At 40.0% G+C, this 144,179-nt stretch overlaps 3 protein-coding genes and 3 long non-coding RNA genes across 8 annotated transcripts; 3 read left to right on the top strand and 3 right to left on the bottom strand.

The window, feature by feature from the left end:
* The first annotated feature begins 19,921 nt into the window (after nt 1–19,921).
* Nucleotides 19,922–31,912, top strand: CLUL1 (clusterin like 1). The gene is made up of 8 exons (XM_090137437.1): nt 19,922–20,094; nt 21,879–21,988; nt 23,233–23,381; nt 24,948–25,115; nt 26,836–27,280; nt 28,147–28,284; nt 29,519–29,733; nt 30,880–31,912. The coding sequence occupies exons 1-8, from the start codon at nt 20,090–20,092 to the stop codon at nt 31,045–31,047; spliced, it is 1,398 nt and encodes a 465-aa protein (XP_089993563.1). The 5' UTR covers nt 19,922–20,089; the 3' UTR covers nt 31,048–31,912.
* Nucleotides 21,901–26,903, bottom strand: LOC149918560 (uncharacterized). Its single transcript, XR_016465126.1, has 3 exons — nt 26,559–26,903; nt 22,387–22,492; nt 21,901–22,155 (listed from the first exon to the last, which is right to left on the bottom strand). It is a non-coding gene; the product is annotated as an uncharacterized LOC149918560 (long non-coding RNA).
* Nucleotides 31,913–34,601: 2,689 nt separating the features above from the next.
* On the top strand, nt 34,602–43,202 carry TYMS (thymidylate synthetase). Its single transcript, XM_031612858.2, has 7 exons — nt 34,602–34,876; nt 35,771–35,844; nt 36,998–37,172; nt 39,625–39,726; nt 40,909–41,084; nt 41,617–41,688; nt 42,574–43,202. The coding sequence occupies exons 1-7, from the start codon at nt 34,717–34,719 to the stop codon at nt 42,709–42,711; spliced, it is 897 nt and encodes a 298-aa protein (XP_031468718.2). The 5' UTR covers nt 34,602–34,716; the 3' UTR covers nt 42,712–43,202.
* Nucleotides 43,203–44,899: 1,697 nt separating this feature from the next.
* On the bottom strand, nt 44,900–47,669 carry LOC116242206 (uncharacterized). Its single transcript, XR_004169687.2, has 4 exons — nt 47,449–47,669; nt 46,611–47,008; nt 45,978–46,134; nt 44,900–45,658 (listed from the first exon to the last, which is right to left on the bottom strand). It is a non-coding gene; the product is annotated as an uncharacterized LOC116242206 (long non-coding RNA).
* Nucleotides 47,670–54,033: 6,364 nt separating this feature from the next.
* YES1 (YES proto-oncogene 1, Src family tyrosine kinase) lies at nt 54,034–102,462 on the bottom strand. Its single transcript, XM_031612765.2, has 12 exons — nt 102,236–102,462; nt 68,917–69,189; nt 65,174–65,273; nt 64,184–64,282; nt 61,208–61,311; nt 60,672–60,821; nt 60,317–60,472; nt 59,857–60,036; nt 58,050–58,126; nt 57,536–57,689; nt 56,871–57,002; nt 54,034–56,086 (listed from the first exon to the last, which is right to left on the bottom strand). The coding sequence occupies exons 2-12, from the start codon at nt 69,179–69,181 to the stop codon at nt 55,878–55,880; spliced, it is 1,626 nt and encodes a 541-aa protein (XP_031468625.1). The 5' UTR covers nt 69,182–69,189; nt 102,236–102,462; the 3' UTR covers nt 54,034–55,877.
* A 29-nt stretch (nt 102,463–102,491) lies between these two features.
* LOC149918559 (uncharacterized) lies at nt 102,492–115,821 on the top strand. Of its 3 annotated transcripts, XR_016465125.1 has the most exons (6): nt 102,492–105,399; nt 107,120–107,836; nt 108,679–108,831; nt 109,718–109,786; nt 110,561–110,792; nt 115,425–115,821. It is a non-coding gene; the product is annotated as an uncharacterized LOC149918559 (long non-coding RNA). The 3 variants fall into 3 exon arrangements; XR_016465124.1 differs by having other exon boundaries at nt 107,123–108,831; XR_016465123.1 differs by having other exon boundaries at nt 107,120–108,831.
* The last annotated feature ends 28,358 nt before the right edge of the window (nt 115,822–144,179 follow it).

The following is a 144,179-nucleotide window of genomic DNA, read 5'->3' as shown; positions in this document are numbered from 1 at the left end:
CTGCATAGAAAAACAAGAGCCAGGGGAGAACCTGTTCCTCAAGGAAGGTGGGCAGAGCTCAGCCTTTATTCAGTCTGGAAGGGGGTCACCTGACCCATCCACATCTGCATGTTAGCTGGTTAGATGGCACACACATAGCTTGTGCTTTCTGAAAGGCTTAGTGGTACTGAAGGACACTGGAGCAGGTTTTTCTGTGTTGCAATGGTGGGAAGCACGGGTGACTTGAGAGGAACTGGAGGAATAGGGCAATCATGTTTTCATGGGGATAAGAAGAAGGAATGGAACACTTCACTGAGAGACAGAGGCATGAAACGCAAGCCTGCAGTATGCCAGTTCCATGGTACATGGTTTAGTGGGCATAGTGGTGTTGGATTGGATGATCTTACTGGTTCCAAACTAATGATTCAGTGATTCCAGACCCTATGGTCCAACCCAGCCATCACAGGACTCCTGGGCTAAGAGCAAATTCTCTGAAGTCTGAGAGAAGTGGACATACAGCAAGAGCAGAACGGAGCACTCTTCATGACGCTGTGTATTTCGTGGCATGGACAAAGTATTAGAGACAAGCCAGATGGTGCATAAAGTCCCAGATCTTAGTTTAAAAGGGTTACAGAAATAAGGCTTTTGACTTTAAAAAAAGTCCAAAGGAACCTTGAGGGTGGAAATGGGAACAGAAAGGGTCCAGGGGCATGTCAACAGCTGAGATGATTGCATTCCTAATCATAAACCAAGGGGCTCTGATTTGATGTATGGAATGATCAGACACAGAAGGAATTTGAGTGGAATTTTTGTGCCTGCAGAGAAGTGGATGGGGTATGCAGGTCAAATAGTGAGCTGAGAGGGGTATGAAGATTTTTAAAAAGTGTGGGTTGAGAAGTACTGTGGAGTTTATCTAGAAACTCAGAGAGGGGAATGCTTAATTAGAAAGGACACTTAGCTTCCTTCTGTACCAAAATGTCTCTCATTTGCTATTAGCAGCTCAGCAGGGGTGGTATGATACAATTACTCATTAGGTAAAGGAATGTCAAACCTTTGCCCTAAGAGGAGGCTAAACTCGTCACTCAAGCTCAACCCTTTTCATAAGCCTAAGCACTACTCAAACAAGGATCACTTTTTTTTCTTCTTCTTTTTTTTTCTTTTTTTTGGTGAGTGCTCTAATTCTGAAACCATGAGTTTGCTCCTGTTTCTCTGTGCTGAGCTGTAACACAGCTGTTGTGCACAAAGCTGGAAGGGACCAGTCTCATCTGTGCAAGCTCATTTCCTCCATGGAAAGCATCAAGTACAGCTTCTCTCTCTCTCTCTCTCTCTCTTTTTTTTTTTTCTTCCTAAATAAATCATTAGCTGTAAGTGTTATAACCATATTTTTTATTCTGGGCAGAGGGGAAGAAGAAGACAATGAAGCTTCATGGCTCTGTAGCCATGTCTGCACTAGTGATTCATATTTTGCTTTGTCATATTGCTGTTGCTGCAGCTTTTGTGGTTTAAGGCTGCAAGAGACGTACTTTTATTTTAAACAGAATGATTTAATTGGAAAAATGGGCAAGGCTTTTAGATTTGTTTCCTTTCTTTCAGCTGTGGTTGTCAGGCTAGTAAAAGATGTTTGCTCCCTCAACAAATCTTGCTTTTCTGATTCAATCTCAACAAACTAAATGCTGCAGTGACTTACGGCACATTCAACATTATTCCTGGGTTTCACTCTTTTCAATGAGTAATAAATAAAAATACCAAGTTTAGGTACATCAAAGGCATTTAGAATAAAATCTTCAAATTAAATGGGAACATATGTAGCTCACATATCTTTATTTGAATAAAGAATATGGAAAAACTAACAAAGTGTACTATTTCAGCTGATCTATTTTCCTCAGAAAACTTTGCTGAGTAAGACACTGAAATGTTAAACTTTGTTGTTTTTTCCATTTCTGTTGCTTAAGGAATTTTCTGCAAAACTGTTGAATGTGTGTTGGGAAAATAACACCACTTTAGCATTTTTTTATAAGTCACTTTGATTCTCTTTTGTTATGCCAAAGATTTAATGTTTCTTTCGACATCGTAATGCCTGTTTTTGCAAGGACTGCCTGGGATGGCAGAAAAGTGACCTCAGCAGTTCCCATTCTCACACATGGAACAAAAAACTAACAGGTACCAAGCAGTTCTGACGTATCATAGGTGGGTAACAAGGAACTAGCGAAATCCCACAAAATTCTCACTGAGAAAAGGAAGCAAAGTTATCCAGAAATAACACAATTCAGTTTGGGACCAAAGCAAAGAATAGCCTCTTGGATTTCTTTGGGAGGCCATCACTTGGGACCAGGTGCTCTATGGGTCGTGTGCTGCAGGCCAAGATTTTTTCCCAAGACGTGTGTGGGTCTGCCTTTGCTTTCCTCAGTGGAAATATTGCCCAAAGGGCTGAACTTGCTTTTCCAAGGACACATGAGTGGGCAGGAGTGCTATTTCCCCTAAGAAAGTGGGTTATCTGTCAGCAAGAGAGCCATCCCTCTGCAAACAGTAGCTCTTTCATAGCAGAGCTACTTTGTGGAATCCTGTGGTTTCAGATGATTTCCACAGAAACCTCTAATGGTAAATTCAGCAGACAGTGCACTGATAATGTTCTTTGCTCAGAAATCCAAGCCTGAGCCTGGAGAACAGGTACTTTCCATTTCTCAACGCTTCCTTTTGTACAAGTTCTTACAGGGGCACTAGGATTAAGCACTCTCATGACTTCCTTTCTCTGGTTAGAGATATAAGAAAAAGTAGATTTTGTTTTTAGGAAAATGAATTCAGAAGTTTTCAGCCAAAATGCATTACTTCCATCATCCAAACTGATAGAAAGAAAACACATTTTAAAATATGATGACGAAAAAAGCAAAGCAGGTGGCCTAAAACTCAGAGCAGGACAGGGCACTGCATATATTCTGAGTTACTTGACTTCTCCTGGGAAGTCATGTCCCCCATCACACCAACACTTCTGTCTTTGCCATACAGATGAGTGCAGTCTTGTCAGCTTGCAGGGATTAGCTCAGTTTTTAGTGGAGGAGCAGATTCCCTGTCAGCTCCCTGACAGTGAAACTGCCAGATGATTTACAGAGAACATTTGAGGAACACTTCTGATTGCCGAGGCTATGAGGGGTATCTTACAAAATCTGCTCTGGCAAGTACAGCCACATAACTGGATTCCTACTAAAACTGCCTCCAGTTCCATATGCAGATAGCACTTTCACACAGTTACAAAATGGAAGCTGGCAGTGAATCTGTTGTTTTGACATCAGTGATATAGACACATCAGTGGCTACCAGGACAAAATGGATAAGAAATGGAAGAGAAGGACTCAATTGATATGTGAGAATTAGAAAAAATACATGCTAAGATACAAATTTGGCATTTCTGGCCAATGTTCACATTTAAGTGGACTACTCATACTACTCTGGATGAATTGTGTTGTGAATTGAAGACAAAATTTCACTTTTTTCTTTTTCTTTTTTTAAACAATAGATCCGTACACTAACAAGTATGTTTATCAGTAAATGCTATTTAACTGCCAGCAAACTTCACCAACAGAAGTTAAGTTTACACGTGTTCTTTTTGTGCGCGTGTGAAAAGCAACAGCTTTAAGTGCACTTAGTAGAGTAAATGCAACACTTGGAGGACTGTTGATACAAATTTCTCTTTAACTTTGATTAGTGTTGAAATAAGTAGATTGTGAGTCTTTATCCTCTAATCTGGTCTTTGCTCTGACAAGTTGAGATGAATGAAAGATAAGCGAGCGCTTTGTATGGCTATTTCAGTTCTAAATAACACTTGCTGGATTGCCACAGGAGCGTCCTTCAGACACAGATATGTCTTTAGATCCTCAGGGCACAGAAGATAAGCACACATTGCTCGCTTACAGCCTTTGGGTAGAAGAAAAAGCATTTTCTTGATGAAGTTTCTGTCATAATGTCTCTACATTCATTTCGCTGAACAAAAAAGAGATATCTGTTAGTTCTGAAGATGTGACAGAGGAAAGATCTCCCTTTAGCTGAAATGAATGGAGAGAGAACTTTGCATTGTGGGCATAAAAGCACGAAGCTTTCTCTGATTGAAATATTTCAGTTTTATGCCTGAATGCTAAAAACTAGGGCAGAACCTTATCCTGGCACTCCAAACACGTGGCAGAATGAGGCACAGAGCTTCCATTTCTAGAACCACCTCCACTGTTCAAGAAAAACAGAAGGGGGCTCTGGACACAGTCTAACCTTGAAACGGTTAAAAATGTTAAATGTCACAGAGCCTGATTTTTTAATGATGGTTTCTTTGATTGATATTCCAATCTGAATTTCATGAGTGTGTATGCTTCTTCAGTGACCAAAAAGCCTAACTTCACATATGTGAGAGTTGAAGCCTTACTTCGATAGTATAGTGGTTATCATGTGTAGAGAGAATAGAGAGAATAGAGGTTAGGTGTGGTTTCAATGGCAGTAAACCTTTCACTATCACAGTGACATACCTGTAAGGAAAGTGGAGAGCCCTTACCAATGTGATAGCACCACTTATTAATCCACTGTGCCCTTAAACACGCAGCTGTTTTAACATAAACACTTCAGACAGATGGGGCATTGTCATAAACTTTTTTTCTGATTAATGATCTGGTAAATTATGTTACAGAAAAATATGTATCTGATGTCACCCAGGTCTCCACCTCTGGAAATTTACTGCTGTATTGTAATAAGAGATGAAGCTATCCGCATGGATGTTCAGAGATTGCAGCAAAGGGCTATGGTTGTCCTGGTTTTGGCTGGAGCAGAGTTAACTTTTTGCTTGTAGTTGGTATGGTTCTGTGTTGTGGACTTAGCATGTGAATAATGTTGATAGCACACCAACAGTTGTTGCCGAGTTGTCTGCTTAAACAGAGCCCACATACTTGAGACCTTGGGGTGCTTGTTGTTTCAGTCATATGAAGATGCAGCTCTCAGTTGCAGTTTGTTACTTGGCTGGTGGCTAAAAGTGACACCTAAACATCAGTCATTGTGTAAAGAGAAAAGGAGAAAACACAATACTATGTTGTGCTTTTCTGGACTAATGGAACCATTTTCCTAGGAAAGATGAACGGGAGGAAACTGCTGCTAGGTTCCCAAGGATTCAATCCAGATTTTTCAGCACTGCAGCTGATCACTGAGAGAAGGTATGAACAGAAATATCCACATTTCAGCTCCGTCTGGGAGCCACAGATAACACTTGTCAGTTAGACCTTGACAGGAATCTGTTACAGAAAGGAAAACTAAAGCCAAACGTTGTCAGTGGATGCCCACATCCTGACTTACTGTCTCTCCATGAGTCATTGTTGGATTAAATTATTTGTGTTATGAAATTGATGAACAGTGATGGAATGTGAGTTCCAAATAATTCATTCTATTTCAGATGCAGCCAGTTGTTTGCATTTATTTAATCTGAAAATATAAAACTTGATTTTACCTCTCTTTCAAGGTTTTATCTTTCTCCTATGAGACTGACGGAAATCTCTTTGTTTGCTGATTGTCTTAATTTCATTAGATTGCATTTAATGTCTGAGCTGAGATCATAATTTTCCAGGTGAGTACATTATATAGGGTGAGCAGAGCACGTAGTTTGGATATACATATGATCATATTCCGTGAGAACGACAGCATCACTTCAGGCTCTACCTGACCAAGCTATAGTAAAGCAGCTGACATAGAATCATAGAATCCTTAGAACTGGAAGGGATCTTTAAATGTCACCTGGTCTACCTCCCTTGCAGTGAACAGGAACACCACAGCTAAATCAGGTTACTCAGAGCCCCCTTGAAAGTCTCCAGGGATGGGGCATCCATCACATCTCTCAGCAACCCGTTCCAGTACTTCACCACCCTCTGTAAAAGACTTCACCACTGTAAAAGACTTTTTCTTTATATCCAATCTAAACATATCCTCTTACAGAAATCAGAATAGCACAATGATCTTTAAAAAAAAAAAACATCTCAGTTTTATGTGTACTTTGTTCAGCCAGGAAGAATGCTCCTCCCAAACTGAAGAAATATAAAATAAATGAAAATTACTGTATTTCACTTTGGAAAGGTTCATCTGTTTTAACCTCTGCTGTATGTGTATGTGCCTACCCCCAATATTCCAGACAAAGATTAATGGAATAATGATGCTGCCTTCACTATTAATAGCATGAGTTCAGGCTGATTAGTCAAGCTTAACCTACTTGTTTTGACAAGGTCTTCAAGTTTGCTTCAGTTTAAACAAGAATAGAAAGCTCCTTAATGATGTTTATTAAGTATGAAGCTATATTTTTCTGTATTGGCAGAGAAGAGAAATGAATAGCTCAAAGATGTCAAACAAACATTTTAAAGTGTGCTCTGTAGAATAAGTAACCCATCTGGTTTGTTTCCCTAGATTTAGTCAAAATACCCCATCCACATAATAACAGGAAGAGATTTCAGCATCAAATTCCTTTGTTAGAAGGTGAGCTGTTTCATGCATTTCTTAGTCAAAAGAATTAGTCATAAGCATTATTTACTGGAAGGATTGACTTTACTATCAGAAAACTCTAAGTTGCAATTCTGTATAGTGAATACAAATAATGTCGCTTGATCTTTAAGAAAAGAAGCCTAAACCTCAAATGCAAGTCCAAGTCAGATGCACACAAGATAATTAAGAATTACAGGCTCTTTTAGCTACTGAATTTAATGTACTGACCAGATACTTTGGTTTCCACCAAATTTCCTAAGACCCCTTCTCTGCTATATCCTCCTCCTTCAGACAGCAATAGCTATGGAGACAATTAAGCCCTTAGAGGAGGAATGTCACTGACGCAGATCAGGACAGGAGCCCTTTTATTTGATAATGCAAAACAGTGGCTAGTGGAGGGACACTTTCCCCTGGAGCTATGGCTTTTAAAATAAAACTACATGAGTTCCTGTGCAGTTTCTACAGCTGTTACTCATCTCCCTTAGGCTCATCACTCAATTAGCGAAAGTTTTTATAGAGAGTATCATGATGTTATATTTCATACCACACTTCCTCATGTGTGCTGCAGGTTATGTTGACCCACACAACCTAGAACCAGTCCTAGGCTGTGTCAACTGTGCAGATATATTAGGGTTTGGTGGAATAGCAAGCTGATGCTCACCTGTGTCTAATGTCAATCTGGAAAGAGATAACAGCCTAGTCCCAGAAACTGAAAGTGAAGACAGATCTTATAGCATACATATTGTCCAAGCATCCTCATCTGCAATGAAAGCATTACTTATCAATCTGAGAAGACACATAGCTCCATAATGATACAATTCTCTTTCAACCACAGCCCTGAACCGTCAGCCTGAAACTCACCTGCTCTGACTAATAACATCAACCTGATGGAGCGGCAATGAGGAGCATGGAGGACTGGATTTGAGGTCTTATGTGATGGGCACAGGGCAGAGGAGGAGCTGTCTGTGCAGCCAACCACAGGCAGTTCAGCTCCCGGGAGAAGCTTTCTGGAGGCAGTCTGTAACATCTGGGTTGAGAAACAGCTGTGATTTGCTGATCTGCATAATTGAGATGCCTCCCTGGAATTAAGTGTCTCCAGAGGAAACTCAGCATCTGAGCAAACAAGGCAACCAGGAAGGATGTGGGATTGAAATAGATGGGAGTCAGGTCTCCCCTCCCTCTTGCTGTGTGCTAAACGCTGTTCTTGGGTGCCTTGCTTCTTTGCAGGAGATTTATAACAGGCAGCGTCAGTGCTGCAGTCTCCTGGGATCACCATGTGGAAGTTAGTAGCTTATGACTAATCTTGTGTCTCTGGTCATGGTATTTGGGCTGACAGACACATATCCATCTTTCTGTCAGTGCAGAATTCTTGCCCAGGAAGCATTTCCAGCCTGTTGTCCAGTCTCTGTCTTCAGATACTGAGTTTTCCCTTTGGATTCTATTCCAGTCCAACAGTACCAGGATATTTTCCCCTACATTTTAAATAACTTTTCATTACTTTGAAGTTTTTGTACTACCCCACACCACTCGGCTGCCCCATCAGCTGCTGGCACTGTTCCAGCATTTCACTCCACACTCCTGCATCAAATGCTCATTTCTCCTGTTAAGACTTTTCTTGGAAAAGCCCATTTCGTTGGTCTCTATCAATATATACTCTTGAAGAGACTCTATATGAAAGCTTTATATATGTATTTCCAATAAGTAGCTTTCTTGACCTAAATGCAGCTTTGGGTAGTGAGGGGAATAGGAGACAGAGGAGGCCGGGATCAGGAGAAAGGAAAGAAACAATGAGTGAAATATTTCACATTCCCCCAAAATCATGAAACTGTGCCTATAATTTCACCAGTAAGAGTGGGACTAAGCTGCCTTAATGGCAATTCCTACTACCAATATAATCCGGGGGATGAAAGGATCAAGCACATCTCTGCTGAAAAAAATATGCATCTGTGTCTCATTTTCCATTTAAAAATCTTGGCCTCACCTGAAATATGTAGATTCAGTGAAAAGCCATGTATCCCCCCTACAGCAATGCTGTAGTACCAAGAGGTTAGTCAGTAACAGCATACAGCATACAGCAACTTAGTGCGTACAGCTAAATGATTTGATTCTAGAAAATATCTGCAAAAGAGGAATTCCCATACATCTTCATTCTTTCAATAGTAGGGAACTGGTGGATGGCAAGCTGGACATAAGCCAGCAATGTGCCCTTGCAACCCAGAAAGTCAACCATTTTCTGGACTGCATCAAAAGAAGTGTGGCCAGCAGTGCGACGGAGGTGATCCTGCCCCTCTGCTCTGCGCTGGTGAGGCCTCACCTGGAGTACTGTGTCCAGATGCGGAGTCCTCACTAAAGGAGAGACATGGACCTGTTGGCATGCATCCAGAGCAGTGCCACAAAAATGGTGCAAGGGATGGAACCACTCTCCTATGAGGACAGGCTGAGAGAGCTGGGGCTGTTCAGCCTGGAGGAGAGAAGGCTCCAAGGTGACCTGACAGTGGCCTTTCAATATCTAAAGGGGAGCTAAAGGAAAGAAGGAGACAGATTCTTTAGCAGGGTCTGTGGTGACAGAACAAGAAGAAATGGTTTGAAGCTTGAAAAGGGAAGATTTAGGTTAGATATAAGGAAAAAGTATTTTACAGTGAGGGTGGTGGGGCATTGGAAGAGGTTGCCCAGAGATATGGTGGATGCCCCAACCTTGGAGACTTCCAAGGACAGGCTGGACCAGACCCTGGGCAACCTGACCCTGGGCAACCTGTGAATATCCCTGTTCATTGCAGAGAAGACAGACTAGGTGGCCTCTAAAGGTTCCTTCCAACTTTAAGGATTCCATGATTCTACAATTCTAATCTTTATATGCGTCATCATTTTTGGACTTGCCTGTGGGAATTTTGAACTGCCAAGTAGAACGAAGTTGTATTTCAAGTTACCTTTGCCCCATGAATTCCTGAGCATTTGTATTTTAAGGATGGAAAGTGCAGAATACAAATCTACTCACAAGGACACAAAACCATTACATGCAATTCTTCCCTCCTGTGGCTATGCCCAAAGACAATAATATCACAAAGTTGCCTGGATGCTTCTTATTTCAATTTGTAAAAGGTAAAATATTCCTTATTCCTCTATTAACACTCCTAAATATTTTACTTACATATAAATGGCAGCCACAGAAGCACTGTATTAACACTTATCTAATGACAAATGTGACTTTATAGGCAATTATGCATCAATTCCTCATTGACTCTATATGCCTGCATAAGCAAGAGTAGGAGAATTGCACCTTAGTGCTTATCAAAAAGCCTAACATTTAAACTAGGATCATCTCAATGCCATGAAAAACACAGGAGTCTTAAATGGTGATATTTTTGGGAAAAGCGCACAGTTAATTACTCCCTGCACTCAGTGTACGTCCTGGGCCTAAAGCTGCCATACTGAAACTTGCAGGAGTTCTGGCTTAAAACTGCAGCAAAACATTTCTGCTATGAACTGGTTCTTCACAGTTATACCAGCTGTGCTTCTGGCCCAGAGCAAGAGCCTTTTCTCATTTAAAACCCAGCCAATACTCATGTAAGAATGTGGGCTGATCTCAGTTTTGTTTTGGGAAATGGACAAACTGTGGTGAAACAGCTTTTCTCCAGTGGCCGAATTCTGCAAGGGCTTAGACTTCTCTCCCACAAGCAACTTGCAAAGCTTTTCACTTCAATGAACCTTTAATAGCAAGTGATCATAAAAATATACCCTGAAGATATCTTTGATCGAGTGTTCACGCATTTAATTTCTGCAAAGGTGCTGTTGTTAGTTCTAACTGTGACTGTGGTCACACAGGTACATGTATTTATCAGAAGCTGAGCTGCATTCTCTTTAAACTCCTGTTGATTTGGGCAGAAGCTGTATATTTAGCTGAAGTCTTGTTCACGCACAGAAGAGTCAGTAGGATTATTTTCAGGGACTTTTATGGTCTTTAATGGCCCTGGCCCAGGATAAGAGTTTATAGTCTTTGCAGCCATAAAAAACTGAATGAGATCATCTGATCTGATATCTGGTTAATCACAGGACATGCAAGTTTCACTCAGATATGCCAGTACTGCAAGAACATTCTTTTCCTCAGGATATTGGGAAGCCCTCAGCATGATGAGGAGGAGTGGAGATGCATTTCTCTCCATATTACCCTCACTCCATTGCCAGCCATGACTGCCAGAGAAGACTGCAAACACTGGCCAGCCTCCTCCTCTCACAGCGTGTGTGCTTCATGCAGTCTCAAAATAAGTACAATTGTAGTAGATTAAATAAAAAATACATGTAGCCCAGTACTACTTCCAAATGTAGCAGATGCTTTCAAGAAATGCAAAAAGTTGGGCAATATAAAATCATCCTTCTAATAATCAGTGGCTTATCTTGAACCAGGGGTTGGTGCTGGATCATCATACTGGAACAATCTGGAGGAGGGGTCTCTCCTCTAGGAGCTGCCTATTTTATTTTATTTTTTTAACCCATTAATTTTGCTCCCAGAATCTATATTAATCCCCTTTTCCTTCTAATATATTATATCTCACTGGAAGAACTCTGAGGGTAAATCCACTTCCTTCATATAAGCTGTCTCAATATTTTCCGCACAGCTACTAGGAAATTTCTCATTTCAAGGCTGGATTTTTCCAATTCTAACTTCCTGGAGCTAGATCTTATCTGACTTAAAGCAGAGGATGGAAAACAGATTTTTCTCTTTCCCTTTCCCTATTGTACTGTATCCATCTTTAAGTAATAGACACTGAATTTTAAAATCCTGATCCAGAGGCGAGTGATTTACTTTAAGCGCATAAGCAATCCCATTGACTTCAGTGTGACTACTCTCTGGCTAGAAGTTAAATGTGTTTTTAAGTGCTCTGCTTGAATAGTATTTAAGTTCTCATTAATTTCTAATTCACTTTCATTCCTTGTTCACGATACTTGATCCCTACAATGAGTTGGAAGCACATTGTTTAAGTAAGTAGTTCAGCCTGGGATCACGTAAGTAGCTCACAACACAGCAATTTCCATTGTAGGCTTTTGTCTAGTGCTAAAGGAATTCTGACTGATGGATACCAAGGACTCTTCTGATGTTATTTTCTCCGAGGAGCTAATGCTCTTCATTCTTGTTAATTCCCTCTGCTGCCTGGTTTATTTGTTCAGCAGTGCCCTAAACAAGAAAGGTTTTCTTCAAACAATAGGCTGCTTTGCACTCTGTTCTGTGTGTGGTTTACTGAATCCAGACCTAGAGAAAATGTGCTGGTCTTCAGCTGGTATGAATCAAAGCTGTTTGCAGAGATGAGGGAGATATGCTTATTTACATCAGCTAAGGATCTGACAAACTGTCTACAGTATTAATATAAAAATGCATGCATACGTGCACACATTAGGACTTAGGCAAATCAACAGACCTTCAGCAATGTGTATTTAAGATATGAGATATTTTATTAGAAACGTAAAGGCAAAAGAGAGAAATGAAGGCTTATTTCTTCCTGAGGTCAAGTAGGAGAATATACAGTATGATACTGTCTCCCAGTGCTAATAGCAAAATACATTTGAGTAATGTTAGCAACAAAGTCACAAAGTGTGCTACAGACCTCCTAGAGCGTTCTAGCACTTACGTTGTTTCAGATGAATCTGCTTTATTTCAGAATTTTTGATACTGGTTAATGTCCATTCCTATGTCCTATATGCACGTGACTAGAGATTCTGGCTCCCTTTATAGGCAACACGAAGTGGACACTTGAGCCAAATTAGGAAGTTAAATACTGCGTAGCTCATGGTTTCAATAATTTTCTTCTGTATCTCTCTATTGACCAGAAGCAGAGCTAAATCCCTTCTCACAGAATGTGAGAGTACATCTTAATGTACAGTACTGGCCCAGTACTCCAGATTTTTGTCAGTATTCCGGAATAAAATGTTTTTAATGAAATTGCCTGTTACTAATTTGCATACAGTAGCTATATTGCATGTAAAGGTACAGTTCTAAAAGAACTAAAAAAAACTTGACTAGGATGAACAAATGGTTATGTTTTAGTGTACAGTTTCCAGCTGGAATTAAGCAAATTTTTTACTACCTTTTCAAATCTTACAAAAAATCTCAATGTAGGTGTATAAAATTGCCTTCACAGGCAGAGGAGATACCTTAGTTTTCCAAAGCTCAGGAAAAAATGGTGAAGTATCTAGCATTAGCACTTTTGTAAGAAAATAAATATCTCTTGTGTAAACGCATAAACAAGAATCTACAATTAACATCATTCCAGAAGCAGTAGAGACAGCATTTTCTCCATTGTGCTGAAAACCACAATGAGTCTATGCCCCATGATTATTTTTATGTCCTTTATATATAGGAAATAAAGTAAAAACATAGAATCATAGAATGGCTTGGGTTGGGAGGGACCTCAAGGATCATCAAGTTCCAAAGCCCCCATCACAGGGGGGTTGCAAGCTGCTAGAACAGATTGCCCAGGACCCTATGCAAGCTGGCCCTTGCACTTCCAGGGACAGGGCATCCACAACCTCTCTGGGCAACACGTCCCAGCACCTCACCACTCTCTCAGTAAATAACTTTTCCCCGACATCCAATCTTAATTTCCCTTCCTTCAGTTTAAAACCATTCCCCCTTGTCCTATCACTACCTGCCCACACCGAAATTTGATTTCGTCCAGTTTATATATTCCCATTAAATATTGGAAGGCCACAATGAAATCTCTCTTCAGCCTTCTGTTTTCCAAGCTGAAAAAAGACCAGTTCCTTCAGTCTGTCCTCATAGGAGTAGTACTTCAGCCCTTGGATCATCTTTGTGGCCCTCTGCTGGACCTTCTCCAAAAGCTCCACATCTTTTCTGCGCTGGGGGCTCCAGACTTGGACACAGTACTCCAGCTGGAGTCTCATAAGTGCAGAAGAGATGGGAACAATCACCTCTCTGTTCCTGCTGGCCATCCCTCTTCTGATGGAATCCAGGATACCATTGGCCTTTTGGGCTGCAAGTGCACACTGCTGGCTCATGTTAAGTTTTTCATCTACCAGGACTCCTAAGTCCTTCTCAGCAGAGTTATTCTCAAGGATTTCTTCTCTCCATTAGTATACATATCTGGAATTACCTCAACCCAGGTGCTAAACTCTCTGGACAGCATCCCTTCTTTTTGCTGCATCAACCACACCAGTCAGCTTGATGTTGTCAGCAAACTTGCTGTATGTGCACTCAATTCCATCATCTATGTAATCAATAAAGATGTCAAAGAGTACTGGTCCCAGTATGGAGCCCTGGGGGGACACCACCTGCCACCAGCCTCCACCTGGACACAGAGCCATTGATCACAAGCTCCTGGCTGTGACCTTTCAACCAATTCCTTACCCACTGAATAGTCCACATTTAAATCCATATCTCTCCAATTTAGCGATAAGGATGCAGTGGGAGACCATGTCAAAGGCCTTGCAGAAGTCCGGGTGGATGATATCAGTTGCCTCAGGAACTGCATCAGGAATCACTACTAGCCATTGTCAAGAAATTAGGATGTCTGATACCATGCTGGATACTAATAAATGTATCTGACACAAAACCTAAATGAAAATCTAGCAAGTCTTTCAATTGTTTAATCCTGAAGTAAATTACTGCGTTAGGTTATGCTCAAAATGAGCTTTCCTTTATCTTTTACGACTTTAACACTTTGATTCAAGTTTTAAGAAAGATGATGGCTGAGATATGGTAGCTGCCATCTCAGCTAACTGCAGATGGTGCTAGGAAATGGTAGACAGGAATTTGTACAGCTTGAAATAATTCCTAACATCATTATGCTCTAAGTGTGAGTGCTCAGATCCTGCCAACTTCCATGCATGCCAGAAGTTACACGTAGCGGACTATAAATCTAATTTTGGCTTGTATTATACAAATATAAACAGGAAATGAGAGAATAGCTGAGGTTGGAAGGGACCTCTCAAGATTATCTGGTCCAACCCCTGCTCAAGTAAGACCACTTAGAGCTGGTTGCCCATGGCCATATCCCATCAGATTTCAAATGCCTTCACAGATGTAGACTCCACAGCCTCTCTGGGTAACCTCTTTCAGTATTTGACTGCCCTCATGGTAAAAAAAAACCTGTCTTCTTGCATTCAGATTGCATTTCATGTGTTTACTTTATGCCCAATGCCTCTTGTTCTGTCACTGGCATCACTGAGTCTCGCTCTTTTATCTGCATTCCCTCCCATCAGGTATTTATCTATAATAGGATCCCCATCAGCCTTCTCCAGGCTGAGGAGCCCCAGTTCTCCTGACCTCTGCTCATATAGAAGATGCTCCTGTCCCTTAATAATCTTTATGGCCCTGCACTGGACTTACTCTGAGTCTCCATGTCTCTTTTACTGACGAGCCCAGAACTGGACCCTGCATTCCAGATGTGGCCTCACTAGTGCCAGTTAGGGGGCAAAGATCAACTCTGGCCTGCTGGCAATCCTGTTCTTAATATAGAACAGGATACCGCTGGCAAAGACTTACAGACAAACCAGGTCAAGTTTAAGCTGCATGTCCTAGCAATGAGATTAATCTGTCCCAGTTTTAGAGACCTACGTTTAGGTTAGTCTGCTATGTCCACTTTCCACTTGGGACAAAAACAAGATCTTCCAAAGTGTGACTCATCTAATTCTGAGGTCAAGGTCTACAGCAGATCAGCTGAATTGCAGCTCAGAAAAAAACTGCTGGCTGAAGTGCACACCTTACATACTCAAATCCAGACCGATAAGCCCCATATTCTTTTCCCAGTACTTACTATTTCACAGCACCTGCAAAAGTATTAGGAAAGTCAAAGCTCAGGCAAATCCTCATATTTGCCTGAATGGTTTCATAACAGAAGAAAATAACAGAGAAAGTATTTTAGGGTTTTTGTGTTTGTCCTGTTATATCACATGTGCATCTTCATGGGCTTCATTTCCACCAATTTCAAATACTTATCTGTTGGTAGAGGATATGGAAATGTAATTAATTTCATGAATTTGCAATTAGAGAGACTGTTCTTTTCAGTGTCTTCCCTGATGTTTTGGTACTTTGGTTTTTCATGTCTTACCTCCATTTCCTTCCCTGCCTTTTTTGTCTCACTGCTAATTCTCATTTGCTCAGAACTCAGTGTTTCTTTTTTATTCTCCTCCCATTTGTCAGGTCTCTGTAACTGATGTTGTTGTTTCTTTGTAGATCTTTAAAAGTTGTGAGTACTGAGGCAGCTGCATGGGGCAGTGTACCAGTTACATAAAAGGACAGCTGTAAAAACACGTGCAGTGACAATTAAGAAAACTGTTAGGAGCATGAAGTCATTAATTCTAATTGCAGCAAAGCTCTTCTTAAAAATTGTTTCTAATATCCAAAATGGTGAAAAAGCTCCTGGAAACATTCCAGATTTACTTCCTTCATTTCTGTGCTACTGCAAATATGGGGGCTGTGTTTGCCTTATTACTGACTGTACTGTGGAACTTTTGTCTTCAGCCATCCCTCTTTGGTCTTCTGATCTCTCAGGCACCTTAGCAGGCTCCACTTCAGATGCAGCAGAAGCAAAAAGTTATGTTTCCAGCCAAGGGATTGTTTCTCAGCAAAGCAACTTCCACGTTCTTCACTGATTATTATTAAAAAGACCATACTATGAATGCCTTCAATAATCTTTTCAGCAGATTGGGGCAGTTAGCAGCATCTTCAAGAGTTCTTCAGCACCTCACAAACTTTTCACTGATTATTCAGTCATCTTAATGTCATTAAAATCCAGAGTAGTTTCCAACAAGCAACCACTCTTTAACTAGCTGATACAGAGCTGAATGACAAAGATGCTTAAGCAAACCAGATGAAAACACACAAGGAACCTTGCTCTTTTCAGTTGCAGGATGAAAGCTGATATATTACATGTCTGCATGCAATAAAACTTTTTTGTTTTAATGTTCCTAGGGAAGCTTGAAACTAAATCCTTGCAAAACATCTGGTTGAAAACTTGAGCATTTTCATATTAAATACTTCCTGAAATCTGTTTGTGTAACTGTACCATGCAGATTTGCTTCACAGCTTTATAATAAATTGTTTCTAACTCATTTTGTTATCTTTGCACTGACTTTGATATCTCCTGCTGATAACATAACACCAGTAATACTGCTACTCCAAGTTCAATAGTTAACTGATATCCCACGCACAAATTCTAAAGACAACCATATAATTTCTAGGTTTCAGCTTCGTACTGTCTTACATTAGGTCCTAAAGCTTTCATTCTCTGTTCCTTAAAAGTATTTAAATCCTGTTACCCCATAGGTTTGTCTCTCCAAATGTGGTGTTCAGTATCTTGTTACAACTTTGTTGGCACAATAGATCCCTTCTTTCTGTGTACTATCTTTGGATAAGACGTTAAAAAACTTTGCACACCTCTGTGAACAACAGATGGCACTTTACTGCTGGCATTTGGAGCTTTGTGTCAAAGTCCTGGAGGGCCTGGGAAAGAAATCAGCAGCAAAGTGGAAGAAAGACCGAACAGTCTTCCTGAGTGACCAAGGATAGGCAACCAAAGGGAAATCCGAAGAGACTCATGCATTCAAGGACTATTCGGACACTGTCAGACATTGAGTTCGGATTTTGGGTGGTGGATTTTGGCTCCTGTATAGAGCCAAGAGTTGGACTCGATGATCCTTATGGATCCCTTCCAAGTTAGGATATGCTATGGTTCTATGATTTTAAAGCACATAAAACATCGTGAGGATGATTCCTCTGAGCTCAAAAGCTGTAGCTTAGCGGTTCAACATAAAGACATATTGAAGTGCAGCCATGTCCAACCTGAGGCCCACATGCAGGGCAGCCCAGCTGGCAGCGTGGCCGCCCCTGCCTCACGCCATCATGGCGGCAGCTCTTCCCACCAAGTGGCCTGGCCTTCAACACCAACCAAACCTGTGTGCTGTGAGCCCTTCTGTGCTGAAACCTGGGCACGGGGTGCTGTGGGGGAAGGCAGTTGGACTAGATGATCTTGCAGGTCGTTTCCAACCTTGTTTTCTATAAGGTCATATATCTCACAAGTTTTATGGTTTTGTTTCTTTATATGTTTTATTAAAATTAAAGTAAGTTTTGTTACCTTCTATACATTAACCTTATTGTATGTTTAATGAGAGTTGATCGGAAAGTAATGTCTCCCATTTTATGTTTGCCCACAGTGTTAGAGGCAGATGTTGGTGTTATGGCAGTAGAGGTTAAACCTTCCTGCCAGCCTTCCATTAGATGTTGTTGCTGTGTGACAGATGGTAGCAGAGGGGCAGTCTGACAGAATGGTGTCTGACATGGAAGTACATATGAAGCAAAGGCGTGTCATTGAACTCCTCCATTGCTGAAAAAATGGCACCTACTGACATTTGTCAGTGCTTACTGAATGTTCATGGAGTCCAACGAGTGGATGTGAGCATGGTGAGGCATAGGTAGTGCATTTCAGCAGTGACAAGAGCAACAGTGAATCACCTCCGCTGATACAGATTTTTACAAGCGCACCACGCAGTCTCTTGTTCATTGCTGGCAAAAATGCATAGCTAATGGTGATGACTGTGTTAGAAAATAAAGTTTGATAGCTGAGAATCTGTTCAATCAGTGTTACTGTGCTCTTTGTATCTTTTGTTGTTTCCATGGAAATAAATGGGAGGCATTTCTTTTGGAGTGCTTACATATATGTGGCCCATGACAAATCCTCTTCACTCAGAACGGCCCAGGCAAGCCAACAGTTTGGATACCTATGGCTTAACATGATGCACCAAGCTATGCACGCTGATTTCATGCCTTCAATTGGTTTGTTTTGAGCTCAGTGCAGAGCCAGAGGATGACTGACAGCATCTCAGGAGCTGTCTCTCTCTCTCCAGGCCTTTTATCCTCATTTTGGCTACTCAGGTAAAGCTCAAAGGCAGATTGAGTACAAACTGAAGGAGGGCTCCAATCACCTCTGAAATACACAGGGAAATAGAAACCACTTAAGGGTTCCTGAAGTACTGGAAAGGATTAAAAACAAATCAAAACAAAAATTTGAATTTCTATAGCCTTAAAAACCATACCAACTTCTAACAAAGTTTTGAGCCTGCTTTAGATTAGCCACATAATTAGACAATAGGCCTCCATTAAGATTTAATTTCAATGGAAAGCAGTGGAACTAGTGGTGTGCTTACAAACAAAACTAGTCAAGATTTTGTACAACTGGTGACTATTTCATAAAAGTATCAAGAGATTTAGCACTTTGCATGACTCATAGAGTCTGTAAGTACTCTATGTAAGTCCACATATTCTCAGTCTGATTGTTATATGACTGGCCTGTCTCAGACATAGTAGAAAACAACTCTTCCAAACAGCAAATAATTGTATAAATATATAACTGGAACAAAATCCTACAGCTGAAGTACAACACAGGAAATTCCATTTCAACATATTTCTTGATTCTTAATCCTGCCAGGTGGAATGGATCAACAAAAAAGGGAGAAGTCACTGTACATTGTAAAAAATGCTATATGTTTGTGGAGGTCATCCAGTAGGACAGAAGGAAACTCCAGAAATCAGCTACAATTTCCATTGCTAGAGTTCAGTTAGGTTCAAGTTTAGTGTCTGTGTGACTCACTACAATTATTCAGTTTGAATTTATCAGTGTCTTGCAAAAAGCCAATTTTTCCTGAAATCCCTTCTCAAGTTATTTTCTTATTTTTTCCAATGTATACATATTAATTTCAATAAAAATACAAGAATACTGGAATAATAGTTGGGCAGGAGAGAAACACACTTTCTGTCATTTGCTCATAAGAGCTCCTTCAGATTGTCTCCTGTATGAGAGCTGTTACAGGGCTACCTCATAATCTGCAACCATGGCAGTGAGTTCTGAATCATCTGCTTGTGAAAATCATCTGATTGCAAAAAACCAAACATGTCAGTGCCATAATGTGGTGAAATGGCACACTATGGGTGATTGATCCATTCAAATTTAGAGGAAAATAAAATGTTAAGAGGAAACAGCTGAACACATCAGCTAACATTAAAATTGTGGATATTCACGACGAGTCATTGCAAATCAGATTTAAAACATTAAAAGAAAATAGAGTGGATATTTGATATGTAATCTGATTTTTTTTTTTTTTTTTTGAGACTTCTGTTTCATTAAGTTCAACATTGAAATGAAACAGAAAAGATTTCTAGCATGATCACTACTTGTAATTACATTTAAAGAACAGTGCTGAATTCCAAAGTGCATTTCAAAAGTTAAATTTAAGCTCAAGATTAACTTTATTAGGCATACTAGCTCTGGATAATTTTGTCCTCAGGTTGAAATTTCCTAAGTTTCTTTGTGTATCGTCACAAAAGGGATCTTGAAAGATTTTGTGTAGTAATGAATCTTGCTCAAGAATTCAGCAGCATTTCAGTGAACCATAAATTCATACATATTAAAACAAAAAACACATTCCCCTCCCCTCTGTCATTTTCAGAAAGTGAGACAAATTCCAACAGCTTCAATTGGAAATTGTAATGCAAGTTGAGGACTTCTGGTTTCCATAAGTGCTAATAGGTCATCTACAATTCCTGATACACCTCCTGACCAAGAAGAACTAATCATGTTGGATCTTGATCATCAGTCATCAACTGACTCTTATGAACTATGAGGTAAATTTAAAAAAAGGGGGGTTATTTTAAAACTGATGTTACAGAGCATGAGCCATAGGCATCTACATTCCCTGTCTACTCCTTTGCTTTAATGGGGTAATATTGGTGAACATCACAGGTGGGATATAACCTGGTGACAATACTTGTGCATATTTTATATCAAGCATCTGCTAATACTTAAGTATCTCATTTCAAAGTACTTAAGACTTTGTGCAGGTCAGGTCCCAGACATATTTCACACACATGGATTATCTGAAGAATAAAAAAAAACCAAAATGTGAGCAAGTATAATGATGTCCAAAATGCCAAAATTTGCTTATCTTATTTTTGAGTCTACTTGCACGACAGCCTGTACCTGGATTTCCCAATTCTTTTGATTTCTGTACCTTCAGAAGCTATATGAAGAAGGCCTTTTCGTAATCCACTGTTTCTTATAGCAAAATAAACTACACTGAAGATTAAATGCTGGAAGCTATTTTTAGCGAAACTAATTGTAATATTCTCACTAAGAACATAAGCTGCAGATGCCTCCTAAGGTAACAGGCAAGATGATGAAAGATCTGAAAAGACTAAAAGACTACCAAGGTACAGCGTTTCATTACGTAATTCTATCCAACGCTCCCCCTAGTGGCTTTACTCACACATCTGAGCATGAAGTCCCATACGCACAAATACGCCCCAGCCTAATGACAGAATGTACCACTAATAGGATTAAATACCTTGTCATCAGATAAGTCGAACATGGCAAAATCCCTGTCACTCCCAGCAATTAGATCAGAGCACAGCCCCAGCCTTTCCCGACGCAGGCAGCAATTTTGCAGAAGAGGTGTTTCAGTATTAATGGTAAATATGTTGGTTTTTTACTTATCTTTTGTAGGGGGTTTGTATTCCTTTGCAAAGTTGATCAATCTTACGCTATAAATGTAAGTTTACAATGTGCAAGTGACTAAATAAGTAAATCCAGGCTATAAATAAGCGCAGGCTTTTAATTTACATATGCATTTGCAGCTGCTATATGCATCTTCAGGAAGGCTGCACTGGCTAGCAGAAAGGAACTTAAATGCTGTCTTCACTCAATGAGTGAATGAAAACTATAAATTGTAGTTGAATGGTTTCTAAAAAAACAAATCTTTCTCATTAATCTGTTTCTGGGAGGAAAATAAAATAAATGGCATCTCTTCCTCTGATTTTGCAGGAGTTTCTTTTAATTTCTGATGTGTTTATTTTTAAAACTGATCTAATTGCCGGTTTCTTAGCGCACCTATTATTACTGCCTTTGCTATGTTAAGTATTTTCCTGAAGGACAATGCATATTGGAGATACTGGTAGGAACAACATTCTAGAAATTTTCCTTTTTAAATCTGGCGGCAATGTTTAGCACAGAAACACTTGTAAACCAAAATAATGATAAAAAGAGTGAAAGGATTTTATTGCAGTACTTAGCATGTTTTGAAAGGTAGGAAAGAGAGAGACTGAGCTCTATAAGCCTGCAGTTTTATTTATCTGTGTCCTGGTTTTATTACACCAGCGTCCAAACTCAGTAGAATGAATCTATTTAAATCTGTTTAGAATTAATCTATTAATAGAAATGTAATGAATGAGGTCAGCTTCTTACTCGTGTGTTTTCACTATGAGTATCATTTAAGAGCATGTTATAGATCTCAGAAGTTATAATTTGAGAAAAAAATAACAGGATTGTATTATACTTAGTAAAAACTGCACCTAGGAATTTGAGCAACATAAAGATGCTTACATTTAACTGTTTCAACTTGCTTCTTTAACAGAAAGAACATGAAGTCCTCTTGGTTATTTATAATACACTTGCTATGGCTGAATGGTCACCAGTGTGCACCGACCAGGCAGGAGGAAATGAATCTCCGGGAAAACCTGAAGAGTAAGTATGCAGGGGTGTGCTGGAAGCCTTCAGGCCCAGGTCTCCACTGAGGCTTGCTCTGGTTTGCTTTGCTTTCCACGCTCACTGGAGTCAAGAGGTTCTGTTTTTAAGTGTGGGCTGACTTTTGTGGAAGGAAAGTGTCCACACATCTGACTGGGAGATAACATCTGAAATGAGAAACTAAGAGGGATTAACAGAGCCTCCCTTACAGAAACTGTTTACAACGTTTTAATAGGTTATTTGCTCCATTGTAGATCATTAGAGTATAAATCAAACCTAACAATTAAACCAATTGATTTTACATTTTATTATGCTTAGCTATAAAATGTAGTTATTAGAAATAATTGCACTAGAATGACTCAATAAAGAAAAAAAACAGCTGTTATGCATATACTCACCTTGAAGCATGGCTTCATTGAGTAGGTCAGAATCCCAGGAGGATCAGCCATAAAATATTCCTTAGCTTCAATGTGTTTTAAAAATATTTCTGTGACAAATAAAATGCTAGAGAGAGAAAGAAGGCTAAAGCAGAAGACATGAATGACACACGTGCATGCAAGTAATGTGCACTTTAGTTGTTTTTATAGCCCCAGTAATATTCATAGCACTTTTGCAAAGAGAACAAATAAAGGATTTGCACTCAGGCAGCGACTCAAGGTCCATTGTGAAGACCATCCTGCCTTTCAGCAAAACTTGGCCATTATCTCACAGGAAGTCTAGAGATTATATTTTAGGAAAGTAGGTTGAAGACTCCTGTAATTCATATTTTCAAAATGTTATGTGAAAACTGTCACTGATTGATTTCAGATTAAGAATAACTACATAGGTTATGTCACTAAGGAACTGATGAGCAATCTTAGGAGATTCCCAAAACCCAGGCTGAGGCCCTGAGCATTCTGCTCTCCTTGACCCTGCTCTCATTAACCCTTCTCTGAGCAAGGAGTTGAACTCTGTGATCTCCAGGGTTGCCTTCCAATCTCAACTATTCTGGGGTTCAAAGATCAGAAATGGGATAGCTAAATACATAGACTGAGCTACACACAGCTAATCACTGGACACGGCTCTGGGCCAGATTCTTATCTGATGGAAATTGTCTTGGCTCTGTTATTCAGAATTCACTATCCCATGAGTTGGCTCTGCAGTTGTAGGGAAACATAAAGCTGTTTCACTTTGTCATTAGAGAATAGAGAATTTGTGCTAGTATTAAAATTGGATTAATTCGCTATATAATTTGGCTTTTTTAGCTTTATCTGAAGTTGGGGAGAAATATGTAGATGAAGAAGTAAAGAAAGCTTTGATTGGTATTAAGCACATGAAAATTATGATGGAAAGAAATGAAGATAAGCACATAGATCTGATGAAAACTTTGAAGAAGAGCAGTGAAGAAAAACAGGTAACAAGTGCATCTGTTTTCATTTGTTTGTTTGTTTGTTTGCTTGTTCTTAAAGTTGCACCTACTTTTAATCCAAGATGAAGCAGGTTGCACATAGATTTTAGTGCACCTTCTTGAAGAGGTAGAGTATGTGTATACTCCCTTGGAGTCTCCCTTTTTCTGGGAAGAATGAAAACCATACTGTATGTACACTCTGAGGAGCAGTCATGTAGCAAAGCCAAGAGTAATGGGAAATCCCAGCTTCTGCTTTCCCTCCCTAGCAGAAGAAAAATCTTACAGCAGCTTTATCAGAGTTCTCACTGCCTTTGTCCCTGTAGCAGGAGCTGGGCCAACAGACACTCTTTTCTAGCCTTGATTCACATTTCTGAAAAAGTGAACATTGTTTTACCTTTTGCAATTTCTTAAGAAACAGCTTGCGTGTTTGCAGGAATATGGCATTCTAAGGCTCCAGTTCTGACTGAAGCTTTCAGTCTGCACTGACTATTAGTTCCAGTGAACTTAGAGGAAAATTCCATCATGGCCCAGCTTGGAGATTAGTTTAAACTGTTCATATTATCAAATCAAAAAGCACATGGTAACTTGTTAACTTTAGGAACACCGGTACACTCCCATTATCCAGTTTGTTGTTGGTTCTTGCTGCATGAGTTCATTTACCCAGAACTTATCCCCACAGTAAGAGTTTATGAAACACTGAATAAGTATATTTAGAAAGATCAGAAATAATTAAACACAGACCATGAATATCACAATTACCAGCTCTACCAAGAGCATTCTGACAGAAGTTTTCTTTTCTGTGAGACTTTTCTCTTAATGAATTACTGCCAGAAAGGAACACAACTGATGAATTAAAAGGTTTCTGCCATGCTTGGGAACAACTTGGAATATTGTTTGGAAACATAAAGTGTTAAAACATATTGCACTGGAAGACAGAAATTAATGATGTGCAATCTACTTTTACTAGAAGGTTTTCTGTCTTTCCATTGTCCAGTCTATGCTAAAATGCTTATTGCAATTGTTGCTTATGCTTCTGCAGCAGAGGGAAGAAATCCCCTCACTACAGCCTTTCCATTAGAGTAATCCCCAAAAGATGGAGTTATGTACTTTTGAATACTTCTGCATTAGAGAAGAAATTTATGTATGGTAAGGACCTAGCTTTGTGAAGTATCACAGACCCTTGCAGAACAGAGCAGAGTAACAAAAAGGACTGTTTGGGGAACAGATGAATACTCAACATGGAGATGAAAGACTTGCGTTGACCTTGTGAGAGCTTGAATGCTTTTGCACAGAAAACCTCATGGTTTTTTCACAGCCTCAAAAATCCAGGTAGGCCACAGAGATCTGTTTGGTTATGTAGGCTGCACTATACTGTTGAGAGAACAACATCAGGAAGACTCTGTAAGGAAAAGCTTTTCAATTTTCAGTTCCTCCGTATGTGACTGCAGCTGAGAAAACATCCTACCCCAGTAGTGAAGGATTAAATAACAAAAATGAGCAATCAGCTCTGGAATTAACGTTCACAGTATTAACCTGAAAACTGCAATCAGCAGAATCTTTTTTCTTATTCAGGAAGCCTTGCGACTTATGGATGAAGTAAAGGAAAGATTAGAAGAAGAAGAAAGACAATGCCAAGTATCTTTGAAAAATTTATGGGATGAATGTGAATCTTGCTTAGAAAGTACCTGCATGCGATTCTATATGACTTGCAGACGTGGCTTATCAACATTTAGAAGCAAGGTAAGAAGAAAAATTTTATCTGGCAAAAATTCTTGGTTTTAGAGAGAGCACAGCTTACTTTCTCAGTGGCCAGCTCTGTCACTGACACCAACTTCTAGAACTAATTTAATTTGGAAGGTCTGGAAATGCAAAGTTACAAAGCACAGACTATAGTCAATTACATTCATTGAACACAGAGCTAAAACAAGTTCTGGGGCAGCCTAGTGCAACACCATGGATACTGATCATTCCCCTTCTGTGGAGTCTCACCAGATATACAGTGATGTGTCTCACAGTAGGAGTTACACTATAATGCTCAATAGCTGATTGTGAATAATGCATAGATTATTTATGTTCCACAAGAAAATCAGTAGAGTTAGAACTGTAGATCCAGTTAGGAATACTTACTGGGGAGGGGAATCGCCTACTTACACATCATACTTTTCTATATTTATATTATTTCTATTCTTCAAGTAACAAGATGGCTTTAAAATGTGTCACTGTTTTCAACAGAGGAAACCATTAGCAGAGGAGATTTCCCCAGTTCTACTAGAAAGTATGCTTTCCTGACTGGTACATTATCATTACAAGATTTAACTGTGACTGTCTTTGACACTATTGATAACTTCCTCTGTGAGCTCACTGTACAGGTATATATGTACACATGTATTTGGCACAGTGTTTCTTAACCCTTACCGGCTTTCTAATGCCATAAAGTGTGGCTCCACATAGCACTGCACCTGCTCAGTCAAAGGCACTGTGTCACAGCGTGAAGCAGGGATGAGCAGCTGAGGTGCAGGGAACAGGAACTTCCCAGAGCTGAACTGTTGTTCAGCTTCCATCATCAAATCATGGACTCAGAGACACTGTTTTATTGCTTTTAATGGGTTTCGGTTTGCAGAGGAATTTGAGCACTTGGCCACTGGTGAGACACAAGGGCGTTTATAGGTCATGGTGAGAACAATTGCCCTCTGTTCTCTACATGACACAAAACTACTGCAGAAAAGTTTCCAAGATAAAGTCCAAACTGTTTGTTGGATAAAACCCAGAAGCCAGTACTAACGTTGAGCCTCAACAGACTGAACCAATTTTTCTCCAAATCAGATTTGTATCTAATGATTTAGACTAAATGAACTTTCACTAGCATCTTAAATTACTTTGGAGAATATGCTGTGATTCTGGTTATTGAAAGAGTCCCTTGTTTCTAAAGGTACTTGAAAAAAAGTTTAGAGCTACTTCTCTGAGAGAAGAAAAACTGATAAGGCTGAGGGAGCTGGGCTTGTTCAGCCTGGAGAAGAGAAGGCTGAGGGGTGACCTCATTGTAGCCTTTCAGTACCTAAAGGGAGCCTAAAAACAGGAGGGAAATCAACTGTTTACAAGGATAGATAATAACAGTACAAGGGGAAATGGTTTTAAGTTGAGGCAGGGAAGATTTAGGTTGGATGTCAGGGGGAAGTTCTTTACCAAGAGAGTGTTGAGGTGCCCAGAGAGGTTGTGGATGTCCCGTCCCTGGAGGTGTTCAAGTGCAGGTTGGATGGGGCCCTGGGTAGCCTGGTCTAGTATTAGATATGGAGGTTGGAGACCCTGCTGCAGCATGGGGGTTGGAGATTCATGATCCTCGAGGTCCCTTCCAATCCAAGCCATTCTATGATGCTATGATTCTATGATTCTTTGATTCTGTGACTCCATGACTCTGTGATTCTATAAACTGTCAAGCAGCTGATCTTTTTTTTATATGCAGGTTGAAGATTTTTTGAGGAAAATACCTCCACTTATTTTCCCTTTTCATGAAGATCAAGGAAAAGACATCCAGACTAATGAAAAGCCTGAGAAAGAGGATACTCAACTAGTAAAAATGGAAGATCTATTTAGCCAACTGTTATCAGACATGGGCTCAGTGTTTGACAGAAGTTTCATATTTTTCAAGCAGATGCAAAAAGAATTTGACCAATCCTTTCAAACATATTTCATGTCTGATCTGGATTTGAGTGAATCCCCCAGCATGCCTGCTTTACCCGAGGCCACTACCAGAAATGACGGCTTACAGAAAGACTGGGGTATACCAGCCTTCCTGCAGACAGTCTTTGATTTCAGCAAGACAGTGTTTGAAGGTGTCAGTGAGGTGATTACTGAGGTATTCGATGAATACAAAGATAATAGAAGAGATTTGCCAGAACAAGCCAAAGGCAAGTGTTGGAAATAAAAATCAACTGCACTGTCAATGACATCAAACCTCTCAGGACAGCTAACCCAGGGCTAGTGGTTCAGTCTGCGGTGCATTAATTTTACATGCGGTATGGGAGCTCCGGGGGCTTACTTGGTTAAACAGGCATGGGTTAAGCATAAATTCATTGGTTAAATTAAAAGGTAAAGATCACCTAGAAAACTCATAGAAATACTGCAGTGTGACTTCAGTGTCCTACACAGTCTGATTTTCATAGCATTACTCTAAGTGTCTGCAGGAGTTTCTCTTGAATTCATAGGAGATGCAGGTTTTCAAAAGGTTGACTGATAGGTCTGATATCAGCATTTGTCAGGAAGACTTGTATATCATATCATATTGACATGTCTCTGACTCTAAAAATTCTGTGAGATGTCATGGCATATCCCTGCCCTTGCCTGACAGCCGCAAGCCTTGCCTAAAGCTCCTACAGCAATGTCATGTACCAGTCACATACAAATCAGCCAAGTGATTTGCCAGTAACCAGGAAAATTCTGGGCATAACTTCAGTATCAGGTGATAATTCTCAATGGGGGAAACAATCCTCAGTCAACATTTAGAATGCAAATAAGCTTTATCTTTCCTATCTTATTAATAAAAATAGAAATAAAAAATAATTGGCTGTCAGTGGGGAATACTCTACCATTTATAAGGGAATTATATAGTGACATGAATTCATTGGAAGAAAACATGGTTTGCATCTTCTCCCAACCTCTACTTTTGGAAGTTTAATTCCTATTTTTTGCTTGGCACATACATTAAGTAACAAACATGTATTTGTCAAGATGTTCAACTTAATGACAGTCTAAAAATACTGTAATTTTGTTCTAGGTTCTGACAGGGGTGGCATGTTCTCAAAAATTGTGTCAGGACGTCAAAGGACTCTGTGCAAAGAGCTTCGAGAGAATTCCTCTGGATGCACACAGTTTCATGAGAGATGTCAGAAATGTCAAGACAATCTTTTGCATGGTAAATAGATATTTCCTGATGTATTTCTGCAGCGTGTTGGCCATTGGTTTGTACACCTTCAGGCTGTCACCTTCTACTGTGCTCTTTCCATATTTTTGGAATTAACATTCAGTCACACAGACTTTTTACTGTGATTATAAATTCAAAACGTCCAGAAGATTTCAATTACCTTTCCCTGCTGTCTCCACACAGTGTCAGTATAACTCAGTTGTTAACATACTGATGGAGATCCAAAGTTGGATACTCTATAACAAAATACCTACAGACATTGTTAGACTTGCCATTCTCCAGCAGAGCAAGAGGTGAGGCAGCAATTGATCCTGCCTGGTGCAGAAGCACTGAGCAGAAAGTGAGGAGAAGTCACCATTCCTGATGCTGATTTCTCCTGCAGACAACATGGGCAGCTGGAAAAAATTCAGACTGCAATACCTAGAAATACTCTCAGGACTCCTGCTGTAGCATAACATTCCAGTGTATCGAGAGTTATTTATGTCTTAAAAGTCACAGAAAATGCTTAAACCCAGATATCAGAATATCTCCAGCGTGGCAGATGTTAATCATCCAGTGACATTTTGGAAAGAGTGTTGGACCATTTCCAACTCACTAAAAATATCTTTTTGTCCACAGTTGTGTATTACACATAACAGTGTAGGACAAAGGGGAATGGTTTTAAACTAAAAGAGGGGAAAATTGACATTAGATCTCAGGAGGAAAATTTTCATTGAGAGGGTGGTGAGATGCAGAAACGGGCTGCCCAAAGAGGTTGTGGGCATCCCATCCCTGGAGGTGTTGTAGGCCAGGTTGTGTGGGGCCATGGGCAGCCTGATCTAATGACTGATTTAGTGGGTGGTATCCCTACCTGTGGCAGGGGGCTGGAACCAGATGATCTTTGAGATCCCTTCCAACCCAAGCTATTCTATGATTCTTTAGCATGCTTGAAGATCTATTGCCAAGCAACATGGTACAAACCTTAAAGAACTTAGCATGTTGTAATACAGCAAATAGGATAATTAATCCATTCAATCATTGTAAGCCTAAACTAAGCCTACCAAAATAGGTCAGCAAGAATTTTTGTTTGTTTGTTTAGCATAGTTTAAACATGAACTCAAAAACATGCCCCACTGCTAGACCTTTTTTGTAATTTACCTATATTTCTGTACTTCATATGGAGAAGAGCAAGTACAAGACACCTTGTTTTCCTATAAGCTTCACACTGGCTGGTGTTTTTAAACAGATTGCCCCAATGTTCCTGAACTGCATATGAAGTTTGATGAAGCCTTTAAGCTGGTTAATCTCTCTGGTGAGCAGTATGAGCAGATTCTCCAGATGGTTCAGCGTCATACAGAAGACACTTCCTACTTGCTGAACAAAATGAAAGGAAGATTTGGGTGGGTGTCTGAGTTATCCAATATGACCATCGGACCAGAAAATATTTTCAATATAGTCAAGGTAAGGGTTACCTACTAAGGGGACCTATTGCACAGTACTGTCTTCAAAATGTAAGCCTTGCTCATAGGCGTGTTCTTGAGGATTGTAGATGTTCATATACGTGTAAGTTTTGGTTTTACAAGATACAGTCCCTCCTCATCCCATCTTGAATATACATTAATAATGTATTAATAAACCCTCAATGAGCTTAATAATCCTTCAGTGAGCTGAATCTCCAGAGATTAGAAACTATTTTCCTCTAAATCCTTTTAGTCAGGTGGATGGCTGACAGGCTAACCCAAATCATCACTGACAAGAGTAAATTGACACTAGCAGCTTTGACAAGCCTCCGATTACCTTCCTGGATAAATGTCACTGTACTAGCCAGCAATGCATCCTTACTGGATCACTGAATATATAGCTACGTGTCTGTGTCTGTACCTATATATCAAAGCTCAAAGAAAGCAAATGCTATGCAGGTTATTGCAGTGGAAGCTGCATATCATAAGCAGCAGCTGTCAATATGACTTGAAATACATCACAATTATCTACGTCTCACACACATGAAGACATCCAAAGTAAATTAAATTGATTTTACTGGGCCGGGGACAAATTCTATTCTCCCTTTCAACTCAGAAATCCAGTGTACTGCTATTACTACAAGACCTTTATGAAAATCCACAAAGCAAAACAAAACACAAAATCAGGAACATGGGAATAGGCAATATTTAAGCACACTTTCCCAAGCAAGTCTAAGCTATCTGCTCAGGAAAATAAAGCTACAGAACTGAGTCTGGTTTAGAAAAACACATAGGAATGTGTAACTTCAGTCAAGCAAACCTCCTCTTGAAATCAGTGAGAACAACTCACACACAGGTTTTCAGTAAGTGATCAGAAGCTCTTTATAAATGTAGTTTGTGGTGTAAAAATTAACTTGCAGTTTTTAAACATGGTCTTGCAGTGCCATATCACATCTTCCCACCACTTACAATAGGGTTTGGCATAAATTCAAGGCATCCACTGTCTTTTCATAAGAAAGTAATTTAAAGAAGGTAGACAAAATTAAAATATTTTTCTATTTAATTTTCCCTTATGAAAGTAACCATAAACAAAACTGAAAGCACACAGCTATTTGTAGAGCTAAAGTACTGATTTGCTCTCTTCAAGGTGGTATCTGGAGATGCCTCTGGTACAAACGAAACTGTGGTAGATGTGAATATTTTGACTTCACCTACTTTCACCATTAAAGTTCCTCCCCACTTAGACCCAAAGAGTGCTGAATTCATCGAATACATAGCTGGAAAAGCGCTGCAATTATATAAGCAGAATTTTTAAGTGGTAAGTTAATTTTCTCTCTCGCTTCACAGAGAATGCAGCTCTTCATAAGAGACGTTTCATTGCAATAAACATTAGTTGGAACAGGATTCTGTCATGCTATATTCAAGACTGTCTCTTTGGAAACAACGCTTTGATTGAAAGACAAACACAAGTGTTACAGAAAACAAAAATAAATGCTCAGTGTTCTAGCCTGCAAAACACAGACATTATGATATTAAAAGACTTCACTTATTTAACTGTGAAAACCCTCAATCTTTAAGTAACATCTGGGATGAGGTAATTTAATGACAAATATTCCATCAGAAAAGAATTGCCTCACAACCACAATCCAGAGCTTTGGCATCAGATACCATGTCTTTGCATTCACTAATCAAGTATAAAATGGAACTACCACTGCTCATCTTTTTTCTCCTTTAATTTTAGGTTGTGTTTAATAGCATGTTCCATATTATTTTTGACAAAAAATGGGCTGCAATGTTGAATCAACATCATGATTTGAAAGAGCTGTTTTTGCCATAAAATTTTCACATTATCAATGCTCTACTCAGAGTAACAGTGTTAACACTGTTAACGAAATCTTCAATTAGACTTGTAGGAGTGTTCACAGAAAGATCTTTCCCATGGCCTTCTAAATATTTTTGTAGGAAGGGTTCATGGAGATCCCTCTCCATGCTTAAGAGACTGGGGAGGGAAGAAACAGGCTGCAAGAATGAACAAACTTAATATTCTCTAATCTCATGGAGAAACTCCAGGAAAGGCAGCAGAGTTTTTAAGTGGCATCATGTTGCTACTGGTATCACACTGCTATGGGGCTAGCCACAAAGTCCCAGGGAAGTCTCCAAGATGTGCAGATCTGGTGGACTCCAACGCCCACAAACAGTTCTTCTTTCTCATGCTTCTTCTTCTTTCTCATGCTTGAGAAAAGGTGGTAGCACTTATTTCCAAATCGCAGTACCATTTTCTGTTCTGTTTGTGCAACAGATTTGGGATACATGGAAGCATGACAAAAGGAAAGAACAGGAACTCCACAAAAGGAAGATCTACAGGAAGGGAAAAAGAGAGAAAAAATTGTTTCAGTCTTTCTTATGTGTCATATATGTTTCCACAGCAGGATATTTGTACATTCCCCATATACAGATTTTTCCAAATCTTTCTATTTAAAAAAAAAAATAAAATTAATCATTTATTTTCTTTTCTCCTAGGAACGAAGATGTGGGAAATCTCAATCCCTGAAATCCATGTACTCTCCTTAGGTGAAATACTCCTAAACTCAATGTTCAGCTATTTGTTAAATGACTACAGTTAAAATAGTTGCATATAAATAAAATTTTGCTTAATAAATACCGTGACATATGAGCTAGCAACTGATGACTGTAGCAATCTTTTAATTGAAATACAAATTCAAGCCCACTTTGAGAGACATTTATTTAAATAAAATGTTGTTTATGTTGTATATTAGGTGATCTTTGAGGAATCACGTATGGCTCCGGTTATGCAAAGATTTAAGGAAATAATTAGCTGTAAAGATGCAAATAACTCCTATTTGCATACTTAAATTCAGGCAAATTTTTAAGCCTTTTCAAAATTGTTCCCTAAAGATATTGCGTATTCAGCTAAGCCTGAAACAACCAGATTACCATATGCATATAGCATATTATTTTCCAATGAAAATGCCCCGTTTCTTCTTCCAGTTGCTTTTGATGTTTGTAACACACATTAAATGACTTTTCTGAATATGCATAAATGAGTAAGTCTTCTGCCTTTAGCTCTCTTTACTTGTAGTTTGCCTTTGGAGCCATAATTAACAGGGAATCCTTTATCAGAAAAGATGTTTGTCTTTTCCTACATTGTTGTCTTTAGCTTGCATGGTATTTGCAAATTATATTCACTAAGAACAGATACAACTCTCAGAAGCAAAGCTCTAGGTGTTTTGGTTTTATTGGCTGTGATTGAACATTTTTGCACACATTTACTTCACTATTTCCAACTGTATCTTTGCAAAATAAACTGTATGCATTTCAAAATGTATAAAGCCACACAGGAGACAAAAGGGAAATGGCAATTTAATTGTTTTAAGTAGTGGAAATGATACGTTTTCCTGTCTACAGTATGGAAAAATTAACATTTTCTGGCCTACAGTTCCTGTTCCTACAACTTCTTTTATATTACAGAACAATAATCTTGAGAGATTAAGCAGCCATAACTCCTGGAATCAGACCAGTTGTTAGAAAGTCGGGCTCCATCTAAGAGATGTGCACCTCAACCAAACACTTAACTACTAAGATCTACTAATACAAAGAAATATTCAGAGAAGAGCTGGTCTGTTTTGGCCAACAGAGAGAATATACCTTGAAAATCTTCAGATGACGCTGTATCAGGAGCTGTGCAGAAGGCAAAATTCAGAACACAAAAACTATGCTGAAAAACAGGAGAAAGGAGTGGATACTGGCAAAGTGAAACTCAACTACAGCCAGCACTGAGTGGTGCCCTTAGAGAGAAGGTACAGCATGAAAGGTGTGCAGCTGTAAAAGCCCAAGAGGAGTGACACTGTAGGTAGGCCAACTTGAGTGGGGACGTGGAATCCTCAGTTCAAGAAAGACAGGAAAGTTCTAAAGAGGGCCCAGGGAAGGGCTACAAAGATGATGAGGGGCCTGAATCATCTGCCTGTGAGGAAAGGCTGAGAGACCTGGGGATGCCTAGCCTGGAGAAGAGAAGACAGAGAGGAACCTCATCACAGTTTATAAATATGTAATGGGTGGGAGTCAAGTGAATGGGGCCAGGCTCTTGCCAGTGATGTGCAGTGACAGGACAAGGGGCAATGGGCACAGACTGGAACACAGGAAGTTCCATAAAAACATGAAGAAGAGCCTCTTCACTTTGTGGGTGATGAAGCACGGGAACAGGCTGACCAGCGGGGCTGTGGAGTCTCCTTCTCTGGAAATATTCAAGACTCACCTGGATGCTTTCCTGTGCAACCTACTGTGGGGAACCTGCTTTAGCAGAGGCTTGGACAGGATGATCCCTTCCAACCCCTACAATTCTGTGATTGTGTGACTGATGAAGCAACATTCAGAATCTCTTCATTGGTCAGGCAGCCAAGTGGAAGCTAGATTCTTCCATACTTATCTCAGAACCCCCTCCCCACAGCTGCATTTGCTGTCTGAAAATATCAGCCTCGCAGGAGAACTGGTGTTTTTTCTTCCTGTTTTGCCTGCACCGTCCTTAGCCCAACTTACAGAGACGTTCACTTCAGGCAGGTATTTTTAGGAAGACGGGCTGCCACGAGCTCTGAGCGTAGGCTTTGTGAGTCCTCTGTGTGCCAAGAAAGCGTTTAGCTAAGTGTATGAGACGCACGATGTTAGCACCCATCTTTATAAACTTTAATACCATAGGCTCCGCCGCCATACTGCCCCACTGCCCTTGCAGCCCTCACACCTCGCCTAAGGCGACGAGGAGCAGACAACGGGCGGCCGCGGTCCCGCCCTCAGCAGAAGGCGGTGCGTACGGTGCCTCCCGGAGGGGGCGGAGAGGAGAGGGAGGCGGCAGCCCGCTTCTGCGCGGGAAGGAAGGAAGGGTTTTGGCGGGCTCGGCGGGGACGGGCGGACAGCAGGGGCACGGGCGGACAGCAGGAGCGCGCCCGGCCGCGCGGACCGCCTCCCGCTCGCCATGCCGGCCGCGGAGGAGCCGTCGAGCGGCCTGGAGGGCGGCGAGCCGCAGTACCTGCAGCAGGTCCGGCACATCCTGCAGCACGGCCACCGAAAGGAGGACCGCACGGGCACCGGCACCATCTCCGTCTTCGGCATGCAGGCGCGGTACAGTCTGAGAGGTCGGCACCTCCGGGACCCGCGGTCCCTCCGGCTGCCGGCTGCCCCGGGAGCTGCCCGCAGCCCCCTCAGTCCCTGCCGTGCTCGCCCCCGTTCCCCCCGGGGGCCGTCTTCTCGCCCCGGGGCTCGGCCGCCATCTTCTGCCGCCCCGCTGCAGGGCTGCAGGAGCGGGGCCGGCCTTCCTTCCCCGTGCTGCGGCGGCTCGGCGTCCCCCGCGATGTTTTCTGCATTGCGGGAAGGAGCAGGCGGTGGTTGTGGGTCTGCTCTCATCTCGTGATAAAGTAAGCAGGGGGCGTCGTGAGGTAACCTGCTGTGCAGGTGTAGGAAGAGCCGTCAGTGCAATAGATCCTTATAATTTTACCTTAAGGCTCTGATTCCCGTTGCACATAGTTCTGCAGCCCTGTTGTGCTGTCCACGTGTAAGTCCTCACCTCCATCTATCACTGCAGTGTGCCTGTCAGCATTGTTCCCAGTAAGAGCATGACACGTCCCTTCCCAACAGCAAACCTCTGTGTCAGACAGGGGCATTGCCTTCTGTGTGTGGAAAAACGTCAGTTATTTGGGCAGTGGGGATCAGGCTCTTATAAGCAGTGCCTGGTGACAAAACAAGGGGCAGTGGGCACAAACTGGAACACAGGAAGTTCCATCTGAACATGAGAAAAACATGCATTAGTCTGTGTTTGACAGCACTGGAACAGGCTACCCAGAGGGGTGGTGAGTCTCCTCTGGAGGTATTCAAACCCAACCTGGGTGCTTTCCTGTGTAATCTACCATAGGGAACCTTTAACTGGGGGTTGGAATAGGTGATCTCCAGATATCCCTTCTAACCCCTTGAATTATCTGTTTTCATCCCAACAAATCTCTGATCATCTCTGTCACCTTGTAACTGTTTTTCAGATCAGTTCCCACTGCTGACAACAAAGAAAGTGTTCTGGAAAGGAGTGCTGGAGGAGCTGCTGTGGTTTATCAAGGTGCCGTATCTGGATGGCTCTATTAGTAGTAGGCCTGAGAATGGCATCAATCTGATGTACTGGTGTGAAATGGGTTAAGGAATTGGGTGTGAATGCAGGTGCTTCTGTTCCTACAGCAGAACAGCCCATGTGTACAAGACTTGTTTTCAAAACATTCCATGTATTTCAGTGAATGCTATTGCATTTTAAAATCAGAACATTTTTTTCTTCTCTTTCTTTTTAAGGGAAACAGTCTGGTACAGGGAGAGCTTTTGCTGTTAAAAAAGCCTAATGGAGTCTCTTATTAGTGTTTACATAAGAAATAATATTGTAATTTGCAAACAGTCTAATGATTAGCTTTTCAATAGGTAGGTAGGTAGCTTGTATTGATTTGAACAGAAGCAAGCAGTGAGGAACCACAAGTGCGGTAAGACTGAAGTAAACACTAGTCTATTAAGAAGTAAAAAATGACACCCAGTAGGGCTAATTGCTGCAGTTAAGAATACTAAAATTCTGTAGATAATATGTTGCAGTACAAGTGTTCCTTGAAATTCTTTGAGAACATGCTGGTGTGGGAAAACCTAGACAACAGTTTACTAGATAACAGGACTCACATACCCAGATATTTTTTTAAGTGTCTTTTTTTCAAAGATAAAAGACTGTGCACTCCCCCAAACAGAACACTTGTTATGTTGGATTTTTGAGTTTGCTGATTGGCACTCACTGCAGAATTCAGTGAAACTTTTCTAGTTCATTTTGCCCTATTTTTTATTTTTGTCATGTTAACAAAAGGGACTTTTAGACTAACTTCATTAGAGGTGGCTTGGGAAAGACACTGTCTAGGCCATACTTTGTCTGCTTTTATCCATTTGAAGAGTAAAATCTTGTCTTCTGTAGATGTGTACGTGAAATTATATACAGCAGGTGACCTTGAGACTGTAATTTTTGTGAGTTAAACAACAGCAGCTTGGCTCCTCAGAAGTCCAGTAAGATACTTAGAAGATTTGTTTTGTCCAAGTGCGAGAACAGCATCTAGTACATTAATCAGACTGTCCATCCTTTATGTTAAAAATGGAGAAATTCTGCTGAGTAGCAAAGCTTAATGCGTCTGCGTCAAATCGTGTTCTCTGTTCTGGGATTAGAAGGTAAACTTCGTACTGTCTGTATTTTGTAGGGTTCTACAAATGCCAAAGAGCTCTCTGCAAAGGGTGTGAAGATTTGGGATGCCAATGGATCACGTGAGTTCCTGGATAAGCAGGGGTTTTGCACCAGAGAAGAGGGAGACTTAGGGCCGGTTTATGGTTTCCAATGGAGGCACTTTGGAGCAGAATACAAAGACATGCACACAGGTAATGACATATGCAGCCTTGACTGCTTGGTGGGATGACTGCAACCTCACTTCCAGAAGTCTGTGGGTGGGTTGGTCTGTTGTTAAGAGGACTGTTCACACTGTGGAATGAAAACAAGAATGTGTAATCTGAGGGTGAATTTTGCTTTATGCTTTTTAATTAGCTGAGTCTAATTATTCTGAAAGATTTAGTTTTGTATGTGATAATTTGGTATTTATAGAACAGAGGAATCATACATAATGTAATATGCAACATACATTATTTTTACTTTAATGTAGAGATGATATGGTCACCGGTAGATGGAGAGATGCGTTTCTGTACTGCAGTCCAGAACCATAAGCTAGCTCAGTGACAGAACAAAGACTGCACTCTCTGAATGCCAACAAAGGATGCTAATTCCACGATGAAGTAACGTTAATTCCATGATGCACTTGTGCTGGCAGGAAGTGGTGTTAGTTCCGTATGTTCATGGGACATTGTGGAAAAGAAATCATAGAATCATAGAATGCCTGGGTTGAAAAGGACCACAGTGATCATCTACTTTCAACCCCCTGCTGTGTGCAGGGTCACCAACCAGCAGACCAGGCTGCCCAGAGCCACATCCAGCCTGGCCTTGAACACCTCCAGGGATGGGGCATCCACAACCTCCTTGGGCATCCTGTTCCAGTGCCTCACCACCCTCTGTGTGAAAAACTCCCTCCTAGTATCTAACCTAAACCTCCCTTGTCTCAGTTTAAAACCATTGCCCCTTGTCCTATCACTGTCCACAGTGGTAAACAGCCATTCCCTCTCCTGTTTATATGCTCCCTTCAAGTATTGGAAGGCCACAATGTGGTGAGGTTGTGAGGTTTTTCTGTTTTACAGTTGGAACAAAGCAGGATGATGCTGTAGATAGAATAGCTGTAATGAACTACAACATGATGCAGTTTCTATTATTTTCAGTGGAACTGATTCATTAAACTTACTTTGAAGTATTTGGGTGGTTCCTTCTAAATTGTTGAAGGAGAAGATGTCAAAAAAAAAACAACTTAGGACTGTCATTAAAAGAAGAGTCAAAAAAAAAATATATATATATATACACACACACATATATATGCATCTGGTGCATCTGATAGAATACGATTTATTTTTTCCTCTTGTATTTTTTTGTCGATATGTTCTCAAAGTTGACATTAGTTACAGATACTGTACTTAGTATTGGCATATTGACTACTGGCAGAGTACAGTTTTACCCTAACATAAGTGGTGCAAACAGTGAACTAACAAATGTAAAAACTTAGTAAAATGTTTTAGCTTTCCTAACTTAAAAGATCTGAGTTACTGTGTACTACAGAAAAATAGATGAGATAAATTTCCATTGCTAATTTTGTTATGTTGCACTACTAATGCATGAGTAATTATCTTCAGGATCTAATAAAACCATTTGAAAAAGCTTCTGGCTCAGTGCTGCTGGTATATTACCATGTTGTTTGCCAACCAGCTTGGGTCTCTTTCTCTATAATTGGAATTTGGTGTTGGGTTGCAAGAAGAGTTATTAGAAAAAATTAGTTACCAGCCATGCTAATTCACTGGCATGGGTCAGAATAACGAATAACAAGTAATGGCTCTTTTTATTCTAGTATCCATTCTGCTGTTAACTCCAGTGAATTTCTCTATAATTGACATCGAGCCTAAAATCAGCCAGCAAGGGTCACTGGGTGAATTGTAATATCCTGTGCCTTCTGGCTCCAAGTGTTTCGGAAATTTAGTTTTCATGAATGACCTTGGTGAGTGCTAGATAGATGTATGTATTTACTTGTCAAAATCTTTCTTCTTTTAAGCATTCAAAGAATGCATGGCATTCTGTGTTACTGGTCTGGATGTCATTTTTGATTTTTTTTTTTTTTTGAGTAGGAGTACTATAGCATGTAAATTCGAGACAAAGGCATGTACTACAGAAAACAGACTGGGAGAATTACTTTAAAAAACATGAATATGAGATGTTAATATCTGTTGCACATTCCAATACAGCTTTGTCCTTTTTAGGTATCATGAATGTCATCGTTCATCATCATAACACATTTTGTACCATTAATATACTTGTATCACAACCTTTGTTTCCTGGGATGTAGTGTTAGTGCAGACTTCTAGTTTTTGATGCTTAGAAGAAAACTTTTTAGATAGGAATCGTCCAATTTCAGTGGATGCTAAAGGTAGTGGAAGCACTCAAAAGAGGCAGTTGGACATATTCTAATACAGTAATGAGAACTTCACAAGCCTTAGAGCAGCTGAAGAAAGACCAAGCATAACCTATGCTTCGTGAGTACCAACAGATAAATTTAGTTGCCTTCAAAGTTTCAATAAAATCTTCAGAGGCTGTCATGAGAGTATCACTTTCCAGTGGGCTGTGGGCTGGGCTTTAAAAATAGATAATGTGAATCTGACTTAGATCATATTTGGTATCTTTCTTCAGATTATTCCAACCAAGGAGTTGATCAGTTACAAAAAGTGATTGAGATGATCAAAACCAATCCAGATGACAGAAGAATCATCATGTGTGCTTGGAATCCCAAAGGTACTGAACCATGCACTTTAAGGGAATGTTATAAAATATATAGACTGTATTCTAAGTACTGTGTCAGCATCAGTTCCATGTTACTGCCTTTCCTTATTCTTTATAAAACTACCAGAAATGTAGGTCACTGAGTGCAGTAAAAGTGGTCAGGGGTTGTCCGTTCTCTTTCTGCTTAATTCTCATGCTCAAACCTCAAAACTTTTCAACTTACTTCCAAGTTTTTATTTCCAGATTAAAGTGAGGGGTATACATGGCTACCAGTGCCTTTTGACATACTCATATATGTTCAGAGACAGAAGTTCTTATGTTGACAAGGCTAAAAAACAACAAAAATAAGTATACCAAAGCAATGTTGTTGTTGTTAGATTTTTTTTTTTAGCCACATATTAAATAGTAAACTTAGAAAAAAACATAGAACTTGCAGTCATTCTTCTTGGGCATGTATTAGCCTGTTCACTTTGTAGGATTATTTCTAAATAAGAGCTAGTGCTAGTGGTTGTTTTACTTTAGCAGCAGTAGATCCATACACTAAAAAAAAAAATAATCCCCCCACATTTTCTTCTAGTGTCTCTGAAAGGGGATTCCACATGCTGCTGCTGCTATTTTTAAGGCTAAACATCCTCACATATCAGGAGTGAGTTCATGTTTTACTTAAACTAGCTGTAAATTTACTATCTTCACTTTAAGTGTAAACACTCGTATTTTATTTTCTGAATTTATTTATCAATGATTAGTCAGTTTTAAATCTCAACAAGCAATAAAGTTGCATTGCAGTGTGAGAAGTGAGTAAGATAAAGCAGTTGTAAGTTGCTTTAGGATACATGCTTAATTTTGCTCTCAAAGTCTTCCCTTAAGGGAAATAAATTGGCTCCCCTAGGTGAGTAAGGCTAAACTGCTGTGCAGCATTATGGCACAAATCTGTTCTATAGAATATCTGTTTATGACTTTTCTGATCATAAAGCTCAGGAGACAGCTTGTCATGACCCAGTCTTAATTGCTTAGGCAGCAGGTGCTCTCTTGTTTAAAGAGAAGAAGCAGCAGAATGATAGCAATATCAAGCTGCACTACCTGCTGTATCTCTCACTGTTCTTGTTCAGTTTTTGCATTTTCTAAGTTTATGACACTAACGCAGTTTTGATTTCTTCTCCCGCCACCCCCTTCTTCCTGTATTGTAATTCTTAGATATTTCTCTGATGGCTTTGCCACCTTGCCATGCTCTTTGCCAGTTCTATGTTCTAAATGGTGAACTGTCTTGCCAACTGTATCAGAGGTCTGGAGATATGGGACTAGGAGTGCCTTTCAATATTGCCAGCTATTCGCTGCTCACGTACATGATTGCCCATGTCACAGGGCTGAAGGTAGGCTATTTAATCATTTTATTTAATACTATCTGAAGAGTGAAGGACTAAAAGACTCTGGTGTCATGTTCAGGATAAACTGAAATCATAGAATCACAAGGTTGGAAAGGACCTACAAGGTCATCTAGTCCAACCGTCCTCCCATTACCATGGCTACCACAAGCCACTAAACCATGAAGTGAGTGTGCTGTTCAGGATCTTGCATACACACACACACACACACATATATATATATATAGAAAAGCTAGATTGTTTAGGAATTCCTAAAGTCGCAGAACTTGCGAGTATGCAAACCGTATTTGAATGCTCTTGAAGTGCTTTGGGGTTTATCTTGTGATTGACACCTCTGCTTCCATAATCTACATTGTTTACAGTGGCTAAAGTTGCTAGTTTGAAACAACTTGAGCAAGTAATACGTATGAGAAGTGAAACTAAGCTGGATCCACTGCTGCATCTGTTTCCAATGGATGAGCAGACCTGTAGTGTTTGTTCAGTCACTGTAGCTATCGCGTATTCTCCTTTTTTTTTTCAGCCTGGAGAATTCATACACACCTTAGGAGATGCTCACATATATCTGAATCATGTGGAGCCTCTTAAAGTTCAAGTAAGTACTCGTTTTGTGTTCTTGTACTTTATTTTCCACAGTGCTCATCAAATACCAAATTGTCTCATTATTGTATGCACTGTTTTCCAGATACTAATTTGCATGGCTTTTTTTTTCCACATTTCTGCCCTAAAAATTGCATTTCCTGAACTGGTCTTTAACCTATGTAGAATTTGTATTTATTTTTGTTTGTAACAAACATGACTGAAGTGAACATCTGTATGCTCCTCCAGATCAAAATGGACTATTCTAGAACTAAGTTAGAGACCTTGAGTCCATACACCTATTTTTGACTTTGTCATTACAGAATTTTAGAAAATCATTCTGCCCAAGAGGGTGAACACATGTCTTATAGTATTATTATAAAATGTCTTTTTAGGTATATCGGGACAAGATAACTCGTCAATTCAAATTAGTTAATCAGTTTGCTTAGGTAAGGCTGTATTTTCTTCAGGAAGTAATTTAGTGCAGGAGAAGAAAATAAGAATTTTAGTTGGATTGAGTATCCTCACCATTCACAGAGCTCAAAACCACCCAGAGAACTAGCTATTGGATTGGGCCCTAATGTTCCTGTGAGAAATTGCAGCACATTTGATGCACATCTTCATCAGAATTTCCAATTTAGTTTCGTCTGGAAGGAATCTAATTTGCATCCACTAAAATAGCTCTGCAAACTCAGACTGCTCACAGTGCATTTGGATGCTGCTGCACCTAATCAAAATACTAAAGTAGATTATGTCAAACCGTATTGTAATTATTTTTTTTATGCCTTCTTGGGGAAATCTGAATTTAGATTAATGAGATCTAATTTATAACACAAAGTCCCTATCTCTTAAGTATTTATTACTTTTGTGCAATTAATGTAGGACATGCTTTTATTTTTAGCTTCAAAGGGAGCCCAGACCTTTACCCAAACTCAAAATCCTTCGTAAGGTCGAAGACATCAGTGACTTTAAGGCAGAAGACTTTCAGATTGAAGATTATAACCCTCATCCACCTATTAAGATGGAGATGGCTGTTTAATGCTATTAAACATCTTCTATCAATATGGAAATCTACCTAAACTACTTTGCTTCATCCGTACTTGAAGTTGCAGGTTTTTTTAAATATAATTCTAAAGGTATCTGCTTTAGTATTGAAAAATAGACCAATGTTGCCTTCATTACTAAGTTGTCAGAACAAATGTGTAGGTGTGGAATTTACTGCTGGTTTTTTTCTACCTGTTATGAAGCAGAGTAGAATTCCTGGCTTCTGCATATCAGACAGTGAATTTGGATTATTTATTCCTCTCTAAATAATGTGTTTAGTATGCAGATGTTATCCCATTTTTACATTGTTTGTGAGATGCTTTTCTACTGATTATTTCATTTGACTGTGGCTGTTTCAGTTACTATTCAGCTATTATTTCTGAGTTGTATTTGCTTACATGCTTTATTTAGTACTGAAAATAAGAACCTTTATGTACAACAGAAGATTCTTTCATAGAGGTCTTTAGAACACATTTGTTTAATAAAACTTTGTTTTTTAAAAAATCTTTTGGAATGCATGTTTAATTTTAATATGCTTGTAGTAAATAAGAGTTGGAAAGCAAAGGGGGCTACAGGAGAGCTAGGGAGGGACTTAGTGTAATGGCACAAAGCCCCAGGACAAGGGAAAAATGGCTTTAAAGTAGAAGAGGGTAGATTTAGAGAAGTTCTTTACTTTGAGTGTGGTGAGACAACTGGAACAGGTTGCTCAGTGAGGTTGGGATATCCCCTTCCTGAATGGGGCTGTGAGCAACCTGGTTTAGAGGAAGGCATCCATGCCTACAGCAGGGGGGTTGAAACTAGATGATCTTAAGCGTCCCTTCCAATCCAAACCATTCTGATTCTAGGATTATGCTTTAGCAGTCCAATATATGCTACAATGGTGAAGGATATACAGGAAATTCTTACATAGAACAGCCAACTTCTACTATAAAACTAGTTGCATCTTTATACTCTTATTTCCTACTGAAACTACATTCAGTATACTAATCATTGTTTTGATTTCCACCTAGTGGGACTAACTGAACCTAAATTAATGCTGTTTTTGTCTCTGATGTAGCCCAAACAATTCCAGAAAGAGGATATCATTGCCTTTTTTTAAGTGCATCGGATGTAAGCAAGCCACTGCTTCTCAGAGAGGTTCTGCTTATTTCTTCGTCTTTCTTGAACAGAGATGAACAGACCATACATGTTACTCCAGCTGGGGTCACCCTAGAAACATGGAAGGATCAAACTGACTTTTTTTCTGAGGCTGCATTATATGGATGCTCAGTACCCAACTTAACTTAAACAAACTTGGGACTTTGCCTTCTTTCAAATTGCTGAACTCACAGATTTGTTCAAGCAATGTTCTTGTTACTACGCCTCAAAGCCATGTCACATACTCTTCCCTGTAAGTTTCATTCCAACCCTAATAGTCGTACATTTAAAAGTAATCTAGTTAGGTGATGTCCTAACTAATGGGGATGGTCTTGAATAACCTATTTTGTATCACGACCATACTCTTGTAAGTTAAGAATTGTTGGGTATATTTACAGTCCTCCTAAAATAAGGGAAACAATTTAGGTTGCAAGTTCACTTAACCATGCTGTCTGCACTTAGCAAGTTGAGTTCCTTTTGCTGGAAACCAATTTATGCAACACTTCAGATAAGATGGAAACTGCAGGGTGTTGTAGCAAGCGTAGCCAGAGGGAATGCATAACAAAATGACTAATGGCTTGAGTGGAGTGAATGAGTCTCAGTGAAATGAACCAGTACAGGAGAAGAAAGAATTAAAGAGAAGTTAGTTCAACTGAAATGATTTTTATTTTTTTTTTTCTCTTTTAAGTACTACCTTTGTGAAAAATGGTGTATTCTTGCATGTATATGTACATACACAGCATGCTTTAACACAGTAACAGACCAGTATACATCTGGAAGAGCTACAGCTTTTCTGTACAGGAATTAACTGAAATATCACCTTTACTTTAGGACAGTTTACTACCAATAGCAGTTGCTGAAATGATACACATACCCTTGAGTCCAAAATAGTTTATGCTGCTCCAGAGATGAAAAATATATAAGGTGGAAGTGTTTTACTATGCAGCAGACTTTAATAGGAATAAAAATGTAAGCACACTTGAAATTAATAAGCATTAGACTTCTTTATTTATAGGCCAAGAAAATGAATATTCAGAGAATCTGAATACATAGACTTAAACAGGAGGTACTCAAAGGATTTACAGGGCGTGAAGCTCATTCACTGCTGGCAAAGAAGACTGGTATGACTGAAGGCTATATTCAGAACACTGGTGTAGATAAAACACAGGACACTGCTAGATCTTTTGGGAATCCCTGAAAGGAACCCATAGGCCTTTTGAGAGAAGGATGAGTTCTTACACTTAATTCCTGATAAGCTTCCTTCCCCTCATGCTTTCCAGCTGCTGACTTAGAGTTCTGCAGGTGGCACTGAAAGCCTGTTTGTTATAAGCTCTGCACATCCACAGCATTTCTGAGTTCTTGCCACTTGCCCTGTTGACTGCTAGTCATTCTGCCTCAGAATCTGGCCCTTTAAGTTTCTTTTTCCATTCTTATCATTCATTCTCTGAATGCGTCCTTCCATAATTTCTTTCCCCTTTCTTGGCCTTACAGTAATAGCCGCAAGAATATTCATTATCTAGTCAGATGAGGGGTCAAAAAAGAAGAAACTCTCTTGTCAGCCATCAAAATCCACACTTAACTTCCCTTTGGATTCCGCAGTGACAAGAAGACATACATACTGGGAACATCAAGCAGCAGCATCCTTTTAAGAGGGAATAGAACAGCCACCTCACAGTCAGTTCTCACAGCAGCATTTTGCATAGTTAGCACGCTTTCAGGATTTCTGGATGCTGAGATATCATCAAGTGTCATCAATTGCTGGACTAATTCATGGAGACTAGCACTCTCAGCTGGACAAATAGGAACTGAAAACAAAACAGATCAGTGCATGGATTTACTTAAGTGAAGAACGTGAGAGGAATGACTAAAAGGTAAAGACAAACAGTATTCCTGTTCTTTCATATTTTAACACAACTCCTGACGAACAGTCACAGCAATTTCTGCTGGAGAAAAAGTGCCCAAGGCCAAGAGCTCAGAGGTCTTTTGGTGCAGCCCTATAGTACGACATGAAACAAACAAAAATTACGGCACTGCATACAAGCTTATGCTTACAAATCACAGGCATGACAGCTGAAGAAACTAAATAAGCCAGTTTGGAAAGTAGGGAGAAATAGATTTTCTTACTACTGCTGCATTTTGAAGAGCCTTATACTGGATCTTCTTGGCCATCAGTGGCATAGACAAGGTTTCATTCACTCTTCCCCCCCTGCAGCTGACAATCTGAAGATAACTGAAGGCTCTAGCTTGTAGAAGCTGTTTAAAATATCACTCTGTTGTAGCACTGCAAGGGAAAAAATAACAAGGTCTGAAGTCTCCCAAATTAACACATTACAAGAGCTGCTAAATGAGCTGCTGGCAACTGATAACAAAACATTTGTACGGTATCCCTTCTGTGTGGTTCAGTAAAGCCAAATTATTTTATTTCTCAATTTAAATGAAAGAGTACGAGTATTTGGATGAAACAATGTTCAAGGATGTTACCAATCCTTGAAAGAGCCACATTATGCTTGTAAGATATTAAGAGAGCTCTAACTGACACAAGTGGATCAAATGAGCTAGTTACACATAAAAAATATATATATATCTGTGCATGTGGGCATAGTCTCTTGGAGTGTGTTTAGAAATTAGTGCCCCTTTACTGGATGCTGAATTATGCAAGTAAAAAGTGAAGTGGAAATGGTTCTTCCATTCAAGGACAGTGGACTTAGCCCAAGCAAATAAGACTTACTTCGCACTGAAGATTATGTAAATACTCACACAGCTCTGCCAGGTAATACCTCACACATTCCTCAGAATCTCTGTAGGATTTGCTCCTTTAGGAGCCAGCTCAACCCCCTCCAATCACTCAGCATACATGTTCCCAGTCCAGGGCTGCAGATGCAGTGAGGCCTGGGCTGTCGCCCTCCTTCAGCATGCTAAGCACTGCTCAGCTCTGGAATGCAATTGAGCAGCTATTCTGATTTTGAGACAGCCAAAGTGATTGCTCTGCGGAAAAATCACTCTTGCACTTGGATGAGAGTCCGGGTTCAATTTCCAACTGTACTACAGATATCCTGCCTGGAGCTTGGCTAAGTTGCTCTGTCAGTTCAGGCTTCACATTCATTTCCCGGGTTTGTCGTACTGATAATACTATTCCTTCTATTCACAGGGGAGTCCTATGGACAAACAACAAACTTATCACTTTCAGGTGTTACAATGAAAAGAAGAAAAAGATAATACAAACCATCAATTAAAGCCAATACTCAGGACTAGCATTTACTTTATAAATCTGAGCTATATTAAAACTCAAACCCTTCCTACTAGATCTTCTTCCCAAATTCACTGCCTTATCTGCTTGTAGACAATAGCTGACAGTGAGAAGCACAATGAAATATGCTGATGGTAGGACTTGGAATCAGAAATGGGCAGCAGAGGAGCTACACAAACACAGTCACGTTGATTACAGTTGTCATACAGAACCGAGAGTTGGTTAAATCACATTGTTGGGCTGTTCTCATGAAGAAGCAAAAGCAGGTCTGACTGGTTCATGGTGATACCAGGCAAAGTGTTAGCAGGAAAGCCAACAGATATACGCAAAAAGAAAAGTCAAACTCACCCCACTGGTAAAAGTACTGTCTAGTCACACAGCACTCCTCAAGAAGAAACCTAGGCCTAAGAAATACTCCCCCTTCAGTGGCTGCCCTTATATGAGCCCAGCATGGCTCCACCATGGGTCCACCCCTTCTGGGCACATGGAGACCACAGGTGTTAGCAATCTGCCTGTGCTTCCCTGGTTCAGGGATTCCCCTTCACCAGGTGCTCAATCACCAGCTCAAGCCCTGACCTGACAGTTCCCCTACATGGGCTCTGCAGATTTAGCGTCAAGACTTGGCAAGAAGATGGCTGCAGTAAAAAAGCATTTACTTGAGGTTGAAGTCTGCTGTTCTGAAAGGTACCAGCCTGACTACTGACACTTTACTATTAGTGATATAGTGTCATACAGTTATTACATATGTTAGTTTTGGTCTTTGAACTTACTGAAGTATTTAATGTGAAAAACGTTTAAGTGTAGCTGATGACAGAGACTAACACAAATGCTGGCAAAGAGTTTCCTTGAGGGAAAGGGAAGGTTATTTACAACCTTATAAAGCTGCACAGATGCCACCCAAGAGTGCTGCAGGGAGCAGCCAGCCCTCACTGCACCCTGACTGGACACAGCATGCCATCTTTCTTCCAGCTCTCCATCTTTGGAAGTGACTGCCAGCACAGCAGGGCCAGCTGCAGGGGACATGTGCCCATTCTCCCATCCTGCAGTCAGAGGAACTGACGTGGCGAGCTCTGAGACCAGCACCAAGTAGCCTATCCTGTCTGAGCAAAACCTGCTTGGTGGAGAGGCCAAATGGCTGGTGGGGTGATGTGGAGGCTGGGCTAGGAAACCTCAGCATCTGCATCCATTGTGAGCTGTGAGCATGAGCTGAGTATAGTGCACTGAGTATATCACACATACCAAAGAGACCTCCATTTCTACCCTGATACGCAGCTCTCAATACTCACATTCTCTGGCTATATCCCAAGGAATAGGCAGGATTGCAACACTGCCTTACTGGGAGAATTAGTTAAATGGCATTGGGCATGGTTATCACCTCCCAGAACCTATTTGCAAAGTTACATTTCTACCCAGTCCACAAAACTTCTTAGCGTTGAGGAGCTAGCAGTGAGAACTGACCACTGGCTGTCAGCATTTCTGTGTCTCTCACACCATTTAAAACCTTGCTGTTGTCACACCAAACATTCAGACCCATTTCACCTGTTAGGACAGTGCAGGCAACATAGGGTGCTGTGTGGGCAGGATTTCAGTGCTTCAACTTCTTCTGAAGCATTTGTGTTAAATGGCCCATTAAAGACTGTTCCTTGGAGAAACTGAAGGAATACAGGTGTTTTAACCTCTTTTTTTTTTTTTTTTCTTGAAAGCTGTAATTTTGATCAAATAGATCAATCTTGCTGAATTAGCCCTCCCTCTTTTCTCCAGTTATTTCGCTGTAAGAGAATTGCAAATCAGAAATATCCTTGGAAGCAGCAGAGAACAGCACAATCTCCTTGCTAACCCACCACAAACAGCCTTACAGCAAAAAGTCACCAGTGCGTGGTGAACTACATGGCTGACTGTGCTCCTGGGACACAAGGAAATGCTGGCATTCACCACGCTCTATCTCACACTGTCCCTTCCCGTTCTCTAGGGGCTGCAGAGTAATGGCTCTCATCAGGTGCAGTTCTGCTTTAGCTCACCCCATTTTCCCAAGCAGGCAGTTCCGGAGGGCTTCTGTTGGAGAGCAAATGTATATACCAAGTGACACTGAAGAAGAATTTCTTCTCACTCTGTGGATTTCATCCTTATGGCTGCCCCTCCAGCCTAAGTCCCACAGACTGGTGTTGCATTCCTGAGCTGCTCCCACCTGAACTGATGAAACAGTTCAAGAATGAGGAAGAGGGAGGGTACCAAGGTCCACCTTTGAAGGAGAGATGGCTCTCCATGACTTCTGTTAGCACATCAGTGGTATATCTGAAATCTGTGCAATTGTTTGTCATGTTGGTTTAAGGATGACGAATAAAATAAGAAAAGCACAGCATCATAAAAACATATTAAAACAGATGAAGTGAGGCTCGCTACTTGAGGCACAGCTATCAGCCTTTTCCCTTTACCCTTGAGCCAGCAGGGAGCCAAGGCAGAGTAGCTATTCTGTCCAGCCATCAGCCTGTGATGTGCTGCCAAACATAGGCTCATGGAATCAGTAAAATTGGAAAAGACTTCCAAGATCATCTAGCTCAATCGTCAATTCATCCCCACCATGCCCACTGACCACATCCCTCAGTGCCACATCCACACAGTTCTTGAACACCTCCAGGACAGTGACTCTACCACCTCCCTGGGCAGCCTGTGCCAGTGCCCAACCACTCTTTTGGAGAAGAAATTTCTCCTAATACCCAACTGAACCACCCCTGGTACAACACGAGGTCATTTCCTCATGTCCCATTGCAGTCACCTCTGGGAACACCTCTGGGAACAGAGGCTGACCCCCACCTCAACACAACCTCCTTGCAGGCCACTGTAGAGAACGGTAAGGTCTCCCCTTAGACTTCTCTTGTTCAAACTGAACAATCCCAGTTTGCTCAGCTGTTCCTCACAGCTTTGCTACCCATCTCTGGACATGCTCCAGGGCTTTCTTGTAGTGAGGGTCCCAAAACACAGTACTTGAGATGCAGCCTCACCAGTGCTCTTTGTGTGACTCTGGGCAAGACACATCAACAGCCAGTGCCTCTTTGCATTGTGGGGAGAATATCCCACCCACATGCCCTGGGTGCAGTGAAGCCTATCCTACAGAGGCTGATGTCCTGTAGCTTTCTCAGTAGGCTGCAGCAAGCTCATCTCACTCATGAAGACCAAAGGGTGTTTCAGCATCTTATATCACTGGGTCTGGAGCAGAAAGTAACAAACCAGGGACGTGCAAATTCGCATCTGAGGGTGACTAAGAATAATGATGAATCCTTGAAGAAGCTTAAAATAACAGAGTATGTACTTGGCAGATTGCTAAGTTAATTAGTATACATATATGTATATATATATTTATATAAGAAAGAATTACAGATGTAAACTAAGAGAGGAAAAGCCTTATCACCAGGTTACAGTTTTGAGGATGATCATCTGATGGCTTGGAGGTTTTTGACATACACAGCAGTGACAGTGAAACACCAGACTGAGCAGCAAAGGAGGATTTGCTCATTTCCATCGTCTGGGGCACCCACTTCTGCTTCAGAAGTGCAGCTGCAAACAGGGCAGGGAATGAACAACTGCCTGGAGGAAGAGTTCTGTATAAATAAAGTTGATGCTTACATAAGCAAGAACACTCAGTATTTAGAAAACCCATTCAATTCTGATCGCACTTAAATGGCTGGTGCTATTCTGACAACAGTGGCACACAGGATTATACTTAGCCTATTAAGTGGTCTAATTACTATAATCTTAAACTCAGTGTAGCGAATGAACTTTAGTATCAAATGAAAAAAAACAACTCTCCTTTGCAAATGGCAGTCCATCAGTCCATTGATAAAGACAGCAAGGTGAAATATACAGATTTGATGTAGCGACCTTAACAAATAGCAACAAATATAAATGCTGTAAACCATTTCTATTGCTCTTGCAGTCCTTTAGCTTAAGGGAAAGAATGCCCACGCTGGACACAAGCCAATTTGAGTCATTCCTCAGTGCTTCCGAACACCAAAGCCAATAAACATCAACAGCCACCGAGGCACTGGATGACCGTCAAAATGTGAACGAGTGTGGGGACACCAAGCAAAGGGTGAGTGCAGCCACTGCTGAGGTTCAGGAAAAAACAAGACGTGAGCAAGCACAGGATGGATTTTTAGGGGTCCATCCATCAGCATGCACTTACCAGTAACTGCAAGAGACTTGGAGGCTGGGCAGCGGGGCACAAAGCACAGGGGTGAAGGCTCCCGTGGAGAGGGGATTTTGATGAAGAAGGAATGCTTTCACAGCAGCTCGCTGCATTGCTGGTGCATGACTGATTCACCAGGAATGCTGCACTCAGGTTTCCCTTTTAAACCTGCAGTCTGCTCTTCAGGCCCCACTGAGTTTAATGGGGTAACTGGCTCCTCTCCTTTAGGAAGCACAAATTGAAAGCAACACAAGGGCCAATTTCTCTGCACTAAAACAAAATACTTGAAGGAGATGGACCGTGTTTTGCAAAAATATGCAGTGCTGGGAATACTTCGATCTCCTCAATAAAGTGGTTATTACAATTTTAAAAAAATCTGACTTAAAAGAGAATGTTAAAATGAACCAACATGCTGTGCACAAGCAACAAACATTTGCATTCAAAACTGACATGGGAAATTTGTTCAGAGTGGATTCACTAAAGGACCTGTGGGGAATGCCAGAATGAACTCTGGTAGATTCCTGGTCACTGTGCACCAAGTGGAGAGGAAGGAAATCTAATCTAGACCCCTCGTATATCCACAGGGAAAGAGACACCAAGTTAAGCCAAAGTGCCATCGCTCAGGCCAAGCTCCAGCAGCAAACATTCCCATCGGCTCAGGATTCAGAGACCAGCACCTCTCTGCACCAATTTTTCCTACAAAACGCTTGAGGCTCATTTTGGAAAATGCTGCTCTTTTTATACAGGGACTTCCTAACACCAAGAGCTGCAAGGAAGCAGGCATAGTGAGCTGAGCAGACACAACCACCACAGAAAACAGAAACGCTTGGTGTTAGCCCTTCTCCATTTCCACTGTGCAGGGGGAGAAGCAGCTCTTCAGTGCCTTGTGTGGCAGTTCTAACCCCTTCCAAAGCACAAGGAGGAGAAGAGACGACACCTGCAGTGTCATACCTCTGCTCTCTGCCTTTTTCTGCACAGCTGCCGTGAGGCCTACAAGGCAACGGCAGCCTTGTTCTTGTTCCTGCTCTTTTAGACATTCACTCTCAGATCTACTGCACAATGCAAAAGCTAGGCAGGCAGATATTCATCCAGACCTGCCTGCATGACAATTTGAGCCACTATTTGCAAGAGAATACTCTGTTTAAAAAGAGAGCACTCTTGGGGTTTCAACCCAACACAGCCGTGTGGTTCCACAGCAGTCTTGTGTGCTGGGGGGGGAAGCTGTCACAAACATCTACAGCATCTTCCCAAAAGAAAAATGAAAGTAATTAAATAAGTAAAACCCAAGGATTTTATTGGATTAAACGGATAAACATAAATAACAAGAGCGGGGGCTCATTACGTTTAGTTTGTATTCACTTTCCACGTTTCAGGTTTCTCAGTATGGTGTAGATAGTGCACTTCAGAACAGAGAGTACTCTAGATGGCTGTGGGTAAGGCAGCATTCTGCCTTGGAGGCTCCAGGAGACCTTCTTTGTTTAAGGCCCTTTTTCTCAGGTTAGTGTTCAGTGGTAAGAGATAGTCACAGCCCCAGCAAGATGACAATTCAGTGGGAAGGATAAGAACACATCAGGTTCTTTTCATTTTATCTAAACAGTAGAATCATACACGTTTTTATGTTTGGAAGTTTACTCAGAAATATGAAAATATTCTGAAAACACTACAGCTTGAAAGAATGAATGACAGAAACAACCTGCAGGCCTCTCACAAAGAACAAACGTGGTAATGGTGGGATGGACAACAGGGAGATTACCAGAAATTACACGACTGTTACCATTAAAAATAGAAAACATTAATTACATTACAGGACATATGTAAAGTACAGTAAATGTTGCAGGTCATAGAACCTGTAAAAATGTTCTTAGTGCTCTGTTACGAGTCGTTACTGAAACAAAACCAGTTGCTGACAGCACCAGCTGCCTCACCTATAGTGGCACTGCTCATGAACTTTAGGATCTGTGATCCGAGTTGTACTGACCTTTGAGACAGATAACATTCAATGAAGTTGAGATAAAACACCAGCTACCACAAGAACAGATTTATAAAATTCCCTGAAAGAATTGTGCAGAAGCCACCAGAGGCTGCCAACAGCAGATAAAGGAGGAAGAAAAGGCCCCTGGCCCACAGCCCAGCTGCCAGTTGGGAGCCCACTTTGGAAGTTCTCTACTGAGAACCCCAAGCCTGTCTGCCCATCCAGTTGTTAAGAGAGACTTAAAATAAGTCTAGACAGAATTATTCTAGCCAATTCCTGCCAAGGACTTCTGTACTGCTCTGGAACATATCTCCCATTTGACACCAATAGTTTATAACACATCACAAAGTCAGCATCTTTAAAGTACACTAGAACAGTTTACAGTGGATAAAAATACATCCCAAAGTCAACAAGACAGCTACAGCTTCTAAGTTCAGTCTCCCCTTTTACTCCACTCCTTTTCCCCTCAATATGAAGACCACGCTGCTTTTGTTCCCCCCTGTGTCTCTTCCCCTTCCAAATAAGCAGATGCAATCAAGGAGAAATTTATTTTGAACCAATTCTGCAAAACAGTTCAACAATGCCATACTTTATAAAAATACTTAGTTACATAATTAAACTTATTACTATTTATATAAAAAGTGTGAATGTGAATTTTAAATTCTGTTAGGGTAAGAACCACATCATCAAGATCTTCAGGTGAAACAAATAAATTTTCATAAACATACAAACTCTTTTGGAGAAGTCTTATAATACACAACCATTTACAATGAACACGTTCATTAAGTTAGTGTTTTATTCCTTTACTATACAAGTGTTATTACAATGAACTGTTCCATTCTGTAATTAAAATCCAAACAATGCCAGTGTCATTTTTGGCATCTTTTGTTATAGCTGTATTAATACATAAACTCACATGATTGTGTTATTTATTTTAAAATACTTAGAAAAATTAAAATTCCATCATATATATTTTTTAAATTTTTGTTGTTTTTTTGTGGTTTTTTATTTTTGTTTCTTTGTTTTGTTTTTCTTACATAAAGCCCTTTTAAAATTTGATAACCACAGATGTATAGGTGATGAGTGATGATGACAGAAAATGGAAAATGATGGCACTGTTCTTACAAAGATCCATTTGGTAGCTGGATTCAACTGAGTATAAACTCATGAGAAATAGTAGGTTTAGTACCAGAACTATATCACCAGCTTTTCTGAAAATCATTTGTTGGATAGCTTTACAATGCTAATATAAATTCAAACCTGACAGCTACGTAAGAGTTTAGTGTTTCAAAATTAAATTGTATAAGATCGATCAGAAATTCAAAAACGTCATGCAAATTGCTGAATAAAAGACATGATGTTATTGCTTGATATGTCAGTAGCCAAAGAAAATAAATTTGGATGTAGTGTAAGCTGGGCCGACTGCCAGTAAATTTCCATGTCATTATATTCGGACAATATTAAATATATTTTCTCCCTTTAGTTTTTAAGTTTTCACATTTTCTTTTGTTTATTTTTAGTTAAATAATTCTGTAAGAAGGGCATAAGAGGGAAGAGCAACTGTGTCTAGTGTGTCTTAATAGTCAAGAAAAGCAAAAGTGCAATCAAATCCCTGAACTAGTGACAACTAACATTTGTGGCACCCACCCTTACTGACACATACGAGCCACGTACAACAGTACCAAATCTGTCTCTGGACAGATGGACTAAGAAGCGTCCATTTACCAACTCCAGCCTAGCTCTCAAGGTGAGCTTTGTTCAGGTAGTCTTCCCACTTAAGAGCTCACTGTAGGATTGGAACTTACAATTTTTAAAGTATTTCCTCCCCCGATTGTATCACATAGTTTCAAGTTCAAATATCACCATACTTTATCACATAATTTTATAAAATATTACCTCATTTTCTAGTTACCTTCATTATTCTTAATTAGCTACGCAGAAAGAAAAAAAGAAAAATCTCTCATGCTACTTTCCAGTTATATTAATACAAGTATTAACACAGTGCGTTATGCTCTCTAATTTCACTATTGAGGTGTACCATTCAGATCAAGTTCGTCACTCACCATTCCAATTTCTCTTGTAACCTGCCTACCCTAATTCAGTCCATGCAAGAGGAAGTTTAAAGATCAAGACTATGCATCCAATACGGTTGTACCATATTTGGGGGGACATAATTTTGGACATAGGAAGTTTTATAGAACTGGAATGGAATTGCTTGGTCCCACAAAGTTCTTCTGCTTTAAAAATGTCCTCCCTCAACATCACTTCCAGACAATTCCCTCTTTCAGAAGATGATTAAATGTTGGACAAATAAAGGATATGAAACATTTTTTTTCTGCTACCGTTCACACCATCACTCATTTTACTACCTCACATTTTCAGTAAGCTTCCTTTGGACCCTGAAATAAGTTGGGAAATAGGAAATAAAGACATGTCATTGGTAAATTAGATTATAACACTTGAAAAGTGGTTTTGTGCAACTGTATTATGAAATTCCAGTTTGCCATTAAGAGCATGCAAAGCAGCGAAGATTTTCTTTCCTTTGATTCCTTACAGATGTCAGGAATTCTTTGCAAGTCTTTTACATTTGGCAGATTTGTGCATGTTATATAGACTGTTGGCTTATAAATTGTCCCCAGGCTGGTACTGTGGTTCTGTAGCAGTAAAGTAGTCCTCCAGGAAAGACTGTATATATTCAAATGTTGGTCTCTCATCAGGGTCCTTCTTCCAACACAGTTTCATTAACTCATGGAGAGATTCTGGGCAGCCCTGTGGGCAAGGCATCCTATATCCACGTTCCACTTGTTCCAGAACTTCCCGATTCACCATTCCTAATAAGAGGAAAGCATGTTAGCTTTGAATGACTTTAAACGAAGAACAGACAAACAAAATTTTTCAAGGGTTTCTCTACCACGATATTGTTCATGATGTGCATGTGACTCTATCCCATCAGCACTTTATAAAGAATTAATTTTTAAAAATCTTGGATTAAATACATTTCCTAAAAATTATTTCTCTGTACTGATAATTCCTCACTCCTTGGTTCTTGTTCATTTTTATAGTTAGTCGTAAGTTTTATTATAGAACATTTACCAGTGTCTTGGGCCCGTTCTTTCAAAAAGAAAGACTTAAGCACAAATACCTTCTGTCTCTCTTGGGTTCTATTCAATTTGAAACAAAGCCAAGAAAAAGGCATTATATGCCTAGCAGGACTGCCTTACAATTCTGTTCATGGCAAAAAATCCAGTAGATCACGTTACATACTTTTAGTTTCAAAAACTGGTCTGGTATGTTCACTCTAGGATGCTTACTGGGAAAATGTATGAAGTGGAATTTTCAAGAACAGATAGATAGGAAAACTAAGAACACCCACTGATCTGAAAAGAACTACCAGTCATATTCACAAATGCTATCATTTCAAAATACTTTAAAAATCATACAATAGCTAATCTGTAAATAAAACAAGTATCTTTGAGAACAAAGGAAGCAGTGAAGCGTGACTAGGTTTTTATCTCTGCTAATCTACTGTGGGCTCTGGCTGGAAGTAAGAAAAGTACAAAAGGTAATTTCAGAAGCACAGAATACCACAAAGAGAAGAAAAAATTTTCCTCTTACCTGGATATGGCACTCTCCCCTTTGTTACCAGCTCCGTCAGTAAAATTCCAAATGACCACACGTCTGACTTGATTGTAAACCGACCGTACAATGCTGCTTCTGGAGCAGTCCATTTAATTGGAAATTTAGCTCCTGCAAACATTAAAAAGACAGATATCTGACTTTCCCTTCTTCACGGATGATTTGCTTACGCTTTAAAATATTTTAAATAAAAGAGTGCATTCAAAGTATTTTTTACAGTTTTCTTTGTTGGCCAAATTCAAGGTGGTTAAGTATTTTAGTATTTCAAATGGGAAATCAAACTTGAGCAGTCTATAATTTTTGGAAGCAGGTAAGACCTCTGAGATTCATAAACACTTTTCAAAATGTGGGATAATTTTCAGAAAGCAATGAAGATCTGTTCTGGAACTGCAGTTCTCTTCAAACTATAGTAAGTTTTTATCTGAAAAAAATAATTTGAAATGTTTTTCGAAAAATTTGGCAATTTACTTAAAACAAAAAAAATTCACAAAAACCTGCACTTAAGCAGAATGACATCCAAAAATACCTGCAAAAGCACATGTAATCTTTATTCATGCAGTAATATAATGACCTGCTAAATGTAATAGTTCTAAGTAATTTTAAGGTAACTGGTCTTACTTATTCAGTAAATAAATCAGTCTTACCTTGCCTCGCAGTGTACTCATTGTCTTCTATTAACCTTGCTAGACCAAAGTCTGCTATTTTACACACAAGATTGTCTCCTACAAGAATGTTGGCTGCACGGAGATCCCTGTGGATGTAGTTCATTCTTTCAATGTAAGCCATGCCATCAGCAATCTTAAAAATAAAGTTTTATTAAAGTTACTTCTCATGACTGTGCACATCTATCCCAAGCATTAAGCTATATCCTTTTATTTTAGCTCCATTCTCACTGTGTAAGTACAAGTAGAGCATAGCAAGAATTTGCTGCTCTTGTAAGCACCTGATGGCTCTCTGTTATCTAAATTCTAAGTTTGGTGATTTCTTTATGACAAATTACAAAGTTACAACAGAGGAAGGAAGGAGTAAGAAGGAGAATAAGGAAGAACAGCATACAATAGGCAGAGTGTTCAATATTTATACTTAATTTATATCTGGTACAGCTTTAAGTCTTCTCTCTAAGTTCAAAACACAGTTTTCTTGTCTTATATGAAGTACCTGAGCAGCCATGTCCACCAGCTGTGGGAGTTTTAAGAACTTCCCTTCTCCTTCTTTCAGGAAGTCTAGTAAGCTGCCTGTAAGAAAGACACAATTCAGTGAAAAAGTACAGAAAAGCCCACGTTGACCTGACCTGAAAACATTAACTTTTTTTTTTCCTCCACTAGACATTACAGTTAATGCATTCAGTTTCCAATACCTGAGTTTGAAAAGCCCTCATTTCCCAGAACACAACTCAATGATTATGTCCCTAGTTGACTATGCCCTGGTACTCAGTGCAAGTTTTAGCCAGGCATTTTGGTATTCATTTTATTAATTCAGATTACTGAACACTAATAAAGCAAACTGCCATTTGATAAATATATGCCTGAAGATTTTGCCTGATATTCCAGGTATCCTAGTTGATTTTTTTTCTCCATGATAATTAAATAAACAACAGAAAAAAAAAATTCACCCTCTTAGTTAAATTCCAATTTAGTTAAATTCCAATTCCAGCTCCAATTATATATTAGAGAAATGATTCTGAAACTGTTGTAATTATTTTGATGCTTCTTATTCCTTACAAGAAAAAACAAAAGTACTTTCCATTCTTTACAATATGCCACCTTCTCCCATTTTCTATAATAGAACGACTCCCAGAAAATTACATTAGTTACATTAGAAATGAATTCCAAGGACTTGTGCTTGCTTTAAAACAACAATTTTCACAAGTATGGTAAAAATCTCATCTCTGACAACAGAAGCTTTCAATGGTATTTCAAATGTATGGTTTAAAGAAACATGCAACTACTTCACCATTTCTTTCGTTCTGCTTTTATAACGTCCCTAGAAAGCAATTGTTTATCTTGACTGTCTTGCCAAAACCTGATTTCTGAACGATGAAAACTGATTTTGCATGGCTGCTTAAGATCCAACAAAGAGATGGGCTACTGTTATTTAGGAGTAACAACACAGAAATAACCCTTAAGATTTTCTATTTCTCTCTCTGTTTTAAAGCTTACAAAACATTTAAAAAAAATCCATTCAAACATGGAAAAAAAATTACCCAAGCAAGATATCTGTGGTGGAATAATGAATGCAAGTAGTCGCTCTCTTGGGTTTTGGCATTATTCCTATTTCCTACCAGGATAGCAAGATTTCTCTGAGGTAAAGAGAAATTGACATTGTTCACAAACTGGAAGAAATTATTTGAGAATCTGCTTCTTCTTAATACTAATACACTTATAATGTTTATTTCCACACTCAACCTAAATCTCTTACGTCTCCATATCAGGAGCAGGGGGAAGTAAAAAAGAGCAAGGGAAAAAGGGTGAAGGACTGAAATCAAGGAGATATAAAGGCTAGATTCTGCTATTTTTAAAAACCAACCTTAAAAAAAAAAAAAACTATTGAAAATAAAAACAAAGTGAATAAATAAAGAAAAAAAACACAAAGCAACTGGTTCTGTGGTCATGAGCACAACCTATCTACAAGGCAAGCATATTAGTTATAATGGTATTCCCAGCTATATCACCCAATTTAAATATACCAGGCACTACTCACTAAAAACAAAGGGGAAAAAAAAAAATCAACCACGTACTTGGAAGATTAGCAAGGGTGACACAGATGTGCAAAAAAATCATGTCTCCACCCATGATCTAAATCAGAACTGCTTCAAGTAGGTCAACCGTTGCTCATTTTAATTTAATCAGAATTATCATTTATACTTCAGCTTCTTTAAGCTTAACATTAATTAAACATATCATTTGTTGCTGTGATCTTAAATAATCTTTTAAATGTACTATCTTTGGACCATTCTGTCACACACCTTTTGTCATGAATTCAGTGACTATGTAGATTGGTTCCTCAGAAACAACGGCATACAGTGGAACAAGCTTGTCATGTCGTAATTTCTTCATGATCTGAGCCTCCTGAAGGAAAGCTTCAGGCATCATTGTACCAGGTTTAAGTGTCTTGATTGCTACTTTTGTGGTTCCATTCCAGGTTCCTAGAGAAGCAAATAAAATGTTATTCCCCACTACAAAATCAGGGATTTTCTGATAAAATTTTTTTTTTTCCCCCTTCTGTTTTGTTAAGTAACAGAATAATCTTAAATCATTACCTACATTGAACTACAATGAACATTATTCAAATATATATATATAATTGGCATTTTTTTTCCTTTGATTGTTTATGAGATCATATTTAAAGATTCTAAAAATGACTTACTTGAAATACTAATAAAACATTCACAGAGATAACTAAAAGGTATCATATTAAGCTCTTACCCATCCACACTTCACCAAAACATCCTTGGCCCAACTTAACTTCCAGCCTCAAAGACTCTCTAGGAATTTCCCAGGCATCTTTTGCTAGTCCCTGTGTTTGTGGTTTCACCGTGGGACACACAGTTGTCAGCTTATGACACAGTCCATCAGCATGTTCTGGAAAATGGAAAATATAAGCTTCAGAGAGAAACAATGGTAATGCTAAAGCAAAAGTAACATCCTCATGTTGATAAAAGGACTATTGCATTTACTGTTAATCAAAATAAAAAAAAGTTTAGAATAGTCAATTTGAAAAGCAGGCTACACGTGAAGTTTTTCTTCCTCATCACATGCACAAGTTAGAATTTAGGCTTACCTCTGTAGTGCTTCACCAACTTCTGTAGAGATTCAAATTGTGCTCTGGTTGTGATATAGTATCCACCGTTGTCAAGTTTTCTGATTTTGTAGTGTTTCACATTATCACCTCTGACCTCATCCCAGTCACGTATGGAAAGGGAGTAAGCACCTAGAAAACAAGTCATATGTGCTGCTTCACAAAAAAATTAAAAGCACAGAATCATAGAACCATACAATGTGTTGGTTTGGAAGGCAGCTTAAAGCCCACCCAGTCCCACCTTGTGCTGTGGGCAGGGCTGCCTCCCAGCAGCTCAGCTGCCCAGGGCCCCATCCAACCTGGCCTTGAGCGCCTGCAGGGATGGGGCACCACAGCTTACATGGGCAGCTGTGCCAGCCTCACCTACACACAGTACAAGCAACACACCTTCCCCAGTGTTTTTATATAAATATGTGTGCACATGTGTATGTATAGTGTAATAGATATAAAAATGACCATCCTGCTCACCTTTGCAGGGGTGGGAGAGGAAGAAGAAGAAGAGACAGTGATACACATACCTTTAGTGGTTTCGCTCTCTCTTACTAAGAAAATACCACGCTGGTTCCCAGGATTTAAAAGTAGTCTTTCTGCATCCTTCCTGCCCATTTTACCAAAATACCACCTACAAGAAGTCAAAGGAAATATATCTAAATAAAAGCTGCCTACGCTTTGATAGTCATATAAAGAGAAGATCTGGAAATCTCAAGCACTGACCAGACCACTAATATTACAAAGCAATTACAGATCAACAAAAGTAATGACATCCATATAATCAGAAGATTAAGATGACCTATTTCTACATGACTAATTTCTATTGTTAGCAAAATACTTAAGAGGCTTCTGTCTGCAAATATTTTGTGTGGTTCAACAATAAGCATCAACAGCATTTAGCACTGGAAGGAACACTCTCCTTGTGGTAAAGAAGTTCATAGTCAAGTTAAATCAGATGACAATTAAATTGTGTTGGTAGTATTCTCAAAACACTGCAGGAGTCCAAAATGCTTTCTTTAAGAAATTTCAGCCGTATGTTAAAGAACACTATTTAATACAGAGGAGGTGTGTGGCAATATCATGGGATTACAGGTTCATTCAGACTGGAAGATCTCTGGTCCAGCCTCTCACTGCAGGCAGGGCAGCTGTGAGATCAGACCTGGATGTTGGGTGTCATCCAGTCCCCCTGAAAACCCTAAAGGATGGATCCGGATCCTGCACAATGTCCAGGCCCTGTGACTCTGCTAGGCTGCCCATCCTCAAGGTGAAAGGCTTTTTCTTACTTCCAGTTGGAACCTCCTGTTCTAACTTCAGTTGTGCCTCGTCCTTCAGTAGAGGGAGCACTTTTTTCTGACATTCATGTAGAAACACTCCTGTGGCAGTGAATGTACTTTTCTCCATCTTTGTTGCATCATTCTAATATTGAAAAAGGATGTTTTAACACACCTGCTGTTCTTCTTGCCTAAGTTCTTCCAGAAAAGGGATTTCTTCTACACCCCTGAAGAGCTGACCAACAGGCAGCATAGATCATTTTAATGTCCAGACTTTTCAATAACACATTTTCTAAATATATTTTGATTACACGTCTGAGAAGTCATAGAATAGGTGAAAAATGTAAATTTCCAACATTTTAATTTGGGACTGTTGTAGCATCAAGTAGATCTGGCATTATAAGTGTTGGAAAGTTGGCAAAAATGTAGGTAAGAAGAGATCATTTTGCTGACATGCAATCAGAATGGCCTCTGTGACCACTTAGGGATTTTAAAGTTATTTTTACATTTGTGTTTTCAGTTTGACTGCTGAAGTTGACCTGCAAATTTAGAATTGGTCATGAGAGTATACATATACCTGAGACAACTTGGATATAACATATAGTTCTTACTGAGCAAACCTGAACCCCAGTGATTACTTCACATGAAAATGCCTCTTCCCAATACTATGTCAATTTACAAATTATATCGTAAAGTGTTATTATATAAAATAAAATAATAGCAGGATTAACTTGTTCTTTTATGAGCATTTAACATTTATACATTAGGAGCATCCAAAAGCCGTAAGAATAATACAGATCCTATCTCAAGCAGCTTTCAATATAAATGCCTTCAGGCTAAGGAAAGACCACTTAAAGAAAATCCTAGTAACTTAGAGCTGTATGTTACTTTTTTATTTGTAACTCCAGCTGCAATTACAACAAAATCTATAAATAAAATTAAAGCTAAGGGCTACCAAATGAGTTCTAAAGCAAATGAACTATATTTCAGATAGCGAGGCAATATTAAATAAAATTAGCATTGGTTCTTTAAAATAGCATCAGCTTAAAAAAGTTTCCTTGCTTTTTGCCCCTCACTCTCACCTCCATCCATGACATAAACCCCAACCACTCTACTTCGTCTGTCCTTAGCAGCAATACCCTGTGTAGAAGCACTGTATTCTTACTTTGCAAAGGGCCATCATTTCCATTTTAACACCACTGTAGCCATAACGATGATATATTTTTATTGCATAGTTTAAGACGATAATAACAATTATTTTATGTGTATGTGTTTATATATATATATATATATATACTTCAATTATAAAAGCAGCTGAAATGCAAAGGCCTGCATTGTATATAATAAATAACAGCAAGCCTTAGACACATCATTTTTAAATAGCAAAAGGGCCAGGTGAGAGCAGCAACAGAATGCCATGTTCTCAGCTTGAAATTCAGGAAATATCCTGGAAATTGGGCAGTTTTCCCAGAAGCGCAATAGGAAACACAGAAGTGCCCAGGGAATTGTTTAGTGGCAGAACCATGTTTGTGTATCACATCAAGAGCTGCAGAGCTTCACATTGGTAGTACAATAAACACAATTATTCCCTTGAAACAAATATCACCTGAAAGTTATACTCCAACTCATTGTACTTAAAATAACTTCAATTCTGTAAGCTCTTGGGGGTCTTCATTTTTAAATAAGTGTGGGATTTATTGATACCCAAATTAATACAATTTTCCCAATTTATGGTTGTTTTTGATGTCCCTAACCATTTTGTCAATAGGAAGCTGTTATAGGTTAATAGATTAGCAATAGCTAATGTTACTTTTATAATGTGACACTGGGCACTACCAGAGATACAGCTGGTTTTGACTGAGGTTTTAACAAACAAAAATACAGCTAAAAGCCAAGTTGAGGATATGCGAACTCTTAAAGACTGTGCATTTTTGCTCTTTATGAAATGCAGAGCATGTCTCCCAGTTCTCATCTTCATTACTGCACTGTTCCATCCTTTTTCCTTCAGCTACATGTAGCAAGCAAGCATAAAACATTCACAGAAGCATCTACCTCACATCCACTAACAATTATACCTTTGACAACACCCACATAGCATTCCTATCTTTTAATTAGTGGTATAATCCCACTTCACCCTTAAATGTTGCGTGCAGTAACTGAAGTGAATGTTATTACAGGGCACTAAATGCAGAATGGATAATAAGAACAGATTGACAGGATGCAATGTCTTACTCTTCCGCTTGAATGGAGTCTGCAGGAGCTACATAATTGCTTGGGATGTAGCCTGTTTTTCCTGTAGCAATGGATCTTGCTTCCCACCAGTCGCCTTCCCTGCAATGTAAGATCAATTACATCTTCCACACATGAACAATACATCAGTCCTGAACTGCTGAAGCATCTTCACATAATATCGTATTTTAATTGAGAAGGCAACGACTACAATTTGTGCTACAGCTGAATATATTTTTCTTTTCAATATAAACAATGTGAGTGCCTTGCCTTTTACAAGAATTTTTATTTTAAAGGTTTTTGTTTGTTTGTTTAATGTAAGATAAATGTATATATATAAAATGCAAGCTTGCAACAAAACATTTTATGGCAGACATGTATAACAGACTTTCCAGTTCTCTAGTCTTAATCTGCCTCAGTCCTACCATTTTGCCTGTATGCTGACAGTAAGCAACACACAAAGCAGGAAGCGAGCTAATAAAGTTAGAGAACTGGATGAGTGAAAACTGTTCCATTTACGTATTAGAGTATTTACATCAGCTTTTGGCTGTGCTAAGAAGTCTTCAAGGTGAAAAAACGCTTTCCCCTTTTCCAGGCTTCTATAAATCAGGCCATAAGATCAGAGTAGCGCTGCAATTAAACCGGAAAATCAAACATGCATCCCTGATGGATGTGGAAGCCCATAACACACAGAGCCTGATAGACTGTGCTTTTCCCCTTCTGCTGTGCTTCACTGTAGAGGGGAATGAAAGGATGCAGCTTTGGGATTCCCCAGCCACTACATCTTGACATCTGCCCCCAAACATGACCTCAGCCCAAAAGCATCATCTAACCAGTATCACTATTTCAGCCCCCACCTGTGTTGAGTCTCTCATTCAAGAAAAAAATTCCAACCACTCTTCAGTGAAACATGACACTTACATTTCAAGAAGTGCTGAGGATCTATTTATTCCCAACAACACCCTAGAGAAGCTTGTGAACGAGAACACTTACGTGTTGTTTATTATCTGGAACCGTTCACCTTTCTTAAATGAAAGGTCATCTGTAGTTCTAGCTTCATAATCGTATAAGGCCACAAAGACAGTAACACCACCTTGAAAAAGAAAATAAAAACAGAAAGATATAGCATTAATGCCGCAGAGCTTGAATTAAGGACTTCTCTGTGAAAACAACTCATCAATTTTAATTCAGAAGCAACTAAAGGCTTCGGGTTCCATCTCATTTTGGCAGCTGTGATCAATAATCAGCTCATTCCTTAAAATTAAGGAAAGCCTATAAACAAATAGTGCTAAAAAGTATATTATTTCCACAGCGAAGAAAGTATTTAGAAATATCATTAGAAGTACATTAACAGTTACAACAACACTTAAAGAAAGACATTTGCAAAACATATCAACATTAGAAAAAGAAGTTTTCTTCTTCTTAAGAAATTCAATGAAGAAATCACTAAAGCCTACATTTGCTGAGGAAGATCAGTCAATGCATTGTTCCATAAAACAATGATTAAGTTCTGTAGGTTGTTCTGAAAGCAATACCTTCTATTTATTTTCATGGAAATGACAACAGATACAAAGACCACAATAACACTATTTGATTGAGCACATTCTCAGCTAGAAATCACTATTTTCAAAAGTTGCCACCATTAGCTACGCATTCGTGGCAGTGAAAAACAAAAGCCATCTGCACACGGCAACAACATCTAATGGAATACTGGTGGGAAGGTTCAACCTCTACTGCCATATCACCAACATCTTCCTCTGATGTTGTTGGCCAGCATCATAAAATAGGAGACATTACTTTCAGAGCAGCTCTTGTATTTCACAGGACAAGCAGCTGCGCTCCACCAACTGTAAGGAATTTGCTTCCCCTACCCCACTTCAGGCTCAGGGCACTGAGTGTGACCCACAGACAAGACAAGTGTGTATGAGCAGGCAGGCTCCTTCATTTACTGGAGGAATACATTTTCTATGCTTGAAAGAGCTGATTATTTAATAAACTTGGGCTGAAGGAAGCAAAAATACTATTTTATAGTGTAGCGGGCATTTAGGAAGCATAATGATAATCCAAGTAATAAAATAAAGTGTAACATTACGTTTCTAACATGGATATGTATGTACCAGGACACCCAGGAACATGCTGTGTCTAGCCTTAGACGATACAACTAATACGAGGGCAATCAGAGAGGAAGAATACAGTACATGATGAGCATTGTCTATCCTTACTATTATTGTACTATGGATGCTTTCACTTAAAAATTTTTGTTTGATATAGAGATTCCTGTGCTCACACTTATCAGTAGGCCATAAGTGGCGATGAATCTACAGTTCTTCTAGGAAAATCAGAACAACAAAAAAATGTAAGATGGTTGAGTAAGTGAAGGTCTACACTGAAGTAAGATTTACAAACTGAAAATTAGTTAATACATCTCCCAGAAGTTAATAGTACCTAATTTAAGTTAAAAATCAAGAGTTCTTCCAATTATTGCCCACATTATTTACTACTGCATTATTTTGATGACAAACTGTTACTCAGTGAAAGAAAATTGTGGCAATACATATCATTTTCACACAATCAGAAACTGAATGTTAAAAAAAAAAACATCCCCCAAGCATTCTTCTGCAGATTGGTACTCTCAAGTCACAACATTACAAAAGCTTATAAATCTTTATCAAACTGCTGGGAGACTCCAAAAACTTCAAAACAAATTGCATTGCACAGTATCTGGAAAGATACTAATATAGAAACAAGAGAAATATCCATTTCTCCTGGAAGTGTAGCACTAATCAGAGTAATGAAACAAAGCAGGTGGCCCAACTCTTTTTCATCCTCACTACAAGCTAAGATGACAACCTTTTGTAAGACATCACTGACAAGCCCATCTCTTTTTCTGTCTCGCAAAACAAAGGGCCTCAGATCCTGACTCAGTGTTTACTTGTGACAAACACTGAAAGTTTACAGCCAGATGAAGTTTGTCATTTAACCCGTTCAAAAAAAAAAAAAAAAAAACACTCAATCCTCATTGATCTGAAAACGAGAAGTGGATTTATTGAACAAATGTTGGTACATTTTTAGAGAAAGAGAAAAATGTGTGTATTTGAGGATGAACGGCTTTCTGATTTTACAAAGCAAGGAGAAATAATCATATAAGCAGTATCTTTTTACTTTTTACATAAAATGATGGGGGCAAGTCAGCCTGCCCAAATCCACACCTATGAGGTTCAAGACCTATTTTTCCATGAGAAATCTCTCCCGTTGACTCTGAGCCAAGATACAGCATTCTTAATGGCTAGGATGAACAGAGACAGGCAAACGATCAGCCCTTCTGATCTTGGCAAAAAAGGATTTACAGTAGCTGAGGGGTGACATTCCTGGTGTCTGGTAATACCCAGGAGGGCCTGAACATACTGCAGGAGATTCCCATGTGAACAAAGAACCCAATCTAATGACAGGCAATACACAGAGGTTTCTTAGAGGAGATGAAGATTTCTGTAAGCACACAAAACTTTACTTGGTAGAGCTAGTGAATAAAAAGAAAGGCTGCCATCACTTCACTTTTGCATGTGTTCATCCAATATTGGGTTTCAGATAGGGTTACAAATTTGAGATGGGACTCATTTTCACTATTTGTTTTTTACTGAATTTCCAAAAAGGGATCATGAGGTAATCAGTACCTGACAGTTTGTATTTGTTTTTCTGAATTTCTTAATGTCAAGGCCACAGCAGATTTTTATAGACCTCAAATTCGTTGTGTTTAAAAGCTTTTAAATGCCATTGTAGTGAAGTAAACATTTAAACAGTGTAATTGTGCTAACAGTAGAGTTTTGTGGGAAAACTAGGAGGAGACTGATAAGAGAATTATTTGTCACATTTTGTGAAGTGTCTGTACAAGGCTTCTGTTCTTTCTTCTGAACCTCCCAAATAAAAGAAAATCAGTTTGCTCTCAAAAAGATCCAGCAAAACTAAGTGAACTGCTGGGATCAGCCAAGTGCACAAGAACAATCTTTTTTTATGTTTTAAGGCTATTATAGAAAGGCACATTTATGACATCAAATACGTATATTGCTTTAAAATGCTGTATCTTCAGAGACTATATGTCAGCCAAGACAGTCTCTGCATCTTATAAATTCTACTTTTTTCAACTTAGCCTTTAATATGACCATCAACAGATGACAGAATTCTGCTCTTTTATTTAACATATCCTGTTCGTATATTAAAGTACACAGCACATACTGAATATCCTGATTATCTTTGTAATTAAACAGATTCTACACTGTCTTAATGCAAATAACTCACAGCTAATAAAAAGACTTGAAAATCAGATTAAATCACAGTATGAGTTTCCTATATTTGAGATGCTTTTCATTCTGCTTCTTTCTCCAAACATGTACAGCCATTATTCCACATGCATCCCTTCAAGAACATAGAATTTCTAACAATTTTGACATCTATTCCCATTATCACCTGTCCAACATGTCAAACACCTCTGTGCTATGGTCCTAAAAATCACAAAAGCAAAAAAAACAGCCCCCAAGCTCCATTCACTAGTGGGTATGGGCTGAATTATTATGTCAGTACAAAAGATACTGAAAATCAGAAAGTCCTAAAAGGCATTTTATTTTAAATTTCCACTTGTGTGGCAAGGGGCAGTAGTATCCTTTTCATTTTCTTATTTTTAAATATGGCTGTGAAGCTTACAAATGAATAATAATACAAGAAGAATTCTATGGAATACTCACCTGTTAAAGTACTAGGATATGGACTTGGCACAGCTGAAAATGAAGACGATGCTCCTCCAAAGGGTGTCATTCCTGAGGGCCCTCCAAAAGGAGTCATAGAATGACTGTTAAAATTAACTGCTGATCCCTTTATTGCCGGTGACTGTGTTGCTTGGCTGGAGTCTGACCCGTAATGGCTGACGTGGGAACTAATAGGTTCTGGAGTGTTATCAGTCCTGTATTTCATGGCTGGACCTTTATCTTCTTTGCTTTTAATGCACCCCATGGTCGCTTCTGTGAAAATGAGAGAAAAAAATGATTTGATCTGTATGCTTCATCTTTTGATAGTTAACACAGAAGATTCCCTACCGCAATTGCTGAAAATGCTCATTAATTACTGTAAAAAAAAAAAAACAACAACATAAAAACAAACCCTCCACCAATTGCTACTGCACACAGATTACAAATCCTGGTGAAAAAGGTTTCTGGAATATGACCTAAGCTATTCCCAGACTAGAGAGGATGTCGTTATTTTTTCCTACTACAACACACACAAACAATGCATTTGGATTATTCCTCCATCCATCCCATCCCCTTGCTGGACATGGTAAACAAATAAACAGGCAAAAACCAAAAAGACAGTTGGGGAACAGAGGAGGAAAAGACACTGAAAACTTCTCCACCAAGGAAGTTGGGAAAGATCAGGAATTCTGAACAGAGGTGACAAGTACAGAGCCGCGTAAGCCATGATGTGAAGGAAACAAGTGGAGCATCTCAGCTTGCTTTTTTTAAGCAATGAAGTCCTGCGCTGTGGGTGGCATTACAACTATGGATATCTTTAAAGATAGATGTAGGGAAGCATCCACCTATTTCAGCTCCCCTAATGCAACTCACAAATGAATCCCTAATAGTCATTGCTGCAGGACAGGATTAAGTTCCTGAATTGAAAAAAATTAGAATGTTTACAATAGTAATTACAACATCCAGTAGCTTAGAAACTGAACTGCACCCTGAATGGTGACAACTTATAGTCCTGACAGCCCAAGATGGCCATGAACTTCCATTACAGGCAGACCATGAGAGCTGTTTACTGCAGGGACACCTCTTACCTGCTGACAGCCATCAGAGAGGAGACGGTCACAAGCAATTATAATTACCACATTTTAAGAAGTCACCACCTGTCACTTATCAGGTGGTGACAACTGATAGCAGGCATTTTCTAGCTTGCTTCAGCTGAGAATCAAATCAGAACAAGAAAAGGAGCTTGTGTCAGATGCAAAACTAGCCTGACATGAAAATTCCTAAATTCTTAGGGAGAAAAAAGCACCAACACACCCAAAAATCCTACTGTAACTTCAGCATCTCCATACTATTTCAACAATTACAATAGCGGTCCCAGGATTCTATAACTAGAAGTTAGAAAAACTGTTCCCCATTGCAAATCAATTCTCCCCCCTCCCCCCTTTCAGTTCTCTCTTATTTTGTTCACTATTAGATACAAAATATAGGACAAATTAAATCTCACTAAATGAATACTGCCTTAATATAGCCACAAAGAGAAAACTTAGTTTTTCAATCTGAAAGTTTTCTAATTTCCTCTGTTTAACAATTACAATATTAAAGATGCTATAATTTTAAGGGCCTTAAATCAGAGTTCCTGGAAAGAAAAACATCCACAGCTATTGATGTACCATACCATAGTTAAAATTAAGAATATTCACTTGTCTTTTCAGTCCCGTGTAATATAATGTGAACAGACAATTACTGGTGTGGAAACAAGAAGCAACAGAATCAAGTTAACTGCATTTTTACAAATCTCATCTCAGAGAAAGCACACCTTATTCAGTCATTTACTACTTCTGATGTTGTTATTGGCAACTTATTCTATCAACAATTCATCACAATCAATGGGATTCAAATATGCATGTGAGGAGTGCACCCTGTCTACATAGAATCATTAAGATTGGAAAATACCTCTACGATCATAGAGTCCAACCGTCAACCCATCACCACTAATATCTGACCACATCCCTCAGTGCCACATCCACACGGTTCTTGAACACCTCCAGGGATGGTGACTCCACCACCTCTCTGGGCAGCCTGTGCCGATGCCTCCAAAATCCTTTGGAGAAGAGGTTTTTCCTAATATCCAGCCTAAACCTCCCCTGGTACAACTTGAGGCCATTACCTCTTGTCCTATCACTGTTACCTGGGAGAAAAAAGCCTTATAATCTGTAGTAGAAATGCTAGTTATTGATTGTCAATGCAAGTGGATCAAACACACAAAACACATCCTTTTCTACTGCAAAACAGATGCTGTAACTTGAAGCACAACTTTCTGGCCACTTCACTGCTTTTTGTGAACTCTTGCCTTACTTTGAGGCCTACTTCTTTGATTCTCTTTAAACAACTGCAGTCAAAGTTTTGTTATGAACAGTGAATACAAGTCCAAAAACCTTTGTGAAAATATGTTTGCTAACAGTAGCGATTCCCTACCTTTGGTTAAAAATTAAGCATCATGAGTGATTCAAAAGTACTTATGTTAATAAGTAGATTAGAAGGAAAAAGTAAGAACATTCAACCATTTTCACCACAAACATTTTTCCTCTGTCATTTCTGGTACTTGGTTAACTTGTAACAGACTGATAAGACTTCAAGATTAAAAAAAACCAATGAACCAACCAAAAAAAAATCCCATGATAATTGACAATGCCAGCAGATCATGCAATTATAACTAATATCACCTGTTACGTGGCTAGCAGCAAAAAGTTTCCACTGGTGAACTTCACTGCAGTAAAAAGTCCTTACTGAAGAGCTGAATTCTTTCTAGAGCAATACAGTTTGCCTCTCTTTCCCTTGCTTCTCCCCTCCCCAGCTATTTCACTGTTAAGGTAATCTTCTTTCTGGGGTTAAAGGGATTAACAGCAGAGATTCAATCAGCTCTTCAAGGAGACAGACATTCAGAAATAAGCAGACAAAAATTTAAACGTTCTTCTACTTTGATAATTGCATACCCACAAAACAGAATTGCAGAAGCAAAACACTTAGCTTTTGAAAGTCAAAAACATAGGTGAAAAATTCTGATAAATACTGTCTTTGAATTTAAGTGTAGGAAAGACAGGGAAGATGACATAAGGGTGAGTAGCAGGGAAGAGAAAAATGACTGCCCACAATATAGGAAGAAAAAAAAAAAAAGAGTTATTACTGTTTAGTCCTGCAATATATTACTGGATCAAAGAAAATATCCTAAGCAGCTGGTAGCGATGCTGGATTTGGTTATTGTGGTACTGCATTTGTTATTAAAAATTTTCATAACTGAAATAACTTACAACTATTTTCATTACTCTTTGGTCAGCAACAAAACATTAAAGAATCACTTTCTGCCATAGCATTTCTGAAGCACCAAACTCTTTTTAGAAACATACATAAAGATGAGAAGTTCTTGTTGGCTTTGCGGAAGTCAGTCCACCGACTGAAACAAGCGCTGACCGAAGTAAATCATTCAGAATCCACAAATCCATTCCCTTTAGTTAAATCATTCTAGATCATAGAATAACTTCGGTAGCTTATTCTTCCTTTGAAACAAATACTTTCCTGTTGAATGTGATTAGTGCGCCAGCATGTTTGGTGGGGTGGTTAGGAGTTGGCTTGCTGGAGGACTGTCAGGAAGCCACACTCCGAATGGCATGGAGTAAAACCACAGATATCTTTCCCTGCTTTCTAGATAGAAGCAATCCTGTGGTAGAACATTTTCAAGAGGCAGTAGCTAAAATGATTACCGGAAGGGTGGATGAAGGTTAGCAGGATGCCCACAAAAATCAACAGAACAATAAGCATACTCAAGAAAGAAAATGTCATCAAACGAGTGCTTAGGGACATTATTTTCACTTGTGACATTTGGAGAAGTCATACAAAGGGCAAAAGTTCATCGTGGTTCAGTACTCTACAAACCCTGCAGACAGTGACACAGGCACTTCAGAAGCACTCTGTCAAACAGAGCTACAAGAGTCAGTGCTGCCCTCTTCTTCTTCCAACTTAATTTTAGAGCAGAGTGCTAGATCACATGAAAAACATTGTTCAAGGCATCAAGAAGTGTGGCTTTTAAGATTTTTTTTTCCCTGCTTTCATTTCAGAAGGATGATTTACCCAGCCTAAGATAAGTGAGCTTTTCCTCAAGAGGCAGGGTATCTTAAGGTACTGACAAACCATTCCCTTGGGGCATATGTAGCCTGGTCCATCCCTTCCAGAAACTTGGTATCATGTGGGAATCCACTCCTTTGTCAAATGTCTTTGCTCTTTAAGGTTGATAGACATGGAAGTTACTTATTCATCGGTTCCTTGTGACACCGTTTCTCAGAGCACCTCAAGGAAGGTCTCTCAATAGCACAAAGGAACATCACATGGATAATGAACCGACAACGCAACAGCTAGCATTCTTGCACTGCAGTCTGATATGCCTCAGGATTGTGTGTTCTTCCCACTTTCCCATATTCTACCCATTGGAATCAGGAGTTTGAGGGACAGAGATTGAGCTCAGAAACCTTGAAGTCCTTATGCTGGGAGAGCCTCATGTTTCCTTCACTTATTGTCACTGATTTAATAACAAAAACTAAACTAGGAAAAAACAACAAAAAAAAAATGATCTTCCTCTTAGGGCCAAAGCCGAACTGAAGGCATTCTGATCTCTTTCTTTTGTTATGATCCATCACTTACTTCCTCAGATATCTTCTGGAGATTTCACCACAATGTAAAGTAGCTGCACAGAGAGGTTCTAATGTGCCACAAAGGAAAAGATGCTCTAGGGAGTTGTTCTTTCTGAACTAAATCAGGTATTAAATGCAAGTAAAATCTCTTTCTAGAAGAATAAAGCAAGACTGCAAATTTCTTTTTGCCTAAAACAAAGAAACAAACAATCCTATACTATATAATCTGAAAAAGAATTTGACTCACAAAACAAAAAACTAAACATTTTCACTGCTACTTTATTTCTCAGCATTATCAACAAAGTTTCTACTGATAAAAGTAGCATCTTCAGCACTGAAATGTGAAAAATGTTTTGCAGAAAAAGGTCCTCATATTTCAAGCAGTTCTGATTTGAAGTTATTAAAATTTCATGCTGTAATGACTACAAGATATTCTGTAGAAAGTTCACTAATGGATCCATTAGCTAACAGCTGACTATTTGCTTAAACAAGTGCAGAGCTGACTCTGTATGTCACTGGAGACACTCAACCTATACTGGCTTCTTGTACGCCAGGCAAACAATGCAGGGCATTCATCAGACAGGTGGTTTCAGATGGTAGTATCTAAAACTCATTAATTAGAAATGACATAGACTGAAAGAAATGAAGATAACCAGAAAATAAGCTTCTGGTCAATACTATAACATCCAGCAAATTCCTTTCATCTTTAAAAAGATTCTACGGTATGAAAATACGTCAATTTTTTTTTTTTTTTTTTCATACAGAACAATTCACTGCGTTGGTAAAGGAAAATGAACTAAAGAATGACTCAAACTCTCGTGTTCTTTGCACAGTATATACAATTTTCACTCTCAAATTATGTACTTCTTATCATGCAATAGTTTATCTTTTATGAGCTGTCATAACTTGCAGTATTTCCTTATTTCACAACCTATGACATTTCAAAAAATGATGTACCACTGGATTCAGTTTTATAATTAGCAATAATATTAGCATAACGAGACCTTAGAGAGTCTGTATGATTATGCATTTAAAGTGCAACTGACATGACCTTGTAATTAATGATTTTATAAGAAGCGAAAAGTGAAGATAAAGGAAGAAATATAAAAAAAGACACCGAAGCAAGGACTTAGGTTATTTGAAATTCAATGTTTCCCATCCTTCTAAGTGCAATTCTACCCAGAAAAATAACTATTAGACCTTAGACTGCTCACATGTTAAAATATGTTTAAAGAAATACTGTCCTTTATCACTATTATAATTTGAATTTTTTTTAATCCTAATGCTTCTACAGATGAAATCCTGCTTTCAATGGTGACTGTAAATACATATTTATAAACGAAAAATTCCGTGACTCCCATGGTAATCCTTTTGATTTCACAGAAGCAGAACAAACCACAGCCAGCAGAACTAATAGAGCAATGGAAGACACTGCACAAGAGAAAAAACAATGTGCAGAAGATTGTTTTTATAACTAAAAATTTCAGAGAGCTTAAAGATGTTGCAAGCACTACATCTTTCTGTTCTAACTCCTGCTTTTCACAGAAAACAGATTGTAAAATTTACACTAAGTTAATGATTGAGTGTGACTGATCCTTCTATTAGAGGACCAAGCTGACAAGATCATTACACCTGTACTTTGGAGCAACACTACATCTCAAAACACTACCAAGAAATTCAGTATAAACAGGAATTACATAAGAAAGAATAAGATTCTTCAATCTTTCACATCCTTCCAGGATTTCTTAACATGTCTGTCATGGAAGACAAAAAATATGATGGAAATGTGTTTCCTCTGAGGCTTGACTGGGTTAGAGATGGGAGACTTACCCAGATGTATCAGACTTTCAACATACTATCACAGTGAAGGACACTGAGGGTTTCCAGTCCTCCTATTTGAATGGTCTCAAAGGTTTCTCTTTAGAAGCAACATCTGCTGTTGCTCCTGAAGAGGCAGGAGATGGAACTGCTCCAAAGGGCAGTACTACCCTCATCTCAAATTATACCACACTCTGTCATCCAATTACAAGGCCTTAGGTTTTAATAGGTGTTTGGTTTACAGAGGCAAAACAAAAACAAAAAAACAAACACAACTGAAATGAAAAATTCTAAATGGAAATAAGGATTGTCAATGATGTACTGCCCAGAAAGACATAAGCAGTCTCAGTTTTCTCTCATCACACCTGTTTTGTCTGGATTAAACATGTAGGATTTTCTCCCACTCCCTGCATACTTGGTACAGTGAAATCTGTAGAGGTGGTCTCTCCTTTTAAGGAAAGGCAAAAGTTTCAGGAGCATAAAGGAGAAAATAATCGTGTCATGCATGACACATAGCCTGCTCTGCAAGACACATACTCATAAGACGGTGTTTACTTATAATTATTGTTTTGCCTACATTAGCTGAGATATCCTATGTTTACTTTGACCTCCTGTTGTACAACAATACAGAAAGGAAAGGTGGCTTCTCCAATCAAACCAATACATGCTCAAGAAAAGCAGACTGGAGGTGAAAGACAACAAGCCTACGTAACTTTTAATGACTTCTCTAACAAAAGATGATTTGGTTCAGAATCCTGTCTGTAGCACTGGCCTCAGCCTCAAACCAAGAGCTCCTCATTCACCACAGGCCTGGGCAAAGGCTCTGACAACAAAGTTGGCAATCTTTCTGTAGGAAGAGTAACCAGTGCCAGACACTTTGGAAGAAGACAGCACAGCCTGAAACGCCCCAGCCTCCACTGACCCACTCAGGAATTCTAGTCAGAGACTAGAAGTCCTGCAGGTGTGAACAAGATAATGAATATAACCTAATATATGTTATGTTGATGAAAAACACGGATAAGATTTCCAAGCCAGCATGTCTTTGCTTGAAATACTTTAAATTGCCTGGTTAAACAGGAATAACCATATCCAAGAAAACATTACTACAATAACGATGTAGATTTAAGCACCACAACTTTCTGTTTTGGACAGAAAACCCCCTAAGAGTGTGCCATGGCTAAGAGCTGGACTTAGTTTGAAGCACCTCAGCATGGCTTCTCATCTAAGTTGCTCGTGCACCTGATGAAGCACACGTCCATCACCAACCTTCTTGCCCTCTAGTTGCAAGCTGTCCACCTTGTATGCAAGGTAACAGCATGAAAGAAAGGGGATGCTGGGAAGAAAACCAAACAGAAATACCCAGCAGCCCAAACCCAGTTTTACAGGGCACACAGTCTAGCTGGGGCACCTGAATGAGCCAGAAGAAGCTGCTCAGAGCATAGCAGAGAAAAAAAAGGTCACATTTAAGTGTTTAAATTTCATTTAATAAGCCTACAGATCGCTAAACATAACTAGAAATATAAACTTTCTTAAAATAATATTTTATCCTCAATTTTTAGTGAAGTCAGCTTAGTTCATATCCAGAAAGAGTAAAAAATATGTATTTTTTTTTAATACATCCAACAAAAAATCTGCCAACCTAAGACAGATGATGCAAAATGGATACACAACACTGACAGATTAATTTTCTTTATTCCAATGGTCCAGATCACAAGGGAGAGATTAACTAAAATATCAGAACTGCAAAAGCAATTTTACGTGCCGAAATATATAATACGTGCATGCAAAGCTATATTTAAACGTAGAGTTATAATGTCAAGCCTTACAATCTGAAGCCTTTACCACACAAAGAGATTTTCTCTGACAACAGACGGTACCAGACTAAACAACCAATACATTGTCTAGACAGCATTATTGCTGCTCCATTGTCTCGAACATTTAAGCGTACAGTCAATAAATAAATTAAAGTAGAATAGGACAATTCGGTGCAATAGCTATTTATACTTTGCGATTTGTAAATAATTGCCATTTGTAATTAATTAGAATTGTCTTGCAAACAGAAAGCCCGATAGACTCAAGAAGTGTGCCCAAAAGACTGTGTCAGATTATAGCGCGGTGCATGTCACAACTTGTCAAGCTACCCGTTCTATTTCAGACAGGATTTCTGAACTGATTTATAAATAGATTTTCATTCAGTCTTATTTGGAAAAGAACAAAAAGAATGCCTGGTATCACATAATGCTTCTAGATATGCAATTTCTAACCATTCTATTTAAGCATATTATCTCAAATAAAGATGCCTCCAGAAGGTATTTCAAAAGCAACTTTTAAATGTTGTTTACTAACATAATTGTTCTGTTTTCAGCAAGAAGCAGGCAAACTACTTTCTCAAGGGACATCTGCGTTGGAGAAACAAGCAATGAAAAACTTATGAACTGCAACTATTTGCAGCACTTTTGTTCTGACAAATTCTATGAAAACGTAAATGCCATTTTTTTCCATAGATTAATTATGAAATACATATGAAAAACAGGCCACAAAACTTGCAAGCTCACAGAGTTCAGTATTAGCAAGAGTCCAGCTACAGTTTCATTTAGTCACTATTAGTCAACTTAAAATATTAAAGAAAGGAATCGTCACGGCAATGTAAAATTGAACAGCAAAAAAATACTATCACATATGACCATAACATCTATCCAAATTATAACACAGAAGTCATGCTAAGGAATCATACGGAACAGATTTAGATAATTTGGTGTGTGCTTGAAACATACCTGCTTTGCAGAGATGAGTTTTCACAGCTACCATTTGCCAAATGTCACTAAGATGAAAGTAAATTCCCCTTTATTCTCAGGCTATTTTATCCTTGCTAACACAATTGACATGATTAGCATCGTAAGAAAAATCAGTGATTAGAGTATTTAAATCCAATTACTGATAAAATGTTGCAGCTCGCTTACTGAAAAACCATATGCCCAGATCTCCTTCAGCAATTAGTTCTTTGCTGAACAACAAGAATCTCAGTAAGCCAGCTGGAAAACATCAACCTTTTGACTAAAACAAAAAGTCAAAGTATGTATAAACAGTTAAAACCATACACTTACACCGCCCTTCATGATTCAATAGCTTCTGTTTTCCTTTGCACACAAAATACAAGTGAAGATTACCATTATGCCGTAAAGGAATTCAAAACTAAACAACAAAAAAAAAGTAAGATGACACCTGCTAAATAATACCCTCATAAAACGGGAAGAACTGGATGATGTTTTAACTAAACAAGAATTATAACCCTAATAGCTATCGTTACTGCTGTTCTATTACTTTCTATACTGACAGATATAATAATTGTCATAGGAAAGAAGACCAGAAGAAATTATCTTAATTAGCTGGTCAGGGATCTTGCAGAATAGAGGCCATAGAACTGTCCTAAATTAATTTCTCTTTTTCTGTCTTGAAAATATACACATGCTCAAATTCATTCCATTTCAAAGTGACTGGCTAGTCGAAGTTCACCCACACTGGACAAATCCTAAGTTTTAAACACAGTAACCACTAAATAGATGCCTCCTATTTGCTCTGGATTTGACTCATGACACACCTTTTCCCAAGAGCCCCATCACCATCGAGTTCCCTTTGTCCGAGCGGATCTGGGCACCCTGCTCTGGGTGGCCCTGCTTGAGCAGTGGTTGGTGCAGATGGATCCTGAGGTCCCTTCTGAGCCCAGCCACGGTGGTGTGTAGTTCACAGCTCTAACCTCTCCTCTGCTAAGTGCAGTGTAGTCTCACCTGAATGGACTCACTCACCAACCTCATCTTCTCCAAATCCCTGCATTTATTTCAGTATCTCCCTTTAACAGGGATCACCAACCACGGAGATGGAACCCTGGGTAGGGAATATACTTCTAAATCCTTCAGTGAGAATGGAGTATGTATTTATTTCAGCTGAAATAACTGTCCCTTACGATTCTCAGGGATATCTCGGCATTGTTCTACAGCAGAAACTTCCTCATCTTGAGAAGAGCCTTCATCCTTCTTACCAGAGGTGTATTGTACCCTGCTGGATTAAACAGCCACAGACTCTCAACTAATCCAGATTATTCTAATCATGGAGCTGTGAGACAGATTTAGAAAAAACATTCACTCATCCAAAAGCAAAGACAACAGGACATGGTAGAGTGGATCCTTACCATCACTCTACCTAGGGCTTCTTACACGTATCTCCAATACTTCACTGCCCCACTCAGAACCCATTCTACAAGCAGTTGGCACTGTTTTACAACGTGCTCGGGGCTCAGGCATGCAGCAACTCTACTTCCTGAGCTTCTGCAGGAGGAAGACAGCTCTGCTGCACCTCAGTACATTTTGTTCAGAATGTGGGCACTCCTCAAACGATGAGGGCTACTCTGAAAGTAATGCCTCCTATTTTATGATTTTGGTCCCTGACATCAGAGGCAGATGTTGGTGGTATGGCAGTAGAGGTTGGACCTTCTGCCAATATTCCATTACATTTTGTTCTGTGTTACAGAAGAGAGGCAGTCTGACAAAATGGCGTCTGACATGGAAGTGTGTATGAAGCAAAGGTGTGTCACTGAATTCCCCCCATGAGGAAAAAGTGGCACCCACTGACATTCATTGACACTTACTGTTTGTTTGTAGAGACCAACCAGTGGATGTGAGTGCAGTGAGTGGTGCATTCAGCAGTGGTGACAGCAACACTGGGTCACCTCTGCTGCTACAGGCTCTTATGAGTGCAGCATGCAGGCTCCCGTTCATTGCTGGCAAAAACATAGAGCTAATGGTAGCAACCATAGAAAAATAGTGTTTCGTGGCAGAGAATTTTCTCTATCAAAATAGTGTTATTGTTCTCTTTGTATTGTTCATATTTTCCATGGAAATAAATGGGAGGCATTACTTTCAGAGTGATCTATATATTTGTGAGCCTGCTACCAAAATGATCTTAATTCTCTGCTTTCAAAAGCAATGTTTTCCTCTCATTTCATGCTGATCCTTTTGCCTAAGAAATCAAAATACTCAATTCTTTCCAGCTCCAGAGTAGCAATTAGAGTGGCATGTATGGGATTTAACAAGCCTGCAATGATGGCGTGTAATGGAAAACCACAGAGCATTCATTTCCCATTTTTTGTTGGCTTTCCTTTAGATAGATCTGCTGATTTTTCCCTTATAACTCATTAAGTGACTTAAAAAAAAAAAAAAAAAAAGAAAGAAAGAAAGAAAGAAAGAAAAGAAGGCAAACTTTTTCTGAGGAGCATTTCCTATGATGGGAAATTTTAGCAAAATATAACTACAAAAATAAAAAAAAACAACACCCATTGAAGTCTTCAGGCATACTCTCAGGATACATTAAAGAATACATATTTTCTGTTCATCCCTTTAAAGAGTTAGGTACAATAAGGTACACTGAAGCACAAAGATATCCTTAAATTTTTATCAGTAGATTCAGATAGATAACACTGTTCTAAACAAGCAACCAAAATGCCTTCACCTTTTTGTATTTTCAATCATACTGGTACCTTGTTTTCAGAAGCACACGATTTATACGTTAATATGAACTTCTGGCTAAATAACTGCTATTCATTAGAAATTTTTCTCATTCCTAACCAGTAAATAGAGCTTTTACTAATACTCTTTTGACTCAAAGAGTATAACCAGAGGAATGGCCAACTTTCATTTTAATGAAATGCTAAATGTGGAAACACTGATGGGTGTGGGGAAGATGACCAGGATTCAGTACAAATGCAAGTATGCATGCCAAACAACTTATTCCTAGTAACTTCCAGCAGTTATTTAAATTTTGGTCCCAGGTCAGAAAGGTTTAAATTCTGAGTAACAGTAAAGGAAACAAACAACATTTGAAAAGAATGAATGCTGCTTAAAATATAAAGATTGTGATGACAGAACTCTGAATCTTCATACGTAAGCAGCATGCTTAAAAGAGCTGAAATATGCATCCCACAGCAGTTGAGAAACTCCAACTGAAAATTTCAGTAAAACTGAGTGTTTATTAAAATTAAGTAAAAAAACACAATCATTCAAAATAACTACTTTTTTTTCATGTTCACAGAAAACATGACGTAGAGAAGGAGACCTCATTTCATGTCTTTCCTCAGTGGTGATGGGGAAGGTATCTTAACGCCTTTTATGTGGCTTTTCTATCCATTTCAGTGTTCCAGTACTTACACTAATGTAAACTTGTGGCTTACAAATACTCAAATCTTCTAAACACCAGAAATGCCTCAAGTCCTCACCCAGTTTTATAAGCTCTAGGCTTCTCTGTAATCACTCAAGCAGAGTGAATGCAATGCTATCATCCCACAGGTTAGCTGTAAGAATCAATTCTGTATATTTTTAAACAGCATCTTCTAGACTGAACAATAAATAAGTCTGCTGAAAAGCAAGTTTTGTTATTTGGAGCTCAGTGCCAATATCCACTGCTACTCACTTAGCGTAATAGCAACACTGATAACCCTGCAGCTGAGCAGAAGTAGTACCTCAACTACCACAGGAAGGTTGTTATAGATCAATGGCTAAGACTGCAAGATCTACGCAGCACAGCACTAAAACCCAAATACTCTGTAACAAAATGAACAAACAAACAAAAACAACCCAGATGGGAATCATTTCCTTGAAACCATCTAAAGAGAAGGAGCAAGTAGTGCTTTGTGTTTCTACCAAATGCTGGTTGTAACCCAGCATGAGGAACGAATATTACCCCCAAGTGAAGTCCCAGTCAATATCAGGTGGAAATCACAGTGGTTGCTCCCTATTTCATGAGGAGTCTACATAAAATTTGTACATCTCCCAGCTTCCCTATTCTGAACCATAATTAACCTTTCAGATCTGTTTTCATCTGAGCTTTTTTCCCCGTGTTTGTATTTGCTGCATTAAAATTCTGAGAAAGGAATCTGAGGAATACACACTTATTTACGTGTACATAACCTGAGATTTTATTTTGAGTCGTCTTCTACCAAACTACCTTTATAGAACTATAAGGCTGATAGAGAAAATGAAAAATAGTACCTTCAATGGAAAGACAAAAACATCAAAACAACCTTGACATAACTCTTTCAGCCTTCGATATGTAGCTGAATGTATGTGTAATGAACAGGATACAAGAGCAGAAGTGTACAGTAACAACAAGATTGTAATAATTCTTTTCCTCCTTAGATATAGTGATAGTGACTAGCAGTAGGACTTGATCATTGTGATCAAGACAATAAAGACAACTGCCACAAATAATGACATAAAAAGAATTCCCAAAAAGAAATAAAAATAAAAGGAGATTGGTGCCAAAAGGCATTGAGATCTATAAATAAGAAAAAAAGAATGGGGTGGGGAAGAAGAGATGGGAGGGGACTGAGAGTTTTCATGCATGACAGAGCAAGTAAGCATTGCACAGCATTAAAAGGTCTTTAAAAGGATGCAAGCCATTCTGAGTGTCAGCTTCATACAAACAGAAACAAAACTTAAGGATTGAAGGTATCTTCATGCCTGTCTTTCAGTACAGAACCTCTGCAGGCTACAGTACCTGTACAAGGGCTTCCTGTGCAACCAACACAGAGACACAGGCTACTCCAGAGGAGGAGCTTCTCTAAGGACATCTGAAAAGCCTTTTCTTTCCATCTTTAACAAAGTTTATAGCATTAAAAAAATTGTCTTCTATACCTTGCTCTTCTCGTAATGTTGGTCAAAAAACTCAGAAAACCAACCAAACCAGTTGATAACAAGACTACTCAGATTGTCTAATTTTATGTACCTAATTCTGCAAAGCGATGTGAATATACCCTTGTCTTTAACTTTCAAATCTGCAGTAAAAGCACAGCAGCTTCAAATAACACAAGATATGAACCAGGATACAGAGTTTTAAATATCTGAAAACTAATTCATGGGAGAAAACAAGAGACTCTTAAAGCAGTCAAGATAGTCTTTTTTTTTTAATAACGCCTTAGCTTAAACAAAAGACATTTCTACTCATCAATGGATTTCAGGTGGAATTCATCTTCCCAATTTAGATATATAGCTTAGGATGAGATGAATCATGCAGTGAAAGTGCTTATTTCTCTCCACTCCAAAGAGAGCCTACAGAAGGAGTTCACACTCAGGCAACTAAAGCTGGCACGCACCAAGCTGCCTCCTGATAGCTAATGCTGAAGTTCATGTTGCATAGTATGCTTAACGGATACCATCTACTACTGAATTAAAGAATTAGGCTAGAAAGCTTTTCTTTTAAAAAGGTGAGAAGCAGCACTACCTTAAATCAGTACACAAGATTAGCATTAGCTTAAGTTATATGTAAACCTCAGCAGTCACCACTATTTTCCCTTCACACAATGGGCAGAGAACTATTCATAGAAAAATAAGCATTTCTTTCAAATAAAAACCCCACACATCTGGTACAAACATCTGCTGAATACACAGTAATTATTTTAAGATACTGCAGTCACAGACAGAAACCTATTCAGAAGACTGTATCTTCATAAAAATACACATAACTGGATGAATATGCATTGCTAAGATTATTAACTATCTAAACTCAGCCTGAACTTCAAGAATTTTTCCAAGGCAAACAGGGACTTGAGATTCAAAATCAGTAATGTAGCAAGGTATACTATTAAACAACAGTAATTAATTAAGATTAATCCAAACAGTAAAAATCATCTGCGAGTTGTGCAGCTGCCACATTAACAAAAGGAAGAAGACAGCTATTTTAAATAGCAGTCTCTTGTTTCAAATAGCACAAATCTTCTCAAATGCAGTACTTCTATCCAGCACAAAGTATGTCTTCTTAATATTGCTCCTCCATTTACAAGTAGAGAGCTCTCTCTAGTCACTGCAGAAACAAAGAAGTATATTTTTCATCAATAAACTGGTCACATACAACACAGAGACACAAGGGTGCTGAGTATGCCTGTGGGAAGGAATAGAGATATAAAAACACTGCAAAGGAGTCTGCAAGGAAAGCAGGAACAACCAGCCTATGGACGACCCAGGCCGTGCATTTGTTTTATCAGTACCCACTCAGAAATGCCTCTTTCCTAAAACACCTCTTTCCCTAAAGGGCCCCTATTGCATGGAATGGAAGACAGATGTGACTAGAAGAACATCCCTTAAATGACCTAAAAAATATCATGCAACAGTAACAGGACAAAGTCATACAAAATTAATCCTTGATCTGACAAGTACTGTCCTGCCCTGAGATTGAATATTTTGATAGCAAATACAAGGTGACACAAAGAAAAGTACATGTAGCCTGTGGTCCTAAAACACCTTATAAATAGGTAAGTGCCCCACTTTTTGGCTCAAGTTTGAGTGCTACTCAACTTTAGAAAGTTGATTAGTAGAAAAGGATTCAGTAAACAGAAATTTAATAATAATAAATTAATTCTTCTTAATATAATATTAAAAGATCAACTTTACAACAAAGGAATGCTTGTACTGAGCAAGAGCAAAAGGTCCATTCAAATCCCCTGTCAAAGTAGCCAACACTGATACCTAGAGAAGGATGTAAAAACACAAAAATACATAACAGTACCTCCCTGCAATACTCCCCAAGCTTCCAATAGTTCGCAGAAGTAGGATTTCCTGAACAAGAAGCAGGTATTTGCATTTGACAGTTTTCCTTCTGTGAAATGGCAGTTTCCCTTGATACTGATTTTCAGTGTTTAGCCTCCTGAAATTCCTGAGGCTAGAAATTCTATAGCTTAATTACACGTTCTGTTGAGAACCACCTCCTTTTGTCTGTTTTCAATTCATCAGCTGCTAGTTTCATTAGATACCTCTTAGTGTGAGTGCATTAAAAAAAGATGGTGAATAAACACTTCCTATTTATGCCTCCTTTGCTACTGATCATTTCACAGCATTCTGCTACACCATTTTTCAGCCACCACTTCACCCAAAAGAATTCATGCTGTTCCTCTTGCAGAAATTGCTTCCAATTGGTTTCATATTTGCTCTTCCTTAAACTCTTCCTTAAAACTTCAATTATATTCTTTCCGAAATTATGTTTTATTTCAGTTTTAGCTTTTTTTTTTTTTTTTTTTAATTAAATGAAATAAGGGCAGAACTCCATAAAATAATTCAGGTTTGTTTTTTGTTATAGTATAACCATTAGTCTCCCTTTACTTCCTGAATATTTCTAATCTTTGGCTGTTTTTGACATCAGTGCTGAGAGGCAAGAGTCAGTTTCGATCTCATCTTTTTAAACGTGAAGGTAAGTTTGCTCCTCCCTTCCTCCAGTATGTACCACACTAAGCTACTGATGGGAAACAATTTCTGCCATTTTAATGTCCAGTCGCTGAGCATTATTACGCCCTTACAGTCTGCCCATCTCATGCAGCACTCTCTGCTCAATCTCATTAACACAGTGCACTATGATGGAAGGGATCACTGGAGGAGAAGAAGGGACAAAGTCCATCAGTGTTGCCTCTTCAGTTCTAATGGGAGTGTCTGTCAAGGTGGGGATACAAGGAAGAGGTCAGTGGTCCTGACACTCTATGTAAGTGATCACACAGCAGTCTCTGTATCTACCTATCAGTAAACTGTGAGTTCACCTTTCTCCTATATCCTTTATCAATGTGAATACTCCCTATTAGCATAATCATGGAGAATTGTTTCCTATGACTCCTCTCTTTTTACTCTAACTTTCCATTTTTTTTTATACTTCAGTCATTTATTTAAATGCATTAAGTTCTTTTCCCAAATCCAATAGGTGCCTAGTTTCCTCCAAGTTCTCTGGAGGGGGTACTTGTCAAGTAACTGTTGGAAACCCAAATAAGCTATTAATGTCAGTTTTTACTTCTTAATGTGTTTGCTGACACCTTCAAAAAACTCCAATGAGATAGCAAAGCAACATCCTTTCATAGCAGACTCTTCACTCTTTCTCAATAAATCATGTTTATCCACGTTGTCCTCACTATTACCTCTACTGATTTACTTGGCACAGGTTTCAAGCTTAGTGATTCTTAGTTCCTCACATCTCTCCTGAAGCCTGTTTAAACTAACCAAACAAAAAAATCAGTGTTACATAAAGATTAAGACAGAACAGATCATGCATAAAGGAATTTGTATCTTAACTAGATTATGTACCTGTCAACACAGGTTAGAAAATGACCTGCTGGAGAGGAGCTCTATGGAGAAGAGCCTGGGTGTGCTGATGGATGGCAGGGTGGCCATGGGATAGCAGTGTGCCCTTGTGACCAAGAAGCCAACAATATCCTGGGATAAATAAATATCCTGGGATAAGAGCGTAGCCAGCAGGTCAAGGGAGGTGAACCTTCCCCTCTGCTCTGCCCTGCTGAAGTCACATCTGGAGTGTTGTGTACAGTTCTGGACTTCCCAGTTCAAGAAAGACTGAGAGCTCCTAGAAGGAGTCCAGTCCAACAAAGATGTTTAGGTGCCTGGAGCACCTCCTTTATGAGGAAAGGCTGAGAGAAGACTTGACTGAGGTGGGATGTTAGCAATGCTTACAAATACCTAAAGGGTGGGGGTCAAGCGGATGGGGCTGGGCTCTTCCAGGAACTCCCTTCAGAACAAGGGGCAATGCTACAAAATGGAACAAAGGATGATCCATGTGAACACAAGAGAAAAGTATGAGGGTGAGAAAGCACTGGAACAGGCTACCCAGAGAGATTGTGGAGTCTCCTTCTTTGGAGATATTCAAGATCCACCTGGATGCTTTCCTGTGTAATCTACTCTACCGTCAGCAGGTGGGTTGGAATAGATGATTCCCAGAGGTCCCTTTTGACCCCTAAGATTCCGTGACTATGTGATTCTTTGCTGCTTCCTATGCACAGTCCAATGGTTCCTGGTTTGTTTGCAGTTCAGAAAGATAGATTTCTAGGGTGCTAAGTGTAAATGCAAGCCTTCTAGAAACAGATGCAAAAGTTTATATTTTCTTTAGCCAGTTCAAGCAGTATCCTTCAAAAGATTGGTACATGATAAAGATTTACTTTAACAGTAATACTACAAAGATTTAATTGTATCAAAAGGATTCTCTCATCTTTTCAGTCTGCAAATTATAGTTCCATAAATACGTCCTGCTGTGCAATAGTAGCTATTCAACTGTTTAACAGTTGTTGTAATTATCAGAAAATGCAAATGAGCTAGTGAAAATGCAGTTATTCATTTGTAAATGAGATACTGCACAAAGGAAAGTAACTTTTAACATCTTGCTGGAAGACTGGAATTGAAAACCTCTGCAAAATTTATAACCAAAGACTAGGCAACATGAGAGAAGGACTATACCAAGCCAGCTTTTAATGTACACATGTATTTTTATCCTCACCGATTTTACAAGGTTTCTAAATTTCCCTCAAAATGTCATGTCGAATTTCACTCAATTTTTCTTCAGCTTAGTGTTGACCATCATTTTCTACTCATAAGTACAAAAAGAATTGAAAACAAGTCCCATCATACTGAACTGATCAGTTGTCTTTCCTTGATGCAAACTTTAAGGTTTCACTGGGTCTGCCTGTGGCAAGTTTCATTGTGATCACATTTCTACTGATAAATACGACGATGTATATAAATCCACATGCAGCAGTTTCAGTCTGACTCTGCCCTCAGCTTTCTCTCTGTATTTTTCATTGGTTAACAGAAGTTTGCAGTTCTAGCACCAACAGAACAGTCTGCATTCAGGATGTTTAGTCAAGCATATGGAGGAAAACAGACAAACAAACAAAACCCTTTTTCACCATGGTAAAGAGATCATTGGAACAAGTGCACTGTTGACACAGTTACAGAGCTACTGATTCCCTCAAAGGTAGAGAGACCTTACAGAGCGATCTTGACACATGAAAGCACATCACCAATTGCACAGTTGCTTAACAAGTGCTAGATTCTATATCTAGTACAAAGCAACCCTGGATCTATGACGGCCCCCAGCACAGACATGTGCCTGGGGTTGCTTCTTCCCATGTACAAGACTACGCATGAGGTTCCTGTCAGATAATTTCTCCAGACTGACAAGGGCCTTCCAAAAGACAGAACAACCCTTTGGTCTATGAACCACTCTCATTCCAGTTTTGTTTTCTCTGCAGATGTGCTGAGGGTGCACCTGTTTGATCACCCAGGTCAGTAGTGAAGGTGGTAAACAGCACTGACCCCGTTTTTGAGCCCTGGAGTATATACCACTAGTGACTGGACTGCAGCTGGACTTTACATCACTGATGACAACCCACCAAGGCCAGCAGTTCAGCCAGTTTCTAGTCCCCCATGCTGTCCCCTTGTACATACTTTTCAGTCTGTCTATGATGATTATACGGGAAACAGTGCTGAAAACCCTGCAAAAGTTGAGATGACATTCACAGTGCTGCCATAATCCACCAAGCCATCACAGAATTATAGAATCACTCAGGTTGGAAAAGACCTTAAAGATCATCGAGTCAATCCACAACCTAACCATACTACCCTAACAAACAACCCTCCACTAAATCATGTCCCCGAGCACCACATCCAAACGGTTTTTAAACACATGCAGGGATGGTGACTCAACCAGCTCCCTGGGGAGCCTATTCCAGGGATCCATCACATCACAGAAGGTGGATTAAGCATGATTTCTCCTTTATGAATCCATGTAATGCCAACAATGCCTAGCCAGCTATTAGTCCTTCACACTTGGAAATTATTCTAGCTTCTGTTCTTCATCTTTTCCAAAATAAACATTTTTGTATTTATAGAAACACACATACCCATCAGTAGCTGCAGTAGTAGCTCTAATAACTGGGACGTACTTAATGCAACTAAGAAACTCAAGTCACTCCTTAACAAAGTATTTATTCCAGCTACACACTGAAACAACAAGGCTACTTTTTTTCTCCGACTGAATGAACTCAGAGAAGCAACAAAAATACTCTCCTCAACCTCCCAAACATTATTACTGATTGTTGGGAAAAGACAAGTTTATCAGACATATTGTCTGACAACCACACCTTTTAAGAATTTTTCTCACCTTTAAATAAAGCACTTTTGTTAAACACATCCTCTCTAGCTTTATTCCCACATTTTGTCAGGTTCCTGACAGTAGTAGTTCCTGTTCTCAAATTCCCCGGGCTCCCAGAAATAGAGACATTTGGAACTGTAGGGAGTACCTTTTCTGTGTTTTTTCCTTCTTTCAACTTCTGTCTTCCCTTCAGACTGCACTGAAGAAGTGTCAGGACACACACTGTGTTAAAATGTGCCTTCAATAAAAATAGGGTTTTGCATTGTACACCCTTTCTTGCCCAATACACATACCCAGAGAATACGCACCCCTTCAGCTCCACTAAAAATTCATCAGAAACCTCTGGCCAGCAAAAAAGTGATGCAGTATTCCAAAAGCCCAACCAATTTTAAAGGTTTCCACATACTGGATAAAACAGGAACTGTGTGGCTAAACAGTACATCAGCTCTGCAAGTCTTACAGTGGTATGTGGGTGTCCAATTTTTTGGCTTGCCTGGACTACACTGAGTGAAGAGGAATTGTTTTGGATTGCATGCATGTAGGTTGTTCTAGAAGTAATGCCTCTCATTTTTTCCAAGGGAAATACAATCAACACAAAGAACACAATAACACTATTTGATAGAGCAAATTCTCTGCCATAAAGCACTATTTTTCCACATAGTCACCACCATTAGCTCTGCACATCACCAGCAATGAACAAGAGCCTGCATGCTGCTCATAAAAATCTGCACCACTGTTGCAGTTATCACTGTCGAAAAGCCTCACCATGCTCACAGCCACTGGTTGATTTCTAGAAATGTTCAGCAAGTGTTGATGAATGTCGGTAGGTGTCATTTTTTCCTCACGGAGGAATTCAGTGATACACCTTTGCTTCATATGCACTTCCATGTCAGATGCCATTTTGTCAGACTGCCCCTCCGCTGCCATCTGCCACTTCTCAACAACATGTAGTGGGATATTGGTGGGAAGGTTCAGTCTCTACTACCATACCACCAACATCTTCCTCTGACACTGTGAGCCAATGTCATAAAATGGGAGGCATTACCTTCCGAGAAATCTCTGTTAAATACATACTATAGCAAACACATAGAAAATAACAAATCCTATTTTTTTTTTCCAACTGTTTACTGAAATATATAAAAAGCAGCAAGCAAAACCATAAAACTGTGGGATATGTGACCTTGCTTCTGTGAAACTAATGTATCACTCTGGTTCAGTGGCAGTGGCTGCAATATGGAGTGAGCTCTCAGAGATTTCTGATGAAATTTTACTCTTCCTGTGCTTCACCCTTGAAAAGTTATTCACAAATGCATATACTGCCCAAAAGCAGTGACATGAATGAGGCATGGCTGTGAAGCAAGAGGCATTTCTTTCTGAAGCCTAGTAGAGAGACACGGTCACATTTTTAATTGCAACTCTACACCATTCCATTTAAAAACTGGTAAGTAATGTATTTATGCCAAATGAAAACGGAGTCACAAATAAGCCAAAAAACTATTTCATTTTTTGCAATTTTGAAATGCATTCTCAAATTCCTTTATCAAATTGGAAAGCAGAGCTGCTTACTTCTTGCTGTTCGCAGGGCTGCATCTAGTGAGTAAAAGCCTATAAGCTTACTGGCTATGACTTGGGCCGGCACCGCGCTTCACCCCATGCCCCGGTTTCAGCCCAGATGGGACTCACAGCACTCCGAGGTTCGGTTGGTGCTGAGGGCTGGGCTGCTCGGCGGGAAGAGCTGCCGCCATGATGGCGCTGGGCACTGCCAGCTGGGCCGGGCTGCAGCTGGTTGGACATGCCTGCAGTAATGGCAGGCTGCAGTTGTGGTTTTATACCATATTACACATCTGACTAAGTGCTTCAAACACAAGCTGTGGCATAACACTGAACTAGAAGAGCAGATTACAACATGAATCCTGATTTCTTTCAACAATTTAGCGATGTACTGCCAAAAAAAAAAAAAAGAAAAAGAAAAAGAAAAAAGTCAATTTTAAAAGCCATGCTGTACACTTGGCCAGGGCACGTCTGCTATGCTTCTGATAGACCAAGGATGATTGCCTAACAATAGTTTCTAGGATATTAATAGTCGTTGCAGTGAACTGGTTGACTAAAATATTTTAAACAAATTTGGACACATTCCCAATAAGATTATAACAATTTCCAGGCAGCTGAAACCTTAGGCCAACACTAGTTGACAGCATCCATTTAAAAACTCTTTCACACTTGTGCAAAGTTAAATCAACTTGGCACTCTTTCTGGTAGCCAATTGTCTCCTTAAAGTATGAGCCCTATTCATTCCATTGAATTGCTGCATTAAGGGGACAGTTGGCTGGCATGGGGAGGTTTGGGCTGATTGACAATGTGCTTTAGTCACAAAGAAGTTGCAGCAAGAGTTTCTAAAAACCAAAAAGCAGTTAAGACTGTGAATAAATGAAGCTAGTTGAAGACAACAAAAGTACAGGATGTTTCCGGGAAGAAGCTGGTGGTTCAATAAACTTCCTATCTATGACTAATCCTAAAGCCCCTTTTCTGCCTTGCTTTGTAAATTTAGTACCTCAAACACTCCAGTGAATTTCTGTTTATCACTTAACTCCACACCAGCTAAATATTGCAACAGCGGTCAGGATTTGTGGAATTTTTATTTTTGCAGAGCAGCGAAAGCTTAAATAGGTAAGATCTGCATTCATCCCATTGATGGGATTTTATTTTGCATGTGAAATGTTAATAAAAGAATGTTGAAAAGCATTTAAATACTCATTCTAAGGAGATTACAATGTTCCAACCACTCTTCCCTTTGTGAAGCTTCAAAGATACAATACAAGAAAGCCACGGAGTGCTTAGGTCAAAACAGTCCCGGAGACTGTTGAATTTATTCATGACCCCAAGAGATACTAGAAGCATTGAAATAAGAATTTGATACACTACATTGACATATGATACATTTTACAACAAGTGTAACGCGGATTACATAAGTAATCACTGTATTTGAGTTGAAGTTTTAACTGATGATACTTCCTTCTTTGTGTACACAATGCAGATACCATTGCGTAAAGCGCAAAAAAAGATGCCAAAGATGCTACTGCCTACTGTAGAAGTCAACGAATTACTCAGAATACCCCCGGCAAACACACAGACTAGTATTCAGCCCAGCTTTTGGCGTAAATGAATTTTCTTCTCCCCATATATCCCATCAACACCCCCAAAAGCGCCTCCAGCCTGCTGCTGCAGCAACAGGAAGCAAGTGAAAATAAACTAAGCCCCCCGAAGCATTTACAATTTGCAATAAAAAGGATATCGAATTTAAATTGTACGTGGAGTAACTGAAAAGACAGACGGCTTAAACATTTGCTAACAATGTAAAAGTGCTCGAGTTTTCTCCTCCTGATTCCCACGTAATACACGCAAAACAGTTCACAAACAGATTCTGGCTTTCAGGTGCTAAAGGATTAGTGCTGTAAAGTATTGGTAGTCAAAAGTAAGTGATGTCTTAAACTATTCAACCGCAGTATCTAACAGGAAAGAGGTAAAAACCTCTTTGATTCAACTGCTAAATCAGCCCATCTGTTTGAGACAGCAGATCCTATTTCACCGCTTGTAAAGGAAGGCCACACATCTCTACCTTCATTTTACACTCCAGTGAAATCAATACAGTTCAATACAGTTGCCTCCACTTACCCCTGTGGACAATTTGGTCCTTTTATGTAAAGCTAATCTGGCTCACCTAGAAGTCAAGAGGAATTCTGCACTTGACTTCAATGTGGAAAGAGGTCAGGTCCTAGAACAGCAAAACTAAAATTATCTGTGGATAAAAAACAGATTCAGATTTCTCTACTTCCTAAATACCTGAAAAAAGAAAAAAACCCCAACAACACAAAACAAAACACACCCAAACATACAACTGATTAAATGAACAATTCAACAATGGAAAAGAAGTCATATTTCTATTTCAGTTTAAAGCTTATGAAAAGTTGCTTAACACTGCAAGGTTTGAAAAAAAAAAAAATTCCATTTGAATTTCTGACAGCAGAACTGTACCATTTAATGCATCCTGCCTTGTCTTTCTAGTTTCACAGAAACTGATTAAAAAAACAAATAAATCCATCAAGTCTAGGAACTAGATTAAGAGAAGCAACAGATTAACTGCATGGTTTCCAAGCTGCAATAACTCACACAGCAATAATGCTTAGAACCTTCCCCACTTCCCATCAGTACAGTTTGGGTTTCCTTACAAATCTCCATGCTGTCATTAGTCCACTGACTCAAACGTTTTGGCAGGTTACTCCATCAGTCTGAATGATTTGATTCAGATTACTTGAATTATTTGGTCATCTGTGTACACCATACAGCATCTAATACAGTGATGTTAACTTTTGAGTATTTATGTAAGAGCAAAAGGAAAGTATAATTGATCTGTACAGACAAATTCAGTCATATACTAGCTGACTACAGGCTGTATTATACTGAAAAGTTACCTCTCTGATTGCATTTCTTTTTTTTTTTTTTTTTTAAGAATTTAAAGTAGACAAATACATAACTATAACATATTTATAGTAACAATAGTAAATTTACGGTTAGGAAAATCAATATTAAAACCAACTTTTTCTCAAGTTACATTAGCTACCAAGATCTTAAACAAATTCAAACTAGGCAGCGTTCATTTGTAACCATGCTGAAATAGAATTTGAATACCTACATACCTTAACTAACATATTCTATTACAGATGTACAGGATTTCCACTCAAATTAATATTACAAAACATTGGTTCACTAAAATCTGAGATACTTTTAGGGAACATATAATCAAATTTTTTGTTTATATTTTCAAAAAAAAGAACTTAAAAAGTATTAGAACCATTCATTCTCACATTTTAGAGGTTTTGGTGAGCAAAAATGGTTAACAAAGTAAAGCTAGCATTCCTTTTTGTCAACAAATCCATAGAATTTAAAACGTTTGCCATTTACAACCATCACCTTCTACGACCTTATCTGAAAGTTAACGTATTTATAACTTCTACATTAAAATATAACACAAGTTACTTATGAGAATTTCAAGCACAATTTCCATTCAAATGCCATTAAACATTAAAAAAAACCACCCTATTTTGTGAGTAAACTGGGATTTCATTGCTTAACAAATCTATACATACCTTAAAGGAGCCACTAGGACATTTTATTATTGCATTAAACAACACACACACAAAACCCAAGCCACTGGCAAGAAGCTAGCAAGATTAGCACCAACCCTAGCATGTAGTTACAGTCTACATATTTCACTGACTAGGAAGACTCAACCTCACTCTCTGGGAAAAGAACTAAGAAGCAGAAATCTAAAACTAAGCAAAAGTAATTATTTAAAATAACCAAGATGTCATGTTTGTTAACATAAGTCAGTTTACAAATCACCCTGTATTAGTTTGGACATGGTTTTACCAGGTACACACCCAATGTAAACAGTATTCAGATGGTATATCAGACTAAGGCTAGAGATAGAATAAAAGTAATCCAAAAGTCCTAGCTTTGTACAAACAAGTCTCACATTCCTCAGGAAGTAAGCTTTCATCTATAAACTACCACTTCTCTTTTTTTTTTTTGTGCATCATGATAGCCAGAACCAATCAGTTCTATGGCAGGTCTACAGCACGTGAGCTAAGAAATACTTCCTAAAACGAAAAAGGACCTTGATATCTTTAGCAAATTATATAATATATATAATTATTCAGCAAGCTATTTTTAAAGCGATAAGAGTAACCTGAATCACTATGATTTATGAATTGTGTTCTAAGTGCGGAGCTGTATTTAAAATACAGTATGGAACCGTACTTAAAATAAAAAAAAGTATGCATAGCCATACTACTATTGCATCTTAGCCTCTATTGCTCTAAACACGAGTCAGTGTTTCATTCGTCTTATTTCAGGAGTTAAGAATTCAGTCCTTGCATTTTGCTCATTCATTTAAAAAACTCAGAACAAAAAAAAAATCCATTCCCTTATTTTTCCCACCCCTCGGAATATTAATACAACTCCCACTTACATTTTAGGCTTGAAAAAATGTGGATGCTGTGAAAAGCAATTTTACTCAGGACAATTTCCACTGACAAGCAGTAACAGCTCAGAAATTGTCTTGGTTTTTCCTACTCTTTCCTTCATCTACATTTTTTTTCCCAGAAGTAACAATACTTTACCTTATACCATATACATTCTCAATTAGAGTATTTAATTTTACCATGAAGAAAGAATTAAATACGGGTGTTTACAATGAGAGTAATATATTTCTCTCTCTCTCTTCAATACATGTTTTTCAGTTAGGTACAGATGATCTGATCTGAACAGCACCATCATAATCTTCAATAATCTTTTAAAGAAATCTTGAGTAATCAACACTGAAGTCAGTTAGACAAATCCCTTTCTCTCTATGCTTTCAGGACTTTCTAATTACATTAATACACAATCTACCTAGAATGTATGGGGGGGATGGAGAGGAACAAAAAAAAAACAACAAACAAAACAAGCAGAAAGTATACATCACATGCTTCAGAAACCAGAAAGCACACGTGTGCTTTAAGATACTACTGCTGGAAGAAAATCTAAATACTCTGTATTTGAAATAGGCAGAATCTGAACCATCACCTGGTGTTAAAATAACCTTCTGAAATTATCCCCCTTCACTGAAGCTTCAAAACTTTTATTTGAGACATTATTTCTCAGATCGGGATAAGTTCTCAATAATAATAATAATGATATTTTTGGTTTAGTTGGTCTTCTGGTCTGACTCACAACAGCTGTTCTTTCGGTAGGCTTTACTGAGTAAGAGCATCAAAGAGGAAAAGCGCTGTTAAGATTTAAGGTAAAAACAAGCCACCATAAAACCCAACAAATCCAAGCCTTTCACTCTCATGCAGCATAGGACAGCCTTCTTCTAACAGTGACACAGAACTCATCTTGGTTGGTCATCACTCAAAGGAGAGAATGGCCTTCATCACACAGATGTTGCTTAAGCCTTATATAAATTTGCACTAGGAAACAAAACAATCTGTATTTTCATTTGTCACTTAAACATGGCAAGACTTTGTATTTAGTGAAATTATCCGGAGGCATATAAGATATGCTTTCAGCTTTGTTATAGCACCAAAGTAAGTCTGCACCTACGAAGAAACGTGAACTACTTCAATTGAAATCAGAGCTAAGCAGAAAAAATGAATGCTGTATATTGTTAAAAACAAGCAAACAAACAAAAATTTAACCAGAAGTAGTAAAACATTTTGCCTACACATTCTATTTTGTGCTCAAAAAATTAAGAGGAAAGAGAAATGAAACATTCACTACCATATGCTTTACTCATATATACTTACTATAGTTATACTTCACTTATACTTTTTACTTTATAGTAAAAAAAACACCTTGTTTATATTCAGATCTCCTTTCTCAACTACACAACAGCTTTTTGAAACTAACATTTTTCGGCTAATCTGTGGGGAAAAAAAAACAACAAAACAAGAAACAGGCAAATGTAGCTTTTGAATACCAGAACATTGCCTATACATTAATTTTGTATTCATTTTTCAGTGAAGCTTGTTTTGAACAAAGAATTAAGTGTTTCTCCGTTCTGATGCACACATCAGTAAATAACATCTACTGAAAGAACACCAGCAAGGAATCAGCCCAGAAGACCACCTAAACCAAATAATCAGAAGTCCATCACCAGTTTCTACAGCCCAAGACAGCAAATAATATAGGCCATATAAATCAAGAAAGCCTGCACCACAGAGAGCATTGCCAGCAACTTCCAGTTTCTGGACACTGGGGTAATATCCTGACAAAAGAGAATAGTTGTGTTGAACAAATTGGTTGGCAAAGGCAATCAGAAATACGAAGAGTACAGAGAAATACAGAAAGGTGGAGCAATCTGTACACAAGAGCTTGGGATGCTTCTTATTTATTATTGCTTTGTGGTTACAAGTGTAGGTTGCGATTTTAGTTTCCAATAAAACGTTCTTGAAAAGCAAGAGAATGCTACATGTAATTCAGGCTTATTTTTCTTTGTTAAACTCCAAGCATAAACATTAATTTTGTTATCTAACCATGCTTAAAAATAACTTATTAACAAAGAATGGTTCAGTATTAATTTGTTTTATGTCTTCACCTGGCTGACTGCCAAAACAGTATAATGCTGCACAACTGCAATACACAAGAGATTCAGAGCACCCTCTAATTACTCTTTAAATGCCCTCACATAAGCACCGTCTTTTCCTACAACTGCGAGGGGGAAACCTTCAAAGCCTTTAGCATAGGTCTGTATTTAATTCCTGATGCACTTCACAAGCACAGAGTAGAAGCAAAAGAAGGTCTACTGAACTCAAGGTAAGCATTCGGAGCTGGACTGAACACAAATATGTCCTCTGCTACTACCACTGTTTTGCTGTGGGGCCACTGATCCTGGTAAGCATACCTGAGACCGAATGTATTTATGCTCTGTCATTCACATCGTAAGTAAAACACTTGTACTGTCTCATTTTACAAGATTAGGAGATGCTTTGGGTGCCTATGAACAAAGGAAATGAACCCCACTGAAGTCTTCCAGTATGAAGACTGACTTTAAACATCACATTAACACCACAAAACACCTCTGGAAGTTTACCCAGAAACACGATCAAGGCCCTGACCTACACAGATTGACTCATGCAAGTGTATTTACTCAACAACTTCACTGTCAATGGAAGCAAATGAAGTTATCTACTTTTCTAAGCCTAGCTTACCTCAACCTAAAATCTGAACAGAAAGGATAGCTCAAATCTTCCGAAGAATCTTTTAACTTCTTCAGGCTTCTCTAGACTTCTGGTGTGAAGAAAACCACAGAAACATGCATCTTAAGCCACAGAAGTTTCACTTCCTCCTGAAGTACTCATTTGAATGGCAACCTATTTGAAGTTCAGTAGCACCATCAGAATCCAAGACTTACGTCAACACTTGAGATGCTAATAGATATCAGTATCGATTACATCTTACACAATACTACCAAAATAGCATTAGTCCTACAAAACTAAAAGATAAAATAGAGTCAGGACCAGCCAAAAACATCATCTAATTCCACATGCGGCATCCTAGAGTACTCAAGGAGCTGAAAAAAAGATAATGTCAGCCTGAGGTTTTAGCAGTCATTACTTCCCCTGCACTCTCCTGCTATATCCTGCACCATTAACTAAGACTATAGTCAAGACAAAAATCAAAACAATACCCCAGCCTCAGTGATAATGGTCAACACAGCCCACACTCTGCTCACTGAGGATCCCTACTGCAGCACCCTGCTTGGCTGCAGGGCTCAGGTAAAAGCCAAGGGGGGGGAAGTCCTCAGCTCAGGGACACACTGCAGCTGAGCACAGCTTTGGATTATTGGCCTGTAAGAAGAGTGAGATGCGGTGCATCATGTAGGCATATGCCTGAAGTGACAACAGAGGGATGCTTGGTATTTCCATTCCTATTTCCAGCTATTCTTCACATTTATAGAATATGTACTTAAACCTGAAGAGAACAAAACTCATGCACAACTAATAAGTTTTGCTCACTCTAACTCTACCATTACTATCATTTCTATCTCCAATCTTACAATCAGCCACGTGTGTTAACTTTACCCAAGGGTGCAGTACCTCTCACTTCTGTAACTTGCCTCGGTGCTGATTTTTGCTTTGATGCATTGGCACTACTGAGAACAAATCCTGTTCCCATAGGTAGAAATGGCAGTAAGAATGACCTCCTAAAAACTAAAATTAAACCCGTCCTTCAGTTAGCTGACAGCATCTTCTCAGTGATACATTTTCCCCTTCAGCATACAATGGCAATTTCACCAGTTTGCTACAAAAATCTGGGAACTGATAACAAGGTCTGGAACCCTACAGTTCTAAATCATTGCTTCCAATGCAGCCCAGGATTGTAGTGATTGAGAGAAGTTACCATATGGTAACTGTAAAGGAATTTGTTTGTATTCAAAAAGTATTATTTTTTCTTAAAAGTGGCTGCTACATCATAAAATCCATCACTGTAAAACAGCACCCTACTAGTTCTTCAAAAACAAAACCAAAAGAAATGCAGAGAATGAGCTGTCTTCTCACAGCCCAAGATCTTTCCTTCAGGTAAAAAATTAAGCTCTATTTTTCAGTTTTAGGAACCACATTTCTCTCTCAGCACTGAGCCTATTATGTCAACTATCAGAGGACTTCAGTGCTAGAAGCACAATACCTTTCAGAAGGGCTTCTCAGAGTCTGTGCATGGAAGGCATCCTGTCCACAGAAGGTTGCTTAATATGACACAGCACAATAAGTTCTTGAAGTATTCTTTGTGTTTTAAAATTAACATAAAGCTAGCTTACTCAAACTGCGTTCAAAGAAGAAGAGAAAAGTTTGATCCACATAGTGGATAAAGATGAAAGAATGTGTTTCTTTTAGCTAACGGTCTGAACATGAGGAATTATCTGTGAAAACATACTGCTTTTGTCCACAGGCAGAGCGCACAGGAAAGTAAAACTGTGCAGCTCCTAAAGCAAACTTTGGCCACATGAACTGACATGAGCCACAACACGGATGTGCACATCCCTGTCATGTGACAACAGGCATTTATCAGTGAACACAGTCCTGATTTTTTCCTTCTGGAGTTGCAGAAAGTACGTCAGTCTCAGAATAAAGAATATTCCTCCAGAGAGGACTAGTATTGATAAAAATCTAAATTATAAGTTGCAATTTTTTGAGAAACAATTCTGTTGCACAGTGTGCAGCACACCAAAGATTTATTAAGTATGATTTTATGATATTTCTCTATTTCAAATAAATTGGCAATTCCAGTACACTTTTAATATCATTCAATTGTTTTATTTACTATCTAACAGTTCCCTGGATGCATTAAAAAGGAATCAATCAATTAAAAACTCTCTTCATATTATGAAATACAGATCAAAGCTACCTGGGGCTCACCTTCATTCCAAATGATGCTCTCCAGATTCCAAACAACAATACCAGGATCCAAAAATTAGAAAGTTTTTAATAAGTGCACAAGTAGCCCTGTGAGCAGCAAAACCAGGGAAGTCTGACTTCCTGCATCGATTTCCAGCTTGAGAGAAATGATTATGTAAACTCTCTGGTGGGCAGATTAAGAGCACTTTCCTACCTAGCTTCCTTAATTTTAGAAATTTCTTAGAAATATTCCACCTGGGAGACCTCTGCTGCCAAATGTGTTTGAGATTGGCTGACAGCTGGAAGACTTACATACGACAGGCATGCAGATGTTGTGGTTGCACTTGAGCTGCTCTTCCTGAGGAAATAAAGCTAACAAAACCCGTGGAATAAAATAATCATAGGGAAGCATTGCTACCAACCAAATCCACAGTCCCACGTTTGGTACTGTGTTTTTTTGTCCTTTGAAATCCACCACAGTCCCTCTCAGCACTGCTCCCACTGTTCGTGCCACAAAAGTACCTTATCCTTAGATTAACCCTCGCACCCCGGCTGTGCAGAGCACCCAGATCCACGCGCATGTTCAGTAGGAACATCCTAGAGCTAAATTTACAAATGTGCATAGGAAACACAGGTGCAAGTGTGAGGCTTTCCTGCTCGACCTACTGTAGGGAACCTGCTTTAGCAGGGGGTTGGGCCCAATGATTTACAGAGGTACCTTCCAACCCTATGATTCTGTATTCTGTTTTGTCAGCCGGAAAGGAACAATTCTTACACTTATATCAAGTCTGCAGTAACACTGAGTTATGGCAATGCTGTACTTCACACACTGCAAATGTAACCGACAACACAACTTAATTGTAAACCCCTCTTCCCAGTCGTACCTTTCAAAAATGAAAGAGAAGGCTCCAAAGTAAACTTTTGTATCTTGCTTCCTTGACTAAAGGTCAATTTCGCTTGCAAAACTTGCCTGAAATTTCATTCAGCTGTCTATGAACTATTAAGAGAAATACAACACACTTCTGTTGGTGACACACTCTGCGTCACCACGTTCTAAACCACTTGGGGACCATTCTGCTCATTTAAGTGCATTCAAATACCTGTTTTTAACTAATGTTACCCTCTGCTTTGGCTCAAATGCAGCAGGTAGGCCTGGAGAAACCTCTTCAGGCTCTGCGAGGGTCAGACACGTTTACACCCCACTCACTCCCGATACAAAGAAGCACATATGTGCCACATCAGGCATCTGGAAGGTCCCACTTTGAAACAAACGCAACAAACCCACGTACTTAAAGCCGTATAAGAGAAAGAAAACGCGCAGCCGTCCTCCTGCACGTAACTTCACACGCAGAAAGTTGCACTGCAGGAATCGGGCTTTACATCCTTTTTTTTTTTTTTTTTTTTTTTTTTTCCCCTGAATCGCCAGGAACACGAGGGGGATTGACGAAGCGTTACGATGGCACATTTAAATTAATGACTCAGAAATGTAAAGCAGTCGCGTTCCTGCTAGGTGGAGCGACACCGAGCCGAGCGCCGAGCGAAAAGCAGCAGATAACGACACACGCGCGGCCGAGCGAGAGCCGAGGCGGGAACGCGTTTCCTGCGCTCCGGCCCCAGCGCCGCTCCAGCAGCTCCCGGAGCCGGCGCGGCCATCGCCGGTCGAGGCGGCGCGCACCCACCCCCGACGCTCCGAGCCCCCCGCGGGGCCCGGGGGCGGGCAGAAAGTTGCCGAGAAACTTTGCGCGAAGGGGCCGAGGTCCCCACCCGGGGGTGGGGGCGAGGCGGGCGGCCCCGCGGGGAGAGGCCGGGGGCGGGCGCGGGCGGCCGGGGCCTAGCGCTCAGCCGGGCGCCGCCGCCGCCGCCATCGCGGCCGCCTCTCCCGCGGGGCGGGGGGGGGGGGGAGGTACGGGGCCGCGGCCGGGTGCTCACCTGCCCGTCCTCGGCGGCGCGCGGGTGGGAGAAGGAGGGGGAGAGGGAAGGAAGCGGGGTCCCCCCCGCTCCTCCCGGAGCCGCGGCGACCCGGGGAGGGAAGGGGGGGAGGAGGGGAAGGGAGGAGGGAAAAGGAGCAGGAGGAGGGAGCCGGGCGCTCCGGTGCGTGCGAGGAGCCGGAGCCTGGCGGCGGGAGGAGGAGACTCCCCGCCCCTACGGCCGGGCTCTCCGGCGGGCACCTCCGGCCCCTCCTCCGCCGCGCTCCGCCTCGCCCCGCTGCCCGCGGGCGCCCGGGTGAGGCGCGGCGAAGCTCCGCGCCCGATCAGAGGCCGCGGGGAGGAGCCGGGCGGACCCCTCCTCGGCGGCGCCGCGCACCGAGCCAACATGGTGGCGGCCGCGAGGGGCAGCCCCCGATCGGGGCCTTTCGGGGGGGGGCTGCCGAGAGCCCGGCTGCCTTCCTCCTGCTTGACGCCTTTCAGGTGTGCGACTTCAGCTCTGAGCTTTTCCGCCTGCCGTGGGAAAGGTGTGGAGAAATTACTCTTTAACTGCGCAGCCGGGGATGTCCAGGCTTGGTGTGTGTTATGGGTTTGAGTCAGACAGGTACATCCCGTTGGTCTCAGTGCCAGAGGTCAGCGTCGCGTGTTTGAAAAAGAAAAGCTGGGTTTGTGTGAAGATGGACTTCAAGATAAAGGTCCTTCAAATGCAGTTATAGTCTTCTGAGGTCATCTATCAGAAGTCAGGCCAAGTAATCGAGATATCTAGGCTGGTTCACCTGGCCTTGGGTATCTGAGGTTGTGTATTAGGAAACTTTTCTGTTCAGGAGTGGTGAGGCAGGTGGTGGAGTCACCGTCCCTGGAGGTGTTTGAGAAATGTGTAAAGGTGGCAATGAGTGACATGGTTAGCGGGCGTGGTGAGGATGGGTTGATGGTTACATGTTCTTAGTGGTCTTTTCTAGCCTTAATGATACGGAGTGACTGCAGGAAGAACTGAGAGAAAAACACCCCAAGGAACCCAGTTTATTGAAGTTTACACAGTCAGATTGGTGGCTGTCATTCAGAATTAGCTTAGTTTTCAGCTCATTAATAGCTAAATTTATCTCTTGCACCTTTATTTGGTGTGAAGACTGACTGATAATTGTATAGGTCCATAATGAGAATCTAATACAATGTACTTAATCTTTAAAACAATCAAGCAGGAGGTCCCATTTCTAGGCAATGATGGAGAGTAAAACCATTTGTCTTTTAGCTGAAGTCAGATACAAGTATTTGCTTTTACAAGATCATAAATACACTAGGCAGTTAACAGAAGATATATATGTGTATAAAATAATAATGCAAAGGTGTTTCAGGTTGTGATGTTCCCTACCATAAATCATACTCATGAAACCCTGTTAGAGTAGTGGAGTTTATCATTTTCCTGTCCTGTTAGGAGCCTAAATCACGTTATTACAGAATTGATTTTTAATTTAGAAATCAACAACGAGTTTTACAAATTGAGCTGGGTGATGAATTATTTAACCAAGGAGCAGTCAGAGCTCTGGGTCTGGTCAGTGCTTCGCAGCACAGTCAGGGCTTGCAGCTGTCCTCCAAGCCTACAAGGCTGACCTCCAGTATTCCTCGTGTTTTCCTTTCCTGTATGTGGGCAAACACAGTTGGACAGTTAAGTTTATAGCAGAAGAGTAAAACTTGGGTATCTGAAAAGCAGACTGATAATAAGCATATTATTATCACTGTGTTTTTGGGTTACTCATTTTTCTTTAAGAAATGTAGCAGCTCTGGGCTAAAGCTGTATGCTTAGAGGCATATTGGCTCTTGCCAGCTGTCAGTGTAACTCAATGCCTAGGTTTCAGGCCTGAAGTGGATGGGATTTTTCTCAGCATCTGGCTGTGCACACGTGATACCGAAAGGTTTTCTGGCATTCTCAGTCTATACTAGCTCTCTGATTGGTTTCTCTCCCGAAGACCAATGTAGGGAGTGTGTTGGACTTCTGAAAGACCCAGCAGTTATCTGCAGCCTTCTCTTGCTGTCGTCTGTGCATTTATGCTATTGACTGTCCAGATGTACCACCACAAATAATACTAAGCTGCACTGGTGATCAACTTCTGTTGATAATTAATTGCAGAATCGTAGGGGTTGGAAGGGATGTCTAGGGAACCCTTCTGCTTAAGCAGGTTCCCTAGAGTGGATGATTACACAGGAAAGGTTCCAACTGGGTCTTGAATACCTCCAGAGAAGATGATTTCACAACCTCTTTGGGCAGCTTTGTTCCAGTGCTCTATCACGCTCACAGTAAAGAAATTGCATGGAACTTCCTGTGTTCCAGTTTATGCTTGTTGCCCCTCTTTCTGAAGGGAGTGGCATGCTTAATTTCAAGCCCCATGTGATTTAAATAGTACATCAGTTTGGAAGAAGACGTGATGGCCACTCTGCTAGCTGGCAACAATCTCAGCCCTACACCACATCACATGGATGGGAAAGAATGGATTAGGGCCTGGAGTCGTGGAGGCCAGGCATGCTTTCATTGCAGTGAAAAAGCAGGCTACTTCTTAAATTCTCTTGCATTTGTTCCTGACAGTCTCAGCTTTCCTTGTTTTTATAAGGTCACATCAAACAGGTGATTTAAACCTATCAAGCTGCTTGTCACTCCCTTTACCTCTATGCTGAAGAGGACTTGGGATTGTCATTGCCACTTTCTGCCTGTGAGTCAGCCTGAAGCCTGTTGCCACATTTCACCTAGGTAAAGCCCTGTTATGCTACTGCTCTGCTGCTATTGAGTGGGCTCTAAAATCTGCTGCAGTGCTGTATGTGCCATAAACCATAAAGGTTGGGCTTAGCCCCTTCCTGTTCATTCAGGAGAGCAGCTGTAGCTGGCACAAATCTCATCTGAGAGTCAGCTAAGGCCAGTGTCTGCTTTGGGGAATTTCACTGCCTTTTTACTGTTGTGGTTTAAATTAATGTTTTTGACTTTGCACAGGACAAGGAAGGAGGAGCTGCACTAATCTGCTGTAGCATGTGTGGAATACAATGTGAGGTGCTGCTGCTGTGGTTTGCTGCTACCAGGTGCAGGGTACCATTTTTTGTCCAGTGCTTCAGGCAGGATCAGCATCTGTGAATTCATCAGCTGCATTGTGTTTCTGGTATTCCAGGAAAAATGCTGCTGTTAAGGTTGGCATTAACATAATCACAAAGATTATGTGTAATATCCTAAATGTAGATTGTGAAAATTGTTACGTATTTGAATTGATTCCTAAAGAAGGTGATCATTTATATCTATGCAGTTCTAAATGCATTTTCGTTTTTGGTTCAAATTACCCAGTGATTGGTAGGATAAAGAACTTACTATGCCAAAGGAAGTATTTTTAGTGGGAACACAGGTATAAGAGCAGAAAGAAGGAAGGAACAGGAATAGAGGTGTAGGAGAGCAGTCTGGGATATTTCAGGCACTGATGTGGGTGTGCAGATTTGTGATTGAGGAACACAGGACTTGTATCCTGAGACTTGAGGAAAGCAGAACTTGTATCCTGAGATTTTGCAGGAGGTGGGCAGGGGTTTTCTGAAGGGCTTTAGCAGTGTGTGCTGGTGGTTAATGTATGGTACACATTGTAGGCATGTAGAAACTTGGAAACACTGAGACATTCTTGAAAATAATCAGTGGGATTGTTTTTCAGTAAATCAGAATAAAAAATAAAATACTGGAATGGTTCATGGCCCCTTGCAAACAACTTCTAAAAGATACCCTAACTTACATTCATCCTTTCATTTTGAGAAATAAGTGGTAGTCAAGGCCTCATCTTATTTTCAAAAGTGTGGAAAATATTGGCCTTTTATAGAAGCATCGTCCAAAATTCACAGGCTAAGTTCCCATTGCTTAGTGTACTGTGTGATCAAATTATAATAAGCAGTTCTTCTTGGTATGGGTTAGCATTCATTACATTCTTATTTTTAAGTGCTTTAATAAATATTTTTGTTTTGTCATGTTAATTTCTTTGAGTGAAATAAAATCATTGATTTTTACAAGTCAAAACATTTTACTTGTGTATAATGCAAATTACGTTTGAATCTAGTAGTTCAGTGAAGAAGCAGTGTTAAGTCACCGGGTGGTGGATCTGTCATTTTTTTCTTATTCTGAAGCAAAAATTCTATTTAAACTTTGTGTTAAACTTCTATAGGTTTTCTTCAGAAATGCCCCATTTTGCCATAAAATCATTCTACTTCTCCAAACGTCCAGGATCCACATGTTTGGTACTCACTTCTATCTGAAACATTAAGTATTCCATTCTTACTCAAATGCAAATAGCATTTCCCTGTGATCTTGTGAAACATGACTAACTACTTACATGTCATACTTTTAGCAAGTGTGTGGAGGCTTTAAAAAAAAACACACAACATTGATTCAAACATTAGTTGGGAAATCGTTTAAAGTTACTTCTGAATGCATGCTATACTCTATCTTGGAAAATGCCATGCTTCTAAACCTGTTGCTATTTACATTTGTGTCACATCCACTTATATCAGACACGCTGGATTACATTGTATAATGAAAGCCGTATTGCTGTACTCTAATCTTTATCTCTTTATATCCGATCTGCTTTGAATTGCACATGAGTATTGTTTATGGTTACTTAAAATAACTACTGCTTTTATTTCAAGGGCAGTGTTATGTATGGTGAACACTTAACACTCAGCCCTACTATGGCAGCAGCTACAGATCCTGTATCCTTGGTTCCTGCATGAAAGCTGCAGAGATCCAGATCTTTCATTTAAGTTTCACATTTGAAAAATCTGAAGCTTGTGAAATTGTGGATGTGAAGAAAATTGTAATGCAATTCTTGAATCATTGTTCTCTTTTGAGGGATTTGTAACTTACGCTCTCTTCCTCACAAAGCAGGTCGCGCACTCTTGCTCAGAAGGGAAAGGAACAAACAGCAAGAGAAAAAGAAATACGTGTTAAAACTGACCTGAACTACTTTTGGTTTTGACATCAGTGCTTGAGTCATTCAGAGCCTTTAAAAGACTTCTCACTTCACTTACCAGCCTGTGTAACGGAACATTTTCCACTGACTTTGGGAGATTTGCACATCTGCTTATTGGTTATACTTATTAAATTATTGTTGTACATTGAGCTGACTGCCTAAGAAAGTACTGTGGAAGAAACTCAGTATTATCAGATGAAAAATCCAAGTGAATACAACATTTAGAGAGAGATGTTGGGGGATTCCACTCCGAATTCAATTATTTCCCAGCACAAACTGACTTTTGGCTGTTGAATATACATGCTATCACAGAGCTTTTATATGTGACTTCATAAGTGAACTGGAGCAGAATTCAGCAAGTTCCTTTTTACAAAGGCATAGCAATTATGCACATTGTCTTATGATAGCCCTTTAGACCAGCTTTCCTATGGAGCCTCTCCCCCACCATCCCATCATCCCTGCTCTATTCCTGTTTTCTCCTCCTGCTCATGGCTGGCTGGTACTTCCTCTGCTCTTAGTGTGGTCCGTTCTTCTGAGCTCTCCCACTGACTGAAGATGGACAACTTCTTCAGGCCTGTGCCAGTGCCCTTTGTTGTGTGTTAATCCTTAATAGATCTGAATGTTCCATGGTAGGTTGTTATTACGGCCCTAGTGTTTTGAGAATAATTGTCTGGGCACCAGAAAGCCTTCCCTCTTCATTTAGATGAATGTGTTGATGTTTATTAATTTGGGAATAGTTCCAGGAACAAAATCATTCTGCAGTCTATGATGCCAAACAAATCCTTAGAGTGGAGCTTTGATCAGGATGGGGCTGCTCACTGTCATGTTCAACGTTGCAGGTGAACACAAACGTTGTGTACCATCTAGAGATCTCAGAAAATTGGGCAGCCGTCAGATGCATTGTTTCTTTTCTTGGCAAGCCCTGCATCTTTGTTGTTTAACCTCCGTCTTCTGTTTTCTCATCACTGTTCCTTCAGCTGGAGGTTGCAGTCTCCTCAGGTCTGTCAGCATAACTGCAACTATCATTTTTTTCCTGTACTTTTACAGTTCTGCCAACACGATCACAGCCAGTTTGAGTCTCCTAACAGTTTTCTAAAAGCTGAGATTTGGTTGGTACAACTTTGCTGGGGAAGGGTATATATATCTATGGTTGTGCTTACTTCTATGAGGAAAGAGGTTACCACATGTGGAGGAGATCGATGTTACCTTACTTAACCTCAGCTGCAGCCAGAACTTTCTGAATTTTCCTGCAATTCAGACTTTAGAAAACCCCAGTGTGATTGCAGTGATATAGAAGAGACAGAAGTGGTGGGAAGGAGGGAGAAAACAATGGCTATGATTTCCTGATGTGTGTCTCTGGGCCCTGCATGGATCTTTTCTAGCCAAGCTTCAGATAAATACCCCCTTGTTCCTTTCTTCCTACCTGCTCAGCTTTGCTAAAGCAGCTGCAGCCCTTTTTTTCTTCCCTAAGGGTGAACAGAGCGTCAGGAGTGAGCCGGCCCAGGTAACAAGAGCTGGAGAAGAGGCACTTATGGTAAACTCACTGTTAAAATGTAAACAGAAAACAACAACACAGTAAGTGATGGAAGAAGCCTGGATTTACTGAAAGCAGCCTTGCCACTAGGTAATGCTTTTTAATATTACTGGTAAGAGTTCTTTGGCTTCTTCAATTTCTTGTGCTGAGGTTGTTCTTGGCAATCATCTGCTTCACTGCTGGGACACTTGCACTGTGAAATCTGCTGCTCTCATGTTAAAAGAAAGTAACTTTGCCAGGCAATCTACAGAGAAGCACCTCAACCTCCAGACTGGGAGCAGTCATTTGAGATTTTGCAAATCTCCCATGCTGATGTCAGGGATATGCCTTTTGTGGTATCTCATAATAATACACCCACATTTGACCTGGTGGTGAGTAAGTCTCTGCACAGCCTCACTTTGCATGTAGGGGCTTAGCTCATCTAAGCTGAGTTCTCCCCAGACTATCTGCATATCCTCCCACAAGCCCTGCTTGCCAAGCAGCCTGGAGATGCTCCGCTCCAAGGCTTCAAAGGCAAAGCCAGCATTTCTTTGCAATTAGGTAGAAATGTACAGCTGGGATGGACCTCCCACTGCGCAACAATCATTGTGGGAAAGTATCAGTGGCCTTTCCCTTCTCCACGCCTGGCTTAAAAAGAACAGAAAAATACAAGAATGAATAAATGAGGAAGGCTCTGCTTCCATGTTGCTCTTCTCTTGTTCTGCAGGCTGCTTCTTTATCCTGCTCTGTCATCAGCGTGCTTCTTGAAGAGCTAGCTCTCAAGTGGGGAAACAAGCAGAGCAAAACCCAGCCCGAGCCCCCTGCACAAATGTTTATGCTGGGGATACATCATAGCTTTTTGGAACTTCTAATGTTTGTATTCTTCAAAAGGCAGGAAAAAACTGCTGCGTTCAACAGAAAACTCTCTATATACCATGAGCTTAGAACTGAAAGCTATAAAAATGCCAAATTTTAATTAATTTTTTTTTTTTTTTAGACTGGAAAACTTGTATCAACATGTGTTTCTCTGAATTTTGAGTTACTCTTAAAAAAATGGAGCAGACAGGTATTCTTTATTTCCCTTAAGTACATAATTAATTTATCCTGTTGGCTTGGGGAACTGCAAAACTGTGATGGGAATATAAAAATCTTCAATTTTTTAAAAAATATCTTACTTCACTATTTCCTTTTAGTCCCTACATTTCTTTAAATAGTCTGTAGCAGCCAAATAATGTCATGTAACAGATATTTCATTGTTCATAGAATAAACTGTAATTATATGACAAAAGAATGCATCTGTCATTCTCATAATGGGACAAAATTAATAACATGGAGACAAATACAGTTAAAGAAAATAAGAGAAATATTAACTCAAAATATGTAGCACTAAAGGTTACATTAATGTTGCTTCCTTCTGCTTGTTTTTCCTTTCATTTTTGGTTAAAAAGGGATTTTCCAAAGCACAGGAATTTGCTTATCCTATTCTTGGTTCTTTGAAACAGAGTGTATGAAAATCAGAATGTCTGTTCCACACTGTCCCATATTTTTGCTTTTGTTTTCTAATTGGGAAGAATAATAAAACATGGAAAGCTCAAAAATATTTGGGTTTTGAAATGTGGGCTTGGGGCTTCTTTGATGGATCATCCTAACACAGCTAGAAGGGACTCTATTGTTCTTTATGGAAAATATAATCCATCCAGGGACCCCAGATGACAGGGAAAATGAGGAGCCTAAACCATGACAAACTCCTGATGAGTAATGACAAACCATCCTGAAGCAAAACATTTTGATTTGCTTGGACAGTTCAAAACATTTTGGATTCTCTTTTATTTTCCCACAGGGACATTACATTGTTTTGGCATAACCAACTTTTTCCTGTGGAAAAAAATAATATTGCAGAAACCACTTTTCAACTAAAAAACATGAACAGAAAATTCTGGAGCAGCAATAAAGAGAAGATGTCAAGCCAGAACCATACACATTTGAAAATATTCTCCCCAGAGAACATTAGGAATACTCCAACCTGGCAATGAGAATTTTATATCATCTCCATATTTTACACGAGTATAAAGGTAAATATATTTCATAGACAGTGAATGTAACGTGATGAAATCCATGTGGCATGGCTTGATACATTTCAACACATTTAAAATATGATGTTTCACAGAGACCTTCAAAAACTGTTTCTTTCAAAAATTTAGAAGTCTTGTGGAAAACTTCAGCCTTTGAAATGAAAAACTACACTTGAGACTTCACAACTGTGAACTTTTTAAAAAACTGACCACTGCTTTTGAAAAAAATAAAAGTCTACAGAGCAAAAGCTTCAGCTTTTAGCTTTAGAAACATAGCTAAAGCTAAACATATTTAAAGCTAAATTTGGGATCTCACTTGTGGGATCAAGTGCACCCTAGCAAATTTGCAGATGACACCAAGCTGAGTGGTGCAGTTAACATGCTAGAAAGAAGGGATGCCATTCAGATGGAGCTGGACAGGCTTGAGTGGTGGGCCCATTCCAACCTCATGAAGTTCAGTGAGGCCAAGTGCAAGGTCCTGCACCTGTGTCGGGGCAATCCCAAGCACAAATACAGGCTGGGCAGAGAATGGCTTGAGAGAAGCCCTGAGGAAAAGGATTTGGGGATATCGGTTAATGAAAGTCTGAACATGGCAACAGGCTGGCAATGTGCTCTTGCAGTCCAGGAGGCCAACTGTATCAAGAGAAGGATGACCAATAGGTCAAGGGAGGTGATTCTGCCCCTCTACTCTGCTCTCATGAGACTCCATTCTGGGGACCCGAACACAAGAGGGACATCGAGCTGTTGGACTGAGTCCAGAGGAGTGCCACAAAATTGATCAGAGAGCTATAGCACTTTCCCTATGGGGACAGGCTGAGAGAATTGAGGCTCTTCAGGCCTGGAGAAAGGTCCAGGAGGACCTTATTAGCTGCCTTCCAGTACCTGAAGGGGGCCTGCAAAAAAAGCTGGAAAAGCACTATTTTTTTTTTAAGGGTATGTAGCAGCAGGACAAGGGAAATGGCTTTAAACTGGAAGAGGGTAGATTTAGAGTAGATATTAGGAAGAAATACTTTACTGTGAGAGTGGTGAGACAGTGGAACATGTTGCCCAATGAGGCTGTGGGTGCCCCATCCCTGGTAGCATTCAAGGCCAGGCTGGATGGAGCTGTGAGCAACCTGGTCTAGAGAGAGGTGTCCCTGCCTATAGCAAGAGGGTTGGAACCAGATGATCTTAAATGTTCCCTCCTACACAAACCATTCCATGATGTTTCTATGAAGTTTTTAGAAAAATTCTCTGTTATTTGTTACTCAGAAACATACTGCTACATTCAGTTCTAAAAAAAGGGACACAAAACTTTTTTAAAGCAAAGCATGAGGTATGGGGTGCTCTTCCTGAAGTTTTAGGTTAGTGGTAGTTAGGTAACCTGCCAGGCCATCACATAGCCTTGAGTCCCTGTTGGCAACTGGAGGCAGCAAATTCTAAGAGAAAGCCATTGTCTTTCTAGAATTGGCAGCCACCTCAATGTCTATATTTCAGGACAACTTCTCTGCTAAATGTGGCAAAGTTTGCCTTGGCTTCTTCTGTATTAAGGCATACTTCGTACTGGCAGTGGTATGCAGAGGACAAGGCCTGTTGTTTCCCACAACCCAAGTTAATTGCATGCTTTGCCTAGAGTAATAATCAGATAACTCACTGGGTTTAAAAACAGAAGTGACCATCAGAGCAGCCAGTTGAGTTCTGAATATTGTCACCACTCAGATTTCACCCATGAGTGAATTCTGACCCAAGCGTCCCATGCAGATCAGAACTCACTGAGAGCTGGGGAGTCCCTGGCTTTGGGTGGTGTAGGCTGAAGGGAATGGCAAGCCCAAAGAGCAGAGCAAGAGATCAGATCAGGAATCTGCCTGCTATTTCAACAACTGCCTGTCGGCACATGGATCATATATCAGCTACACTGTACAATCACTTGTCTGGTTCTTCAGGCATGCATCATTTTGTTGTTGTTGTTGTTCTTTGTGTGCAGAGTTTTTGAACTGGGCTTCTAGTCCCTCCATGGCAAGTCTGTTGGGTGCTTTCATTCCAGGAGCCATTGTATCATAAAGTCTTGCTAATCAGACATGAAAGACAATCCTGACAATTCTGAGCTTTATCACACCCAGCTGTTGAAACCCATGGTCACTGCAGACTCATGCTGGTAAATGCAGAAAATGCTCTACTTGGTTTGTGATGTTTCTGACAATGACTGTGAAGACAAATTAAAAAGGACAAGTGCATTTCATAGCTGAGTGCTTCAATTTGGAACACTTGTGAGTCTTCACTCGGACAAATTACTAGTGATTTCAGAGGTACTTTAAGTGTATTAGTTTTTTTTAAGTCAGCATCACCTGACAAACAAGTGTTGTTTATTAATACATTCAGTGTGTTTCAATACAACTTTCCTCGCCTTTTGCTGTTCTCGAGGAGATTTATTTTTTCCACGATTGCTTTTATTAGTCATTTTGGTAGAGAGTCACCCATTTGGTACCTGTGGTCGGCTCCAGACTTAACAAAATGCAACTGCACCCTCTTGTGGTAGCCAACGAATGGATTGTTTGGGTTTCATGGTTTACTTTTTTCTGAACAAGAGAAATAAAAACAAATAGCAGAAGTGTCCTGAGGCCACACAGCAGCAAAGCTTCCTGGAGAACTTCAAAAATGAAGCTGCAGTGTAGGAATGTTGGAGCTCTGGCAGGCTTTGAAGATAAACTCCTATGGGGAAGAGCTTCAAAGGCACTGTGGGAGACCTTTGTGCTCTTCGTTTTTGTGGGGATTCCTATCATAATATATTCTTCAAGAAAAGCAGAGTTGGTATGGCTATATGCATAGGAATGGTACATTTACAACTAAGTTCAAGGACAATAATTCAGTATTAGTATCTAGCATTGACTTGAAAACTAGTTAATGTTCATTATCTGTATGTAAAAATCCATAACTGTCTGTTCCTCATATGCACTAATGGAAGTAAAGTTCTTGCACACAGATATGCTTGTGAAGAGTGTAGGTTATGCTGTACATTAAAGGTTCAACTTTGAATACTTGTTAATCTCAACATGTCTTTGTTTTTGTGACTCGTATGAGCACCTAAATTGAGTACATTTACATTCATGAATACATTTATACACTGATGTCAGAGGTGCAGTGACAACAACACCTTCAACTCGTGAAGCAAGTGCATTGGTATGTCTGTTTTTCACCCTGCAGTATAGGGAATCAGAGAGAGATTCATTCAATACTTCCCTTGCTTAAGATTTTTAAAAATTGTATACATGTGAATCTTATGTGGAGCAGTTGAGGGAACTGGAATTGTTCAATCTGGAAAAGAGGAGGCTCAGGGGAGACCTTATTGCTCTCTACAACTCTCTAAAAGGAGGCTGTGGTACGATGGAGGTTGGCCTCTTCTCCTGTTTAGCTAGTTGTAGAACAAGAGGGAATGGCCTGAAGTTGTGCCAGGGGAGATTCAAGTTGGATATTAGACAGATTTTCTTCTCAGAAAAAGTGGTGATGCACTGGCCCAGGCTGCCCAGGGAGGTGGTGGAGTCACTGTCCCTGGAGGTGTTCAAGAACTATGTAGATGTGGCACTGAGGGATGTGGGTTGGTAGGCACGGTGGGAGTGGGGTTATGGATGTACTGGATCACCTTAGTGGCTTTTCCAAACTTAACAATTCTATCATTCATTTTCCTGCCAAAGAACCCCAAGCACTCTCTCTCTCTTATTTTTTTTTTTTTTTCCCCTGTTGGTGTGAAAACAAGGAGCTTCTCCATGAGACAAAATGAAGGAAATACAGGTATATATTTTTTGAAATAATTCTTCATGTCCTCCATAAGCAGAGACAGTCACTAAAAATAAGGGAAACAATACCAATAAAATAACCAAGTATTTCTGAAAACATCACTTTCCACAAGTAAATGTTACATAAAGAATAGCGAAAAACTGGTATAATTTTAACTGAATAAATGAATTATGCTCCCCTTAATGCCATTTCTAATGAAGCACAACAAGGCCAGTCTTTCACAGAGCACAGAATTAACACAGAGCCTGCTGTAGTGCCAATTACAAATCTGAAAGAATTTGTCTTAATCTCTGCCAATAGTTAGTTTATGTGTAATGTATACGTAAAAGAGAGATGTTACACAGCGACCATCTTCTCTATGCAGAATGTAGTGAGGTGAGCTGGTCTGTCTCTTTATGCCTGGACTTGTTCAGCATGTCCTACAGAGCTCTGCTCACAGCTGGGCCAGGTGGTAGACTTCAAGATTCTGGTCTGGAAGTCACATTTAGGGAGTTGTGGGCAGATATTCACATTGCCTTATCCATGATGGAGTTGCTTGCCTTTCTGAAATTCCTTCACAACCATTATATTATTAAAAATTCATATTTCTCCTTGTTTCTGTCATGTTTTTCTCTGTACCTTAAAGGGCCCTCCCGCAGTTGGTATCCATCTCTGCTGTCAGCAGTATGGGAGTTTACACCATTTTTATGCCTTCCAGCTGTCTGCCCTTGCCCTGCATGCTGTCCTTCTGTGTGCCTATGACAGACAGCTAATGCTGTAGGTCTGTTCAGCTCTGTTCAACTTGAGCTGTCACCAAGCAAACAAACAGGCCCAATGCTCTCCTGACTGTTGACATTACCGTTTTGCTATGTCTTTCCACAGGGCATACAAGAGCGTGCAGGAGGATGGGCAAAAAGAGGAGCAAGGGCCCTCCTGTATGAGAAGGCTGTCTCCAGGATCTCAAGGTGGATTGCTTTGTGTCTCCAAAAGCAGCAGAGTTCCCAGTCATGTGAGCTTGCTCCTTCCCCAGGATGAGTGTGGATGTGAAGTTTATGCAGCTGCATCCCTCTTTAGAGCTAATCACATCACAACAAGTGCTTTGGCTCCAATCCTACACAGCCTTGCCCAGAGCCTGACCCAGCCTGCTGCTTTTCCTGGGTGCCTTCACAGAGGTTACCTCCCTGCTGAGATCCTGGCACGCTCCCAGTTCTCTGCAGCCCGCGCTTCTTCCAAGCTCACATACCCAGATCTCACCGCTGTGGCTATGCCTCATGTCTCTGCATGAGTTCAGCTGGTTTTTCCCGTGGGGAAAGGAGCATGTCCAGTCTCATTTAAAATAAACACTGCTGAAATCCAACATTCAACTACCAATGACATCTCTTTTGTGTCTAATAAATAATGAAAAGCCATGTTCAACTCATAGTATTGAACCCTCCGCTTGATAATCCTGAGCATTTATTCAATACAAACCTCCATCACAGGCCCACACTAATCACATACTCTAAACCTAATGCACTTTCTAAATAAGCTTTGATAGGAAGTTGGCTTTAAGATGCATTGAGCTTGGGAAATGCAGAAAGCAAAAAGGTTCAATCTTTTCCACTCACAGCACACAGTCTGAGTTCTAGAATAGCTACAGAGCAATGGCCTCCATTCGTCTATTCGTCTAGACACTCCCACAGTAACTTCAGCATTTCTTGTAGATGTGCAGGATCTTGATAAATCTATTCATTACTTGCTTTCACAGAAATGGGACAATTGATGGAGGATGGCACTATGAAAGGTTTGTGGCAGCATAACAGAGAAGGATAAATTCTGAAACTTGTGTTAGGTTTGGTATAAAGAACTGGGTTCAGAAAAAGGAGGCATGAAAATCGGAATAGCATAGGGTCCTTGCAGGGAAAGCTGGAGTTGCAGCTAAAGGTTCAGGTAGAAAGAGTTAATCTAGAAAGGTAACATAGGATGAAAGTGCTAGTCACAACTGCAGGTTAAACTCTAAGCTGTGATTAAGCTAGTAGGAGTATGGATGCAATTCAGGACTCAGGAGGGCTGGAGAGTCAGATGATTTCTGGATCCAAGGGGCACACAGGGTGAGGATGTGGACTGAAACTGGTAGGGGGAATAAAAATCCATCACACTGTTTCCAGCAGCTCACGTTGGGATGAATTGGCGGGATATACATAGGCTCTATGTTTGGATTAGGGTTAATATTAGAGTTCAGTTCATAGGAATCTGAAGAATTCAGGAAAATCCAGGATCTTCCAAGACCTCTGGGGCTTTGGTGAAGAATGAAAGAAGAGTAGGTTGAATTTATTTTCAGATTAGCAAAACCTTGATAGAACAAAATTAGGCTTATATCAATGGTTTGAAATTAGGTTGAATTCCAGAGAAATGGGAACTGAAGGGTTCAGCTTACTGCTGAATTCTGCAAAACATACAGGAAAACATGATCAGTGCTGGCAAATAATTTATGGCTCATTCAATGCATGATGGTTAAGTGTAAGGACTAGTCAACTGAGAGCTAGAACACTCAGTTTACTTCAGGTTAAGTATAGCAGCTGATTTCAAGCAAAGGAATGGTCCATGCATAGTTCTACATTTATGCTTAAGATTAAATACAGCAGGGCTTCACTTCTTCCTATTTTGGTAGCAAAAGAATTTGGTTTCTTGATTAATCTGATAAATTTAGATGCTAAGCTGTAAGGAGTATTAGACTTGTTGAAGAAAATTTTGTTTAGTTCAGTGTTTCTTTCTTTCTGTATCAGCTCTAACAAGGCAGGAGTTTCCTCATGGGAGTTCAGATACTTTATTTTTGGGGCTGGAGGGAAGAGATTAGGTTGGACAAAGCAAATTTTGATGAGTTTGAAGCTATGATCTGAGTGAGTACATTTTGTGACCCCATAGATAAATAATACTTGTGTTCTAAGATTTTAACCAGATTTCTGGTAAGCTGGCTAAGGCTAGTAGGACAAACAATGCACCTAATTAGAATAATTAAGTTTGGAAAAGACCACTAAGATCATCTATTCAACCATCAGCCAATCACCGCCATGTTCACTGACCCAAGTCCCTCAGTGCCACATCTAAATGGTTCTTGAACAACTCCAAGGACAATGACATCACCCTGGGCAGTCTATTCCAATGCTTCACTACTCTTTCAGAGAAGAAATTTTTTCTAATATCCAACCTGAACCTCCCCTGGCACAACTAGAGGCCATTCCCTCTTGTACAATTGCTAGTTACACAGGAGAGGAGGCCAACCACCTCACCACAACCTCCCTTCAGGAAGTTATAGAGAGCAATAAGATCTCCCCTGAGCCTCCTTTTATCCAGATTGAACAATCCCAGTTCCCTCAGCCACTTCTCATAAGACCCGTGCCCCACGTCTGCCTGTTTAAAAGTGTTTATGGAGATCAAACATCAACATGCATTTTCAAGACCTGGTATAGGAAGGACGCACACACATACACATATATCTATGTATATATACACACACACAGATACATATGTTTAATTGTATGGGCTCTCAGAAAATCAAGGAATTAAGGCATCATTGTGGGAAGATTGCAGAAAACTGGAACACTTCAACAACCAGTTCTAGCAGACAGTGGTTACTAGCCCATTGAGTTCCAACCATCTCCGGTAGTTACCATCACAGAACTCAGAAAGTAGGACTTACCAATTTATTTATATATTTTCTAAAGTTAATGGGAAATTGAAATGCATTTGCCCACCTTCCTAAGCATTCTGTGTTACATTTCCTTTTAACAATGATTCATGATTGATAAGTATCATACATAAATAATGAATTGCATAATGCATGCTGCATAGAGGAATGCAGTCATCCATGCACTTATACAACATTTTGCTGACTTGGTTTGGTATTTATAGAAAATGAAAGAGGCCCTTCCAAGTTGTTTAATCAACACTTCAAGAATAGAAATCTGCAGAAATGCTTTGGGCAATTATAATACTGAATAGTAAACTTTGGAGGTATATATTCAAGTTCACCTGAAAACTACAAATCTGTGTATTACACCGCAGAATATTATTACCTGTCCATGACATGGTTGACTTACAGAGATAAATAGCAGACAGACACATAAAAGAGAGGAGCCCTTTGGCATCTTTAATTTGGGAGTCAGAAGAAGCCTATTGCTGGGATATGTGCTCTGAGAGGTACCAGAATGCGGGGCTTGTGAAGGAGAAACAACAATTTCAACTCCAGCCTTGGGATTTACACAGCAGGACACCATACCTATCAGCTGCTCATTTTTCAGGGCTCCTTCTTCTCAGAACGTGCTGGCTGGGGAAGCACTAAGGTGACAGCTTTGACAATGATGTCAGGAGGAAATTTCAGAAATCTCTGCAGTTCCGCTGATCTGGTATGGGTGCTGGTAGTGAAGGGATCAGGGTTTTCCTCCTGCTTCCCTCTCTGGTTTCCATCAGCACTATGATTTCTCCTGTCAATGTGTAGAATTTGATTAGCATTACTAATTAGCATTACTTTTTTTTGCATGCCTCTTTGCTTCACAAGCTGCAACTCTAAATTATAAATATCAATTGGACAATGCACTTAAAAGAGTGCATCTTTTAATAAAACAGACAATTTCCATTTTAAAAACTTGTTTCTAGTTTCTTCCAGGGTAAGCAAATTGATGAGAACAAAAATAAATGTTTTTTTCAGAAGATTTCTAAAGATTTGTCCAGTTTCTTTTAAAAAATCCCCCAAACACTGAGCTGCAAAACTACCAGTAAACGTGAAGGTATTCATTTTTTAAACTAAAGTGCATTAAATTATTGAATACAAAATTTTTTAGATGGGAAGTTGAAGAAAGAAGTATTCTCATGCATGCTGACTAGCTCTAACGTCAAAGTGGGCAATTCAGTTACAAGTTACAGTCAATTACTTTTCTGAAAGGAGAAACTACACTAGAAACAAAGCAGACCGAGGGCAAGCCTGCTCTTTAATGCAGTATTAGCACACGGATGAAGAAACACATTAGCTGAAACACTGGCTACATGCTGAGGGCCTGGTTGTATGCAAAAGCAAGCAATAGGAGCAGACTGCATTCAGCACCCAGCCACCACGGACACAGACAATGGCAAGGACTGGACTGGGGCAAAAATAACTAATAAAAGAAGAGCTAAATGCTCTCTGTGTTCTCACAAACTCACTCAGGCCTGCTCTTGAAATTTGTTAGTCTTCAAAATGTTGTGGTTCAAGGAAATTCTTGTTTCTGAGCAATTTTTCTTTTGCACAGGGGTAAATCAGTTATTTTTACTGGGCAGGAGTAAAAGAAGCTGGACCGTGCTACCAAGATTGCGTGCTGTGTAATGCATACACGCCCTCAGAATGCAGTCAGTTGCTATTTCCACGGTTTTCATGAGACATCTGGTGGTCAAAAAGCAAAATCACAGGGCATGCAGAGTCCTGCTTGTGGGAAGGATGGAATCTTTCTCATGCAAGGTCTGTGAAGGCTGGTGAATAGAATTAAATCCAGCTAGTGACCGATCACTAATGGTGTTCCCCAGTGATCAGTTTTGGGTCGATCTTGTTTAAGGTCTTTATTGATAACCTGGACGAGAGGATTGAGTGCACATTCGGAAAGTTTACAGATAACACCAAGTTTGGGGGAAGTGTTGATCTTTCTAGGTGTGGGATGGATCTGGACAGGCTGGATAGCTGGGCTGAGTCCAAGGGGATGAAGCTCAACAAGACCAAATGTTGAGTCCTGCAGTTTGGCTATAAAAGCCACAGGCAATGCTACAGGCCTGGGGCAGAATGGCTGAAAAAGTGTACAGAGGAAAAAGATCTGGGGATGTTGATTGTCACTTGGCTGAACATGAGCCAGCAGTGTGCCCAAAGGGCCAATGGCATCCTGTTTTGTAAAACTGCACAGTCAGCAGGAAAATAGAGAGGTGATTTTCCCTCTGTACTCAGCACTGGTAAGGCTGCCCCTGAAGTGCTGTATTCAATCTTGGGCCCCTCACTGCAACAAAGACATTGAAGTCCTGGAGTGTGTCCAGAGTAAGGCAACAAAGAGAAAAGAAACAAAGCTGATAAAGGTTCTGAAGCACAAGTCTTATGTGGTGTGGTTGAGGGAACTGGGATTGTTCAGTCTGGGAAAGAAGAGGCTCAGGGGACACCTTATTGCTCTCTACAACTGCCTGAAAGGAGGTTGTGGTGAGGTGGAGGTTGGCCTCTTCTCCTGTGTAGCTAGTAGTAGGACAAGAGGGAATGGCCTCTAGTTGTGCCAGGGGAGGTTCAAGTTGGATATTAGGAAAAATTTGTTCATTGAAATAGTAGTGAGGCACTGGAACAGGCTGCCCAGGGAAGCAGTGGGCTCATGGTCCCTGGAGGTGTCCAGAAAATGTGTAGATATGACAGTGAGGGACATGGGTTAGTGGGCATGATGGTGATGGGTTGATTGTTGGTCTTTTTGAACTTAGTGCTTTTTTCTGACCTTAATGATTTTATGATTCTATGATTCTATGAAGGAATCAGCCTGCCACTGCCTCCCAATCATTTAATTTTATTTTTACTGCTAGGGAATAAGTGAAATAAAAGCTGTCCATCTGTCTGAAATATATTTGTGAACTAGGGCAGACTACCTGCATTTGGCCAGGAAGAAGCTTTGAGGCTATGGAGACAGCAAAGGGACATTTTGAACCTTCTGTGTAGGGAGGACCTCTACTCAGATGCTTCCCAGTTGAGGTGATGCCTCACTCATGCTGCATTGCATTCTCCCTTCAGCATGGGGTACAGATGTGGTGTGCTGCAGAGCATGGGAAGTGAAACATGATGAGCAAGTGTGCATTCATATTTCACTTCAGTACCGTGCGGTTTTTCATGTAGCACTTTCCTCCTGAAGATGGACACCACTCAGCCAATTCTCCCAAATCTCACAAACAATTATTTTTTGTAGTGCTAGTACCAGATACAGTAGGGCACTGAGAAAACCCATTAAAGAACAGATAATTTTTTTTTAAATAGATTTAAAAAACCCCAACAAAATGTAAGAAAAAGGAAGAAAGAAGGAACACCACAGGGAAGCAGAAAGACAGTTGTTTTAAGAGTTCATTTTTATGTGGAGCTATAGGTATCTGTCTCTTTGATTATAATTACAATTATTACAAAATTATAATAGCATTTCTCAGCTGACCTGGCCTTTCACTGCGGCAGGTGCCATTGAGATACACAAGAAAATGACAGTACTTGTTTCAAAGAGACTATCAGCTAGGAGACAAAAGAAAATGAGAAAAATAAGTGGATTGTGGAGAGGTGATGGGATACATTGCAACAGTAATATGATGATGGGTGCAATTCTAAACTTCACCATACACCATATTGTGCTATTAAAAAACCTTGTGAGAAATCGGAGAAATAATGAAAGTCCATGCTAGGTGCACTGGGAACAAAACCAGTAGCAAAAAAGTAAATCCTAGAAGATTGGTAACAAAGTATTAGCTGACTACAGAAGCCGTTCAGTAGAAGCTATCTCAGGCCAATCATTCTGATAATGAGACCTTATAGCAACCATTTGCCCCCAAGCTGCTGTTATCCACCTGATAATCTGATTCTTGCAAGTGTGCAATGAGAAAAATCATGGCCTTCTAGACCCCTTAAAGTCACAGTTTATTAACGGAGCCTTGCAAGAGATGAAAATTCCATCTGGCAATGGAATGGACACTTGTTCTCATTAGCAATGGCAGCAGCAGAAACTTCACAAATTCTATGCAGAATGGTATTTCATAAAGGATTAGTGTCAGGTCGACCTGGATATTTCATTTTGAAAAGTGGCCATTTTGGATTTTATAGTTAATTATAAAATTAAATGGAAAAATTAAATTGAAAAATTAAATGGAATTAATGGAACTTAAATGAAAAAAAAAAAAAAAAGGAAAAATATCTCCACATGTGTCAACTTCTCTTTTTATTCCCCTTTGTTGAAGGAAATTACTGAGAAAATTATGCCATTTTGTATATGTGTCAATGGTAATGAACATGGATTCTCTATTCCAACATTGTTTCCCCAATAAGCTCTATTAACTAGCTCTCACTGGCCTTCCAGAGCTAAATTTTGTACCCTGCCTTGAAAATTGAAACAATTGTTCTTGGCCCAGCAGCATACAGTTGTGACACACTGGCTCAAAAGAGCAAAAGAGACCAGCCCTTCTGCAGCTGAATGCAAGATACTCATGTGGGAGCCAGTGCATCTCTGACAAGGTCTCCTGTTGGAGTGAGGCTGACGAAATGGCACAGATATGGATGGATCCATCTAATCTCCTTGGAGCATGCTGTGCTGGATAAATCTGGTGATATAAAACTTTACTGTATTTGCCTCTATTGTTTGCTGAAACAGTTGGGAATAGCTGATGTGATAGAAAAGCCCTTACAAATGAAAATTTGTTTCGTCTGCAATGTTCCTTGGAATATGGGCTCCAGCAGAGAATGAACGGTCACAATATGATGTAAAAACTTAGGAGTAGCTCTGTGCCATTGCTGTTGCTGCTAGTTCAGGACTGAGCACAGGAGGAACATGAAAGTGGCAGGCCCTGACAGTACAAACTTCTTTCTTTCCTTCCTCTTCCTGGCTTTGTTTGTGTAGAATTTTTCAGTATATAATTTTCTTTGTTAAGTGAAATAGTCTCTGGAGCAGTGAAATTGTCCCTTAATCTTCTACAGGAAACACTATGAATAGAGCAAAAAAGATGCATAAAATCCATATTCCATTTGCAAAAATAATGTATAATTTTTAAAAAAACCTTAGTTTATGACATCAGCAAAAGGAATAGAGAAACACAGTTCTCCATGTAAAATAGTATTATAACCAGTGCATATTACGTATTCATACTGCAGTTAATTGCCTCAGGGCAAGCCTGGCTTCAGTCTAGGCAAGAAAGTAGGTTTACAGCTGTGTTGCTACACTGATTCAAAAATCTGTAATACGGATATGTTTTTGGATTTAGGGCATTTTGCTTCAATATTCTATGCTGCTACTGTCTCCACTAAGCTATATCAGGCCTCTTATTTTCTGTGCTATGCAGCTATATGGATGTAAGTTGAGTAGTTAAGACAAATATCACAGAGTAATTAAGTGGGAAAACAATGCCCCCTTTTTCATGGTAGCAATTAACACATAAATTAGTATTTTGTAAATATTCATATGTAAATGTTACAAGCTACAATACTGACTGAACTTTGCTTCTGAGCAGGCATTGGTGAGAATGCTAAGCCCGATCAGACAACATGCTCATCTCTTCCTCTTGCCTGTAAGGGGAGTGTAGCCAAGATCAGTGTGGAAGGCTTGGACACTGTCTGCTCTGATACTTCCCATCTTCCTTGGTAACAACACTGTAGTTTATGTTAAATCTGCTTGGCAATTGATTCTGAGCATATTTGCCTTTGGGCCTCTGCAGGAAGTTTGGCACCAGTTTTTGTGTTATCTAGCCTTGAAGTTGCACTGGACTCCGTTTATATCTGAGTGATAAGTCAAAAATGCTAATAATATGTAGATGAAGAATTTAGTTGTCATCCACAGAGGGCAATTATGTATTACCCCATGTACCAGAGCATCACAGCGAAGGGATGGAACAGGCAGCTGTTCCGGTTTGAGAAAAGTGTTGAACTTTGAAATTCCAGTCACACTAAAGATCCCTTTGAAATAAGATGAAGAGGGAAAAAAAAAAAAAGCTCATAGACTAGACACTTGATTAGGCACAACTCCTAATTAAGCTGTGGAACTTGTTTCACATACGTAATGGAAATCAAAGGTATAAACCTGTTCAAAATGCAATCAGACACATTCACAGGGAAAAGTCAAACAAGGACAGAACATCAGAATAAGGATACATTTATTATCTCAGTGATTCCTTAAGACACAGACACCCGGAAGCTATAAGTATATGAGCAGAAAGCATCGGTATAGATGTGCCACGTTCTGGGTGATCTTTCCCAAGCTTCTGCTAGCACCTGCTGGTAGAGGTAGGCAAGCAGGTTTAACAGAACACTGCTCTGAGACAGTACAGCAATTTTATACTCTTATGTCCCCATCTCTTTTTACAACACTGAGGCCCTGTAGTCTCAGGAACTTCAGTCTGGATATATAGTTAATTATTGATATTTGTCTGAAAAATAGATTATTGATAGACTAGCTTCTGGTAATATTAAACATGGTATAAGTAGATTTGATCCCCGCAGATCAATTGCTGTTTTCAGGAACTAAATACCACATGTGACATAAAAGCATTCCCACAGGAAATCTATTCTTCTCTACCCGAATGTCATTATCTAAAAGTGGATAAAGATTATTTGCATAGAGAACTTGAAGAAGATACTTTTCAGCTATTAGAATGCCACTGGGATTATCATATTCAGAAGCGATGATTTCTCCTTCCTTTTATTTTTCTCTTAAATGGATGAAAAATTCAGCCTATCACTCTGGATATTATTTCATTTTTCCTTTTTTTACGGGTAAGAGTCAGCAAATTTTTCTGTTTTTCACAGTTTTGTTATAATGCAAAAGTATAAAAGACAATCATTCTTTTAGGAGTGGGAAAAACAAAACGTTTTTGTTCTTTTTTTTTTGTTTGCTTTTTTTGTTTTGGACTGCTACTGGACTCATGCTGAAGAAAACATATATGTTTTGATACTATGTAAGAAATATGGATATCATTCATAATTCTACAGTGTAAAAAAGAAATACCTTGCTCTTAGCAGTAATAGAAACAGAAATCATAGAAATCAAATGCGATAAGGACCTCAGTAAATCATCTAATCTAATTTTTTGGTGAAAGGCATCAAATGTATCTCAGCCAATGGCACAGATGTTTGTCAAATGATTCCTAAATGCCTCAAAAGAAGATCCCTCAGCATTTCTCTGCATCTTGACCAGAGACTCATCATTCTCCCAGTTAGAAAGTCCTTTGCATACCTCACTTTGCTAATCCTTGGTGGCCAGTTCTTCTGTGGCCTCGCTGGGTCAGGGGATAATGGCCCCATGGCTGACATGAGGGCCTGGGACCTGAGCAGACTGAGGGGAGACCCAGTGGCTGAGAAAGAACCTGGGGCAGGGATAGGCAGTGTTGGAGATGTGTCAGGGCTGGGAGACTTTAAGCTTTCCTACCTCTACAGCATGATCAGCTGGTTGTGCTTCTGGTGCTAAAAGATGGTGGATGAAGTAGGCTTGCCCTGAGGTTTTTAAGACTGATATGGTTCTCTGCCACAAAACACACACTTTTACCTTTGTTTTGTGAGATAGAAGGTTCAGTTTTACCAAGAGAGTAAACACTGTCCCTTTTGGTGCAGTTACCAATGAATCAATCCAACCTTGAAGATCACTAGGATCACTTGTTCAAAACCTCTTTGTATGGGTCACAAGATATGGAAAGGTGAAAAATGTCGTGCTGGTAGAATATACTTACAGCCATATTTTGTCTGAGGAAAGTCAACACTCAGTAGTGTGAAAAGCCCAAGCAGCATTTGGAAATGGGTTGACAGCATACGTCAATATAATAATTTGAAAACATGGATCAAAATTGCCAAAAACAGAAGCACAGTTCCTCCTGCCCTCTGATATGGGTCTGAATCACAGTCCTACTTTTGCTATTAATACAGGCAGATGGAAGTTGTTGTGACTGCAGTGATATAGCTCCATGGATGAAAACAGAGCATTTCCAAAAACTTGGTTCTGAAATTTCCAAAAAGGTACAAATCAGGGTGAGGCACTGTGCTGTCAGCTGATAATTACTATTTTTTTGCTCTCATCTCTGCCTTTTTTAATCAAAATGAACTGGGAATTGTCTAAACTCCAAGCTTGTTGTTCACATTTACTTGAAAATAAATATATTGCCTTTAGAGACTATTATATGTCTGCAAAGAAGATGTTTTTTTTCTGATATCACAAAAGCAATTTACCAGAATAAGATTATTATTTTTTTTCCTGGAACTGTGGTACTTAATCATTTCTAAGCAAATGTGGGAAAGAACTGTCGTATGTCCTTTGCTTTGTAAAGAACCATTAAGCTTTGGACCTATTAGCTTGTGTTTGGAGGTTTCATTTATCGCTCTTTGTAGTTATATAATGAAATATTTATTGAAAAAGAAGCAACCGTTAAATCTCTTCCATCAGTAAACAAGCATCTCCTTCACCTTGTGAAAATGGAGGATAGACTGATGTGCAGTTAGACTACAGCGGATACACGTGTTTGCTGAACACATCTTGTCTGAAGACTGGAACATCTGCTCTGCCTCTCAGATTTCCTCTAGGAATTCCTCTTTTAAGCTATTACAGTTTTACTTTCTGCCAAGGATTTTATTTACCACTCTGACATGTTCGAAATTGCTAACCTGTGGTCCATCCAAACTGTGGGATGGTAACTATGGGATCTGAAAGATTCTGTACGTGGTTTTCAGTCTTAAAGTTTGCAAGCATCTGTTTTCCCATAAGTTTGTGCACAACTTGCATAAGGAGTTCTCTTGTGCCTTTTCTTGTTAGACACATGAAGAATTCGTTTGCTCATAGTTTCTGGTTTCCTTTTGGGCACTTTTATTTCATGATTATTTACAATTTTATATGTTACTTTCATTCTTATATTACCTGATGGTGCTGCAATATTTTATAGGTTTTACTGTTTAATTAATATAAAACAGTTAGATTTAGAATAATACTAACTTATGGCAGTTCAGATGCTTAGGAGAGTCCCAGAGGCTTTCTGTGCATGCCAACATCAAATTATTTCTATAATAATGGGTAATGATTTATCTTTTCTACATGCTGCTTTTTCTTTAGGTCGTTGAACAAATTGGTTTCCAGCGAGTTATTAAGAGAGTGATTATCAAAAGGATTCAGTTCCCACCTACAAGAAGATAATGATTTTCAAGACCTTAGAAACTCACCTTTGCAGTATGTTATACCAGATTTTCAAGCAAACGTGACATCTGATGCCTGGTCCTTAAAAACTTGAATGCCTTTTCTGATGCCTAAATTGGAAGTGGGTATTGCTATGAGTCTGTTCATACACACCTTTTCTGTGACATTAAATTCCAAAATTACAATGTGTAGTCCTGGATGAAAGATAATATACAATGTTAAACTCATTCAAAATAAGTTCTGGATTCCGTACAAATATATTTTCCCATACATGAGAATCACCTACAGCTCTGTAGTCTAAGTCTGTATTTCATCTGATGGATTTCTTACACAAAAATTAATAGACATGGAAAGGGAATATACTGTGCAGACTCCAAGGCTGGCAACATACCTGCTTCAACCTGATCTCTAAAAGGACTGTCCTTTCTGTTGTAGCTTCTTCTCAGTGTTGCCAATCTCAGTGTTTTTCTCGTTTGGTAAAGTAAAGGAAATGAAAATTTAGGATGAAAATTTAGGAAGAAGTGGAAAGGACCATAAAACTGGTATTCATTTAGTGAGCCATCCCACCACATGATTCATGATTCTTGCAGTAATTAACAACTGTAACTTCCTACCTGTTCCTCTTTATTGATCTCAGAGGAAAGATGACCTTCAGAAGCCAAGGAACTAAACTTGGTTATTAAGAATGTCAGGTCTTGGTTTTGTATTTAAACTTTTCCCCGGCAAGTGGGGCAATATTTATCTGTCACATTAAAGGTATTGTTTTTAAAGGAAATAATAAAAAAGCCCCCAAAAATTTAACAATAAATTCTATATACATGCTTTCCAAGGATTTATCAAATTCTCTGTAACTCAGTTTGTATTAGTATGTCAAAAACGAGTACTGTTACAGCTTCAGAATCCGAAACTTGTCTACCAAAGGGAATACCCAAAGATTCAGATATGGTTTTTCCATCGTAATTGTAGAAAGCTGTATGCACACCGCTAATAGAGCTTTCCCAGTTCTGCTCTTTTGTGAGATGCTGAAAGCACTAGCTATGGGATTAAAACCAGAAAGCTTAGATTCAGTTACAGTAAAAAAGCAATAACCTTGTGTATAGTCTGAAACTCAGCATCAGCAGTTTAGTTGGACAAACCTGGCTAATTAATGGATTAAATGCACCAAGAGCATGACTTACTCTGCCTCCATCCATCTTAGAATCATGGAATCATAGAATCGTTTGAGTTGGACTGGACAATTAAAGATCACCTAGTCCAACTCCCCTGCAAAGAAAGAAGAAACATCTTAATTTCAAAACATTTGTTGTTTGGAAGGAACGGGGCATGAAAGTTGAGGTAATAAGGGATCGAAGCATCTGAGCCAGAGAACCTCCTGGACCCTCTAGGGAAGCATATCGCAACAGCACCAAGCTTCTCTCCTCTCTGTGCCTACACAGAAAATTACCACTACTGCTGCATTTGATATCTAAAGACTTTGTATGAATTTTTTAGTTAATACACCTTGGCTGACAGATTAAAAGCATGAAAAATAAGAAGAAAATCCAGCTTATTAATTTTTTTTTTTTTCCTTGTTAATGTTTTAGAACCCCGCAGCAGATTTCAGATTGCCTAAAAGTGAACACCGGGAGCTATTCTTTTATAAATGAGCATGGAGTAAAACACTGACGTGCTCAGTCCTCATGTTGAACAGAGAAATCTGCTTGCTGAGTTGTTTTCTTTTCCCCTCTCTCAGTATCTTCTACACCTGTCACTAATGAAATTAGCTGCAAAAGGAAATGATGTTTCCGATCTCTAAAGCACAGTATACAGAGAAAAGTCTTTTAAAGGAGAGCGTACTGCACTGCCAACTCTTCCTCCTCTCCTATCGTGTTTAAAAACAGCCGATTTCAAACTCAATCTTCAGTCTCTAAACACTCACTTAGCCAGGAGAACAGGAAAATGGTGACCTGTATAATGACATTCATTGTTTTGTCTGCATTCGTTAAATAAGATTCCTGTAAATGTTCTCATTCATCAGAAATTTGCAAATTGAGAGGAAGAACCAGTTATACTGCAGCTTCATAAAAGTTATTTAATTTCCTGATCTGCTCACTGCTGAGTCTGATCTCTCATTTTGCTCACCACCCACCACCTGTGCTCCGGGTACAGCCACCCAGGAGAAAGGCCATTCGGCTCCCAAACCTGGCTTCATAAGCCAATTAACTGCATTTTTTTGTCTTGGCCAAAACACCACATGGTGTAGCTCTGAAATGAATGATGAGGAGCTGGGCAAAAGTAATTTGGAATAGCATTCATCCACCTGTACTTAGTGAGGGACCTCTGGAATCTCCAGAAATAAATGACCAGACAGTGGAGTGATATCAAGCATTTATAACGGCATAAAGGCAAGCGTTGAGGAGAAATTGTTGATGCTGTCATTCATGCATCCGCAAATGTGTTTTCTTCCTAATTTTACCCATACGCAGCTGCATATTCTCCCTAATTAATGAATTGCCCTCAGGTTACTCACCCAGACAGATCTAATCTGTCTCTGTCCAAAATGACTATGCTCTGTCCCATATTAAAGATGCAAAAGGCCACAAATTACTTTCTTCATCTTCCCAATGAGAAAATAGCTGCTTACTGGATAGCATTCTCTCCATGTGGCATTCAGGATGATTTCATCAGTTCATGGCTCTGAAGCTCTCAGTACAAGTGAAGTAAAACATCTACTGCTAAAAGTTTCTCAGTTCAGATTCCCGTTCAAGAGGAGAAACATTCACTTCAGGTTTAAGCTTATAATAAAGCCACGAATGCAATGAAATGTGTAAATACACAGTTCTTTCATCTTTAAAGCACTTTATAAATATTAACCTATCTTTCCTGGGAATAGTTTCCAAGTGAAGTCACATGATAAAGATGAAAGTTCAACATATTGTGATAGAAAGGTATTTTTTTTCCAAACCTGGTAATGAAATACAGTGTGCAATTAGTATATAAGGTGAAATATAGATAAGTATGTGTCATCTTTAATGCTAATTGACCTCCACTGCCACTACAACAATAAGGATGTAAGCAAATTTAATGTGAATTTTACTGCTCCTTTCTTACATAAATTGATAATGTTACCTCCTTAAGGCCTCCAGGGGGATTTACAAGCTGGTAGATAAAAGACAAAATCACCTTATGCTCTGCTGTCTGGTATGAAACAGAGCATCAACACTACTCAGTACTCTAAGAATTGGAACTGATAGTGCTGAATGTAAATTCCCCACAGAAGTGCAAGCAACAGAAATACTTACTTATTGAAGCTGAAGGGAAAAAATGTCCATACAGCTTGAGCTCTGGCTCCAGTGTGAACACTGCAAGTAGCCAACACTACACTAATACTGTGGCAGTTAATCTCTAGTTCGAATTTACCATTGAAAGCAAGCTTTATTAAACTCCCAAATCTCCTTATGTATGTATGAAATTAAATAGAAACAAGCATACAAAAACCAGGTGGGTACTGCAAAGCTCTGTGATAAAAGAGACAGAAGGCAGAAGTAGAGATGTCATGTTCATCTCACAATTTGAGACCGATATTATTGCATTTTTTTTTCCCTGTACAGGGCCAGCAATCTCTCTTGTGCCTACAGTTTCCCATTCATCTCTATCCTCTCTGTTCAGATTGTGAAGTCTTTGGATGACAGCTGCTTCAAGCAGGTGCATGTAGTACCTGGTAAAATGCACTGCCCGTACTAGCCAGTACATTGTGGTTTGATCATGATGTGAATTAAAAAATAGCAGGGGGAACACTGAAGAACTCTCCGTCACTGTGATAAGCTAATACTGGAAGAACATCTTCTGTTCATCCTTAATTTTAGATTAAAATAAGTGAGAAATGTGAATGAAACAAACTCATCACCTAACTGTTTAGAGTGCATAAAAGCTTTATATGCATAAAAGCATAAAAGCTACAGTTTCAGAAGTTTGCTTTTCAAATATCCTTTGATCAAATCATGTATGCAAGATTTAACTAGAACTTCTTAAAAATAGAACAGAGAAGAATGAGTTCTGGTGAACGGTACTTTGAGAATACATGTGGTTTTTGCATTAGAAATAAAATTTGTCTGCTTGGGAGAAACAGAGATAACTGCAGTTTTCCAATTTCCCACCATTTCCCTACTTTTTTTGTAAAAGGTTCCTTGAAAATCACAAACTTCATAGCTGACATGCTGGTAGCTTTGCTTTTTTATCCAGCTTGATTGGCAAGTCTTAACTGTCATGACAGTAAGCCATCCTGTACACTGGCTATCAATGTATACTTCTGCTTTTCTAATTATATTTGGATTTCTGAGAAATAGCTACAGTGTAAAGAATTTTGAACATCAAGCAGTCACCCACATTTAGGACAGTGCAATCAAACCCCTGGGAAGATAATAAAGGAAAGCCTGATTGCTGGTGGCAATAGGTTTTTTTTCCAGGTCACTGCACAGGGTGAGGCCTAGAAGGTGGATATTTTCCATTTTGCTTCTTTTTCTACTCATTAAAGAGGCCAGTTTAGTCATGTCCTTATTTTAGACTTTTCCACATGATCCATAGTTAATGCTCTTCAGATGCAAAAAGTTCTATATGGATCCTTTATATTTCTCAAAGAGTAGTACGTTGCATTCCTGGTACAGTTCTTCAGGTTTGCCCTGCACTACGATAAAGGAATTTTTCTTCTTTTTTGGACACATTATTTTAATCCTTAAGAAGAAAAAAATGGAGTTGATTTTATTATTATGGATTTTGAGTTTTTTAAGACTATGTGTTACTGGAGAGAGTCCAGAGGAGGGTCATGAAGATGATCCAATGGCTGGAGCACCTCTCCTATGAAGACAGGTTGAAAGAACTGGGCTTCTTCAGCCTGGAAAACAGAAGGCAGAAGGGAGACCTCATTATGACCTTCCAATATTTAAAGGGAATTTATGAACAGGAGGGAAACTAACCTTTCACATCAGTAGATAGTGATAGAACAAACAGGAATGATTTCAAAGTAAAGGAAGAGAGATTTAGTTTGGTTGTCAGGGGGAAGTTCTTTACTGAGTGGTGAGGTGCTGGGACAGGTTGCCCTCAGATGTTGTGGATGCCTCATCCCTGGAGGTGTTTAAAGGCCAGGTTGAATGGGGCCCTATGCAATCTGATCTAGTACTTCATTTAGTGGCTGGCAACCATGCCTGTGTCAAGGGGGGCTGGAACTTGATGATCCTTGAGGTCCTTTCCCAAGCCAAAAAGAAAAGAAAAGGAAGACATAGCTATGAGGATGTTCTTCAGTGATTGCATTTGAGTTTATAACATCAGGTCAGAACATTAAAACCCTTTGGGGATCAGTTATTGTGTACCACTGCAAAATAATCATTACTGACTGGTGTCAGAGTTGACAGTCAGCTTGAGCTCCAAAATCTTTATGAATTGAATTGTTCTCAACATCTGAAATTTTGCTTTTAGAAGTTATCCCAGCAGGTTTGTTACCTTCGACTGCCAAGGTATTGACGCAAGCTGTAGATTGCCCTCTTGTTAGAGATTAAAAACTCTTTGCAAAGCATCAGCTGACCCAAGTTTTATCACTTGCATGATTATTTCTGGAAGCAGGATATTTTGGTGCAGGATGACTAATTTTTAGTTACTAACATCTTTCGTTCTTTCTATCAAACGATCATAAAAAGCTTCTTAAATACAAAATAAACTGGTGGTTGGTACTATTCCAAACCAGTGGGCCTTAGTGCTATAAAACCAGTTTCTCCCAGTACAAATCCTGTAGCACACAACTTCTCAATAGTACCAACAGCAACATCTAGATTTTTCATTCTTAACTGCATGCTGCAGTGACCAGAGCTGTAAGTCATCTCCAAACTATAGAAATCTGGTAATTTATAGACTAATTGGCTATTTTGACTTGCAAATTCCTGTGCTGAAATTGCTCTATAGGAAGCATTTATACAAGCTTTACATTAATAAGATGATCAGAGTGAGAGCCAAGGGAGCTGTTTCAGGAGACAGAGCTGAGTGCCCACTCCTTCTAAGAAAAATGACTTACCTAATTGCTGAGAGATGAAAGATGTGAAATCAGTGCCATGTCCATATGTTCTCCCAGAGAAGGCAATGACAGCAGTGTACTTGAAGTATATGAGAGGGACAGGTTCCCCTGTGCGTGGCAACTTGCCTCTTAATATTCTCAAAAGCAGAGGAATATCAGAGAAAACTCAGCTTTGTGCATCCTATCAGCCAGCAATGTACAATGATATCTGTGGATAAAGGGTAAAGAAGAAGAGGAAGAAAATACTGGAGAGAGATGTGAACCTTTGGTGGTGTGACCTAGGCCATGAGCCAAGGGGTGCCAAAGGGATTTGCACTCCTCTTGATATTTCTGGTAAATTTTCCCTATGGCAATTTCTATCAGTGCTGAGGCAAAGGCCTATTTGAATATCCATTTTCTGAAGGATATGTTTACAAATTGCCTTGAAATTGTTAAGGGAATAAAACTCATGACACGTTTTCTTACTTATGCAATTACGGAGTACATCTCTCTGAAGCCTGAGAGTAGACATCTAGAAAACAACAACAAAAAAAAACCAACAAAAAACCCAAAACAAAACAAAAAAACAAACTAAGAAGTGTCTTCCAGAGTTTGAAGCCTCAAATACTTTTAAAGGCAACGGCTGTCAATGTTTGCTTTTGTGTTGACAGAATCCTTTTAAAAGGTTTTGCGGCGTGAAAAGCTGCTTTCTGTGGGTTTTCATAATGCACCAGGACAGAACAAGAAAATGTTTTTCTCACCATGGCCGGCCATGGAGCTGGCCGGGAACATTGTGTACCTGATCTGGAAGGCGATTTCCCGCACGGGTCTAGGGCAGAGCTGCAGGATGGGAGCTTGTGAATGTGCCATCATGTGGGGAGATGAATTTGAGGCGCTCCTCTGGGTGACTCAGATCCCTTAATGTGCTGAAGGAGGTACCTGGGGAGAGGGCTTGCAGCTGCCATAAAGAGAGGGGTAGACAGCCACATGGCTTGCAGGAGGCAAAGTGCTTTTATTCTGAAGGCCTAGAGCAGAAGGAGGGATGGCATTACCCTGTGCCAGCTGTAATCTAGCAGCCACAAGGTGGCACGAAGGCTTTGTGCTTTCTTGATGAAGCATATGCCATCAGGTAGCAGCTGGCTGCCTGCTCCCACTGTGTGCCAATCCCCTTAGTTTGCAGAACTGCTAGCGGGGGCTCTGAGGGCTTCCATTCCTTATGGGAAAACAACCTCTTTCTGTCTTATAGGGTCAGTGGTGTCTGAAGAGTAAACACAGTGCAACACCTAAGGCAAACACTCACCTGGCTGCAACAGGTCTTGTGCAGCAGGGATGCTAGAGCCTAAATGAGCAGCAGACATTCCCTTTGCAGTTTCCTAATATCGCTGCTCTCTACTTAATGTATAGCAGATACAACAAAGTGTGAAAAAGCACTGACACGGGAGGTTGCAGCTGCCTTTGGGAACAGGTTGCCCAGACAGGTGATGGGTGCCTTATCCTTGGAAACACTCAGGGTCAGGGTAGACGGGGCTGTGAGCTATCTGACAGAACTATAGGCATTCTGTCCATTACAGGTGAGTTGGACTGGATGGCTTTTAAGGGTCCCTTCTGATTCAAATGATTCCATGATCCTGCACCGAAACATAGGTGAGGCTGTGGTGGGAGACATTTGGCAAATAAAGCTATCCTTGGTGCATGCGTCATACTCAGGTCATACGTGATGACTGTGACACCCAGCAGGTTATGGCTGCTGGGGGTGGACAGGACAGGATGGGATGGGGTGGATGGATGGATGTATCTTGTACTGCTGCAAAGTCTGCTGAGGTGAAATTGAGTCATGAGAATGTGGTAGAGAGAGAGGGAATCTGAGGCTGGGTTATTAAAAAGTGTATCATGGGGCTTCTTTGAAATGCATTTATGCGAACTTTACTCTTCTCTGTGTAATACTGTTCTTGTTGGAGCCAGAGTTTTCCCTGCAACATACTTTTCAGTGCATTGCTTGAACATTGTTTAAAGGTCTCCATCAGAGATGGAGTTTCTGCTATCCCCATGAGAGAAGAGTTCTTATCCCTAGGTAGTTTTCCTAAAGGTCGTGTGAGGGTGTAAGACAATGTGAAGTGAGAAGTTCATACACCTGGTGCTATGCAGATTCCATTAGCAGCTAAGTTCCGAGGAAGTAAAGAATTCAACAGTCCCATTTGTTATATCTACATATTTACAACTTGCTGTGTTTCTAACCAGGACTCGAGGCCACACAAGGATGTTAGCAGCGAGTAACAGTCTGGGGATGCAGCACTCAGAGGCTGTGAGTCAAAGCAACTGCAAATGCTTCTTTGCTCACAGGTCTCCAAGGAATTTGACAGCCGCACCAGGCTGCACTTTGCTCCTTTCATAAGAACTTCACAAGAAAGAAACACACAGCCCCCTCACATTTTCCCCATTTCTTGCTAGTTAAAAAAAATAAAAAGAGTTTTAATATCTCTGTGACCTTTCAGTTTTATATTGTCTAACTGGAGCAGAAAGCTATTTTCTTCTTCATGATGAGCTTCCCTTTCACTGCAGGCTCATTTAGGCTTAGGACTAATGTAGCACAGCACAGAATACCACAAGGATTTGAGGTTTTGCACTGCTGTTACTTGTTAACCATTCCTATGTTTTCATGACCACGAATCATGCATTCTTGGGTGCTTTTTATAGAAATAAAAAAGAATGATCATGAGAAAGTGTTAACTTAAACCAAATACAAGCCCTGAAAACAGGAAGAATCAATGGACATTTCTCTTCTCTTCATATCTTAATAGCAGGTTTATGCGTTTAGTCTGTGGATCTGTGCTTGGGAACTTTTGTCATCTTCTAATGTGCTGACATTACCTGGTGCTGTGTTCCAGAACAGCAGTGCAAATGATTTTTCATTAAGAAAAATATGAGGAAAACTCGTGATTCAGCTCTCCCTACTGCTTCTTCTTCCCCCAGGAAAATCAAGGAAGGACACCAACTATATTGAGTGTAATGACTAATAGTGCTGTTCACTAATCAACGCTGGAAGATGGGGAAAGATTCCTTCTGAAGGACAGCTTTTGCTCAATTGCAAAGCCTCCTTTGATTACCTTGTTCTCTGAGGATGAGTAATGTGGAGTTAATTATTTTTAGTTTAGTTCAAGGTTATTAATCATCTTCAAGCTAACAACAACTACAGAAATTCACCAGTGCTTCCTTGTCTTTCACCATAGATTTTCTGGTTTGGATGTATAGTTTTCTTTGCCACTGTAAATGATGTCACTTTCTGCCCAGACTGGTGGAAGCCACCACTCACTCAGGGACAACCATTTTGGAGGGTGAGACGAATTCATTTTTACTTCCAAAGAGGCTGAATATTGGACTTCTCTGAATCCTTGGCAGAACCCATCAGTGGATATTTACTTTACAGATTAATGGTATTGAGTGTTTGGAGGTAAGAGGAGGTGTAACTCCTGAGTAGCAAACCCACACTGTTGTCAAAAATGTGGAGTCCTCTGACCTCACTGAAGTCACTAGGAGTGTTGCCTTTGATGTCAGTGGGGTCAGGTATTTATTTTAGAGCCATTCTGCCTTTTAGCTTGCTGAACTTGCTCTATTTCATGCTGTCCTGGGTAAAATAAATAGATTATGTTTATAAATGCATGCTTTTTAAGAGCATTGTGAAATTAGCAGTAATGCTTTTGGATGAAAGTTACAACATAATTGTAGAATACCTCATAATGATGAAGAACCCATAGAATTCGTATGTGCATGTCATCAGCAAATTGCAGAATGCCTTTTCTCCAAACTCTGTGATGTGGAGATATTTTCCCCTTTCATAAACAGAAATTTAAACCCATATTTCTGTATTTACCTCATATTTCAAGCTTTTGGGGTAATATAAAAACATTCTACACTGAGAATATGAAGAAAGAAATGGAAGATATGGAAGAGAACAGTACAGAAAAAGCAGTCCCTAGTCTAGAACAGAACTGGCAGAACTGATCTGAGGAATTTTTATCAGTAGATATATTCAGAACGGAGTTACTTACTTCCCATAGATGAGAAGTTTCAATAAATCATGTTATTGACAACACCTTTATTTTGTCTGGAATGAATATACATATATTTTCCCAATAAGATAAGTGAAACATATTCCCTTGGAGTCCTTATTAAAAAGCAAAAAAAAAAAAAAGCAAAACCGAAATCTAAACCATCTTAAATAGTTATCATTAGGGAATGAGATAAGGCTATTTCTGTAATTCTCTGTTCATACTTCTTGTCTTTTGTGTCACAGAGCAAATTCTTGTCACTCTTACATTTTAAATCAGAGAAGATAAGAAAAGATGCTTATGCAGTGGTAGAACATTCACTTTGTACCACTGAAACAAGAATAGTGCATTGCATACATTTTAGGGAGATCTCAAATCTTGCTGAGGCTTAGAAGAAAGCTATTTTCAATGTAGAGTGAAATATTTGAGAGAGACACCCAAAATTATATTAAATTAACTCCTTTTTCTAAAAGCCCATAGGATTCAAATGGGAAGTCAATAATATACTTACACTTGGTAGCAAGAAAGCCCCAGGAAAAGGAATTACACTACAGTGCAAAAATCATGTTAAAGTTTCAGGATTTTAAACATATCCAGAGAGTAATGCAGTTTATTATTTCAGCCACAGTGGTTACTGTGGACAAATCCCATTTCCTCTGGAGAGTCAAAACAGATTGGAGGGCTGACAGATAAAGTTTAGTCCTGCAATGTCCTGGCAACCTCCGGTTGTGTTGAGCTCTGTAATCTGCTGTGAAATTCAAACAGGACCAAAAGCAACAGTATTTGCATAATGAGCCCAACAGACACATACTGGGAGCTAAGAAATCACATAGGAGTTTCTGCAGACAGCCCTCATTCCTAGTGAGAAAGGTCAATAAATCTCGCCCAGTTCTGTCTGAAGTCAGTAGCCTGCCTTTCCTGTGGCATTACAAGGGTCAGAGACTGATTTTTGACATTACAAGAGGCCATTACTAACATCTCATCTGACCTTTGCATAAGGCAGGCCAAGGAATTTTGCTCAATAGCTCAAGATATTTCAGAAAGACAGCAAGCCTGACTTTAGAGATTTTTTGAGTAATGGAGATTGTAATCCAATTTTGTATAAGTGATTAATTGCCTCAGTATTACAGAAATGCATTTTATTAAAGGATAGAGATGGATCAAGGCTGTAATGACACACAAAAGAACATCTTGATGTTTTCTTTAAGTATAAAAGATAAGAATCACTTGTTTTTCTTTAGGCTAAGTAGACCCAATTACTTTACTGATGTTAGATGAATATAAATAACTTTAAAGACCATGATGCTGCCTTGCAGTGTTCTTAGACCCTAAGCATCCCCCAGTACGTTGTAGGGTTGTGGGGGTGTTCCTGCTGTTTGGTTATGGTGTGTTTTGGGATCCGGGAAGCCCAGAAATCAAAGCTAAAGGCAACTGGGTGCTGAGATAATCACCAGTGTTCCATGGCCAGAGATATGGCTGTCGGTGCAAGGCACAAGGAGAGCTGCATATGGAGGAACTCAGCCTGTGGCCTAGCTGGGCGCAACACTGTGTGGGTGTCCTGGTGCTTCCCACAGGCCCAGCTGCAGCAGCAGCCCACGCATGTGTTGTCTGCAGGTCCTGGTGTCTGTCTATCCTGCCTGGGCACTGTGGGGTGCACAGAGTGCCTAGGGAGGTCTTATATTCCCTTCTCACTCTCCTTAATGAGACAGCTTTTGTGAGTCTGTCAGCGCAATATGCTGCTCTGACACCAGGCTCTGTGCCACCAGCCTCTGCCCGTCTTCAGAGTGGTTAATTGGAATTATTGAGCGATGCTTAGCCCTAGTGGGCTGAGCTCCACTGCAGTGGGATCAGTCCTCACCCCCCCTCTTATGGGTTCAGCCCTCCCCTGCCACCCCAGGCTGCCCCTATAGGGACTGGGCTCTTCACCTGGGGCTGCACTGCCAGGACCTGGCACTCCTCTAGCACCAGCACCGCCAGATCGGTGTTTTGTAATAGGCTGCATGCTGTTTTGTAATAGGAAAATATAGATGATTCTATTTATTCTCCCTGGCTCCTGCAACGCTAAGAAATGTTCTAATTCATTATTAATTTGTTCCAACTATTTCTGGTAATTCTAAACTATGAATAACCTTAGCGATGCCATTAGTGATACCTCAAAACTACAGATGTGTTTTAGTTTCTGGGCATGGGTGTGACACAGCCCCTCTGACCTTAAAGGTGTTCCCTAAACCCTGTCACATTTGGGTACATAACTGGTACTTGTCATTCACACCGGGTTACAGTGTTGTGACAAACAACCTGGAGCACAGAGAAATTGTGGCTAATATTTGTCTGGTGTAAATGATCATAGCTCAGCAGCTCAGCTCTGTGAAAGTTTGCTTATTCCATCTATTTATGGATTTATTCTCCCCTGAACACAAATGGAAATAAGGGTGGGAGCAGGCCTGGGTCTGCTGCCAGCGCCAGAGGTTGTTGTTCCTCCCGTGGGCTACAGTCAAGGCCTGCAGTGACATTCTGCAAGTTGTTGGCGTTAGTGTAGAGGAGGGGCCCATGGAACATTACATCATCAAAAGGTGACTTTCTGGTCTTGTTTGCCTTTCATAATTTATTTCTCTACTGTTCAAATGATTGATTGAAGAACAGTTGTTAAAAAGGATCCAGAAAATGATATTTTTATTCTCCTGTGAAATACAAATTTATCCAGGTGAAAAAATGGAAGATTATAAATATATCTATCGGTCTTCCAAGGAAATTAGCTGCCACATGTGGGGCATGGTGGCACCTCCTTGTTAGGTACAGTTAGGCTTTCCATTCATCTAGAAAGCGCTCTCCTTGCCTTTGTGTTTTGATAGGAATGACTCCTCCTTTACATCTCTTATTTCACTGGATGGGGTTGAGGACACCCGTCACGCTGTGCTGAGCACTGAGCTCCTGTGTAGGCAGGCTGGCAGGGTGCTGCCGAGCCTCTGCCTTTGTCACCATGAGCTCTGAGCAGGGACAAGAGCAGGGTGGCTGCACCTCGTACGCCCACACTGCCAGCCTGAGGAATGCTGCAGTGCCTCATCACTTCAGAAAGGGAGAAAAAATCAGTCCTTTTTCTCCGAATGTGCTTGAGAATGGCCTTCAAGCTTTTGCTTGGAAATAGAGTTAAGTTCATAAAAGACAGCAAGGAATTATTGGAAAAGTCCTCCAAAAGAATTTGCTGTGGGATGCAGCTATGTAGCACTTATGAAAAGTCACCTGTGAAGAATAGTATGGAACCAGTCTGCAAGAGAGGCCTCCGGATCAGGCCAATGCATTTCATAGAACCATAGAATCAGTATGGTTGGAAAAGAGCTCTAAAATTATCTGCTCCAATAGCCCACCTACCACCAATATTGTCCACTAAACCATGTCCTTCAGTGCCACATCTACACTTTCCTTCCCCTTCTGGGATTTTAGGCTAACTTTGTGCCTCAGATCCTTCCTTGTTCAACAGGTCTCTAGAGCTGCAGCCCAAATGCTGATCCTGCTTGTTGCTCTCTCCTTTTCTGGAGCTTGTACCTCCACTCCAGGATGTCCCCAAGTGGATGAAAACTCTAGGTAGCAGCTTTGCTCTTTGAGCTGATGCAGACATGTACAGAGCCCATCAGCAGAGCCACGGGCTTCCCAGCCACGTCTAAGGTAGGAGGCCTGGAGAAAGGCTGTTTACGAGGGTGGATAGTGATAGGACAAGGGGGAAATGGTTTTAAACTGAGACAGGGGAGGTTTAGGTTAGATATTAGGAGGAAGTTTTTCACACAGAGGGTGATGACGCACTGGAACAGGTTGCCCAAGGAGGTTGTGGATGCCCCATGCCTGGAGGCATTCAAGGCCAGGCTGGATGTGGCTCTGGGCAGCCTGGTCTGCTGGTTGGTGACCCTGCACATAGCAAGGGGGTTAAAACTACATGATCATTGTGGTCCTTGTCAACCTAGGCCATTCAATGATTCTATGTTTCTACAAAAGGTAAAAACAAGAAGTTGATAAATCCATAGAGATGTGCCTGAGAGAGAGAGGTGTGTTGGTAGGGCTGTTTGCTTTAGAGAAAGAAGTACTCATTCCTTTATACACTGGAGGAAAAATGTATAACCTTTCATGATAAGATTACATAGTTCAGGTCCATCAGTCTTCCATGTTCCTTATAGAAAAATTGAGACATACAGAGAGAACATGAGCAGAGTGGCTGCACCTCCAGCAGGTGTGTGTGAGATGTCATCTGCCTTTATGGATCAATGTAGTTCCTGACAGTTTGATAGATTGCACTTGGATATATTTTGTAATATGCATAAATATGAAAGAAAAAAAAAAAAAGAGGTTTTCTGAAGAGTAGAAAAGGTGCCCATCGTGGTAGGTGATGCAATGTTGCATCATATGCTTTAGAGCAGTTAGTCCCAGTCAGGCTTAACAAGGCTCAGAGGCTGCGAGCACCACCAGAAATACCTTCAGAATGTTAATGCTGTAGTTAATAAAGCAGATCTTTAAAACAGTGTAGTCAGGTAAATTAGAAGGCCTAATTTAAGCTAATGGGAAGAAGATGAAGGAAATTCTGCCAGTAAAAAAACTTCTTTTCTTTGGATGCTGTCTAAGGAGTTTGCTTTGGAGGCAAGCACTGGGAACGTGAAATCTCTCCCAGCCTTGAATTACAGAGCTACCTAGAAATGTACTTCAATGCGGGGGCCAGATTTAAACCTTTACTTATTCAGCCTAAGCAGTGGTCGTGCCATATGCATATCCGCACTGCACACAAACGGAGTGCGCTACGATGTGATGAGCATTTTATTGGCATGAATCACCTGCGACTTACTCACTTGCCCTAAACCAGCATCTGTTCACCACAGACACCATCCCGGCGTCGCTCAGAAACACAGGAACACCACAGGAATAATTAAAAAAAAAAAAACAAAACAAAACAGACCCACAAGCCGAAAACCAACCCAAACCCAACCGCCCCCAAGCCTGACACCCCCATGCGCAGCAGCCCTCACGCCGAGGGCCGGGACTTCCCGTTTCCCCCTCCCCAGCCCCCCGACGGGGCTCTCCGAGCCCTCCCGGCGGCGGCGGCGGCCGCGCGGTGGCGCCCTCCGCTCACGGACTCCGCTCCGCGTTGGCTCCGCGCCCGCGCAGCGCCCGCCGCCGGGGAAGCCCCTGCGAGGGAGCGGCTCCGCAGGGCGGCCCACGCCCGTCCCGTCCCGTCCCGTCCCGTCCCGTCCCGTCCCGTCCCGTTCCGTCCCTTCCCTCCTGGCGCGGAGCGGGGCCCGACGAGCAGCGCGCTGCCGTCCGTCCGCAGCCATTTCGAGGGAAATCATTCATCGGTTCTAAATTTCCTTTATCTCCGGAAAATCTCGCAAGAGTAAACGACCGTAATAGCAGCGTAATTGTCTGCTGCGTTTTTTGTTGCTGTTGTTTTTGAGAAATCGATCCGGGCTCCAATAACTCATCGCGGCGCGTTACACCAAAAAGGAAAAAAAAAAACAAAACCAAAAACAAAACACAAGAACAAAACAACCCATAAGGAAACAGGAGAACGAAATTATTGCCGCTTCCTGAACTCTCTGCTTATGATCCCAGTAATTAAAATGTGCGGTAATGGCTCCTGCAGCCTCGGATCTCCGGGGGTAATTCTCGGAAATGAATGGAGGGGGGCGAGGAGGGGGCCGGGAGCCGCGGGATGCGCTCAGAGCTCCGCGGGGACGCGGCAGGGACGCGGAGCGAGGATTTCCCTCCCGCAAAGCAACTTTTGTGGTGCGGTTTCTGCACCGCTGCCTTCCCCCGGGAATGAGTGTGGGGGTGAGAACAACATTGAGAATCCTCCAATAGAAAAAAAAATAAATACGGGGAGGGGGGGAATAATAATAATAAAAAGACCCTCCGCGCCTCTAAAGTCCGGTGGGAATGGGGTCCCCCGTGGGGGTCTCAATGCCTGTGCTGGGGCGCGGAGCGGGGCCGCGGGGCAACCTACGGGCCAGCCGCACCGCACCGCCCTCCTCCGCCCTTCCCACCGGTGGGTTTTTACATTATTAGTATTTCTTTTTATTAGTATCATTCTTTTTTTTTTTTTTTTTTTCGGGGGGTGGGGGGGTGGGGGTGAAGCGTGAGCTGGTGTTTATGAGAAGCCCTATGACTCCCGTTCAGCTCATCCTGGAGGACGACACCGAGCTGTGTTCCTTGAGGAATTGGGGTGGTGACGTCTTTTCTGATACCCGATTATTACGTGACTGGGGGAGAAAAAAAAGAAAAAAGCAAAAAAAAAAAAAAAAAAAAAAGCATTTGATTCATGAATAAAAATCCGTCCGCCGCCACGGGGGCAACAGCCAATATTGCCCGTCCTCCTCCGAGGGAGCGAATGTTGACGGAGAGGGCTCCTGCCGAAGCGCGGTGTTTGCAAAGATTCCGTCGCTAATTGCGTGGCAGCCGGGGGGCTGCGGAAGGCTTGGTCAAGTTGGGAGCCGCCGAGCGGGGAGAGGAGAAGAGGCTGAAGGCGCGCAGAGAGGGGAGCGAGCTGGGAAGGCAGCACCGCCCGCAGCCAGCCCGCTCCCCGCCTCCGCTCCCGGCCGGCTCCGCGTCCCTTCTCCGCGCCCCGCGCTCCGGCACCGCCGCTCCGCGCCCCGCTCCCTTCCCCTGCAGACTCCGCTCCGGATCTGCTCGGCTGCCTGCAAACTTTTTTGGCCTTTTCGAT

This window comes from Phasianus colchicus, chromosome 3 (genome assembly GCF_987193195.1).
Source record: "Phasianus colchicus chromosome 3, bPhaCol1.hap1.1, whole genome shotgun sequence".
Classification (NCBI taxonomy): Eukaryota; Metazoa; Chordata; class Aves; order Galliformes; family Phasianidae; genus Phasianus; species Phasianus colchicus.
This window is presented reverse-complemented; position numbering and strand designations above follow the sequence as displayed.

Coding starts and splice junctions, on each gene's coding strand:
- CLUL1 (XM_090137437.1), top strand. Junction 23,382..24,947: donor AGAGCAGTGAAGAAAAACAG/GTAACAAGTGCA, acceptor TTTCTTATTCAG/GAAGCCTTGCGACTTATGGA. Junction 27,281..28,146: donor TTTGCCAGAACAAGCCAAAG/GCAAGTGTTGGA, acceptor ATTTTGTTCTAG/GTTCTGACAGGGGTGGCATG.
- TYMS (XM_031612858.2), top strand. CDS start 34,717: ATGCCGGCCGCGGAGGAGCCGTCGAGCGGCCTGGAGGGCGGCGAGCCG. Junction 35,845..36,997: donor AGCTGCTGTGGTTTATCAAG/GTGCCGTATCTG, acceptor TGTATTTTGTAG/GGTTCTACAAATGCCAAAGA. Junction 41,085..41,616: donor CCCATGTCACAGGGCTGAAG/GTAGGCTATTTA, acceptor TTTTTTTTTCAG/CCTGGAGAATTCATACACAC.
- YES1 (XM_031612765.2), bottom strand. CDS start 69,181: ATGGGGTGCATTAAAAGCAAAGAAGATAAAGGTCCAGCCATGAAATAC. Junction 58,127..59,856: donor CACTGAATTCATGACAAAAG/GTGTGTGACAGA, acceptor TCTTTCTTACAG/GCAGCTTACTAGACTTCCTG. Junction 57,690..58,049: donor TGGTGGACATGGCTGCTCAG/GTACTTCATATA, acceptor TTTATTTTTAAG/ATTGCTGATGGCATGGCTTA.